The sequence below is a fragment of the Solanum lycopersicum genome, chromosome 5, assembly GCF_036512215.1.
Source record: "Solanum lycopersicum chromosome 5, SLM_r2.1".
Lineage (NCBI taxonomy): Eukaryota > Viridiplantae > Streptophyta > Magnoliopsida > Solanales > Solanaceae > Solanum > Solanum lycopersicum.
The window spans coordinates 6,350,600-6,468,171 of NC_090804.1; the positions used below are offsets into that span (position 1 = coordinate 6,350,600).

Here is a 117,572-nt window from a genome sequence, read left to right on the forward strand (position 1 = left end):
TGTAAAGACGGTTTAACTTAACTAAGAGAAAAGTAATTAATTAAATTGGACAATTTGAACTTAAACTTCATATTAGAATTAAAATGAATTAAATGAAAGAAAATGAAGGATAGGAATCAAAGTCTCAAACATCTTTACATATTTCACCTGTAGCTAGAGACTTTTAGTAGATGAATATGACCAATATATTAAATTAAGTGTATTTAATTATTAAGTAATCCTTCAATTTCTTCAAATTTTATAATTTCAAAGAGTGTTATACTCTATACAAATTTATAAGATAATTCTAGTAATCTAACCTTAACTTTGTTGCTTCACACTTTTAATAGAACTAATAATTCTATTTTTACTATAAAGTTTGTAAAATAAAATAGTAAATCAAGAAAAAGTACTTTAAAAGGTATACAACTTATGTGGTTATCAAAGCAAGACTAATTATCAACCATGCAAAGACTTAAATCATAAAACTCAAAGTCTTATTGTGTACAATAATATTTTATTTGTAGTTATTAATTTATCAAATAGGAAAGAAAATAGAAACTTTTTAATGGTAAATAAAAGAACACCTCTAAAGAATCAACAAAAATATTATAAAATGAAGCTAAAATTAACAATGTGAAAGAAAAAAGTAGTAACAATGTGAAAGAAAAAGAGATGACAACTTTCTTTATTCTCTTCCAATTATTCAAAATATCTTCGATAGGATATAATTGAGGGACTCAAAGGACTGTCATGAATATGTCATTAACTCATTTCATGGATGAAAGGTGAAAGTAACAATTATATTATTATGAACATCAACAAATGTATAATATCTTCATTTCTAATATAATAACACAAAATAGAAATTTCACTTGAACACATAATAGAGAAATCGTAGCAGATCTTAGTTAATTTACAATAAAATTATCAAATAAATATTAAGATACAATAAATGAAGAGAAGTAGCTATCATCAAAACTAAGACAATATATATGATGGCATAATTTACAGATCGGAAAATTAGTGAAGCACACAATGGTATTTATAGCCAAGATATATAAAAACTCAAAAATCAAGTTAGAAAAAGATCATTAAAATATCATTAAATCTCTTTATTAAAGAAGTGAAAGGACACTTTTTATTTTATTCTTTAAAAATGGTTAGATTTCCAAAACTATTAAAATCCAAATTTGTAGTTATTCTTTAAAGTTAAAACGTATGACTATAAGTATTCAACATATGTACTAATACACATAAAAGAATATGAAGAACCAATTTTGAAACTGTTAAAACATTTATTGTATGGTAGTCAATATGATACTTAGCATTTATTTAAACATATGTTTACATCTTTTTTTACACAAATTATTAAAGAGGTATTTTCTTTATTTAAAGATAAAAATGTTTAATTAATTATTTAGATGAATTTAATTAAATATTTTATAGCCTTTTCATTAAATGTAGGGATAAAATGGTAATTCAACTTTTATGTTTTGAGCTTCATGCTTATAATAATACTAGTTTCCGGGCACGCGCTTTGCGCGTGTAACCCATAAGTGTATTATTTCTTAAAAGATAATACTACTAAATAATAAAATATGTCTAATTGAGATTTCTTACTTTGTTTTACTACTAATTGTGACACTACAATTTTCTGACCTCCAAGTGAATGCATTGAGATAATAATATGAGAAATTAATAAAATAAACTTTGTTTGTAATTCAAAAAATAAGTTTGCAAAGCTAAAAGGAAAATAACAGCTATCTAAATTAAATTTCTTGATAGTTTCGTTTTATTGGTAGAATAATGCTAGATAGTATAAGATTAACTTTGAGCGAAGGAAAACAATACCTTTCAACTTTTTTAATGAATGTGTTTTAAGTATTGTATTAAACTTTTATCCACAAACACTTTAAACTAATTAGTTAACTATAAATATTTAAAATTAAGATGTAAAAAGTTTTATCATTTATATTTTAAAAATCAGGATATTTATGAATAACTACTTATTTTTATATAAAATTTAATTCTGTCATACATAACTTATCCACCATTTATCTAATATTATATGTTTCACCTTTTTTTCCATAAAAAGAAAAGAAAAGAGTAAACATCCTATTTTATCACATTCATTCTTAAAGATGAAAATTAATGTATATGTAAAAATTATAAGTACAGAGAAAAGAAAAAAAAAGGTACACATGAGCAAGATAATTAGGCATTTCATTTTGTTTGTCTCTATAGTGAAACTGAACATTTGAGCATACAAAATACAAATATAAATTTAGAGAAACTTGCTAATAAAACAAGAATTCAACTATATGAAGAGAGACAAAAAAGTCTTATTATAATTCTTACTACAAATAAGTACAAAACTAACACATTAAGCTCCGATGCTTCAGTAATTGAATTCTTATCTATTCTCGTAACTGCATAAGGGAATCTCACAACTTTCACCTCAAATTGTGACATTATTTCACATGTTTAGAGTTCCTACATACAAGAATTGTAGGAGTGGTAAATAAAAGTTCTTCTTGAAAAAGTTGAATTTATAGAACAAAATTATGGAAACATGAAAAGTCACATGAATTATTGTTAAAATAAATATAAAAAAGATAGAGATGAAATTTAATTTTAAAGATACATGAATCTACTTTAATTTCTTGATAATTACTCATTTTTATTTTTATTTACATTTATGTTAGAAATTTGAAAGGTCAAGATTATGAAATGAGAATAAGAAGATTATATATATATATATATATATATATATATATATATATATATATATATATATATATATATATATATATATATATATAAATTATATAAGTTTTAATTTATTAGAGGGGTAAATGGTAATTCAACTTTTAAGTTTTGAGCTTCATGCTTATAATAATATATGATATGATATGATTAAATTATTTTTTAAAAAAAATTAAAAAACTGTAATAAGAAGTGTTTTTTTAAACTCTCCCCTAGGAGAAGCTCCCACCCCTTTTGCTTCCTTGGTGACTCAAACTCGAAATTTTCGGGTTGGAAGTGAGGGTGCTTACCATCGGAGTAACTCCCTCTCGTCTGTAATATGAAGTAGATAAGAGTTTGAATTTTTTTTTTGTAATATTTGAAAGGATGTCAGTTTCCTTAAATTTGAGAAAAATAAGTTGATTTGGGAAACATTTTTCAAACCATTTTATCCAACCTAACATGAAAAAAATGAAAAGTGTTTTTTAAAAAATGTTTTCCTTCGTACCAAACAGATAATTTCAAAACAGGACCAAAAACAATGTTATGCAATGTGAAGCTATGTTTGTTATAAGAGTTAGAGAAGTTAGTTTAATTAAGTTAACTAGTCTAGGTATTATGTTCATTGTAATTGCTAAACTATATATAGTGGAGCTAAGCCTACATTGTAAAAGAGTTCTCGTTTTCATTCTGTAAATTCAATATATAGTTTTACTTTTCTTCGCTTAGCTTTATGAAGTTCACCATTGCTAGAACTTAACATGGTATCAGAGCATTGAGTTGTCTTCGATCCCTCTATTTTTTGATGCAATTGTAGATCCGCTGCAGAGGTGTTGCATTGTTCTAGAAGTAGTGAAGAATTCAAGCTTTGTTTCTGTTGATTAAGAACTCAATTTGTTCATTAAACTACTCGGGGCTCCCCATAGTTTAGAAAAAAGGAGGGGACATTTTTTTCTTCATCTGAGGTTTCATTCATTATGAACTAAAAAGTGGTTGGCTGATTAGTGAGGTCTTAAAAACGTCATATAATTCATGATCGGCCATTCCATTTTTGCTTTCACTGAGCAAGGAAGAGGTATAGTGGTGGATTTTCAGATTCCTTTGCACTTACAAGAGATTGATACTCCAGGTAGCTCTTTAGTTTCAATTCAGCTTACTGGATGTGAGAATTATTCATTGTGGAGTCGATCTATGAAGATATGTCTCTTTTGTAAAGGAAATGAGGCTTTATTGATGGCAAAAGTTCCAAAGATAAGTTTAATATAGGGCTGCATGATCTTTGGGAAAAATGCAATGCTATAGTGTTATCTTAGATCATGATTCTTGCAAGTCGAGAGTTACTAAGTGACATAGTCTATTCTAGTAATGCTCAACAAGTGCTGACTGATCTAAATGACACTGCTATGCGAACTATATGTATGATCCACAGTTCTACACTGCATACTGATGATGATAAATGGATAATTGATTCTGGAGTATCTAAACATATGGTACATAATCTAGGAATGTTAACTCATCACACTAGCTTTGATGATTCTCCAATACACAAAGTTCATTTACTAACTGATTCAAGTGCTCAAGTCAACAATGTTGGTTCCTCTCAGGTTCTTCGAAGGACTAAGATCTCTAATATCCTTCACATACCTGCATTTCACCATAACCTACCGTCTTTTCCTAAGTTAACAAGAGAATTCAACTGATGCGTTCTCTTTTATCCTGACTATTGAGTGTTTGAGGACCTCTCAAGTGGGATTGTGAGGGGGACTGGCGGACTGGAGAATGATCAATATGTGGTTTAGGCTGATTGTCAGTTGAAGTCTCACAAGAGTCATGTTTATGATGTTGATGTAATGAAGATTTGTATCTATGGCTTAAAAGACTAGGTCATGTACCTATTTTTTTGGCATAATACATAAATGTGTCTTTAACTTGTCTTCGAATCATATTTATGTCCTTCAACTTTGGATATGCACAAGTAGACACTTAAACTTGTATAAGGTTGAACAAATAGACACACATGTCATCCTACATGTCATTTTTTGTCCTACGTGTATTGTGACCAGTAGAACTCATGTGTTTATTTATATTTAAAAGTTGGGTAGTTAGAGTGCTTGTTTGTGCATTATGAAAATTGGAGGTCAAAGTTAAAAATTTGAAGCCAAATTTAGGGTTCAATATATGTATTATGCCTATTTCTTTTCCTATGATTCATAATGTTTTCTCATCCTCTGTTAAAGTTTTAAAGACTGAGAATGGGTGTGAGTTTTTCAATTCACAAATCACAACATATCAATATATAACTATTCGACTCATACATCTATTCAATTACTATATCAAAGTACCATACCTTTAATCTTTCTAATATAAAAACAAACCAAATAACTACACAAAATCATGATTCTTCTCCTCTTCTTCAACAGGCAGGGAAACGTATTCTCCAGCAGCAGTTTCCGGCATCAATTTCTCATCGTTTAATTCCTTGCAGTGCATATACAGCACCACATTCGCCACAAGATACTGATTCATCAGTATATATCCCATCACCGAAGTACACGCAGTGAGCAGTATCCTCCACGTTTCGCCTCTGGCTAAAATCATGGCACACCAAACCACCATCCATACAATCACAGTCCCGTAATACATAAGAATCTTCAAAGCTACCCATCTCTCCCCCTTTACTAACTTCGCACTTCTCCTTAGTGTCTCGTAACCCTTTTTCGATTCAACTACTGTTATCACATAAGCTAAACACCAGTTTACTTGTAGCCAAATCAGAATCGGTACAATCACGATCAACCAGAAAATAACCAAAAATAACAAGTGATCCGAGTTTGATCCGAGCTCAATTAGTTCAAGAGATTGAAGAATTCGCACTACAAACACCAAAATCAGGGCGAAAAGAAGAGTGATTGAAATGAAAATGGTTTGCGAAACAATGAAGGTGGTGAGAAGAGGGAAGAAGGAATTTCTCATAGATTTAATAGACGAAAAGACGTTGATCGGTCTATCATAGATCACTTGAACCGCGCTATATGTAGTAGTGCCTACTCCACAGATGAAAAAGAATGTCAAAAACAGAGCATACAGTACAAGTAGAATAGTTTCGGAACTTGAAATTGCGAAAAGTTGAGGAAATTGAAGTTGAGCATAGCTAGTGAAATCATAATCGGGGTGAAATATGGCAAGTTCGAAAGAAGGATAGAGAATTAGAGAGAGAATGATAGGGAAGAGGAATAGGATTGAAATAGCATGAAAATGGCGAACATGAGATCTGAATATTGTTCTGGTTGATTCAATGATTTCATTCCATAAGCTACAGCCATTTTCTGATGAAGTATTCATTATGATGAATTGCTATGAAACTCTAATTCTTTTTTTTTGTAGTTCATATAGGCTATTAGCAATGACTTTTTCTTCATGGACTAACTGTGAGATCAAGAAACATTCAATTAAATAATTTTCCACACGCAAAATAATAATCATTCTCCCTATTTTAATTTATTTGTCTGAGTTTAACTTGATATCGAGTTTAACAATGTAAAATTACTTTTAAATCTTATAATTTTGAACTATTGAATATACCAACATATTTTTTAAACTAGGGGTGTGCATTCGGCTTTTCGATTCGATTTTATACTATTCGATTTGATTTTTTTATATTTGATTTTAAAGAAGTGTAACCCAATCCGAATCAAAATAAAATTTGATTTGGTTTGATTTTTCTCTTTTTGGTTTGGTTACTTTTTAATATAAATTACAAGTAAAGATGTCCAAACATAAGAAAATAAACTAAATCATAATGAAAATAACTAAAAAAGGACAAAAGTGATTATCCAACTTAATTCTAAATATATATATATATATATATATATATATATAAATTTGGTTTTTCGATTTTTCTTTCTCTAAATCCGAAAAAAACCAAAAAATCAAAAAAATAAATTATAAATTCAAAATCAAATCAAGAATCCAAAAAATCAATTCAAATTAGAATTCGATTTGATTTGATTTGTTTTTTCAATTTAATCCAATTAGTGTACACTTCTATTTTACACTTATGACTTAAAAAGTTTAAATTAAAAAGTTAAACAAAATAGAAAAGAGACTTTTTTTTTTTCTAAACAGACTTTAAAAACAAATAAATTAAAATGGAAGAGGTAATATATAATTTTCAACACGCTTTAATTTGAAAATAATAATTTTCCTCATTGGCATTGAAAGTTGCTTCTTATCACCAGCTGTCGTGATAGTAATGTTTTATCCCTATACCGTAGTTTAAACGCAATCTTTTTATAAATTTAAATTATACATCACCGGATGGAAAAATTATTTATCTATAAATGTTTACGTGCAATGATCTCATCTAAAAATACTTATGTGGGTTTGATTTTTTTTTTATGGGTTAAGTATATGAAAATTCTTTTTAATATGAGTGTCAATGAGATTTGATCTAAAAAAAATTGTCTATTTAGATACTATGTTGAAGTATGTGGTTCTTCAATAAGAATTCATGTGACTCATGTGTTATTATTTATTCATGTTTTCCTATTGAATTATAGAATCATCAATAATTTGTTCCTTTTAAACATTTTGTGCATACCTTAGTAATAGGAGTAACTATAATTAATAATAATTATGTGACTCATGTGTTATTATTTATTCATGTTTTCTCTATATATATCGGATGTACAACCCTTAATCAATAAGACTCATTATTATATCATGGTATCAGAGCAAAGGTTAAACTCTTCCAAAACCTAAAAAAAAAACCTAAACCTTCTTCCTCTTCTTCTTCGTTCGCTGCCGATCAAAAAAAAGTTTCTCTTTTCGTCTGCTTCTCTTCATCAACAATGGCAGTCGATCCTCTTGCCACTCTTCCCTCCGGTGTAAAATTGTTTCTTCGCAATCTTCACAATCTCATCCCAGAAAAATTAACCGATCATAATGATTAAAAAAAAGTAACAAGCACACATAATTTTTCTTTCATATTTTGTATTTGTTCAACTAAATTTATGTGTAATATTATTTTCTCTCTCTTGTTAGTTGTAGAAAGTTCTTGTTTTAAAGTAGAAAAGTATATAAATGATTCCCGTATCCATGTGACAAAAAATAAATGGATCCGCACACATATTTTGTTGATTATGCCTCTATCATGATAAAAATTTTCATTTTATCACACCAATATAAATTGTGATGCAATGATGAAATTATTTATGCTTCACCGTTAATTATATGTTATCAAAGGAAAGACTATAGTAGGAATAGACTTCAACATGGAAACATTCTACTTTTCATTTAAGCATTTGTTATCCAAAATCTATTAATCAGATTAATTTAGATTCATATCATACATAGTTTAATGATTCTTTTTTTTAACACTTTTTATCAAAGGAAATCTCATTCTCAAAGTTGGTACTAATTTTTTTTGGTTAAATTATATCTCTTAGTAATTGTAGTAGAAAAATCCTAACATAAACTACAGTTTTGAAAGCAAAAGAAAAAAGATAAATCAGCTAGGATAAAATATTTGTTCAAAAGTTACATGTCAAAGTTTCAACAAATCGAGTGGGTTTCAACTGAATTTCCTTCATAAATAAGATATACTGTACAAATAATGTCAAACGAATACTTTCTGCAACACCTTTGATATAATTGAAGATTTTGTTGTTCAAATGTTTTTGCGAAAAATATCACACCGTGTTGAGTGATTGATACTCATCGCTACATTCATTGTCTCCAATCTCCAAGGGAAATTTTTCGCCATTGAAGTCATTGCAATACATATACAACAGAACGTTTCCAATAAGATACTGATTCATCGTCTTATAAGATATTACTACTGAAATCACTAATACCGGCAATATCCCTACTGAGATGATAATACACTGATAAGATGTACACATTATGAAAAAAAGCATCGAACCAACAATCACCATACCTCCAACCATAAGCCCATAAAATAGCTATTGATTTCACCCCCATTCCCTTCACTAAATACGCGCTTCTCCTCAGTGTCTCGAAGCCCTGTTTTGATTCAACCACTGCTACCACACATAAGCTAATGACCAATTCACCTGTAGCCAAACCAGAATTGGTACGACTACAGCCAACGCGAAAATCAGATTGTATTTGAGTTCAATTAGTCGGGATGTGAAAAGGAGAGTGATTGAAATTAGAATGGTATGAGAAATGATAAAAGTGGAGAGAAGAGGGAAAATCGAATTTCTGATAGATTTAACAGAGGAAACAACGTTGATCGGTCTGTCATAGATTACTTGAACAGTGGTGTAAGTAAATGTGGCTACGGAACAGAGGAAAAACAGGATAAAGTACAGAATACATATAATGAATGCGATAATTTCAAAATTGGAGAGGGAAATATGGGAGTGAATAAGTTTGTCGATCGGGATGAAATAGAGCGAGGTGGAATGAAGGATATATGGTTGGAGCGAAAAGCAAAGGTAAGAGAAAGAGGATTGTAAGTACATCAAAATGCTCTAAATTAGCAATGTTTATGAGAGTAGATATGATACGCCGTAGATTTTTTATTTTTTTTTGAAATATTCAAATAAATAATTTTCATTAATGACATTGGAAGTTTTCTCATTTTACCAAGTTGTGATAGAATAATTCTGGTGTAAAATATTACTATTTATTTTATTTTAGGATAAATTATTAATATAGATATCTTTTCTTTTTTTTTCCTTTTGATAATTGTCCTTTCAATTTTTCAAAATTCCTTATTTTACTTCTAAACTCTCAAACGCTGGATACGTAAATGTTAAACTCTCAAAATCAAAGTTTATTTTTATTTTTTATTTCATTCTATAAATCTCTCTCTATTTTTAGTCACACCATCTTAATCGTTATTTTCTCTTATGATAAGGATATTTTTAGACAAAAAAAGTTTTAAGAGAATACTTATAAGTTTTTTCTTACCTATTTTTAAATATACTCCAAAATTTATAATCAAATATAATAAGTGAACTTTCAAATTTGAACCGTACATTGTAAATTTAAAAAAAGAAAAGTAATAGTAATAGTTATTATTTCGTAATAATTAGGGAAAATGGACAAGTACCCCCCTCAATCTATGCCCGAAATTCCACAGACACACTTATACTATACTAAGGTCCTATTACCCCCTGAGATTATTTTATAAGTAATTTTCTACCTCTTTTTGGCCTACGTGGCACTAGCTTGAAAAAAAAGTCAACCAGTATGGGACCACAAGATAGTGTCACGTAGGCCAAAAAGGGTCAGAAAATTATTAATTAAATAAATTCAGGAAGATAATAGGACCTTAATATATTGTGTCTCTGAGATTTCGGGATAGCTTGAGGGGATAGTTATACATTATCCCTAATAATTAGTATAATATTTTGTAAGTTTTTCATAATTTAAGTTGATTATGGACTCTAACAATTATTCCTTCATCGAAAGTGATTAAGATTCTTATATTATTATTTAATCTTTCCATTGTTTCATAATAACGCTAGATTCATTTTTACCAAAGTTTCATACCATTTGATAATTTTCATTTATTTTCTGGTTTTTTTAATAATCAAATTTCTTTAATGGATTGTGTTTGTTCATGTATCTAATTGATTACTTAATTTTTATTTATTGTGATACATTTATAGATATATTTTATTTCAACTTACATACACACTTCTTTCACAATATTATTGTATCAGATACATTATTATCAACTACAAAATGATAAATTGTAGATATAAAAAAATGTATCTTATTACTTGAAATCAAAATGTTTTGAATTTCAACTTTGTACTTTTAATTATTTAAATTCCATGATATTTATTTTTAATAGATATGATATTAACGATCTAAAATTAATATTCGAAATAAAAGGTACATTGTAGATAAAAAAATGGACAAATAAAAAAAATTATTACATTGTAGATATCTGCTACACTTAATTAAGTAGTACTTATTTATTTAATTTTTATTGTAAAAATTCATTTATGTAGATAAAATTTTCTTATTATAATAACAACAACAATAAACAATATAACAATAATAGTAATAATTATTATCACAATATAACATCCTTTTAATTATATAAAACAAAAATATCTTTGATAAATTCAAAAATTAAAGTATTTTTCTGTAAAATAAAAGATGAAATAACTAAAAGTATTATTAAAAATATATTTATTTAGAAATGAAAAATGATATTGCATTGGTTCTAACCCCATACCTTGTACTTTAAAAATCCAACTTAAACCAATAAGCCAAGCAACTCAATTTAAAGGTAAGCACACAACTGAAGTTGACATTTTGACAGGCAGTTGTGTGCTTATTCTCCTTTCTTATACAGTATAATTTCTTCGTTTTAAATTAATTAAATTGTTGATATATTTTTCGTTTTTTAATATTAATGAATGTTTTTTTATTTTTATCATTCGTTAGTTAGTATTGAAATTAGTTATTACTCTATTCGTCCAAAAATACTTATCCAATATATTAAAAATAGATGTTTAATAATATTTGTCCATTTTATGAAATTCATGGATAATTTTACACTTAGTTTCTAATTTACTTTTATCATTAATTACATACATTTCTCTATTACATTTTTCAAGACGTTGTATTTGTTATAATCAAATAGTGATATGTGTCAAGTCAATAGTGAACAATTGTTGTTGACATTAAAAGTAATTAATATTTAAATATTTTAATCATAAATTTAACAATAATTAATAAAAACAAAAATAAAAATTTATATATCTAATTTATATCTTAATCTTCTTTTGTTAAAGAATATAAAATAGATCAATAAATTTAATCATAGAGTAGTTAATTAATATGGTGTCCTTAATTGTAGTGTAGCATATGATTACATTGACTTTCCATTACAAAGAATATATATAAATGCTTAGCCTCTTTTTTGGACTTCACTTGGTTTCCTTACAAGGTACATTTCACTTGGCTAAATGGCAAAAATGTCCTAATAGTATACTTTCTCGTTTCAATTTATTTGTTTTATTTTTTAGAAAAGAAATTAAGAATTTTTTTAATTAAAACTTATTATATTACATATTTAAGACTATAAATTCTACATTTCTTATATTTTAAATTACAAAATTTAAAAGTGTTCTTCATTTGAATACATGATAAAATATTCATATTACATATTTTTGAAATGTTTTTGTACCTATTCATAAGTGTCTTCACATAAATAAATTAAATACATGAAATAGGTTTCTTCCTTTATTAATAATATACACATCAATTGAAACGCCAGCTTTTACAACTTATTGATGTTAAAACATATAATTTTTTTTAAAAGTTTACTCACTTTAAATAATTAACTTATCTACTTGCTTAAGAACAAACGGAAAAGCCTTGCAAAAACATTTACTCGAAAATCTCTGATAGCAACCCAATTATTATGTATCCAGATGCTCAATCAACCATATCATAGTTCGATTTTCACTAAATAATAATATTCTCTGTTCTAATTTATGTGACATGTTTTGTTTATTGAGTGTTAAACAATTTAAATTTGACCGAGAATTTCTTTATGGAATCTTCAAATTTTTTAAAATGAAATTTATATATTTGTAAAATATATAATTGACAATTCAAAATATTTATGAAAAACTATCAAAAGATAAACTTATTTAAATCTTGAAATTCAAAACGTATCAGATAAATCGAGATTAAAAAAAAAAGTAATAATATTGGGATACTCACACGGCGTACGTGTTTCATACATGCATAGTCAAATTGTAATAAATGTAATTGGGCACATCACGTACGCATTCCGTTACCATATATAGTTGCCTTTTTACGTAATTCCCATACTCCAAAGTCCAAATTTTTTATTCTTTTTGTAATCTCATATTCACTTTTTTTTTTTTTTTTTTTGAATCTTCTTCCTCTTCATTCACGTTATTCTCCTTTTACTTCATGAATAATAGTTAACACATTGTTCGTTTTGTTCTTTTAATCATTCCCCATCACATTATTCACTTTCGTTTTTCATTTGAGTCTCTGTTTTTTCGTGTGCAACTACTCGTTTTTACAAAGCAGAGCCGTTTGATTGAATCTACTGAAAGATATATACGTAGTACATTCATTGCCCGTCTTGTTGGACCAGACCCTAAGTGTAATGTTATTGGTTCAATTTTTGAGTTTTGAGCTGAAGATATGCAGATCTGATGAAATGTGATTTCAGATATTAAGTTTTTGTGTTTTGAGGGGAAATTGGGTAATTTGGTGAGAAATGGAAGCTGCGAATTTGACTGGATTGAGTCCGAGATTGAAATCAATTTCATTGGAGAGAGATAAAAATGATGATCCAGAATTCGAAAATTCCGAATTGGAGGAAGATAGGCATTTTCATTCTATGGATGCGTTGGAGATTTTGAAGGAAACTGTAACGATTCTTCGGTATAATCCTATTGGTTTTTTGTCAATTGCTGCATTGTTAATTTGCCCTGTTTCTGCTGTTCTGTTGTCTAATGTGTTAGTTGATCAGTACGTTGTGAAGAAATTGATGATACGATTGTTGTTTCTGGCTAAATCGAGTGGGCTTCCACTAAAGCCTTTTATCAATCAGTCGTGTCAAAAGTTCTCTGAAATGGTGATTTCAGCTGTTGTGTGTTTTCCGTTGTATGTGAGTTTGTTGCTTTTGTCTAAAGCTGCTATAGTGTACTCTGTTGATTGTACTTACTCGAGGAAGAATTTCGATGGTAAAAAGTTTTATATCATTGTCACCAAGATTTGGAAGCGTATCTTGGTGACTTATATTTGGGTGTGTATGGTGATTACTGGTTGTCTCACGTTGTTTCTTGTACTACTCGTGGCTGTGAGCAGTGCCTTCTCTGTAATAGGGTTCCCTCCAGACTTGATTTTGTACACCGCGATGATTGTTGGGATTATATTCTCTATAATCTTAGCAAATGCTATGATAATTTGCAATATTGCTGTTGTGATCTCTGTTTTGGAGGATGATTCTGGACCGGAGGCGTTGCTTAGGTCTAGTTCTCTCATCAAGGGGCAGACACAAGTTGGGCTATTGATATTTCTCGGATCGACTATTGGGATGACATTTGTGGAGGGTTTGTTTGAGCATAGAGTGAAGATAATAAGCTATGAAGATGGATCTTCGAGGATATGGGAAGGGCCTCTTCTGGTAATATTGTACTCTTTTGTGATGCTTATTGACTCTATGATGAGTACTGTTTTTTACTTCAGCTGTAAATCATATAGAATGGAAGCCTCAAATGAAGAAAGTTTGCCTGTATTAGAAGCCTTGGCGATTTCTTCAGCATTAGCAGAAGTCCAATAACAACATGTTTGAGACTTGAGACTACGTCTTGTAAAGAAAGATTTCTCTATGAACGTTGACACGGAATTATTAGATTATCAGAAGAAAAGTTCGACTGAAATCTATATATATAGCATAACTACTTCAAATGATGTACCATAATGGAGTGTTGTTGTCTTACATGAATCAAAAGAAGATGTTTTGTAAAGGGTCTGTTAATGCTTCATTGTTTACAATATGCTGCGAGCGATAATTAATTGAAGTTTCTCAGATAGTAAACAGAGTGCATTTAAAACGAGTTGCTTTCGATAACATTCTTCCTTGTTTAGAAGCTAAGCTTTAGTTTCTATTGCTGTCAATTTCTTGAAATGATGTTGTTCTTATTTTGGATGGTCTCAAACAACCTTCTGAAGCAAATAGAAGGCAGAGAGAAGATTTTGAACAAGTGATTGGTTTCAACTTTGAGAATAATGAGCTGAAAATGCGAGTTAATACCTCAGATGGTCACTCAACTGTGCACACTTCTCTCAGAAAGTCACTCAACTTTCAATTTTCACTCAAAAGTCACTCAACTATTGCTTTCTTTCTCAGAAAGTCACTCAACTATCCACTCTTTCCTCAAAAAGTCACTCAATCTATTAAATTATTTTTTAATTAAAATTGTTGATATTAATTATTTATATAACAAATCAAAAATTTTAAAAATAAATTAAATCATTTAGTGATCCATCCACCTGACCCGACCTATTAAAAAATATGATAGGACTCATTTTATTTTGTCTTTAATCCTAAATTAATCCCTCTCTTTAAACCTTGAATTAGGATTAAAGACAAAATAAAATGAGTCATATCATATTTTTTAATGGGTCGAGTTAGGTGGGCGGATCACTAAATGGTTTAATGGTATTTTTAATTTTTAAAAATTTTGGTTTGTTATAGAAATAATTAATATCAATAAATTTTAATTAAAAAAACAATTTAATAGATTGAGTGACTTTTTGAGGAAAAAGTGGATAATTGAGTGACTTTTGAATTAAAATTCAAAGTTGAGTGACTTTCTGAGAAATAAGTGCATACTTGAGTGACTTTTGAGTGAAAATTGAAAGTTGAGTGACTTTCTGAGAGAAGAGTTGACAGTTGAGTGACCATCGGAGGTATTAACTCCTGAAAATGCCAATCGAGTCTTCAATTAAAAAAAAAGGGACAAGTGGGTCCTTATTCTTATAAACATATTTTCTGATTTTTAATATTAAAAAAAAAGGACTAAATTATTTATTTTAAAAACTTAGGTACTTAAACTATTAATCTTAAAAACTTAGGTACTTAAAAGACTAAATTGAAAGGGAAACTTTAGAACTTTCAAATTTTTTTGCTTTCACTTTCGTATGGGGAAACGGGAACAACGGGCCAGGGAGACGAAGCAACTAAAATTTCAACTTTTTAGCTTTTTCAAGTTCAAAATTTTCTATTGTGTTTATCCTGATCTCAAAGGTAAATTTTCTTTTCTTTTTTCATTTCAAAATATTGGAACTAGGGTTTCATAAAGAAAAAAATTATTATCATCAAACTGTATTTTTATTTTATTTTACATTGCATTTATTCCGTCTGAAGTTAAAATTAACTCAAAAAATCTGTATAAAATTATTTTATGTTAACGATTTAGTCAATACAATTTAGTGATTTTAGCCACCAACTTTCGTAGTTGTCCGACAACTAGTGAAGTTGTTTATAGAAATAATTAGACATATTTTCAGATGCAAAATGATCTGACAATTGCATGTAGTTGTCATACGACTAGATAAGTTGTTTCCACAACTACGACAGTTGTTAGACAACTGTGTTCAGTTGTTGGACAACTGTGTTCAGTTGTTGATCAATTGATTAGTTGTAGGACAAATAATATAATTATTGATATTTAATATACTATAATTACACATTTTTTTATTGACTCTATTAATTTAATTTTATATCATTTACTAACTTTTTAACTATTTCGGTATAAATATAATGCCTCAAAATAAGAGAAAAAGAATTGGAACATCTTCATCCAATTCAGCTGCTGGAGAAAACGTTGAGAGCTATACTGCTGCTAAGAAAAGAGGTATTGCAACAATTATAACTAGTAAGAACAGCGATAACTTATTAGTAGAAGAAAAAAGTGATGAAAATAGTGGAAACCAATCTAGTGAGGAAGAAAAAGGTGATGAAAGTGAAAACAACGTAAATAACACAAATTCAAGCGAAAAAGAAACAGATGATGAGAGTGATGGAGATAAATCTGGTGGAGAAGAAAAAGGTGATGAAAGTGAAAGTGAAAGTGAAGAATCAGTTGAAAAAGAAGAAGAAGATCTTGAATCCTCTCCAGATCATGTCAAAATAATTTCCAATGGTACGTATAAATTTGAGACTCACTTGATTGTGTCTGGGTCTTACGATTCTAGAATCAATGCGAGAGTCGGTTTTGGAGTTCAATTTGTCGAGTTTAGAAAAATTCTAATCCCACAAAAAATTGAAAATGATTTCAAGAAATCTTGCTTTGTTCACTTTTTGAAGTTGGATAAAGATGTAGCAGTTTAACTTCCAATGAAGTTAGTACATAGTCTTAATCTTCTGAAAAGAAAAAAGAATTATAATGGTTTGCCAATCTGCTTTGGCATTAATGAATTCGCTATTATGACTGGAAATTATTTTGACATGATCTCCGAATTCTGCTGTTCTCATAGAAAAAATGTGTGATCCAAGCTTAACGTAATATTCTCACTTATCTTTATTGGTACTAATTCTCCACTTTGATCGCCAAGTATAACGTGTAGGATTCTCTACCCATGCACCATGAACAAAGTTGTCGACAACTCCACAATTGTTGAGACAACTTCTATTAGCCTCGGACAACTAAAGACAGTTGTTGGACATCAACATGAACATTTAACTATTTCAATAGACAACTTCGACAGCCGCCGAACAACAACAAAAGTTGTTGACTGAAACAACCACTTTGAGTTCACTAAACAACTTAAAAATGGACACAAAGTACTTTACTTATTAATAATGCTCTTTTTAGTTTATTCAAAGCTCAAACAAAACAAATGCAGTACAAAAAATTCGGGTCTCAAAAAACTCAAACATATATATATTGTGACACTCTTTTTTTCATAAATTTTTTTTGATAGATCTTCTTAATAAAAGCAAATTCTTTTTTGCAGATGAAGATGAAGAAAAAGAAAAAGAAAAGATTGAAAAATGTACCTGCCGTTGAGAAGAGAATCGTTGGAATGATGATCCCAAGTTTAGCGCCCTTTTTTTTTTTTTGTCTATTTTGGTAAAATTTAGATATTTTAAGATAAAAAATATAGAGGTAAAAGTGTAAAAGTAAAAAGTTTGGGGCTTTTGAAAAAGTATATTTTAACCTAATAAATATTATTTATTCATTTGTCACTTTTACTCAATATTTAAGACTTAAAAGGACTATAACCTAATTGAATAACTTATTTGTCTCTTTTAATACACTACCCCTTCAGCTTTCATTGTTGACTTCTTTTATACTACTAGTATATGGGCACGTGCGTTGCACGTTTACTTCATAACGATGAATAAAATAACAAACGATTTAACTTTTAAAAAAATATTTGTAGTGTATAGTTAACTTGAAGAACTTTTTTTTGCATTTAGTCCTCCCTTTATTATAATTTTGATATAGAAATTTTATATTTGTTTTAAAAGACAAAATAAAGTAGCAAAAACAAACATAGAGGAACCCTATCTTATGATTAACTTCCTTAAAATATCTTTTTTTGTCTAATAGAATAGAGTAAAAATATTGAAATTCTTCCTTAAAATGTCTTTCTTGTCTCGTAGAATAGAGTAAAAATGTTTAAATTAAATTAATAGATACACAAGATATACATTTTAAGAAGATAAAATGTTTGACATTAATTAATTAGTAAAAGATGAAATTCTTCTTCTTATTAAGTAGAATACAATTAAGTAATTCAAATTTATAAATAAGAAACTTATTAGAAGGAAATAACCAAAGATCTAAAGTGCAATGATTGGTATTTAAACTATGTAATTGTACAAATAAAATATTAGTGTTTAATTAAATAAATCAAATTTTAATTTAATCAAGAGAAAAAATGAAAATATTAGTATTCTTAGAATTAAAATTTTGTATTTTACATTTTTTTGTTAAAAAATTGATAGGAGAAATATTTGGTCAAAGGATAAAAAATCTTCTAACTTCTTAAGCATTTTGGTGTAGCATTTTTTTGACTTTGGCATTTGGATCTCATGAATGAAAATTGTCTAAAAACTATAGATTTTATCCACAAGCACAAGCAAGAATAATTTTTTACAAATATTTAAAATTTAAGATGCAAAGATGTAATTATTAATAATTTGAAATTAGAATATCTTGTAGTCATTAATTGTTTTACATGCCATATACACTATTTTTATGATTGTATTTGTCTCATTTTCTAAAACAAAAAATACACCCCTAAAACAAAATTACAAATACAAAAAAAAAGTATCATATATAGCGGCAAGTTTAGCATAAGGCTGTCAACGAAAAATAAAAAAAATCTAAGACTATTTTTTCCTTTTTTTATTATTGATAATGCAAATTGAAACAAAGTTATAGTAATAAACATTCAAGTTTTGACCATAAAAAAAGTTATAATCTTTGGAAGTCAAGTTAATGGTAGTGGTATTCAACTACATAAATGGAGGGGTCTTATCATAGTTCTGATCTCGACAAATAAGTTAAAAAAAACAAATGCATCAAGCTTCGATATTCTAGTAATTAAAGTGTTATTCATTCCTATAATCACATTATTCCTTGTAATCTTGACACAAATCCTCTTGCCTTGAAATTTTCTTCACTTGATTAAAACTTCTCTAGTCTTCCACACACAAAAATTGTACGACATATAAATCTTTCTATGCAAATAATGTTAAAATATTTGTATTTATAGGAAAAAATATAGCTTTAGAATATGAAGATTCACTTAAAAATTGAAAGGTCAAGAGTTACAAAAATTAAAGACAAACAATAATTAAGAACATAAATTAATTTAGAAGATAATCTATATACATGTATCTATTTAAAAGGTAAATAATTTTAAGAAAATAAATTAAATTAGATATTTAGTTAAGAATTATTCTAAAGAAGTGCAAAAGTCATTAACATTTTTATTAAAATAATGTAATTTAATATTTAAATTAAACAGTTAAATATTTTCGTAACATTTTAATTTATAATAAGGGTAAAATCGTAATTCAACTTTTAACTTTTTTGATTCCCTCTTATAATAATACTAGTTTCTGAGGACGTGCTTCGCACGTGTGTTTCATGTAAATTTTTATAGATACGTTAGAATGACTAAAATCTCATGGAAATATATATATATAATTATAATGAATAATAAAATGTATCAATTACAAAATTCAAAGACTTACGGCAATAAAACATTCATAGAAAACTAAATTAAGAAGTCTAAAAGAGTGAAAAAAAGACAAAAAGAAACTATATATATATAAGTAAAAATACAATATAGACATTATTCTTATAAGATTGATGTATATAGATGAAAATATAAGTACAAAATTAGTACATAACTCTCTGAGTTTTTATCGACTCCTTTCATATCCTATCAAAATTCAAGAGTCTTCATCATCTGTTTTTACTATAGAATAAAAATAATAGCCTAATAATCTTCATAGGGGTTTCATGAGATAAAGAAGTTGAATTTATATAAATAGAATAGAAAGGAATATCAAAAGATATCTTAAATTTTTAGTTTAAATGTTTGGAGGTTATGAATATGAAAAGATGAGAGTTATGAATATTAAGAGTATAAAAGTTAAATAAGTAATTAGAAAATAATAATAAATAAATGAAGAATATGAAAAAAAATTAAAGTTAGCAAACCATGTAAAAAGAACAACTAAAGTTCTTATCATGTAATTAAGCATTAATGAATTTAAATTTGTGAAGAGAGAGTCATTTTTAATAATAATCAAGAGGACATTATCAATATGCGTCTCTATTTTGTAGATTTGCACCCTTTAAGTTATTAAATTTCGTTATTTATCATAAAGGATAATACTTTATCCACATCAATTATATTATTCATGAGAGAGGGTTAAGGAAAAAGTTATAAGAAGAGGAAAAGAAATTTAGGTAAAGATTTTTTTAAAAAAAAATTATAACTATTATATACATATAGATTATAGATGATAAATATTAATAGATTAGATATTTAATTAGGAATTAATCTTAGGAAGTTTAAAAGTCATTAACATTTAATTAAATTTATACAATCAAATATTTAAATATTTTAACAATTTAATTTATAGAAAGGGTAAAATCATAATTCAACTTTCAATTTTTTTGTTCATGCTTTTAGTAATACTAGTCTTCGAGCACGTGCGTTGCACGTGTATCTCAAATAAAAATTAATAAAATAAATAAATGAAAAAGTATGTAATAAACTATTAGGAGAACATGATGTTTTTTTCGAGTGTTCTCTCGATATTTTCGATCTATTGCACATTAGATAAGTCTCCAAAGCTTACCCATTTATAAGCAATTAAATGTACAGACAGTCATCAACAAGTAAAATTTCCAAGAAAGACACATCAAGTTAATGAATTAAAAAGGGAAAATGTGACGTTACTTAAAGTCTTCTTGTATCCTTCATGTGTGTCGTTACAAATGTAACTACTTCCTTAAAAACTTTCAGGTATACCCAGACTTACATTTACAGGCTTACAACTACTATCCATCACTGTTAGAGAAGACTTGGAGTTGCTACATTTGTTGAAGAAAATGTGATATATTTTGGTAGCAAACAACTGCAATTTCTCAATTTATTATTATTAGTTTAAAAGTTTATAACATGGTTTCTTTTTCTGCGGGAAACTATGCGTAGAGAGTTTCAAATAGAGTTGATCATCATTCAGCATCAAACCATATGTGTACAACAACATTCAATTTTTGATATGTGATATTATACCTTTCAAGCTATTTATTTTACCTATTAAAAAAAATAGAAAGTTTTCATTCAAATGAAGTTAGCAAATCAAATGGAAAAATCTAGACTTCATAATAAGATTGTACCTGAAAATTTGAAGACTCTTTTGTACCCACTTAACAATGGAAGCTTGTGTTGAATGACTAATATTGAGTATGTTTATATAGTGTAGTCTTGAAGATTTGTTGATAAAAACTCTTTGATATTCCTCAATTACTTAATTTGATTCCTTTCAACTTCTCATAATTAGCAAAATACGTTTCAACTTCTATATTAATTGAAACTTTATTAGTGTTCATCCTATTTGTTTCACACATAGTAATTGAATAGACTGCTGAACTTCTTATTTTGCTCCTCTATTATGTAATTCAAATATTACTATTTAATTAGATATTTAATTTATATTTGGGTAAAGTATTTTATGACTTTTTAATTTAGTATAGGGGCAAAACAGTAATTCAACTTTACACTTTAGAGCTTCATGCTTATAATAATACTAGTTTCAGGACACGTCCGTTGTACGTGTATCCCATGTTATTTTTTTTAAATTCATTATAACAATTAGAATTCTACATATACATGCATGAAACGAATAACAAAATGCGACAATTACAAATAAAATTATAAAATTGTGACAAAAAATCAAATGAGAAATCTTATTTTAATGTATAAATTTATCAACAAACTGTAAATTTAGAACTTTAGATAGTAATTAGCCAATTTGCATTATATAGTCACAAAAGAATAACTTTAGCCTAAATAAAAATACAATTAATAGAATTATAAATTTATGGAAAATCAAATTAAAGAAGTTTAATCACAATAACATCAAATAAGAAATCTTATTTTAATGTATAAAATTTATCAACAAACTGTAAATTTAGAACTTTTGATAGTAATTAGCCAATTTGCATTATATATAGTCACAAAAGATAACTTTAGCCTAAGTAAAAATACAATTAAAACAATCAGAAATTTATGAAAAATCAAATTAAATAAGTTTAATAGAGAGAAAACACATATACAAAATAAAGAAAGAAAAAAACATGCGACAACATACACATTCTTTTGAAGGCTCTAGTCGTAACAATAAGTATATAGAAAAAGATATACAAATCACTATATATTTTTTTCAAATTTTCGTAGATACTTCTCCCATAAACAATTATAATTCAAGAGACTTCTTCATTTAGTTAAAGTATGAATCAAATAAAACAATAATGATATAAGCGGCACTATTTAAACTATAGAATGAAAAAATTAACCTTAATTAGAATACTCATGAAACAAATAAAGATGTAAATGGAATAAAAATAGGGTAATAAGATGGTGTAAGTTACGAAGATGAATATATTATTCCTTATCACAATGAAAAGAAAGAATACAATAACTGCAATTATTATTCAAAATAATAGTAGCAATTAAAGTTGCACCAAATAATTTGTCTAAAGTATTATCTATGAAACATTGCAAATCTTTAGTGAGCATTGATTATGGTCTTTATATACTGATTTAACTCAATGGTCCCATAATAAAATAATTTATGTTTTAGTATAAAGAAAAATATTCAAAAAATTGGAACTATTTTAGTCGTTAAAAGGGTAGAAATGCCTAATATTTATTTATGAATATTGTCTTTCAACTTTTTGACTTTAACCATTTTTTTAATATTTAGTGTGGCATATAGAATCATTACTATTTATAAATAAATATTTTTTAATATTTTGATTTAACACATGATAGAATGATAATCCAATTTTATACTTTGTTGTTTCAATCTTTTTTTACCCTTCAACCAAAAACAAGCTCCATAGGAAAAAAAATGGACAAATACAATGAGAACTTATCACACGGTGTAATATAACACCAAAAGATTGAAGAGAAGACACCATATCAGAAAGAAAATTTATGCATTAGGATTGTATCATATATAGCCAAAAAGAACATACACAATAAAATTAATTTTATACTATGACAGAAAATCAAAGAAATATAAAAAATATTATGAACAACATATATCAAAATTGTAGTCCACCTTACTTTTTTTTCCTATTAATATACCAACATATTATTTAAATATAACAAAAAATCATTTAATATAGAAGAAAGAATAATATAATTAACAAAACTAAAACGGAAAGCAACAAGGAATTTTTTTTAGCTAAATTGTAACTTACTCTTTCAATAATACGTTCGTCTAAATGTCAAAATAGCACTTCCAAATGTATTAGAACCATATTGTGCCATCATATAGTTTCATGCAATAGAGAAGACCAAGAAAATTTTCGAGAAAAGGGTTGGAATATGAATCTTCTACTTTTGAATGCTGTTGATTTGTGTTGTTATTTTCTTTCTCCATGTCTTAAATATCTATACATTTTAATAATATGTGGAAGATGAAAATAATTCAAGTTAATTGGAAAGGCTGAAGTAACATATGAAATGAAGTTCAAAAAAGTCATCTTTTCATTTACCATGTTCATTGTAATTAATGTAAGTTAAGTAGTATCTTCAAAATTTAAAGCTGAAAAAACCTTTCAACTTCAGTAATTAAGTGATGCATGAATAAATAGGAGTAATAAAAAGACTTAAGAAAATCTCATCCTTTGTTTTACTTATTGAAAGTCATTGATTGGATAAATTAAAAGTTTCTCCATAATTTAAATACTTAAGAAAATAAAATAGAAGAATATGATACATACATATCATTGTGTAATTAAAATATATATATTTAATTAAACAATAAATTAAATTTTAATTTAATAAAAGGGCAAAATAGTAATTCAACTTTACACTATAGAGCTTCATGCTTATAATAATACTAGTCTTCGGGCACGTGCGTTGCACGTGTATCTCAAATAAAAATCAATAAAAAAATAAATGAAAAAGTATGTAATAAACTATTAGGAGAACATGATGTTTTTTTCGAGTGTTCTCTCGATATTTTCGATCTAGTGCACATTAGATAAGTCTCCAAAGCTTACCCATTTATAAGCAATTAAATGTACAGACAGTCATCAACAAGTAAAATTTCCAAGAAAGACACATCAAGTTAATGAATTAAAAAGGGAAAATGTGACGTTACTTAAAGTCTTCTTGTATCCTTAATGTGTGTCGTTACAAATGTAACTACTTCCTTAAAAACTTTCAGGTATACCCAGACTTACATTTACAGGCTTACAACTACTATCCATCACTGTTAGAGAAGACTTGGAGTTGCTACATTTGTTGAAGAAAATGTGATATATTTTGGTAGCAAACAACTGCAATTTCTCAATTTATTATTATTAGTTTAAAAGTTTATAACATGGTTTCTTTTTCTGCGGGAAACTATGCGTAGAGAGTTTCAAATAGAGTTGATCATCATTCAGCATCAAACCATATGTGTACAACAACATTCAATTTTTGATATGTGATATTATACCTTTCAAGCTATTTATTTTACCTATTAAAAAAATTAGAAAGTTTTCATTCAAATGAAGTTAGCAAATCAAATGGAAAAATCTAGACTTCATAATAAGATTGTACCTGAAAATTTGAAGACACTTTTGTACCCACTTAACAATGGAAGCTTGTGTTGAATGACTAATATTGGGTATGTTTATATAGTGTAGTCTTGAAGATTTGTTGATAAAAACTCTTTGATATTCCTCAATTACTTAATTTGATTCCTTTTAACTTCTCATAATTAGCAAAATACGTTTCAACTTCTATATTAATTGAAACTTTATTAGTGTTCATCCTATTTGTTTCACACATAGTAATTGAATAGACTGCTGAACTTCTTATTTTGCTCCTCTATTATGTAATTCAAATATTACTATTTAATTAGATATTTAATTTATATTTGGGTAAAGTATTTTATGACTTTTTAATTTAGTATAGGGGCAAAACAGTAATTCAACTTTACACTTTAGAGCTTCATGCTTATAATAATACTAGTCCTGTACACGTGCGTTGCACGTGTGTCTCGTGTTAGTCCATGTTTACTCATTTGAATATATATATATATATATATATATATATATATATATATATATATATAAACCTAAAAAAATTTAACAAGTTAAGTTAGGCTTGCACAATATTTAGAGAGTCTACTGTTTGTATTTTAAAGAATAAATATGTGGTATAGATGCAACAAATATTATAATATATATTTGATATAATATTTATTACGATTATGATTATATTTAATTTGTCTTTCACAAAATTATAATATTAGTATGTAATAAAATGATTATTGCTTTTGAAGGCCCTCAATATGATGATGGATTGCTATAAATTTGATATTAAAGAATGATATAAATACATGTGCATATAAGAATAAACTCTTCTTATCTATGGCAAATTTATAAGTGGTTCGATATCTGAAATGTGATTTCTCGTATACTCAAATATAAGATAATTCCTCATTTTAAATTGTAATCCCCTTCTTCACTTCACAAAATTAAATCGTTAATGAGTGACACTCATTCAATATTTTATGATGTCATAATGATCCAACACTTGAAAGCGGTAAAAGTTATTTAAAACTCTCATCTCAGGTTGCAGATTTGTTAATTTGGAGAATCATAGTTAAAGGATGAATTTTAAGAAATTGTTAGACTAATTTAATTTTTAATTATATTTCTATTTTATAAAGTTTGTATTGAACTACTAATAGATGTTAAAATTGAAACATGATTATCGTGTTAGATTTTGTAAGAACTATATTTAATCAAATAAAATAACTAAAAAATTCTTTATAATGAGATTTAAGAATAATAGAAAATTTCAAATTGCACTTGAAAAAATTCTTTCTTAATCATGAATACGAGCTTACTATTTAAATCACGAAAGACGATTTCTCATAGCCTATTTAATAATTGATTTCTCAAATAGAAACTAAAACACATTATACAATCTACAAGCTATAATTTTCTTTAAAATGAAAATTGTTAAACAAAATAATATAACATGCAACCAAAGCTAAACAAATTAATTAACATTGCATCAAACGGTTAGTTAGATGTGATTTACACTCCTAGCGGTATATTGTGTTAACTGTTGCCTATATATATATTAGATCAAAACATCTTCAATTAAAAACTTTGATTGCAATTTCTTAATAATTCTCTTTTGATCTCATGACATGTTAAAAACAACAGGAAAAAAAAATTTTAATATGATAACAATGAATTTTTTTAAATAAGTTAATTATACATAAAAAAAAACAACAACTTATCTAAAGCATGAATATAATATGGAAAATAAAATCGATTTGAACCTCCGGGAAGACTTAAACATTCCTTCTCTCGTTGTAAACTCCGTTAGAGGATCTAACAATTTGTACATATTTCCTTTCTGTAAACAACAAATGAAGATAAGAAGAATTAGTAATCAGTGTTATGAACGGAAGCTAAAAGTGATTTAACTATATACTAAAGGATAAAAACAATACAAATATAGACATTTTTTTTAATTTCTTCCAAACTGTACCTAAATATCTTCAAAGTGTATAGATTATTGTGTCAAATACCACAATTTATAGGATATCATTGAGTAAAATCAAAAGGTCTCATAATTATGCCATCAACTTCTTGAGTGTGGAAAGATTATGAAGGTGTGAATATTAATGATGAGATAGTGGAGGTGTGGTATTAATATACATTATAACAAAATTACACCTAAAACTGATTAGATAGAGAAATGAAAAGTTTCTCTAATACCTTTTTGTAATAACTTTATAATTAATTATTGTTACAACTATTCATTCTCCTACTTTATTTTAACAACAAGTGAATCAAGTTAATTAGCAATTTAAGCATATTTAATATTTAATTAATTAGATATTTTATTATTTTTTAATTTAGTATAGGGGCAAAATAGTAATTCAACTTTACACTTTAGAGCTTCATGCTTATAATAATATATAATATGATATGATAACTGCATTATTTTGAAGTCTTTGTTTTGCTAACCTAGCTACATAAGGTATGAAATGAGACAAGCTGGCAAACATGCCTTGAAGCTTCTAAAAATTTAAAAAATTCATTGAAGGACAAAATGATACTTGGTCAAATTAAGTGTACCTATTACTCCCTCCTCCCGTTTTAGCTTGTTGGTCTTAGTTAATGGTTTTCTGCATACCACACACACTTGGTCAAACTTGAAGGCCAAAATGATACGGATGTAGTAAGATGACAGATTGAGACCAGTTAACAAAGTTCTTCTAAACAAAGAGAAGAGGAGAAATTGTACATGGAGTCTATGAACATATCACATCCCCTTGACACACTGATGTATGTTGAAAAGCAATTGGTGTCTCGAGGCGATGCTCATTTCATCCAAATTCTGCTGAAAATCGAAAAAGATGTAGAGGAACATCAGTCAAAGTTGTATCATTTCCTTGACACTCTGCAGTGGGTTGAAGAGAAATGGGGTTCATTCCGTATGTGCTCAGACAACAACCATCTGAGTTGGATTGAAGACCAATGGTATTCATTCGATTACAATATGGAACCTTATAATATCCTGACAACTCTCCAGCGTTTTGTCCAGGCAAGCCATTCGTTTTTAGAGGGATTTCACTTCTCCAAGGAGTCTCGTCCTCCTCACACACCGCAGAGGATTGAAGAGAAAGGCCTGCCAATAGTATCTCATTTATCTAAAACTCTGCAGCAGATGGAGGATGAATGCAATTCATTCTTCGTTGAATATCTGTTTGCACAGGAACTTGATGCCCTTAGCGTTCTGCAACGTATTGAAGAATATTGGGGCTCATTCCGTATGTATTTGGAGGAATTCAGATCAAAAGTGTCTGATTTCCTTGAAATTTCACAAGAAGGTATGTCTTTGTTAGATAGACTGAGGTTCCTCAAAAGGGATTTCAAGTTCCTGAGTATCATTATCGAATTGCATATCTTCAAAGAGGAACCACATGTAAGCTGGGAAAAAGTCCGAGCATTGTTCCACGGTGCTACAGATGAACTCATACAGATGTACAGTACGGAAGTAAGTCCGTGGAGTCAACAATTTTATGACTATTTCTGCCACTTGCAATATGAGTTGCAGCAGACCAAGTTGGAAATCATTAAGGCTAACTTCCCCTTTCCCAAAATATCAGCCAATGAGGATGGTATTGTGATTCCCGATTTTGTTAAGAAATTTATTGACAGTGTTGCTGATAATATCAGTAATTCACTGAAATTTGATGATCTAAGTTCACCACTTTGTATTGGGGGACGAAGCATTATGGTTCAAATAGAAATGGTTTTGAAGGGGTTGAATTTCCTCTCTAGTTTTGTCTGCTTTGTTTCAGATAGATGCATAGAGACTCGGGTCAAACATGCTTTGTTCACTCATGTTGTACAAGTGGCCTGGCAAACAACTATGGCTACGTGGTTGTATCTTCCGAGCAATGAATACATGTATCAAGACACAGCTCCGGACGAAGAGAATCCTTTGCTTTCTGATCTTCTGAAGAGCAAAATCCAGCCTATTCAGTCAAGCATATGCAAGTTCTACTGTCATATCCTGCAAGCTCTAAATTTAGTTCAGTCACAATGGTACCCCGTTATCAATGCTAAGTATGTATTCGATTGTGAAGTTGGGTTTCTGGAGTCTCTTCGATGCACTTTAAAAGGATTACCAGTCTCTAGTAACTGCATTGCAATAAAGGCAGAACTTCAGGAGACGCTCAACTTCTTCGGAGATACTCTGGTCAATCTACCAACACAGGTCATTGAACTTCATCTTCAGGATATAGACTTTTCAATTGTTGATGCAGGACTTCTGGTTTTCTCATTAAATGATGATAATGAGAATCTTGATTTCACGGGAAAAATCCAAAGTATGCAAAGTGTGATCTACCTCATCTATAGAAAGAAATTCCTCCTTCAGTTCAACTTACCTGGAATTGACAGAGTGGACTCTGCTGATTTCATTTTAGACAACAGGGAGAAGTTTCAGAGCATGTATTCAAATTCAGTTGATTCGGTTCAAAGCCAGCTTCCGATTATTCAGAAAGAACTCAAGTTCTTTCAAGCTGTCGTAGAACAGCAAGACGGACTTCAACATTTTGCAAAGAAGACTACTCATTTGGTGTTTGAGGTAGAACATATGGTTGATACTTGTAAGAAAAAAGATGTTCCTGACTGGTGTCTTTTTATCTGGATCTTGAACATCGGTGAGGATATTAGAATGCTCATGGCAGAGGTAGCAGAGATTCCTAATGAGTTACTCTCATCTCCAAACAAGCTAACTTCATTTGTGCAGTTAGTACTCAAGGGATTCGTTCGGATCTTTGGTGTTGCTTCTTCACAATTTGCTAGTAAACAAAGGATCAATGAAGAAATAGTAGGCTTTGAGGATGTGAAGGATGAACTGATAGGAAAACTAAAAGGAGGATCATCAGGCCTTGATGTAATCTCAATTGTTGGAATGGCTGGATTAGGCAAGACAACTCTGGCTAACAAGTTATATTCTGATGAGTCAGTTGTCTCTCATTTTGACATCCATGCCCATTGCTGTGTCTCTCAAGAATATACGCGGAAGGACTTATTACTAGCCATTCTACGCAATATTACTGATGAAAGAGCTAAACTTAGAAGAGAGACTGAAAATGAACTGGCAGATAGACTTCGCAAACTTTTAATGCGCAAGAGATACCTTCTCCTCATTGATGATGTTTGGGAAACTAGTGCATGGGATGATCTAAAGTTGTGCTTCCCTGAAGATAACATCGGAAGTAGAATCATTCTGACAACTCGGCATTATGAGGTCGCTTCTCATGCTAAACATGATAGTGATCCCCATAAGCTTCGATCTCTCAATAATGATGAAAGTTGGATGTTATTAAACAAAAAGGTGTTCAACAACGAAAGTTTTCCTTTTATTCTAAGAGATGCAGGCCAAGAAATAGTAAGAAAGTGCGACGGGCTTCCTCTTTCAATTATTCTGATAGCTGGTATCCTCATAAGAATGAAGAAGGAAAAATATTGTTGGGAACAAGTGGCAACAAATTTAGGTCCAAACATTCAGGATCAAATGGAGGGTACTCTTGACCTGAGTTATCAGAATTTGCCACCCTATTTGAAACCATGTTTTCTGTATTTGGGAGTATTCTCAGAGGATGAAGAGATTCAAGTCTCAAAGTTAACATGGTTGTGGATAGCGGAAGGCTTCATAAAACCTCATACGGGGAAGACTTTGGAGGAAATCGCAGAAAATTACTTGGAGAATCTTGTTGGGAGAAACCTTGTGATGGTTGGTAAAAGGAGTTTTAATGGAAGGATCAAGACATGTCGCATTCATGACCTGGTGCATGAATTTTGCAGGAAGAAAGCCAAGTTGGAGAACATTATACAAAGAATAAATGGGTAATTAAAACCTCTAATATGCCTTTTTCTTTCTATTTTTTCATCTTTTAAGGTTTCATCTGATCATACATATCTCTCCGTTAACAGAGATGCAGGTTTGGATCCTACTCAATTCTTCCCTCCAAAATGCAATACTTCACGTCGCTTATCTCTTCATTCTCAGTGTGATGATCTTGCAAAATGGTGTTTGTGTTTTTCCAATTTGAAATATCTCCAGTTCAGGGAGTCTAGAAGAACTGCATTCTCTTCAATAGACCGCGCATCAGTCATTCTAAAAAGGTTCAAATTTCTGAGGGTGTTAGATTTTGAATTCACTATCATTGATTCTTTCCCACAAGAATTGATCCTTTTGAGGTATATTTCTTTTCGGACCGACAATGATACACTATCCCTCCCAGCCAATCTTTGGAACCTTGAAACTTTGATAGTTCAAGGAACTAGAGGACGGATATCATTACCAGAAACCATTTGGAAGATGGTTAAGTTGCGGCATCTGCAAATAAACGACCAAGCATTGTTCACTTTGCAGAATGAACAGGAATTCATAGAAAGCCCTTCGGAAATGGATGATTTGCAAAGTCTTTCCTCAGCATATTTTTCTTGTGCAGAAAGTGCTGATAAGATATTGGCTAAGACACCAAATCTTCGAAGACTGACATGTGAAGTTTCTGCATTTGATGACTCATTTACTGCATTTAACAATCTTGCAGTGCTCGAAATTCTCAAGATTTCTTCTGGTGCTGCATTGACATCAGTCGATCAGCTGAAGCTCCCGTCACACCTCAAGAAACTGACACTGTCCAATTTCCACATAAATCTAAATGAAGTCACAACTCTTTCAAATCTTGAGGTACTCAAACTGCTACGAGTTTCCATCAGTTCCAATACATGGAAAGTGAACGATGAGCAGTTCAGCAAACTCAAATTCTTGAAACTAGAAAATTTATCTTTTTCAGAATGGGATGTCTCAGATGATGCTTTTCCATTCCTTGAACACTTGGTATTGAAAAAATGTCGATATCTTGAGGTGATCCCTTCTTGCTTCGGATATATGTCTTCCCTGAGATCCATTGAGGTAGAATCATACAAAGAATCACTCGCCGACTCTGCTCAGGTCATCAAGGAAATGCAAGTTGAAGTCATGGGATTTTCTGATTTTGAGGTCATAATCCACAAAATAGATCAACAATGCTCCAACACTCGGTCTGGAATTACTTATCAGGTATGTTGTTGATCCAATGCAACTGAAGTTTCAACATGTTTGTTTTTATAAACTAGCTTGTTAAGTACTCCTTCCGATTTGAGAAGAAGTCATGTAATACAACAATCATTTTGTAAAGTATTTGGAAGCAAGTTTGAATGAAATACTTTAATGAAGAAGTCATGTAAGTGAGATAACAGAGAGGAGTAATAAAATTAACATTGAGCAAAAAGAATCTACCTACTAACCTTCTACCTTAATCCTCCTCTAGGGTCATGACCTCTGTAAGCTTTAAACGTGTCATGTTTTGCTAATCAACCCTCCTCAATCGTGCATCTCCTCTTTACATATCTGAATCATCTCAATCTCGCTTATCTTGTTTTGTATATCACGGAGACTACTCCCACTGTGTCCTGAAATAGCATCATTTGTGCTGTGAAGTTAAGATTTTCTTGAATGGTTTAATCTTTTTATGCAGCTAATTTACTTATTTCCTTTACAGATTGAAGGATCTTTATCAGCTGATGCCGTTGGGAAGACCACGAAACTTATACAATCTGATGTATTAGTTAATTGATTGGTGATATTACTTATGGTATTCTGCAACTAGTTTAAGTGTACTCTATACTTTCAATTAAAAAAATGGGTAGAACATATCAAAATGTTCTATTTTTAGAGTAATGAAAATATGGCAGAATTTACTGTGTCATTTTTCATCCAACTATTCGATCTACCATCCTTAATCCATTCAGAAACTGTAAAAGTTCACTAACTAAGCCCAAATGATAAAGATAGTTTTGGTTCATGATGTTCAGTTATGATGTAACTAAATAAGTAGCTTTCTCTGTTAGCTTATTATCAAATGATCCATCAACTAGCATATACTTTCAAATAAATCTAGTTTCAAATTAACCAAATGCCTTGATACATTTACAGAAACAGAAGTTTGCTAGTAATATTTGGTCTGACTATGGAACCAAAGGTCTCGATAACAGTATAATTATATCGAATCCTATAGAGGCAAGACAACTCATTAATGATTTCCTCGAGTTAGAAGTTGTGAAACACCTTTTCATATGCTTTGACATAATCGCTTAACCTGTTGTACTGGACCATAGCATAGAACTCCACTAGATGTGAATTCACTGCATTATATTTTCTTAAGTTTCATATTTGAGAGATTAAAGAAATAGTTCTCTTTCATATTTGAGATTGGATCTTGAATATATTTGACTTCTTTTGTACTAACTGCATTATTATTTACAAGTAGTTTTTTGTTAACCTACATCAGCTATGAAATGAGACAAGCCAACAAAGATGCCTTGAAGCAACTAAACAATTAGAAATTCACTGAGGACCACAATCACTTGGTCAAACTTGAAATGATAAAATAATATAGAAATTCATTGAAGGCCACAATTAGACGTAACTATTACTCCCTCTGTTTCAGCTTGTTTGTCTTACTTTTTCTTTTTATTTTGTTTCAAAAAGAATGTTATTTTCCTTCTCTCTCTTTTTTTGCAACTCTTTAATTCTAACTTTTTACATGACGTGTTTAATACCACAAGATAAAAAAACATTTTAGTACATTAAAAATATCTTTAGTTTAAGAACTTTCTTAAACTTCGTGTCAAGTTAAAATTGGTAAACAAATTGAAACTGGTCGAGTAGTTAGATGACAGATTGAGACCAATTAGGTCCAGTTTACAAAAATAAAGAGAGAGCTCTGAAGACTTGTAGTTTCCCTTGATTACTTTGCTCAGTTCAACAACAGTTGCTGTTATCACATAATCTGCAGAAAGAAGAGGAGATATTTTTTCATGTCTTTGAACATATCACATCCCCTTGAAACACTAAAGTATGTCGAAAAGCAATTGGTGTCTCGAGGCGATGCTCATTTCATCCAAATTCTGCTGAAATTCAAAAAAGAATTCAGTTCACCCTGCAGTACTGTGCTTGTAGAAGAACATCAGTCACACTTGTACCATTTCCTAGACACTCTGCAGTGGGTTGAAGAGAAATGGGGTTCATTCCGTATGTTCTCGGACAACATCCATCTTCTCGAAACACTGAATCAGATTGAAGATCAATGGTATTCATCCGATTACGATATGTTCTCAGAGGAATCTGATGATATCCTGACAACTCTCCAGCGTTTTGCACAGGCAAGCAATTCATTCAATATGTTTTTAGAGGGATTTCATTTTTTCAAGGAGTCTCTTCCGCTTGACACACTGCAGTGGATTGAAGAGAAAGACCTTTTGTTTCCAGCCAATTGCCTGCCAATAGTATCTCATTTATGTGAAACTCTGCAGCGGATGGAAGATGAATGCAATTCATTCTATACATTCTTAGTTGAATATCTGTTTTCAGAGGAACTTGATACCCTTAGCGTTCTGCTGCGTATTGAAGAGGACTGGGGCTCATTCCGTATGTATTTGGAGGAATTCAGATCAAAGGTGTCTGATTTCGTTGAAACTTCACAGGAATGTAGAGAGGGATGTGATTCATTCATTATACTTTTAGAAACATATTTGTTGTCCTCAGAGGATTATCTGCTGTTGATGCAAGATGAATGGAGTTCCTTCGATTTCTTTTCAGAAGAACATATGTCTTTGTTTGATAGACTGAGGCTCCTTAAAAGGGATTCCAACTTCCTGAGTATCATTATCGAATTGCATATCTTCAAAGATCAACCAGATGTCAGCTGGGGAAAAGTTCGAGCATTGTTCCACGGTGCTGCAGATGAACTCATAAAGATGTACAGTACGGAAGTAAGTCCGTGGAATCACCAATTTTATGACTATATCTGCCACTTGCAATATGAGTTTCAGCAGACTAAGTTGGAAATCATGAGGGCTAATTTCCCCTTTCCCAAAATATCATGTCAACTTTTAGCCAATGAGGATGGTATTGTGATTCCCGGTTCTGTAATGAAATTCATTGACATTGTTGCTGATAGTCTCAGTAATTTACTGAAATTTGACAATCCAAGTTCACTACTTTGTATTGGGGGACGATGCATGGTTCAAATAGAAATGGTTTTGAAGGGGTTGGATTTCCTCTCTAGTTTTGTCTGCTTTGTTTCAGATAGATGCATAGAGACTCGGGTCCAACATGCTTTGTTCACTCATGTTGTACAAGTGGCCTGGCAAACAACTATGGCTACGTGGTTGTATCTTCCGAGCAATGAATACATGTATCAAGACACAGCTCCAAACGGTGAGAATCCTTTGCTTTCTGATCTTCTGCAGAGGAAAATCCAGCTTATTCAGCCAAGCATATGCAAGTTCTATATTCATATCTTGCAAGCTCTAAATTTGGTTGAGTCACAATGGAATCCCGTTATCAATGTTAAGTATGTATTCGATTGTGAAGTTGGTTTTCTGGAGTCTCTTCGACGCACTTTAAAAGGATTACCAGTCTCTAGTAATTGCATTGCAATAAAGGCAGAACTTCAGGAGACGCTCAACTTCTTCGGAGATACTCTAGTCAATCTACCAACACAGGTCATTGAACTTCATCTTCAGGATATAGACTTTTCAATTGTTGATGCAGGACTTCTGGTTTGCTCATTAAATGATGATAATGAGAATCTTGATTTCACGGGAAAAATCCAAAGTATGCAAAGTGTGATCTACCTCATCGCTAGAAAGAAATTCCTCCTCCAGTTCAACTTACCTGGAATTGACAGAGTGGACTCTGCTAATTTCATTTTAGACAACAGGGAGAAGTTTCTGAGCATGTATTCAAATTCAGTTGATTCGGTTCAAAGCCAACTTCCGAAAATTCAGAAAGAACTCCAGTTCTTTCAAGCTGTTGTACAACAGCAAGACGGACTTCAACATTTTGCAACGAAGACTTCTCATTTGGTGTATGAGGTAGAACATATGGTTGATACCTGTAAGAAAAAAGATGTTCCGGACTGGTGTCTTTTTATCTGGATCTTGAATATTGGAGAGGATATAAGAATGCTCATGGCAGAAGTAGCAGAGATAGCAGAGATTCCTAATGAGTTACTCTCATCTCCAAACAAGCTAACTTCATTTGTGCAGTTAGTTCTCAAGGGATTTGTTCGGATCTTTGGTGTTGCTTCTTCACAATTAGCTAGTAAACAAAGGATCAATGAAGAAATCGTAGGCTTTGAGGATGTGAAGGATGAACTGATAGGAAAACTTAAAGGAGGACCATCAGGCCTTGATGTAATCTCAATTGTTGGAATGGCTGGATTAGGCAAGACAACTCTGGCTAACAAGCTATATTCTGATGAGTCAGTTGTCTCTTATTTTGACATACATGCCCATTGCTGTGTCTCTCAACAATATACGCGGAAGGACTTATTACTAGCCATTCTACATGATATTATTACTGATGAAAGAGCTAAACTTGGAAGGGAAACTGAAAATGAATTGGCAGATAAACTTCGCAAACTTTTAATGCGCAAGAGATACCTTCTCCTCATTGATGATGTTTGGGAAACTAGTGCATGGGATGATCTAAAGTTGTGCTTCCCTGAAGATAACAACGGAAGTAGAATTATTCTGACAACTCGGCATTATGAAGTTGCTTCTCATGCTAAACATGATAGTGATCCCCATAAGCTTCGATCTCTCAATAATGATGAAAGTTGGATGTTATTAAACAAAAAGGTGTTCAACAACGAAAGTTGTCCTCTTATCCCAAGAGATATAGGACAAGAAATAGTAAGAAAGTGCGGAGGGCTTCCTCTTTCAATTATTCTGGTAGCTGGTATCCTCACAAGAATGAAGAAGGACAAACATTGTTGGGAACAAGTAGCAACAAATTTAGGTCCAAACATTCAGGATCAGATGGAGGGCACTCTTGATCTGAGTTATCAGCATTTACCACCCTATTTGAAACCTTGCTTTCTGTATTTGGGACTATTCCCAGAGGATAGAGAGATTCAAGTCTCAAAGTTAACATGGTTGTGGATAGCGGAAGGCTTCATAAAACCTCATGCAGGGAAGACACTGGAAGAAATTGCAGAAAATCACTTGGAGAATCTTGTTGGTAGAAACCTTGTGATGGTTAAAAAAAGGAGTTTTGATGGAAGGATCAAGGCATGTCGCATTCATGACCTGGTGCATGAATTTTGCAGGAAGAAAGCCAAGTTGGAGAACATTATACAAAGGATAAATGGGTAATCAAAACCTCTAATATGCCTTTTTCTTTCTATCTTATCATCTTTAAGGCTTCATCTGATCATATATATTTCTCCGTAAACAGGGATGCAGGTTCGGATCCTACTCAATTCTTCCCTCCAAAATGCAATACTTCACGTCGCTTATCTCTTCATTCTCAGTGTGATGATATTGCAAAATGGTGTTTGTGTTTCTCCAATTTGAAATCTTTCCAGTTCAGGGAGTCCAGAAGAACTGCATTCTCTTTAATAGACCACGCATCAGTCATTCTTAAGAGGTTCAAGTTTCTGAGGGTGTTAGATTTTGAATTCACAGTCATTGATTCTTTCCCACAAGAACTGAGCCTTTTGAGGTATGTTACTTTTCGGACCGACAATGATACACTATCCCTCCCAGCCAATCTTTGGAACCTTGAAACTTTGATAGTTCAAGGAACTAGAGGACGGATATCATTACCGGAAACAATTGGGAAGATGATTAAGTTGCGGCATCTGCAAATAAATGACCAAGCATTTTTCTCTATGCAGAATGAACAGGAATTCTTAGTAAGCCCTTCGAAAATGGAAGATTTGCAAACTCTTTCTTCAGTATATTTTTCTTGTGCAGGAAGTGCTGATAAGATATTGGCAAAGACACCAAATCTTCAGAGACTGACATGTGAAGTTTCTGCATTTGATGACTCATTTACTGCATTTAACAATCTTGCAATGCTCGAAATTCTCAAGATTTCTTCTGGTGCTGCATTGACATCAGTCGATAAGCTGAAGCTCCCGTCACACCTCAAGAAATTGACACTGTCCAATTTTTACATAAATCTAAATGAAGTCACAACTCTTTCAACTCTCGAGGTACTCAAACTGCTAGGAGTTACCATTTGTTCCAATACATGGAAAGTGAAGGATGAGCAGTTCAGCAAACTCAAATTCTTGAAACTAGAAAATCTATCTTTTTCAGAATGGGATGTCTCAGATGATGCTTTTCCATACCTTGAACACTTGGTATTGATAAGATGTCCATATCTTGAGGTGATCCCTTCTTGCTTCGGATACATGTCTTCCCTGAAATCCATTGAGGTAAAGTCATGCAAAGAATCACTCGCCGACTCTGCAATGGTCATCAAGGAAATGCAAGTTGAAGACATGGGATTTTCTGATTTTGAGGTCATAATCCACAGGACAGATCAGCAATGCTCCAACACTCGGTCTGGAATTACTTATCAGGTATGTTGTTGATCCAATGCAACTGAAGTTTCAAGATGTTTGTTTTTATAAACTAGCTTGTTAAGTACTCCTTCCATTTTGAGAAGAAGTCATGTAACAAAAATCGTTTTGTAAAGCATTTGGAAGCAGTTTTGAATGAAATACATTAATGAAGAAGTCATGCAAGTAAGATAACAGAGAAGAGTAATAAAAATAATATTGAGCAAAAAATATCAACCCACTAACCTTGTTCTCTAAGATTATGTCCTCGGTAAGCTTTAAATGTGTCATGTTTTGCTAATCAGCTCTCCTCAATCGTGCATCTCCTCTTTACATATCTAAATCATCTCAATCTCGTTTATGTTGTTTTGTCCATCACAGCGAATACTCCCACTGTGTCCTGAAATAGCATCAGTTGTGCTGTGAAGTTGAGATTTTCTTAAATGATTTGATCTTTTTATGCAACTACTTTACTTATTTCCTTTACAGATTTGAAGGACTTTTATCAGCTGATGCCGTTGGAAGATCAAGAAACTTATATATGATGTATCAGTTGAATGCCTGGTGATATCACTTGTGATATTCTGCAACTCGTTTAAGCTTGCTCTATACTTTCAATTAAAGAGATGGGTAGAACATATCAAATGTTATATTATTAGAGTAATAAAAATATGGTAAAATTACATCATTGGACTATAAGAGTTTACTGTATCATTTAATCCAACTATTCAATCTACTATCCTTAATGCATTCTGAAACTGTAAGATTCACTAACTAAACACTCGCATTTATGAAAGATCAGAAGATGTAAACGTTCCATGCATCAATGCCCTGCAAAAATGGGGAGAAAAAACAAATCATAAATATTGATACAAAAAAAATAACATAAATACACCAACTACCTGACTAAAAAAGATGATTAAAAATGCAACATCTATAACAAAAAATATAATAGTAGTATACAATATAACATTCGTGTGCCAACCTTATCATATCACGGTGCACCTACCTTCTTAGCAATTGAGGGAGATGCAATACATAGACGAGGTGTCTGGGAATGAGAGAGAATTCCCTCATTCGCTGGAACTCCAACACTTGGGCATCTGCTGTGGGTTGGGTGATCGGTTAGCACCCCCTGTTGGCTTAGTACCTGGAATAGATGCTGCGTTGCCAGTGCCTAACCTTGTCTCCCGATGTTAGTTTAAAGCAAAGACTTCTATGGACTCTTCGTTAGATAAAACAAGAATCCATTTCTGCTTTGAGGATTCTTGGAATTATATGTTCCATTGCCTACCGAATAAATATACTGAAGAGTTACATGCTGTCGTCAGGTAATGCAGTAGAAAGGAACAGTTGATATAACCCAGAACCAGAAGGTATCTTATCCACACATAGCAGTGGTCCCAAAAGCCAAGGCTTCAAACTGTTCACATAAAACACGAAATCTGTAAGTCGGAAATCTTCCCAGGGCAGGAAAAAGGATTACTAGAAAACAGACATACTGCTCATGCAAGTCCATCACATCTGCAAATTGTGAAAGCCAAGACATCTTATTAGTAGAATCATCGAAAGAAAATCAAATAGAATCATCGCAGTTAGCATAACCAAGCTTACAGAGAGAATAATCTATGAATATATAAATGGTCAAGGAGGGGAATAATCACCATGATCAAGTGGACAGAGGAATGTTGGTCTTTCTTGCTTTCCATCAACAGCATCAAACGTCTGCATCCATTTGGAAGCAAATAATACAATCAGAAAGGAACTCCAACAGAAGAGTAAACTAAAAGATCTTATAGCCACTTAGAAGAAGGAATATGGAATGTACAGTTTTGAGAAACAGTTGTTACTACCAAAGCACAGCGGGAAGATGAATTAAATTCAAAGGTGACAAATATTTTGGTACACCTGACAGTTCACAATTCTAGACCCAAACATAGTCGCTGAGTTGCTCTGAGATTATCTTGATGTTGCTTAATTCAAATGTCATATTATATGCAAGAAGTACATTCTTACGTGAATGTGTATGATACTTTTTAATTCATAGTTATCTCATATATAGCAAAGTTTTTGCAGTACTTCCTATGAATAAGTGTATGACATAAACCCAAAATCTAACCAAATGCCTAATCTGAAATATGCTTCTAGGCATATGTGTAGTCAAAGTACCCAAGTTAGGTTGACCAAATCTGTGTGGATCCCACACCCATATCAGTAGCAAGAAAATTGAAGAGTCTGAGCAACATAGAACTTAAGTAATAAAGTAACTGTTATATCTGACGATTTCATCTTCTACCACAATCCCAGCAAATAATCCAAGCCAACTCAAAGGACATCTTCCCTACTAGAAAACAAAACTTACGACCTCAAAACAAGCTGGGAACAAGAGGCAAACCTTTTTTCAAGTAAACTGTCAGTCATAAGATGTGAAATGTTTGATTACTTAGACTTTGAAGAATATTTCCCTTTTATAGAATCTACTGTTATGTCAGTTCTTATTTTAGCATTCACAAATCACAACCCCATAAGCTCTTCACACTATAGGTCTGAGTTAATATAATAAGGTTCACGTTTAATCCAAGTTGAACCCTTTTTTATCTTCTCGTTGGACCTATTAACTTAATCTTGAATGTACTGACAAGCCCTATACCTATCAAAATTTCTTTCTCATTTCTGAAATAGGAAAGGGGAAATTCAAGATCAAAGATGGTCAAAAACAGTAGCACAGAGGAGGCAGGCAATATGAATGATCACACAAGTGCAGTCTTTGATCTCCATTTTGAACATCAAAATGGCAAAGAAAAAAAAGACTTGTTACATTCGGAAGAGCACTAAATATAGATGAGACAGAGCCATGTGGCCATCTGAATTCATCTGCAAAGATGTATGTTGAATTCTTATACCTGATTTTCAGGCCTCATGATGACCGCTGCTGGCTTAGTTACATCAGGAGCACCAACTCTTCTCTTTCCAGTATTACCAAAGTATGTGCTCTTCACATTCAAATGAATATTTATCATCTCCTGCACAAAATAATGATTTGGTGATTGTTCAACACAAAAATGGAGAAACAGAACCACTTAAGCACAAAGACCCCCTACCATGCAACAAACTTGTGCCTTGCCAAAACTACACTAGATAACCTGCAGTCTTAAGATCAAAACAGATAATTGTCAAGCCACAGTTAGGCCCAAAACAAGGCTTCATACTGCTGAATTTAAACTGTTGCATGATACCAAAACACACACACACAAAAAAAAAAAACAAAAAGAGCAAAGGAGATATTGCAGGAAATGACCAACTAACAACGATTCTACTAAATGTAATGTGTTGAACATACCTCCGATTTTGGGCTGAGTTATTGTCATGCCTAAGGTGCAACTTTTTGGCCTTTATGATTCCATGATGTAGTGCTGAGATGGTATGGCTATCTGGTTGTATTCCCTTTCTCCACATATCATTCACAAGTTCTTTAGCCATCTCAACATGTCCTTGCTTACAATAGCCACATATTAGAGCTGTGTATGTCACACTATCAGGTTCTAAACCTCTATCAATCATTTCAGTGAAAAGGTGAATAGCATCATCAATGTTGTCTGATTTACAGTGACTATCAATCAAAACAGTGTAACAAATGACATCAGCAGTTAATTCCATCCCGTTCATTTCAGTCCAAAAAACTGACCCTGTATCCTTTCTTTCTCTGCCATTCCTCCTTGTATCTGATGACAATCGATCTCTCTTTAAATTCTTAGAATAGCCATCAATCATAACTGTATAAGTGATAACATCAGGAGAAATACCCCTTTTCTTCATATCATCGAAAAGATAAAGGGCTTCCTGCAAGCGATTTACCCTGCAATAACCATTTAACATCATGGTATAAATGACCACGTCAGGTGTAAATCCTCTCCAAACCAGATTATCAAACACCCACCTGGCCCTTTTCATATCTCCAGCACTACATAAGGAAGCTATTAGTTTGTTACACATTATTTTGCAAGTGCCATCACCTAATGACAACACTATCTCGAACAGCTTTAACGCTTTTCCATATTCTCCTTCAAGACATAGGCTACTTAGAAGCTTCAAACGAGATTTCCTTTTAATTAAAGCACCTTGTTTTGATAGTCTAACGAAAAGCTCAAAAGCATCTTTGGTATTGCCTAATTCACAATACCCATTCACCATGGCAGCATAATTTTCTGCGGATTTATTTTCCAAACTATCGAAAAATAATTCAGCCTCTTCCCCATAACCTCCAATACATAAGCCCTCAATAATCACATTATGTGTGACAGTGGTTGGCATCAAGCCTTGTCCTTTCATATGGTCCAAAAGGTGAAGTGCCTCTTTAACAAGGCCATTTCTAGAAAATCCACCAGCAAGCACATTATAAGTAATAATGTCAGGTTTCAAGCCTTTTTGTTTCATTTCATCAAATAAACCCATCGCATCTAAAATTTGTCCATGGAGGCAATAGCCATTTATTAAAGTAGTGTAATGCACGATGTCAGGTGTCATCCTCTTATCCTTCATCTCATCGAGCAACTTCTCAGCCTCTTCAAACCTACCGAGTTTGCACAAAGCATCAATTACACCATTATAAGCCACCTCATCAAGAAAAATACCTTTCTTCTTAAAACTACTGAACTGTTCAACGGCATCACATGCCTTGCCATTTTTGCACAAGCACTGAAGAATTAAGCTAAAAATCACACAATTACTTCTGATACCCCTTGTTTCCATCTTGTCATGGAAAGCCAGAGCTTTAGAAATGTTCCCTGCAGTGCAGTATCCATTAATTACAGCCCCATAAGAAACGGCATCAGGGACCATTCCTTGCTCCTCCATGTCAAGCAGCACCATTTCTGCCTCTTGCAGCTTCTTCTCATTAACAAACCCACGAATTACAGCAGTGTAGGCATAGACATCAAGGGGTAAATTTACCCCTTTCCACGCCCGCAATACGTCATAGCCCAAGTCTGATCTACCATACGAGCAAAGCCCTTCAATGTAAGTAGAATAAGTAAACTCATTAGGAGTTTCACCGGCTTTCTCCATCTCCTCAAATACACCAACTGCTTCTTCAAAATTGCCTTTTCTACATAACGCCTTGATCACAATTCCATAAGTATACACATTTGGACTCACCGAAATCCTCTTCAACTGTTTATAAACCGCCACAGCCATATCTACTTTCCCACACTCAACAAGCCTATTCATGAGATAATTACACGACAACACACTCAATCCAAAACCACACCTTTTTGTCTGGAACAAAACATCAATAGCTTCATCAAACATCCTTAAACTAGCATAAGCCTTAACCAATCCATCTAAAGCCCGAACCAACGAATTGGGGCCCTCAGCATTTAACCCCTCCACCAATTCCTCAAACAAGTCAGAAACTTCAAAACCCAACCCCTTCTTTCCCAAATTTATAACCTCTAAAAACAAAGAATCCAACTTCATATCCATACCCCAATAACAAAATGTCCTAATCATAGCCATATAAGTCTGAATATCATGTTTAAACCCATTTTCTTTCAACTGACGAAAAAATGATAAAGCATCATTAGGCTCTTCCCTTAAACTATTAAGCATTTCAGTAACCCAATACGAGTTCACCTCAATCGTATTGTTACTTAACTCATTATTTTTCATGTGGGTATTTCCAATTTGTTCATCAGAACTAGAATCTGACAAATATGGACTTAATTGAGCTACTGAAGAAGCTGATTTCAATCGAATAAATTGAATGTTCTTGAAAAATTTTCTGCAAGAAGCTAACCTTATTGACGAAACCCACATGGAAAAAATATTCAGACAAGCATTTGGTTGATTGATTCCACCTGGTTTGTGACAAAAGTAGCTTAACACAGTGATAAACTCTTTAAACCCTAAACCCTATTTATATACAAATGGTTCAAAAGGAAAATTTATGTTTCTCTAAGGGTATTTTAGACTTTCACTGCACCAAATTGCAACGCCTTAGGGCTCCTCTTCTCTTTATGAGAAGCAAAAATTTGATTTTTGACTGCAGAAACCAATTACTCTGTGGAAGGGTGACAATCGCAAAAAGCTCAGATTTTGCTGCGAAGCTTCAATTTGGACAAAGGTAACAATGGCTTATTCTTATATTCTCATTACATTGCTATTGATGCAGCACTACTATTGGTGCTGAGTAAAATTTTTCCCTCTTTTGGTGAAGTATTAGCAGAAAGATAGATACTTTATATAATGGAGGTACGAGTACTTTGAGAGTCTCTCAAGGCTTGGGGATTGCAATAATGGTGTGTGATAGCATAAATTATCCATATTTGATTTAGCAAAGTAATACCCTATGTAGCATTACAAAGAAAATTAACAAATAGAAAGGATGAATACACAACTGAAGATTAGTTAATCATTTACGCCCCTGTATGTCCGTACTCGGAAATACTGACCATTAGAAAAGAAGTTAAGCTAATATTGGTGGTTCATTGGGTGGAGTGTGGTAGGGCTTTTAACCAAACCAACTAGGTAAAAGAAAGAGAAGAAGAGATTCTAATTGACATGTTACTTGAAACCAATAGTCATGACATCTGAAGCTACATTCTTGAGATAGTGTCTTTTCACAAGTTTTGCTTTGATCAAATCCATCTATATGTAGTATGTAAAGTTGAAATAATTTGCCAATAAATTAAGTGTTGAAGTACATTCTTTACGTTTGTTGTCATTTTATCTAAGTTAAGGGGTGATTTTATTATTTCCTTTCTTTACTTGTAGAAAATGATACGATAAATTATTATATCACCTATTTTTTGATGTTGTGCAAGGCGTGTCATTTTCTTCATTCACATTTTAGGAAGATTATAGCATTAACACCTGCGGGAAAAAAAAACTTAATATAGATAGATCCTCAATTGGAAAAGGTTCTCGCTTAGTGAAAGAAGGCCATGATAAGAATGCCAAATGGCGTAAAATCTATGATCATATGACATGGCACTTTAAACTCTAATCTATGTGGAAATTAGGGTTCTAACAGGGACTTTTCACTGTCTTCGGATGCTGGAGTCATCTCACGTCTTAGTTTCTTGTAGTCTTATCTTTGATATGATGGTTAAGTTTTTTCTAACATGATTTTATCTTGTAATAGGATTGCGATGGACACTATTAAACAAGAAAAAGTAAGGAGATTTGAGGAGTTTATTGATCGCCGTCTGAAACCAGATCTTGTTCATGCAATTGCTGAACGGTAGTAATAAATATATCATTCACTAAAGTTTTCCTGAATTCGTTTTCTATTACATATACATTTATTTGTTTTGGGGACTTCTTATCTCATTTACTGTTCAACCCTTTTCCTTGAATGAGAAAGATGTTTTTCAACTAAACACTTGTCTTATTAATGGGAATGGATCTTTGATGACCTTTAGATAAAAGGTCTTTTCAAGAATATTCTCGTTTTGGTGGTTCTAAGAATGTTCTTTCAAAACTTATTTGCCATGTTGTATTAATGGTCCAATTGTGTAGTGGAATAAAAACTAACTAAATGTATTCATGTCCTGGTTATTTTTTGGTCATCGAAATGGGGCTTAAATCCGCATTGTCATACACATAAATTTTAACATTTATATGTCTGAAGAACGGGGACTTCCAAACATTGCATAGGAAGTAATGGAATGATTTACACCCAACATTGCTAAAGTTACCTATGTATGAAAAAAGATGTAATAAGATTTTCTGCACAAAATCTTATGGTGGCCTAACTTTGTTTCATCTTGTTGCGTTCCACTTTATGGCTACAGGGACAAGGTTTTTGAACAACAAAAGATTTTGTATCCTTTTCATGTTATTATATTGTTACATTACCAACATATAGTTAGATCATTTTTTCAGTCTTTCAGACTTTTAGTAGTAGTTTGCACTTGCAGGCATGTGAGTTGATGAATTATTTAATTACTTATATGGAAATTGACGTTGGAATGAGGTCTACATAGTTTTCTTAACCATATCTTTTCTTAGCTCTGATTTAAGACGTAATATAGAGAATTTGGAGAAGAACAATGTAACTAATCTGAAGACATTGGTTAATATTGGCTCTGAAGTATACCTGCAAGCTGATGTGTAAGTCTTTCTAATCTTTATTTAAATGTTTGTAGAAAATTATTGAATATATAATAGTTAAGTGATGGCTACTTTTTTTTGAATATGTATCGATACTTTTTGCTTCTTTTTTTTCATTTACAATTGAAAATCTGTATCTTGATGATTTCAAATACCTCGGTATTTTCATCCACTGCATATTGATATTTCTTCCTGAGTTGATCTGACAGCCCAGATACAACACGCATATTTGTTGATGTTGGACTTGGATTTCATGTGGAGTTTACTTGGTCAGAAGCTCTAAATTATATATCAGCAAGGGAGGAGAAACTAGCCAGGTATTACTAATCTTTGCTTCTATCAGTAGTGTCTTATTTCCATTTGAGGACTTAAATTAACTAAAGTCATCTTCTGTTCTTAAGATTTGGAAAATAAGTGCAATGATAAATATAAATTGGCCATCTTAAAAGTAGATCAAACACCTCAAGGAGCATTCAATAGGATGTAGAGTTGGGATCTCTTTCTTGCTAATCAGAAGAGATAGGATGTGTTTCATAAATCTAGTTACTGGTAAGTCAGGCACTTGAATAAATGGAGATGAAAAGGTACGCCAGTGCCAAAGGCATGTAGTTAGTAGCATATTTTAATAGCCATCACGCCATTTTCCATGCAATGGACTGAGTCTGGCTAGGTGGAGGAATATGCACCAATTCAGAGTCATAAAAGTTCTCAAAAAACTCAAGCCGTGAAGTTGTGAAGGAAAAGCTAAAAATCTTGTTTATGCAAAAATTGGCTACTCTAATAGAGATTTGTATAGTACTGGTAAAGCTAAAATCTCCTGAACTACCACCTTAATTACGATCCAATGACAGCATAACTCAACTAACAAGTCCAAATTATTCTGCTCAAGCATGTTTTTTGTTTTCCAGTTTGGATAAACTTTAATTAGACTCTGCTATTAATTAAAAGATAGGAAGATCGAATATGAGCATGTGAATATTAATGTCTAATCAGCTTAGATGTTTGTGCTTATTTTGCTCCCCCTTCTTCTCTATTTTCACTTTAAGTTTCTTGGTATTGGAACCAACTAGTTCAGCTCTTGTTTTTTTTCTGGAGTGGATGGAAGTGAATGATGGGTGCGTTTTTGAACCTTTCACATTCAAAAAAGAGGAAAAACCTTCTCCGCATGTTTTCTTTCATTTTTCCATGTTTTGAGTGGAAACACTCTGTTCAACAGTTCAAAAGATATTCTTCTGAGCCATGTTTCTTGCCTTAAACTAAATGTAGATCTTTTGCAATCAAATGTGCAGGCAAATAGAGGAATATACACGTCTAGTTGCATCAATTAAGGCCCAGATCAAGATGGTATGTGTTTCAATTGTTCACATAATATGAAGTCGTGTGAGAGATAAACCGGACCTTTCTTTTATGCTCTTGATTAAATTACACTTTGATTAATATTTAATTTAAAAAACTCGAATGCAGGTTTGTGAAGGGATCCGTGAGTTGCTCCAGATTCCACCAGAACGAGCTTACTAAGGTGTATACGTCTTAAATTGCTAAAGAAGAGGGGATTTACCGCGATAAGGGACCCAAAAAGTGAAGAACAAAGCCAACATAATCTTCTATCCATTGAAAGAGCAGTGCAGATTTTAAAATCCTTTACACCACCTAGTGACTTGTATATTTGTGGTCAATGTTAGTGTGTTTCTGTAAAGTTTTGTTTTGTTGAGATGCAGTAAAATGAGTTGGAGGCAGATTCAACCATTGATGTCTGACCCTCATTTTATATTGTTCATTTACCCTCATTTTTTATTGTCCATTTTCGTGGTTGAGTTAGATCAAATGTTCATATCGTTTCATATGGAATCATTGTATCATGAGATCAAATTCACAGTCAAAGTTAAATTGTACGGGGTTATTATATCATGAGATTAAATTTAATGTTGCGGTTAAATTGTATGGAATTATTGTATCATGAAATCAAATTCATTGTTGAGGTTAAATTGTGAATTCTTTTCATTATCTGTTGTAGAAAGAAAGATCAAACCAATAAAAGAATGGTATATTACCAAATAGCATAGCAAGCTTACACATTGAAAATTTGTTTGGTTTTCTAGCACCCCCACGTCTTGACTAGAGAATCAGTGTTCCACGTCTTTGGGAGCAGTAAGTTAATTGTTGATTTTTATTCCTAACTCTCGTATAAATTAACTTGGTTCGTTCCATTCTTAGAGAAAGATCCACAGAAAAGACTAAAGTAGTATCTTCATTAGCTTTTTGAATCCAACTCTAAATACTAGGGATCTTTTGGTTGTTCGTTATGAAAAAATTATTAATATGTTAAAACTAATATCGGTAATGTTTTAAATTGATAAATAATACACATACAATTATTTTTCTGTATTACTAATAACTACATGACTCGTGAGAATATATTCTAACGTTTAAAAAGAAAATACTTTTTATTAGAATGGTACCCTTTACTAGGGTGAGGAATGGACTTGACATTGGCACCACTAATTTCGGCGCCAATTCCAAATTTCTGCAAAATCTCTTCTTCTTCTTCTTCAACGCTATTCTGCAAAATTGCTCCTTTCTTCTTCCATCCAGTGGTAAAGTTCCATTCTTTCCTTCAAAAACCCTACACCCATTTATATCTTCTTGTAGTTTCTAATGCTTTGTATCTTTACTAATCTCACTGTATTATTGTGTTTTTCAAAAACTGATTAGCAGAATTGTTCTCCTCCTAGAGGTTTTTCTTGTGTCAGAAAGAGTTCCATGGCTTGGTGGGAAGGTCTCGATGAAGCTCGTGTTCTTATTGCAAAAGGTACTTCCTTTACTAGACATTTCTTTTCTTTTTGTGTTTGTCCTCTAGTTTATGTTGATTACACCTTCATTAGGTTTTATTAGCAGAAAAGGAAGAAACTTTCAATTGGGTATATGGTTCTTTTTTTGTTTGTGAGTGTTCATTTATATCTCTTGGCTTGAGTTTGTGTCTTTTTTCTTACTGCTGTTTGTCTTTTGAGATTAGAGACATAGTATTATGTTTATAACACCTTCATTATGTTTTGTTAGCAAAAAAGGAAGAAACTTTCAATTGGGCACAATGATTCTTGATTGAATAATTACACCATAGGAAATCTGCTTTGCCTGTAATTTGGTGGGCAAATTGAGTTCATTATGTGTGCGATATTTCAATTCTTTGAGTATTTTCAACCATTTGGAATCTGAAGGAGTGTCTCAAGCATGTATGTTACTGCTGCTTAAGGTTCAGTAGCTACATGTAAGCTTCATCTCCAAGGATGGAGATGGATTTGAAGATTTCAAGACTTGTTGGCTCTTCCAGATATGTCGTTAAACTGATACACTTATCATATAGTCGAATCTTGATTATGGAAATAAATAAGTCTTTTCGAAAAAAGAAAGAAAGAAATCATCTCGACATCTCTTGCTGTGTTGCTGGTACATGGGAACAATCATATGTCAATCTCTTAGATACAGCTCTAGAATCTTCTATACACACTTGAATGCAATATCAAGCTCACTTTGACATTGCAGAGCCTTCTAAGGATGGGAACAAGGTAGAGCAGCTTTTATCGCTCCGACATCCAAAATCTGGTAAATCCCTGCACTTTTCATGCAGCTGCTTGTTTGAGATGTCTTCAGTTATGTGTATTTTTGTTTACTTTTTTCCTATGGTTATAATGCTTTCATGGCAGTGGCTTGAGATATTGTTTTTGTGGATGTATCGAAATTGCTATAGGTCATTTTTTGTTAACCACTCTAACCTCTTGCTGATTGCCATACTATCTTGTGGGAACTGGTTTGCCACTATGATTGTATTAATAGTCCAGTAGCATTGATATAATTTTTTAAAAAATTCTTTTTGTGACAGGAAATGCAACATGTTACCTTTGTGTTGATGAATCTCTTCAAGAACTTCACTGGTTCAAGCAATCTTATGGGTCTTGGTTCCTTGGGGATTATGTATGTGAAGGTAAACATTTGTCCGAGCTTGGTCTAAAAAAATTTGATAAATCCGTACTTGCCCTCGTGGTTCATAATTTGTCTTGACGAATCAATCTCTTCAAGGTAATAGTTTACAGGAATACTATATGTTTACGAATGATAAGTGTGTAACCATCTCATCTTAAAGTTTAAGTGGTTAGAGAGCACAGTTTTATTTTATTAAATATATCTTCAACATCTCAATTTGCCTTTCATTATCTTATATTTATCCTCTTGTACTCTTTCTAGAGAAGCCTGTTGGTTATATCTTCTACTCTTCGAATCCGTCAATGCTATTAGTCATGATTTCTAGAGGAATTGTTAGTGCTTTCTTGGTAGTTCTTCTGTACTCATTTATTTCTCAAAACAGATGGTCGTTTGTATACTGCAACTCCAGTCGATCCAGTTTTTGTCCTGTTGCCTATTTTTGATGAAGCAAGAATGAAGGTATTAATTTCTAACTTCTGAGTGATTTATCTCTCTTAAGTTTCCTATATAAACAAACTACTAGCAAAAAGTTTATAGTAGAGAAGTGTAATACTTGAAAGTGTGTATTTCACATGCATTGTTGCTTTATATATTATTTATTGAGAAAAGGAATAGCTTGTAAACTACTTTAATTTGACTGTAAGAACTGTCTACAATATAGGTGACTCTATTACTCTCTTTCTTCTGAATGACTACGTAAGATTCAGATATCTTCTTTCGCTTTTGGCTGGTTGAGTTTCCTTTGCTGAATGCACCATTTGCAAGAGACAACTGTCTGCCACTTGACAAGCTGGTTTCTAATTGCTCTTTTGTTTATTGTGATAAATGCAGAAAAATGATGATCCAGGAAAGTTTAGGCAAGTGGATGAAATCATTTATGTTGTAGGCTATCCTGGATATCAGCATCTTTCTTCCATTGCTGAGAACTGCATGCAAGTGGTTTGTGATGTCAAAGGTGATAATATACTGTCATCCTATCTCCAGTTTTCTTTTTGGTCGTATTACGATATATGGCATGACATCTCATATTTTATGGAGTATTCAATAGATATATTATCCATGTATCTGACTTAAAGTTGTTTGGCAAATAAAGTGTAAAGAAAAACATATGAAAATGGTATTGAAATCTAACATGATGTAATTCATAAAACATTTGAAACTATAACATTTACTTTTGGTTTGGTGGTGAATGTCTAATCCAAGTTAATTAATTCTTAATATTGATGTCCATCCCTCTCCCTTGTTTTTTGTCCACAGATGTAGGAATGACAAAGTTTTTCAGGCTTAATGATGAGAAGGTGCTAAAGTGGTTATGCTTGAAGGTCAGACTTCATCCCTCACAAGCCCATGTATTGGGTGGTTTTTTTTGCTCTGAAACAATGTGCTGTGATGATCATGTTCTAGCATTCAGAGTAAAAATCATAACTTTTTGGAAATTAGAAGTTCAAGAGTTCTTGTGATTGACTCTCCGGGATCTGATCTTTCCAATCTGTAAAAAGTATGAAAATCCACTTATAACTTGTTCCAGTTAATGGCCTGTAATAGTAAAGCTTGTAGATGGATCTCCCGTTGGTTATGTCTACATTGAGTTCTGAAGATGGTCCAATGATAAGTATGATGTAGTCCACATAGTTATATAAGAAATTTGCTTCCACATGATCTGGCTGCCACTCTGATCCACTTTAGTGTAAGTGTACTTAATTATTTGCAATGGTATAACTTTCTACCTGCCCTGTCACTAGGCTTCAGTAACAACTTACAATAACTAAGAGAAACAGCTTTGCGCCATAGTGCATGCGTTATCATTTAGCGCGTACTTGGACTTTTTCAAATGGAAATGATGCAACTTGGGTGTAAAATAACTAAGTCATTTATTTCCAAAGGCCAAAGGGAAACCAACCAGAGTCTTACATAAAAGGAACTAATAATCTCTTCTATTTTGAGGTGTTCTTTATATTTTGGTAGCGTCTTGTAAATTCTTCTCTGTTTACAATGGTCTATCCATCTTACAGATTGAGTAGTCTGTCAGACACAATTTTCATTCTGTTCATGTCTCTATTTTAACTTTTAACATATTTGTAGGTAATACAATTGAAGAAGACATTGTTGACACTGGATAAGAACTATGCTGCTCGAGATAAGAAAGAAATATGTACGTCATCTTTTGAATAATGTGTTTGTTAAACTTTTTACCCTTAAAGATTATGATTCTCATAGCCAATTATGGTCCTTCAAAGACATTTTTCGCATCGTGCTTTGTTTGAGAAACTCTTCAAGTATCTTTAATGTATCCTTGGTTTCAAGAACCAGGAAACAAGTTTGTTTGGCCAATTCAGCGCACTTATCATCTTAAATATGTGATTTGCTGTCACGTCTATATGAATGCTAAAAGATTATACTGATTAATGCTTTTTGAATTAAACAGTAACTGATGCAGTATCTATAGTTGGAGAGTACTTGAAGGAAGAGCCTTGGTTGAAGCTCCTCTGCAGCAAATTAAGGTATATCCTTTAACAGATAAATGGCTGAGTTTTTTTCTGATTGTTTTTAAGTTATTCTGGGTATCCTTAGATAGAGGTTATGCTTTTACACACTATCTTAAAAGACAAAAATGCAATGTGAGTCGATGCAGGCAACAACTTTCAGGACCTATTCTCTTATTACATGCTCAGTGTTATGAATAATGTTAGTTCACATTTCGCTTCTGAATTAACTATCTAATGAGTAAACCTCCATCTTGTTTTCATAATACCATGAGTTTTCTTGTGACAAATTTGAAGATGAATTACCAATATATAAAGATGATATCTGGATGGATATGTTTCCGACACTAAAAATCAATTGTAAAATTCGGTATTACCATGTTTATGCATCTGCTTTATGGCTAGCCTGCAATATGCTGTTGTATGAGTTACAATTCACGGATGGACTTTCTGGCTTAGACAAGGGGCCCGGCTGGTCTTGTTTACGGGTTCTATGTTCCTACTTAAACTAATTTCCTCTTGATGCAAACTGAGAGTACATTTTTATATCAGTGGTGGCTATGTGGTAAAAATCCCATGTCTTCTCTTTACAAGTTCTCTAATTGTTTTGAAGATGTAACATTAAGTTCTCCTCTAATTTAATAACCATTTTATTGTTATCATTATGATTACAGCATAGACTTGCAAGAGGACACAAAAGCATCAAATTCTGAAATGCATTCATCACCAATGGATTATAGTTTCGAGTCCTTCAATCACGAACAGGTAAGACAACCGCTATTAAACTGGTTCCAATCCCATGACTTGGTGATTAGTATGTATTTTCTACGGCACCAGGAACAAGAATAATTAACTGTGCCAGAATATTATCACCTTGTCTTGATGCATCACGAGAAAGATCAAATTTGAATCTTACGTTTACCGTATGTTTCTCTCCCAGGCCTAGCCTACTGCAATATTTGTTGCAATTTATGTTTGGGCGAAGCCTACATGTCCATCAAGAACTCATTATTGATGTTAGGGATTCTTCTTTTCCATTTGTTTCCTCCTTGGGCAGATGAAGGATTTCCAGAAAGTTAGTCTGTAAAAGATACTTGTACATGTATTGTTGATGCACACAGTTAGTCTGTAAAAGATACTTGTATGTGTATTGTTGATGCACACTTTAAATAGAGAAATATTATATTGCTTCGGCAATGATATACTCTATTAGCAGCTTAGTATGCTGACGTAACAGTAAACAAATCATAACAGATAGCCATGAACTTGTCTATTATAAATATAAGATTTCTGCTTAATTTATTTACTTTCCAGTTTTTTGTTTGCATTGTGCATCACTCCTTTTTTATCTTTCGAAATCAGCAGGAGGGAAAGAGTGAAGGTCAGGAGAAGACTACCAGGAACAAAAGACAGACTAAAAAGATCAAAGTGGAAACCAACTCTCTTAATATCAAAGACATGTTTAGTAGGGCTACTAGGCGGGGAAAATGAAGAGTACAAAGCAGCAGAGATAAGAGGCTTCTCGGAGCAAGGTATTACGATTTGAATGAATCAGATGGCTTAGTCTCTTAGATTTGGTGTCGCTGTTGCTGCTGTAAACAGACGGTATCTCTATCCTCTTTACTGTTAATTTCTTAGTGTCCCTGCAAAACCAGCTGTAAATGCCAAGTGTATGAGTTTTGAAATGGAGACAGTTTATTGCTCTTATTTCATTTTACTAGTGTTAGTGTTAGAAACTCCGCAATGCGCGGATGACCCAACTGCAGAATTTCATTATTATTAATACATAGATTGGGCTACTGGTGAACACAATTAGGATGACTTTACATTTAGTCGATTTTCATTGCTAATTAAATCATAAATTAACTCGTGATGGAAATCTTTTTCAAATCTTTCTCTATAAAGTCCAAGAATAATTATACTCTATGATCTATTTGTTATCCTATATATTATGGAGTATGCTAGAATCACAAAATGCAAGATGTTATACATCTGATTAATTAAGTTTGAGTAGTTTGTGTAAATATTTTTTAAAATGATTCCAACCTCCTTCCCCTATATATAGACACACATATATCATTTGGCCAATTAAACTACCACTATTTTTATTAATTCTATTCATAAAATGAGTGAGAAAAAATCATCACCAATTGTGAATAATAATGAAGAAATAGAGAGGATTATAGAGAAACTGCCCAAAACTGATCATTTTTGGAATAACTCTCAACTTTATCAGTGGGAAGGGTTTTGGTCCACTCTTATCATTTTAAAGGCAGCCATGGTCTTCAAGGCAACCTTCAAATCAGAACCTAATGATGTTCTCTTGGCATCTTCCATGAAAACAGGTTTTTATTAATTAATCAATTGATTTCAATTTGATTAATGAACTCATCAAGTATTTTATGTTCTTGTGGAAAAATATATCTCTTAGGTCTACCTTTCATCAAATATATATTTTTGTCAAGCCCAAATTGTAACTTTTTACATATCAATGATCGACAAAAAAAACAAAACTACATATTTTCATTCTAATGTCTAATGTTTGTCTTGCAGGTACAACATGGCTCAAGGCCATATGTGTATCCATCATGCAAGCTGGTAATAAAGAGGTAGAAGAAGAAGACCTTTTAGTTAAGGATAATCCTCATTTCTATGTTCCAACAATAGAGGTCATGGATTATTATTCAAAACCTCTAACTCATGATCTATACACAATGCCCTCTCCAAGATTATTTCACACTCATTTACCTTATAGAGTTTTGCCAGATTCAATCAAAAATTCGAATAATTGCAAGATTATATACATAACAAGAAATCCTAAAGATACCTTAATTTCTATGTGGCATTTCATCAATAGTCGTAACCGTTTAGAAGATCTCTCTCCTTTAGAAGAAGTTGTGGAGCACTTTTGCAAAGGTGAACATCTGTATGGACCTTTTTTTGAACATGTTCTTGAATATTGGGAAGAAAGTAAAAAAGAGCCTCAAAAAATATTATTCTTGAAGTATGAAGACTTGAAGATAGACCCTAAGAAAGAGGTGGCAAAAATAGCCTTGTTTCTTGGAAAACCTTTTGGTAATGAAGAGGATTTGGAGATAGTTTTGAACAAGTGTAGCTTGGAGAGGCTTAAGAACTTGGAGGTTAATAAGAGTGGATCAATCGTCTCTAATTTTCACAATAGTGCATTTTTCAGAAAAGGGATTGTTGGGGATTGGAAGAATTACATGAAACCTGAAATGGAAGAGCAACTTGACAAGATTACCAACTTGAAGCTTCAAGGGAGTGGCCTTGAACTCTGATACTTGTACCCAAAGAAGTTTTTAAAACACACTTGAACTACTTGACGTGAATTATTAGTATCATTTTTGAATTATTGACAGTTTTAAAAACGTCCATCTATTTGGCTAATTCAACTTAAGTACACCTCGATCTGCCACACAACATAGCAACTGGTCTCAAATTCTTATACGAGTGTGGGACTCTTAGTAAAAAGTCAAGAGAAGTGTTGAAAACAACCTTAAATTCTTGATGTTTTTCACCCATGTGGCAAAGATGGGATGTGTATTTAAGTTTTAGTTACTCAAGTAGCAACAGGTGTTTTCAAAGCTGTCAATAATTCGAGAACGAAACTAATAATTCACGTCAAATTTAAGTGTGTTTTTAATACTTCTTTCTTATAATTTCTACTTTAACAAGCTTTCTATTACTTCATCCGAATGGATAATAAGTCAAGGTTGTTGAAAATAATAAAGTTAAATGTTTTTAACCATCTTCACAAGTCTTTAGTTATTTGTAAGATATGAGTATTAAAATATCTCTTACTAGTTGACACCTATAAAAATTTACCCTTTGTAATGTTTTTATCCACACATGAAATTTTAATATATTCTGGAGTGAGCTTTATGTTGATTGGGAAGTAATTATACTTAAGCTTTAATATATATTATCATTCCTCTACATTGTTTTAGTGAAGCTTAAATTTGTCCAGTGTTGATTGGGAAGTAATTAGGCTTAATAACAATGCAATAAAGCATAAGCTTATAATTGAATTAATATTGCCTTGCTTGTCCATGACTCCTCTCTTTTGAGATGAGACGTGTCTGATCGTGAGATCATATTTTGTGCATCCGACTATTCGTTTTTATTATAAAGTAATGCCGAAATTTTTGTGTGCTATATATATAAAGACACAGAGGAACACAAACTTCTGATTGTCAAGCTAGGTTTTGGAAAATAATACTCCTCCATATACATAACAAGAATTTTACATAAACCTAATTCCATTTTACAGAATAAGTTAAAGTATGAATAAATGAACACGTTTTAGAAAACTTAAACTAGAATATGGGTGTAAAACCGATTAATTTCTATTTTGACCATAAAAGTTAAAATAAAAAATAAGTATAAGATTACGACACCTATACATCTCATCTAAACGAGTTGATATCGACTATATGATATGAATCACTGACCGTCTTCTTCGTAAACAATTTACAAATACGGAGAAGAGATTTTCTCTAAAAAAAGAACACTAAAAACCAAAAGAAAAATTTAATTTTTCATAGATCACACTTCCTCTAAAAAAATGTAGAATGTCTAATGTCAAAGTTGCTAACAAACTCTTATCCTAAAAGTTTCATTTCTTATCCTTTTAACATTAGGACTTGACCAAATACTGTGTAGGTTTGGTTTAAAATTTTTAATTTGGTTTGATATTTAGAAAATCTGAACCAACCCGGTCATGTATACACAGATTGGGCTATGTCTAATCCCCACATTTGGTGGATTTTGAAAAAAATTATAGAGCTATGAATGGACAAAAATTAGGATGACTTTACATTCAATTGATTTTTCCTTGCTAATTAAATCATAAATTAATTCGTGATGGTATATTTTTTCAAATATTTCTTTACAAAGTATAAGAAGAAATTTATACTATATGATTTTTTTGGATACCTATAATATAGACTATACGAGAACTAACACTATGTTTGGATCATTGTCACCCATTGTATTGCATTGTATTGTTACTATATACAATGTTTGTTTTTGTTGATACTTAAAATGTATTGTATTATATTGTTAAATTTCGTTGTTATGTAACAATTAAAATCCCTATTTTATGAAATAACCGATTTAGTGTGTTACCATTGTTACTTAATTTCTTTTTCCAATTATATCTTTACATAATATTTCAAAAATACTATTTTACCCTTTACCTTAATTATTTAAATCTATTCAAACCGCCTATCCTAGAATAATTAAGGATGTTATAGTAAATTTATAAATTACAATCATTTACGATACAATCAATCCAAACAATTAAAATGTTATTAAACAAAAACAAACAATATAGTCTAGTCAAACATTATATCTACCATACAATTGAATAGAATATAACACAATACATTATCAAACAATGAGTAACAATGATCCAAACAAAGTATAAATACTATAAATCCCTGATTAATTACGTAAAGTAATTTGATTATGTAAATATTTTTCAAAAATGACTCTTCCTTCCTCTATATATAGACACATCACACACGTATCATTTGGCTAATTAAACCATATAAGTACCACTATTTTTTTATCAATTCCATTCCTAAAATGAGTAAGAAAAAATTATCACCAATTGTGATTAATAATGAAGAAATAGAAAATTATAGAGAAACTACCCAAAACTGATCATTTTTGGAATAACTTTCAACTATATCAATGGGAAAGTTTTTGGTCCACACTTCCAATTATAAAGGCAGCCATGGTCTTCAAGGCAACCTTCAAATCAGAACCTAATGATATTGTCTAGGTATCTTCCATGAAAACAGGTTTTTATTAATTAATCAATTGATTTGAGTTTAATTAATGAACTCATTACTCATCAAGTATTTTATGTTTTTGTGGAAAAATCTCTCTTAGGTCTACATTTCTTCAACTATATATTTTCGTCAAGTCTAAAATGTAAATTTTTACACATCAATGATCAACAGAAACAAGATATTAATTGACTACTAAAAAAAACCACTTCTTCCGTTTCACAAAGAATGATCTAGTTTGACTTGACATGGAGTTTAACAAAATAAAGAAAACTTTTGATCATGTGGTCCTAAATTAAAGTTATGTCAAATGTACAAAATTGTCTTTTAATCTTGTGCTCTTAAACATACCACGTGGAAAGTTGTTACCAAAAAATGAAAAAGGTAATTCTTTTAGAAACAGCTAAAAAAGAAAAGGGGGTCATTTAAACGGAAGGAAGTATATATTATCATTCTAATGTCTAATGTTTGTCTTACTGGTTCAACATGGCTCAAGGCCATATGTGTATCCATCATGCAAGGTAATAAGGAGGAAGAAGAAGACCTAGTAGTTAAGAATAATCCTCATTTTCATGTTCCAACGATAGAGCTCATGCATTGTTATTCAAAACCTCTAACTCATGATCTATACACCATGCCCTCTCTAAGATTATTTCACTCATTTACCTTATAGAGTTTCAAATAATTGCAAGATTATCTACATAACAAGAAATCCTAAAGATACCTTAATTTTTATGTGGCATTTCTTCAATAGTCATATGCGTTTAGAAGATCTCTCTCCTTTAGAAGAAGTTGTGGAGCACTTTTGCAATGGGGTTCATCAGTATGGACCCTTTTTTGAACATGTTCTTGAATATTAGAAGAAAAAAAAAGCCTTTAAAATAATTCTTTTGAGGTATGAAGACTTGAAGATACACCCTAACAAAGATGTGGCAAAAATAGCCTTGTTTCTTAAAAATCCTCTTGGTAATGAAGAGGATTTGGAGATAGTTTTGAACAAGTGTAGCTTGGGGAGGCTTAAGAATTTGGAGATTAATAAGAGTGGATCAATCTTCTATTCTGTCCACAATAATGCATTTTTCAGAAAAGGAGTTGTTGGGGATTGGAAGAATCACATGACACTTGATGGAAGAGCAACTTGACAAGATTACCAAGTTGAAACTGCAAGGGAGTGGCCTCGAACTTTGCTAGTTATAAAGAAGAATGTATTTAAAACACACTTGAACTACTTGACGTGAATTATTAGTATGATTCTGGAATTATTGATGATTTTAAAATATGCATCTATTTGGCTAACTAAAATTATAATTTAGGAGAGAGTCAAAGAGTGGAAGAAAGGTGATCATATATTATATATTTATATAAAAGAGAACCATAAGCTCGCCTACGTGGCCCCAGCATCAACCATCATTCTCTTTTAAATTTATATATTTCCAAAACTAGCTCTCCATTTTCATGATAAGTTGCTACTTTAATGAAAAGTTGTAACATTTTAGAAAAGTTGAGACTTTTATAAAAAGTTATGACTTTTATGAAGAAAGACGACTTTTATGAAAAATTGTGACTTTTATGAAATGTTGTGACCTTTCTGAAGGGTTATAACTTTTTCAAAGAGTCGTGACTTTTCTGATAAGGCACAATTAACATTTGTTCACACTAATGTTGTTTATAAATTGAGGAATTTTGTGCAACTATAGTTGTTTTTTTCCCGCTATAGGGTTTTCAAATTCAAATACATTAATTAAATGTTTACGAAGTTTGTTTCATTCTTGAAAGTTTTCAAGGAGCTTAATCTTTACTATAAGTCATAGTGGTTCATGTAACTATGACAAAAAAAAAATCCTATTTTGCTGACACTCTGTTAAAGTTTCAACAAGGATGATTCAAAATTGATCTTCTCTTTTGTCCATTTCTAAAGGTTTTTCATTAAACAAAGAAAATTGATTTCAATTACAATGCAATTCGGTACTAAAATGGTTGATGATTGAATTCATTATATTTATTTCTTTTGTGAACAAATCTTTATTTCTTTCATTATTATTTGTATGTTTTTTTTTCGAATTCAAATACATTTATTAAGCTTCTTATAATAAAGTGTGTTTCATTTCTCAAAGTTTTCAACTTCTTTTTGCAATTTTGGTGACTTTTTTTTTATTATGTTCAAAATTCCAGTGAAGATGATGGAAAATTTATCTTCTCTTTTGTCCGTTTCTACAAGTTTTCTTCATATACTTTTTGGGGAAATTGTTTGTGGGTGTGCTATATTTGATAGCACAGATCAACAAATATTTGATAATTAATACGGTACCAATAACGAAGTTTGTTAAAAGAACCAAAATGATTTCTCTCTTACTTGCAACTGTTAGTGTATTATTCTAATTGTTTTTTCTTGGCTATAAATATTTTGTGTGCCATTGGACTATTCCTAAAATATTTATACAAACATTTTGTATGTCATTGCACTAATTTGTCATATTTCTTCTTTTCTTATTTTTGGGGTATATAAGAGCAAGTTTTTGTGAAACTAACAAATGTCTAAAATACACTATAACAAAAAGTTTTAACGGCAATAAATATGCACATTCACGAAGAGTGTCATAGTCTTTATCGACATTAATTAATTGTCATTATTGGATTCAATGTTACTATAGACTTTAGGAACATTTATACATAGTACCAATTGCCTATGAAAATACACATTTACCGATAATTAAGCTACTAATTATCGTTAAAGATCATTTTTATGTAGGGATAACTCATTTCGTTGATAAAGTTTTTTTTTATGGAGAAGTAAGAATTCTTTCTTTTGGCTTCTTTCAATTTAATTTGTAAACCGTAAATTTGTAAACGACCTGAAAGATTATTTTTTTTGAATAATATATAAGCAACATGCCATTTTCTTCTTGATTGTTAGGAAAATAAGGTCGTCTTTATTATTTTTTTTTATATTTTTGAGTTTAAGAGCTTACAATATTATGTTATGAGATTTAATATGTTATATGTCAAAAATTTTGTTTAGTGCATCCCGTTGTGAACATTCATATGTCACCTACTGCTTGGTTGATAAGTGTATTATTTTTTGTTACTCCATACTATAAGCATAACAATAACTATGGTTTAGTCCAAAAGAAGTTGGGGCCGGTGATATGAAATCTTAAAAATAGTAATGGCTATTTTGGGACAAAGACAAAAAAATATTCATGATAATAACAATTTTAGGGTTATTTTTAGCATATAATTAATATGTCATACAATAATAAAAAATAGATTAATGGGCCGCATCTTATGCTTTCGTTGCATTTGGCATTTGTCCTTAAAAAAACCTTATTGCCTGCATGATTTGGCGCATCTTTCTTTCCTCCAAGAGAAAACACTGCTCAGTGAGACAATGTAGTTAAGTCAATAGCAGCCAGAGAGGATTACAAGAAAGGGGTCCAAGGTAACCCATTTAAATTTAGTTAATTATAATCTTAGATGTGATGTTCAACTTTATATGGGAGTGTTGTTGTTCGACGGTTTTTGCTCTCTTTGTTAATAACGTCTAATAGGGGTGTACAAAATCGAATCGAAATTCGAACCAAATCGCAAACCGAGTCAAATAAAAAAAATCTCGAGTGGTTCGATTTGACTTGATTTGGTGTTGGAAAAAAAACTCGACTATATTTGGGTTGGTTTGATTTCAAACTAAAAAAAGAACGAGATCAAACCAACCCAATATTATATATATAATTTTAAAATTTTATTTTATACGTAAAAATACCTATTTTGATATAATTTTTAAATATCTCTTATACTTTTTCATAGTTTTTATCTTTTAATATATTTATTTCATGTTTGGAAGTTAGAATTCTTAATGATATAATAAAGATTATAGTTCATACATGTTGGTAATAATAATAAAATTTAAATAAAAATCAATTCAACACTATGAATGACAATGTTATTGAATATTTGTTTTTTAGTTTTACATAGATTTAGACAATTAAAATACATGATCTAGTTTTACTTTCTTTTAATATTTAGTCATGTAACTAATACTTACTAAACTTATTTTAGCATGATTTAGTACTTTAAATTATGATCAATTCATTATGACTTATTAATTTGCAATATTCTTGACATGATTTTATTATTATTTTTTGTTGGATATTTTAGTGTGATTAATCATACCATATTTTTTGTTATTTTATTGAGAAATAACTTAGATAGTTGCATTTTGGTAGGACTAAAGAAATATTTGATGTACAAGTAAATTATATGTTTGTATGAATATTTTATCGAAAAAACTAGAAAATCTGAAAAAACCCAAGAAACCCGAAAAAATTCGAAGTTGAAAAACTCGAGTTTTATTAGTTTGGTTTAATTTATAAATTCAAAAACCCGACATAAATAGTTTGGTTTGATATTTGAAAACCCGAACCAACCCGGTCATGTTCACCCCTAACGTCTGATATTGTTCATTATAACTTCTTGGTATTTAAAAAAATTCATTACATCTGACCAACTATTTCCAGAGAGATCTTCTTACACTTCTTTTTCATACTTGTCTATCTATGACTCATAATTTTTGTATAACAAAATATGACATACAATAACAAAAAAGATATCGATGGAGGTTCATAAGAAATGAGTCCAACGTCGTCCATTTGAGTTTAGTTAATTATGATCTTGTATGGACGTGATATTCCACTCATTTGGGACTGTTGTTGTACGGCATTTTTCGGTCTCTTTTTTAACCTCTGATGTTGTTCTTTATAACTTCTTCGTATTTAAAAAATTTCATTGCATCTGACCAACTATTTGCAGGGAGATTTTCTTACAGTTCTTTTGTATACTTAAAATCTATTTATAACTCATAATTTTTGTATAATAAAAATGAAAATTAAAAAAAATAGAACTCTAATATTTCAGAGGAACGATTGACCTTAAGATAAAATGTTCTCGATAATATAGTGTATGCATCGAAAATACGAATATTACCGAATGATCATATATAACTTAATAAAATAGTTCAATCACATGCGAAGCATGGATAATTTACCTATTTGTATGTATATATATCTGTTAGATAATTATATATTATACATATGTATTTGTATATTCTGGTGAATTATACATATACAAACGTGATTAATTATACAAACTCGAAATCAGCCCTCATAATTAATAAACAGTGTTAGTCGTGAGTGATAATTATAGCAAACTATAACTATGATGCGTAATCAAATAGTATAAGTTTCTTAACCGCTTCATTTTTCCATAAGAAAATAATATTATAAGGCAATTTAAACTCTATTTATTTTCTACCAAGTATGTATGACATGGGTGGATTCATTGCTTGTCTTTTCTTTTTTTTTTCTCTTCTTCAAATTTTAGAGATGTACAAAATAAACTAATTTAATTTACAAAATTATGATATACCATCAAATTGAATTTGACAATTTTTTTTTACTGATATTGTGATACTAATTAAATTTAACGTGAATGATTTCTAAATAAATGTGAAATTTAAATGAATTTCAAAAAACTCCTTTTACGTTTTCCTATGTTAATAATCCATGACGGTGTAATATAGTCAACGGAGATAAGAGACTTCTAAAAGCAAGTTGCGGATCCACACTATACTATAGGATGCACGTGCACCTAATAACTTACGAAAAATCATATGTATATCTATTTTGAAAAAATGGTAGAAATTAAGATATAGTAAACAGTATACCCATAAAAAGCATAGAAATTCTCTTGTGCAATTGGTAGAAGTTAGAAATACCACCCTCTAGACCAGGGTTAGAATTCCTCTTAAGCCCTATTTTTGTTTTAAGTTTAACTTGGACCTTATATTTGAGCTATTTTATATTGGTGCATCCAGGGTTCAAATTCCACTTAAGAGCTATTTTTATTTTAAGTTTAACTTGGACCTTATATTTGAGCTATCTTTATATTGGTGCATTCAAAACCTTCAAATCCTGAGTTCACCTTTCTTCAATTGAATACATAGATAGGACTATGCCTATCTAACAGAGCTGCGTATGGACATCAACTAGGATGACTTTACATTTAATCGATTTTTCATTGCTAATTAAATAAAAAATAAACTCGTGATGTAAAATTTTTTTGTTATCCTATATATTATAGAGTATGCTAGAATCACTAAACTCAAGATGTTATATATCTCTTATTGCATCAGATTAATTGTGTTTGAGTAGTGTGATTATGTAAATATTTTTTAAAATGATTCCAACATCCTTCCCCTATATATACGCACACATATATCATTTGGCCAATTAAACTACCACTATTTTTATTAAGTTCTATTCCTAAAATGAGTGCATCACCAATTGTGAATAATGAAGAAATAGAGAGAATTATAGAGCAACTGCCCAAAATTGATTATTTTTGGAATAATTATCAACTTTATCAGTGGGAAGGGTTTTGGTCTACTCTTATCATTTTAAAGGCAGCCATGGTCTTCAAAGCAACCTTCAAATCAAAACCAAATGATGTTCTCTTGGCATCTTCCATGAAAACAGGTTTTTATTAATTAATCAATTGATTTGAGTTTGATTAATGAAATCATCAACTGTTTTTATGTTCTTGTGTGTGTGTGGCGTGTATCATTAAAAAATTAGAATGCCTTATAGTTGTATATATCTCTTAGGTCTACCTTTCATCAACTATATATTTTCGTCACGTCAAAATTGTAACTTTTTACATATCAAATGGTCAACAGAAACAAGATATTAACTAGTAAAAAAGAAGTACATATTTTCATTCTAATGTCTAATGTTTGTCTTACAGGTTCAACATGGCTCAAGGCCATATGTGTATCCATCATGCAAGCTGGTAACAAAGAGGAAGACGAAGAAGATCTTTTAGTTAAGGATAATCCTCATTTTTATGTTCCAACAATAGAGGCCATGGATTATTATTCAAAAACTCTAACTCATGATCTATACACAATGCCCTCTCCAAGATTATTTCACACACATTTACCTTATAGGGTTTTGCCAGATTCAATTAAAAATTCGGATAATTGCAAGATTATATACATAACAAGAAATCCTAAAGATACTTTGATTTCTATGTGGCATTTCTTCAACAATCGTAAGCGTTTAGAAGATCTCACTCCTTTAGAAGAAGTTGTGGAGAACTTTTGCAAAGGGGTTCATCTATATGGACCCTTTTTTGAACATGTTCTTGAATATTGGGAAGAAAGCAAAAAAAAGCCTCAAAAGATATTATTCTTGAAGTATGAAGACTTGAAGATAGACCCTAAGAAAGAGGTGGCAAAGATAGCCTTGTTTCTTGGAAAGCCTTTTGGTAATGAAGAGGATTTGGAGATAGTTTTGAACAAGTGTAGCTTGGAGAGGCTTAAGAATTTGGAGGTTAATAAGAGTGGATCAATCTACTCTTCTGTCCATAATAGTGCATTTTTTAGAAAAGGAATTGTTGGGGATTGGAAGAATTACATGAATCTTGAAATGGAAGAGCAACTGGACAAGATTACCAAATTGAAGCTTCAAGGGAGTGACCTTGAACTTTGATATTTATAAACAAGAAGTATGGAAAGCACACAGGAATTACTTGACGTGAATTATTAGTATCATTCTTGAATAATTGGGAATCTTAAAAACATCCATCTATTTGTCTAACTCAACTTAAATACACCCTGATCTACCACATAGCACAGCAAATAGTTTCATATCCTTGTACGAGCGTGAGACTCTTAATAAAAAGTCGAGAGAAGTTTTGAAAACACCCCTAAATTTGACGAGAATTAGGGGTGTATTTCACTCGTATGGCAAGATTAGGATTAAGGTGTATTTAAGTTCAATTAGTCAAGTAGAATGATATTTTTATGGCCGTCAATAGTTCAGAAATAAAACTAACAATTTACGCCAAGTTTAGAAGTGTTTTTACAATACTTCTCTCTTCTTATAATTACTACTTTAAATAAGGTTTTCTATTATTTCATCCGAATGAATAATAAGTCAAGGTTGTTGAAAATAATAAACTTAAATGTTTCTAAGCATCTTCATATGTCTTTTTAGTTATTTTAAGTGCATATCTTTTATTAAGTATGAGTTTAATATATTTTGGAGGGAGCTTTATGTTGATTGGGAAGTAATTACATTGAAGCTTTAATATATTATCATTCCTCTACAGTGTTTTAGTGAAGCTTTGTCCACTGTTGATTAGGAAGTAATTAGGCTTATAACAATGCAATATAATATTGCCTTGCTTTTGCATGACTCCACTCTTTTGAGATGTGACGTGTCTCTGATCGTGAACATAAGATCATGTTTTATGCATCCGACTATCCGTTTATATTAGAAAGTGATATAAAAAATTTTGTGTGCCATATATATAAAGAGACAGAGGAACAAACTTCTGATTGTAAAGCTAGGTTTTGGAAAATAATACTCCATGTACATAATAAGAATTTTACATGAAACTAATTCCATTTTACAGAATAAGTTAAAGTACGAATAAATGAAAATGTTTTAGAAAACTTAAAGTAGATAGGAGCAAAACCGACTAATTTCCATTTTGACCATAAAAGTACAAAAAAAAAAAAGAGTAAAAGATTACAAAACCTATACATCTCATCTAAACGAGTTGATATCGACTATATGAATCAATGATCATATTCTTCGTAAACAATTTACAAATACGAGAAAGAGATTTTCTCTAAAAAAAACTCTAAAAATCAAACGAAAATTTAATTTTTCATGGGTCAGACCACCTCTAAATAATGTAGAATGTCTAATGTCAAAGTCACTAACAAACTCTAAAGGCCTAAAAGTTTCATTTTTTTATCCTTTTAACTTTAGGACTTGACCACATAGTGTGTAGGTTTGGTTTAAAAATTTAAATTTGGTTTGATATTTGAAAAATTAAATTAAGTAATTACTCCTCCTTCCCCTATATATAGATACAAGTTAATATCTCAAAAGGTTACTCAACTTTAGAAATTTATCTAGTAAAGTCATTGAATTTTATTTTGTATAAAAAAAAATCACTTAACTTAGTTTTTTATATCAATAAGATATTCACTCATATTCATCATTACAAAATATTACACCACAAATAAATTATTTTTATACTATATATAGGATTATATTACTGAATAAATTACTCAAAGTTACTATTTCATTATAAAATAATATAAAATTAAAAATAAAAGATTAACTTATCAAACTTGAAGCTAAAATTCTCCAAGCTTGGGCCGTTCACACAAACAACAAACTGATTAAACCATCCCAGCCAGTGTTTGTTATACAGTCAAATGAAGTAGTAGTAATTTATCAAATGAAACTGATGAAATTATCTATTAATATATTTTTTTTGTAATAAAGTAGTAATGTAAGCTATTTATTTTATTATTTTAATTGTGATCAGATATTAAAAAATATTTTAATTTATTTTTTTAATGATAAATTTGGTTGAATGATTTTATTGACATAAATACTTAAGTTGAGTGATTTTATTGATATAAAGATCAAAGCTGAGTGATTTCATTGATACAAAATAAAGTTTAATGACTTTACTAGATAATATTCTAAAGTTGAATGACCTTTTTAAGATATTAACTCATATAGACACACATATCATTTGGTCAATTAAACTATATAAACTACCACTATTTTTATTAAGTTCTATTCCTAAAATGGGTGCATCACCAATTGTGAATAATGAAGAAATAGAGAGAATTATAGAGCAACTGCCCAAAACTGATTATTTTTGGAATACTAATTTTCAACTTTATCAGTGGGAAGGGTTTTGGTCCACTCTTATCATTTTAAAGGCAGCCATGGTCTTCAAGGCTGTTAAGATTCAACTAATTAATTGTACATAACTTTTTAGTTAGCTCAGTCATTTCAATTAATTAGTTAGAATAGTTAGTTAGTTAACTAATTCTGTTATTGCAGTCCACTAGTTTGTTAGATATTTTTGATTCTCCTCTTGTATAAATATGTGATCTCCTCACAATACAAGTTGATTGGTTCAATTCACTCATCACATTTTTTTTCATTTCCTCTCAATTCTGCTATTGCAATAGTTTCTTTTCTTCTTCTTCTTCTTCTTTCAGCTTCGTTGTTATGATCATGGAAGCTCAAGCATGATTAGTGAGCAAGTTTTAACATGGTATCAGAGCAAGGAGGTATTCTAATTCATCAGTTTCACCTTCTGAGTTCATTTTCTAGATCTCGTTTCTTTTGTTCTTTGACATACATCTCAAATGTGTCGATTTGCCGGTTGAAAATTGGATTCTGTTTCTGTTTCCTGTTCCAATATTTTCCTTGTTGAAATTAGTTGCTGGATCAATCCATATTTTGTGTGTTCGATTAATCTAGTTTCGCTATGGTGATTGAGAATGTTTCGACTTCGACTGAGAGCTCTGTGGGTAACAATGGTGTTAGCAACATTGATATTAGTTCACCATTGTATATGCATCCTTCGGATAATCCTGGTGTTTCATTGGTTCAAAATCCTTTTGATGGAATAGGTTACAGGTCATGGAGACGAAGTGTTCTGAGAGTTCTGTCGGTTAAAAACAAGCTGGGCTTTATCAATGGTGATTGTAAGAGGCCTAATGCAGGAACACCACAGTTTCGTCAATGGGAAAGGTGTGATGACATGGTTACTTCCTGGATTCTTAATTCCTTAACTAAAGAGATAGCAGAAAGTGTAGAATATGTTTTTGATTCATACGAGTTATGGAAAGAATTGGAGGATCGATATGATCAAACTAACGGTGCAAAGCTATATCAAATCCAACGTGAAATCAATGAGCTGTCACAAGGAACTTTGTATATCACTGCCTATTATACTAAGATGAAAAAATTGTGGGAGGAGTTGAGTACATTACATATTAAGGTTCAATGCAGTTGTAATTGCACTTGTGGAGCCAAGGATAGTATGTACAAAGTGGAGCAGGATAGAAGATTAATACAATTCCTTATGGGGTTGAATGAAGTATATACTGTAGTGCAAGGAAATATCCTCATGATGAATCCATTACCTTCTTTGGCACAAACTTTTTCTTTGTTGATTCAGGATGAGAAGCAAAGGGAAATTAAGCCTAGTGCTCAAATGTTCATGGAATCTACATCATTGAATGCAAGTGGTTCAGGAAAAAAGGTTATGGAGTCTACTGCTTTCAATGCAAATAGTTCAGGAGGAGCAAGTTCCTCTAGATCACTGAGGTTAAGTAACAACTCTGCAGGGAACAACAATGTTAACTTCAAAACCAATTACTCTCAGACTAGTTCATATGGTAATAACAAGCCTCGTGTGATATGTGATTATTGCAAAAGGCCTGGACACATCAGGGATAAATGTTACAAACTACATGGCTACCCACAGACAAGTAACAATCCACAGAGAAACAATTATCAAAATGAGTACAGGGATAATAATCAGAATTCTAGATTCAATAGAGGAAAGGGACTTATGGCTGATGTTCATGGTTGTTCTGGAGAGGCAAATGATGGAGAAGCTCGTGCAGATACAACTCATCAACTAACTAAAGAGCAATATGTTCAATTTGTGGAGCTGTTGCAGCAATTCCAAGCTGAGAAAAACAATGCTAAACACATGGACAATGGTGGTATGAACTTTGCAGGTATGATAGCATGTACTTCTTCAATTGTTTTTGGGAAATTATCTTACAGATGTTCTCACAATGAAACTGAATCTTGGATACTTGACTCAGGAGCCTCTCACCATATGACCTTTGATATAACAGTCCTAACAAACATCACATACCTTCCATGTCCTTTGTTAATTTCCTTACCAAATGGTTATAGAGTAAAAGTTGTAAGAATTGGTACTGTAATGCTTGCACCAGACATTATTTTGCATCAAGTGTTGTATGTGCCTTCATTCAAATATAATCTTATTTCAATTCATTGACTTTCAAAATCCATGCCTAAAAGTGTTGTGTATTTTTCTGGATCCTCATGCATTCTGCAGGCCCCTTCAATGAAGAGGCCTCTGGTAATTGGTGAAGCAAAGGATGGGCTCTATTTTTTGTGTTCTAAATGCCTGATGAAACATGTCCCTCCTGATGTTGCTCCTGCTGTTTCCACCTCTGATCATCTATCAAGATCAAGTGTTTTCAATTCTAAGTCTGTACCTTTTTCTACTTCCTCATGTAAACATACTACACAACCTTCTGTTTGTTCTTCAATAAATACAATTCCTAATACAATTCCTAATACTTCTCTTATGACTCATACTTGTAATGATGTGGATATATTGTGGCATAATAGACTCGGACATGTACCTTTTGGAAAAATGAAGGAAATTAAATCTATACCTGGAAGTTTTTCTGTGAGACAACAGTTCCACTGCAACATATGTCCTATGGCAAGAAAAGAAAGAATACCCTTTTATCATAGTATCCATGTTTCTACTAAAATTTTTCAATTATTACATATAGATCTATGGGGTCCATATAACATGCTAACACACGACAAACATAGATACTTTATCACCATTGTTGATGACTATAGTATATGCACATGGACACAATTGTTGACATGCAAAAGTAACACTTTGGCAGTCATCAAAAGTTTCTTATCCATGATTGAGAACCAATTTAATACTCATGTTCAGACCATAAGAACTGACAATGGACTTGAGTTTGTTAACGCAGAAACATCAAGTTTTCTCGATGGAAAAGGAATTATACATGAAAGAACTTGTCCTTACACACCTCAGCAAAATGGAGTGGTGGAAAGAAAACATAAATACTTGTTAGAAACCTCTAGGGCACTTCTTTTTCAGTCCAAGATACCTCTTAAGTATTGAGGTGAGTGTGTATTGTGTAATACTTATATCATTAACAGGCTTCCTACCTCCCATGCAAAAGGCAAATCCCCATATGAATTACTATATAACACCAAACCAACTTACTCACACATGAGATCTTTTGGTTGTCTATGCTATCCTACTTTCCCAAAACCTCATAAGGACAAATTTCAAGCAAGGACCACACCACATATATTCATAGGCTACCCATTTGGGACAAAAGGTTACAAGGTTCTTAGTCTAGCCACAAAGAAAATACACATTTCAAGGGATGTAGTTTTTAAAGAAAGTATTTTTCCTTTTACTGTTTTATCTGATGTTTCCAACTTTCCTTCAGTATTGCATTCTGTGCCCTTCATAGACATTTTGCATGATGATACTGTTTTATATTCTATGCAACATATGGAAAATAATGTAGATGGTGCAAGTAACAGCCCACTTCATACATCACCCAACACTATAACTGGTTTATCACCCAATAATGTAGAACATGATTCCAATTCTGTCCAGGTTCCCAATAGACCATCTAGATCACACAAATTACCAGCTTATCTACATGATTATATTTTACCTAACAACATGACAAACCACTTACATAATACACATGTTTCACTTAACACTGCATTCTCAAAACACCAACATATACCTTCTGAGGTCTTGTCTTCTGAGAGTCAAACACTTGTGAGAAACATCAGTAATGATAATAAACCCTCTTCATATGAAGAAGCTGCTTTAAATCCTGCTTGGCAACAAGCTATGACACAAGAATTTGAAGCATTGTACACAAATCATACTTGGGATCTTGTTAGTCTGCCTAGTGGTAAGAAGGCCATAGGATGTAGATGGGTATATAAAGTGAAGCATAAAGCTGATGGAACTGTTGAGATATTCAAAGCAAGACTTGTAGTGAAGGGTTATACTCAAGAGGCTGGGATTGATTATACAGAAACCTTTTCACCAGTAATCAAGATGACAACTGTGAGGGCTTTGTTAGCTGTGGCTGTAAAGAAGGGCTGGGATATATTCCAACTTGATGTGAATAATGCCTTCTTACATGGAGATTTACATGAAGAAGTGTACATGGAAGTTCCTCCAGGGTTGGCAGTGCATAAACCAGGATTGGTATGCAAATTGAATAAATCTTTATATGGCTTGAAGCAAGCCAGTAGGCAGTAGTATGCCAAGCTGACTGAAGCTTTATATTCAAAAGGGTACACACATTCTTTGAATGACTATTCCTTGTTCCATAAGAAATCTGAGACTTCCACTATTTTTGTTGCTGTCTATGTAGATGATGTGATTTTAACTGGAACAAGTGTTTCTGAAATCAATGACCTTAAAGCATTTCTTCATGACAAGTTTAAAATCAAGGATTTAGGGAGGCTGCACTATTTCCTTGGAATGGAGGTATTGTATAAAGATGATGGACTGATTATTTCTCAGAGAAAATTTGTTCTTGACATGTTGAATGACTACCAGATTGGAAATATGAGCAGCTGTTCATCTTCACTTGATCCTACAATCAAACTCCAAGCAAAGGAAGGAACACCTTTAACAGAACCATTCTTCTACAGGAAACTCATTGGAAAACTGAATTTCTTAACCAACACTAGAATGGACATCTCATATAGTGTGCAACATCTCAGCCAATTCATGCAAGATCCTAGACAGCCACATTTACAAGCAGCATTTCATTTACTGAGGTACCTCAAGGCAGATCCTACACTAGGAATTCTTATGTCCAAAGATCAGTCTTACAACATCAGAGCTTACTGTGACTCTGACTGGGCTGCATTCCCAGATACTAGGAGATCTTTAAGTGGCTATATTGTATTAATGGATAACAGTCCACTTAGCTGGAAGTCCAAGAAACAAGAGATCATATCCCTATCATCAGCAGAAGCAGAGTATAGAGCCTTGAGGAAAGTTGCAGGAGAACTAGTTTGGCTCAGCAGATTGCTCACAGAACTTACACTGCCATTGCACAGACCTATAGAAGTATATTGTGATAGTCAATCAGCTCTTCATATAGCTCGAAATCCAGTGTTTCATGAACGCACTAAGCACATTGAAGTTGATTGTCACTTTGTGAGGAATTTGCTTCAGTCAGGGCTAATATCATTGCATCACATAAGTACTGATAATCAACTGGCAGACATGTTAACTAAGACATTGACTGGAATCAAGCATTCTGCAGCACTTAACAAGTTGTCTGTGTTCTCCACACCTCCAACTTGAGGGGGGGGGGGGGGGGGGGGTGTTAAGATTCAACTAATTAATTGTACATAACTTTTTAGTTAGCTCAGTCATTTCAAGTAATTAGTTAGAATAGTTAGTTAGTTAACTAATTCTGTTATTGCAGTCCACTAGTTTGTTAGATGAGTTTGTTAGATATTTTTTATTCTCCTCTTGTATAAATATGTGATCTCCTCACAATACAAGTTGGTTGGTTCAATTCACTCATCACATTTTTTTTCATTTCCTCTCAATTCTGCTACTGCAATTGTTTCTTTTCTTCTTCTTCTTCTTCCTTCAGCTTCGTTGTTATGATCATGGAAGCTCAAGCATGATTAGTGAGAAAGTTTTAACAAAGGCAACCTTCAAATCAGAACCTAATGATGTTCTCATAGCATTTTCCATGAAAACACCTTATAGGGTTTTGCCAGACCAATCAAAAATTCAAATAATTTGCAAGATTATATACATAACAAGAAACCCTAAAGATACCTTAATTTCAATGTGGCATTTCTTCAACTATAATCGTAAGCGTTTAGAAGATCTCTCTCCTTTAGAAGCTGTTGTGGAGTATTTTTGCAATGGAGTTCATCAGTATGGACCATTTTTTGAATATGTTCTTGAATATTGGAAAGAAAGTAAAAGAAACCCTCAAAAAATATTATTCTTAAAGTATGAAGACTTGAAGATAGACCCTAAGAAGAGGTGGCAAAAATAGCCTTGTTTCTTGGATAGCCTTTTGGCAGTGAAGAGGATTAGGAGATAGTTTTGAACAAGTGTATCTTGGAGAGGGTTAAGAATTTGGAGATTAATAAGAGTGGATCAATTTACTCTTCTGTCCACAATAATGCATTTTTTCAGAAAAGGAATTGTTGGGGATTGGAAGAATCACATGACACTTGAATTGGAAGAGCAACTTGACAAGATTACCAAGTTGAAGCTTCAAGGGAGTGGCCTCGAACTTTGCTAGTTATAAACAAGAAGTATTTAAAACACACTTGAACTGCTTGACGTTGACGTGAATTTAGTATGATTTTGGAATTATTGATGGCTTTAAAATATGCATCTATTTGGCTAACTGAATTTATATTAGGAGAGAGTCAAAGAGTGGGAGAAAGGTGATCATTCCCTTTTAAATTTATTTATTTTCATAACTAGCTCTCTCTTTTCATGATAAGTTGCTACTTTAACGAAAAGTTGTGACATTTTAGAAAAGTTGAGACTTTTATAAAAAAATTATGACTTTTATGAAGAATGACGACTTTTATAAAAAATTGAGATTTTTATGAAATGTTGTGACCTTTCGGAAGGGTTGTAACATTTCCAAACAGTCGTGACCTTTCCGATAAGGCACAATTAACATTTGTTCACACTACCTTATGTTATTTATAAATTGAGGAATTTTGTGCAACTATAGTGTAACGACTTGATAGGTTGTTTAGAGAACTAGAACTATTTTGATTCTTTCCGTAAATTTTACAATGGGTATTTTGAACTATTACACAATTATGAAACTAATGAATAGTTTTTGTAATTTATTTAATTGGTGGTTAAGAAAAATAACATTAAAATTAATAGTGGGTCACTGCTACCACTCTTAAAATTAAGCTTAAATAATAACTAGGGGTTCCATCTTGAGTTAAAAACTCAAGAGAACTTTAACTGCGGCGATACAATTTGCAGATAGCCCAACGAGTGCTTCATGTAAAATTAAATATGTACATTGTGAATATGACAAAGGCTTTATGATTATTATATTATTGTTGTTAGTCGGCAAGAATTGGGTTTCAATTGAATTAATGTTTGGCAGGGGCTAATTATGTGAATGTGGGGAAAACTTTTATGGTCATTAATTTAATAATGGTTAGATAAAAATAAAGGAGATGATTAGCAATCCTATGATATTATTAAGGTGCTATTGGAATTGAGAAAGAAAGGATGGAATTAGAATTGCAATAATAAGGTACAATTCGTCTTAATGCAGTGGTGTTTTGAAACTTAACAGCAATAAATTTGATTGGTCTATGTGCCTAATTATGGCTGATTATTGGGTTGAGTATGCTATAGTTTTAAACATTCTGTCATTGTAATTAAATATTAGGCGTATCAAATTATTTAAATTCCACTAAAGATAAATTAATTGGAGGAATTAAGACTTATCCTTAGTTTGAACTTTAGCAAATTTATTATAGAATTAAGTGAGTTTTTGGGTCTAGGCTAGACACAGGATAATATGGGTATTTATAGAATCGTTAACTTAAAAATTATGCATCGATATATTTGATAGATTGGAAAGGTTCGAAAGCATTGAGGAAAGGGAAAGTATTGGAGAAGTAGTTTGCTTGACTTTGGTTCTTCGACGGAGGTAGGTTATGGTTTATGTTATTTGATAGTAAACTCTTTATAGTTATTGATATGCATTAAATGATATTGTGAAGTAATATATATACTTGATTGTGTGGTTGTGTGGCTTGGTTGTGTGTTTTGTGATTGCTCTGAAATTTTTAGACCGTGGAATTTATATTCTTGAACCATATTTATCAAAGTGATGCCTTGAATAAAGAAGGCTTGATGAAATATTATCAATGAATTAAAAGTGGTGATAATAAATGATAAATTAATGGTATAATTGGATCGGGATGTCACGTTTCAACACGATATTGTTAGATCAAATGGTCACGTCCCGACACGATATAATTGGATCGGAGTGTCACGTTCCAACATGATATAATTGGATCGGAGTGTCACGTTCCGAAATAGTATTCTTGGATCGTAGTGTCATGTTTTGACACGGTATAATTAGATCGGAGTGTCATGTTCCGACACGATAATATTAAAGGAAAACATATTGAATTAACGGAATTTACTCAATCTCAAAGAACTCAATTCCTCAAATGCTTTAGTTGGAGGCATGAGTCCTCATGAATGAGCTTGATATTGTTGACTTATTGTATATTTTTTTAGTGTTGTTGACACTAATTTTATATTGTTTGTTGCTTATCACCTGTTAAGTGTTATAGTTGAGTTCATACATTATTCATTGTATATTAGCTTCTATTTTGGATTGTCCGATGATACCTACTCAGTACATGTTGCCCCATACTGAGCCCTACTTGTATTTTTTCTTTGTTTTCCTTTTATGAAGTCAGCGAGTGTACCAGCGACTTTGACTTGCCCTCAGCTCTAGTCAATCTCCAGCATATCAGGTTCCTGGGTGAGCTATTCATTCAAGAGTGTGTTGGATTCTCTTGGTCATGGCATGATGTCCTTAGTTTTCGGACATAAACTATTGTATTCATTTATTTTGGTGTCTTTACTAATCATAGTCTTAGTATTTTGAAGATTAGATGTCCTTGATGTGATGACTTTCAGGTTTTGGGAAACAATATTTAATAAGATTTTAAGCTTTCACATTATGATTGTATTTTGTAAGTTGGGTTAAATTTGTTAGTTCTCCCACCTAAGAGATTAAGTGTCACTCATGACTCAATTTGGATCGTGACATATAGTTTGTAGATTTTTTCCCCGCTCTAGGGTAGTCAAATTCAAATACATTAGTTAAGTTTTTACAAAGTTTGTTTCATTCTTGAAATTTTTCATGGAGCTTAATCTATACTACAAGTCATAGTGATTCATGTAATTATGACAAAAAAAAAATCCTATTTTGATGACCTTTTTTTAATTCTGTTAAAGTTTCAACAAGGATGATTGAAAATTGATCTTCTCTTATGTCCCTTTCTAAATGTTTCTTCATATAAATAAAGAAAATTGATTTCAATTACAACTCGATACACTACTGAAATGGTTGATGGTTGAATTCATTATATTTATTTCTTTTGTAAACAAATCTTTTATTTATTTCATTATTATTTGTTTGTTTTTTTCGAATTCAAATACATTTATTAATCTTCTTATAATAAAGTGTGTTTCATTTCTCAAATTTTTCTGTCTCATATTACATTAAGCTTAATTTTTTACTATAAATCATAGTGATTTATGTATCTATTTCAACTTTTTTTTTGCAATTTTGGTGACTTTTTTTTAATTATGTTCATAATTCCAATGAGGATGATTGAAAAAATTTCTTCTCTTTTGTCCCTTTTTACAAGTTCTCTTCATATACTTTTTGGGGAAATTGCTTGTGGATTGTGCTATATTTGATATATAGCACACAACAACAAATATTTGATAATTAATAAGGAACCAATGATGAAGTTTGTTAAAAGAACCAAAATGATTTCTCTCTTACTTTCCACAGTTAGTGTATTATTCTAATTGTTTTTTCTTGGGTACAAATATTTTGTATGCCATTGACTATTCCTAGAATATTTGTACAAACGTTTTGTATGTCACTGCACTAATTTGTCATATTTCTTCTTCTCTTATTTTTTGGGTATATAAGAGATCAAATTTTTGTGAAACTAACAAATGTCTAAAATACATTATAACAAAAAGCTTTTTATCGGCAATAAATATGCACGTTCACAAGGAGTGCTGAAGTCTTTATCGATATTAATTAATTGTCATTGGATTCAATGTTACTATAGACTTTAGGAACATTTATACATAGTACCAATTGCCTCTGAAAATACACATTTATCGATAATTAAACTATTAATTATCGTTAAAGATCTTTTTTCTGTATAGCTCATTTCGTTGATAAAGTTTTTAATTTTTTTTTATAAAGAACTAAGAACTCTTTCTTTTGGCTTGTTTCAATATAATTTGTAACCGTGAATTTGGGAACGACCTGAAATATTATTTTTTTGAAAAATATATCAAGCAACATGCCATTTTCTTCATGATTGTTAGGAAAGTAAGGTTGTCTTATTTTTTTTATATATTTGTGAATTCAAGAGCTTAAAAAATTATGTTATGAGATTTTACTATGTTATATGTCAAAAAATTTGTTTAGTACATCCTGTTGTGAACATTCAGATGTCACCTACTGCTTGCTTGATAATTGCATTAATGTTTTGTTGCTCCATACTATAAGCATAACAATAAATATGGTTTAATCCAAAAGAAATTGGGGCCGGTGATATGAAATCTTAAAAATAGTAATAACTATTTTGAGACAATGACAAAAAAATATTTATGATAATAACAATTTTAGAATTATTTTTAGTATATACTTAATATGTCATAATAATAAAAAAATAGATTGATGGGCCGCATCTTCTGCTTTCTTTGCATTTGACATTTGTCATGAAAAAAGCCCTTATTGACTGCATGATTTGACTCATCTTTCTTTCCTCCGAGAGAAAACGCTTCAGTGAGACAATGTAGTTATGTAAGTAGCAGTCAGAGAGGTTCATAAGAAAGGAGTTCAAGGTCATCGATTTAAATTTTGTTAATTATGATCTTGGATGTGATGTTCCACTTTACATGGGAGTGTTGTTGCTCGACGGTTTTTGCTCTCTTTTTTAATAACGCCTGATAGGGGTGTACAAAATAAAACCTAAATCCGAACCAAATCGAAAATCGAGTCAAACCAAAAAAAAAACTCGATTAGTGATTTGGTTTGACTTTGTTTGATGTTGAAAAAAAAAATCCAACTATATTTGGGTTGGTTTGGTTTCAACTAAAAAAAAACCCCGAGACCAAACCAACCCAACAGTATATATATAATTTTAAAATTTTATTTTATACGTAAAAATACCTATTTTGATATAATTTTTAAATATCTCTTATACTTTCATAGTTTTTATCTTTTAATATATTTATTTGGAAAAATGCACAAGTACCCACTTAACATATGTCTGAAATTTCAAAGACACACTTATACTATACTAAGGACCTATTACCCCTTGAACTTATTTAATGAGTAATTTTCTACCCCTTTTCGGCTTACGTGACACTTACTTGGAAAAAATTCAATCAACGTTGGGCCCACAAGATAGTGCCAGGTAGGCTGAAAAGGGGTAAAAAATTATTAATAAACTAAGTTCGGGGGGTAATAAGACCTTAGTATAGTATAAGTGTGTCTCTGAGATTTCGGGCATAGGTTGAGGGAGTACTTGTGCATTACCCCTATTTATTTCATGTTTGGAAGTTAGAATTCTTAGTAATCTAATAAAGATTATTGTTCATACATGTTGATAATTATAACAAAGTTTAAATTAAAATCAAATTAACACTAATGCAAAAAGAAAATTAATTCAACGCTGAGAATGACCATGATATTGAATATTTGTTTTTTCAGTTTTACATAGATTTAGACAATTAAAATACATGATCCAATTTTACTTTCTTTTAATGTTTAGTCATGTAACTAATACTTACTAAACTTATTTTAGCATGATTTAGTACTTTAAATTATGATCAATTTCATTATGACTTATTAATTTGCAATATTTTTGACGTAATTTTATTATTATTTTTTTGTTGGATATTTTAGTGTAATTAATCATATCATATTTTTGGTTATTTTCTTGAGAAATTGTCACGACCCAAATCGGGCCGCGACTGGCACCCACACTTACCCTCCTGTGTGAGCGAACCAACCAAATCTAAACCTTAACATTTCAATGTACTATCAACATAAAGTAATGCGGAAGACTTAACTCATTAATAAAAACCAATTCAATAACTATTATTTCCCAAAATCTGGAAGTCATCATCACAAGAACATCTACTTCAAATTACTAAATCTAAGAGTTTCTAAGAAGCTAAAAATACATAAAAGCTAGTCCATGCCGGAACTTCAAGGCATCAAGACATGAAGAGGAAGATCCAGTCCAAGCTAGAAGCATTAGCTCACCCTGATATCCGGAGTAACGAAGACTGGCTAGAGTTACTGTTGAGTCGAAGATGACGGCACGTTTGCTGCACTCCACAATTAAACAAGAAGAAAACATAAAAGTAGGGGTCAGTACAAAACACGGGTACTGAGTAGATATCATCGGCCAACTCAAAATAGAAATCAATATATACCAAGTAATATCATAAAATCAACTATGATACTCAACATGTAGCAACAACAAGTACTATGTCATAATCAATTACCGTCAAGTTCACACATGAGGACTCAAGCGTCAATACCATACTCATTTGGGAATTATGTTCATTAGATTGAGTATATTAACATCTTTCAAGATTCATTATCTTTATTTCTCTTGTGTCGGTACGTGACACTCCGCTCCCTCATATTCATTAGTCCTCTTGTGTCGGTACGTGACACTCCGATCCCCTATATCTACGTGTCGGTTCGTGACACCCGATCCACTAATTCTATGTGTCGGTTCGTGACACCCGTCCCACTAATTCTATGTGTCGGTTCGTGACACCCGATCCACTAATTCTATGTGCCGGTTCGTGACACCCGATCCACTAATTCTATGTGTCGGTTCGTGACACCCGTCCCACTAATTCTATGTGTCGGTTCGTGACACCCGTCCCACTAATTCTACGTGTCGGTTTGTGACACCCGATCCACTAATTCTATGTGTCGGTTCGTGACACCAGTCCCACTAATTCTATGTGTCGGTTCGTGACACCCGATCCACTAATTCTATGTGTCGGTTCGTGACACCCGATCCACTAATTCTATGTGTCGGTTCGTGACACCCGTCCCACTAATTCTACGTGTCGGTTCGTGACACCCGATCCACTAATTCTATGTGTCGGTTCGTGACACCCGTCCCACTAATTCTATGTGTCGGTTCGTGACACCCGATCCACTAATTCTATGTGTCGGTTCGTGACACCCGATCCCCTAATTCTACGTGTCGGTTCGTGACACCCGATCCACTAATCTCATCACTTTAGTTCATCAAGCCTTCTTTCTTACCAAGGCATCATCAATCTCATTATTTTAGTTCATCACACCTTCTTTTGTACCAAGGCCTCATCATTAACAAAGAGATTAGGGATTTTCAAGATTTGGGATTCAATAACTTCATCATGCTTATATAATCACAATTATATAATTACATTCATGCAAGCATACAATTAAGCACATAGCAGGGTTTACAATATTATCAATACATATCATTCGCTATTAAGAGTTTACTACGAATATCGTATGAGAAACCATAACCTACATCCACCGAAGACTAGTGATCAAGCAAGAATTTCCCAAAGCCTTGTGTTTTTCCTCTTCGTTCGTCTCTCTCTATCGATTCTCCTTCTCTCTCTTTCTGTTCTTTTCTTTTTCTTATTCAAACCCTCCTTCTTTTACCCTAATTAGCATATAATTAAGAATAAAAGATGGCAATAATAATCCACTAATTTACTCAAGGTTACCTCTTTTAACCCCCAAGTAATTAGACTTATTAACATAAACCCACTAACTTTATAATTAAAGTAGGAATAGTCCAAAACGTCCCTTAAAATGTGTAAAGAAATCCGACCCAGCCTGGGATTACGCAGCCTGTGACGGCCCGTCGTGCCTGTGACGGCCCGTCGTGCCTGCGACGGTCCGTCCTGCAGGTCGTCGCAAGGTTCATAGACTCAATTTCCACCAAAGAGTCTGTGACGGTCCGTCACGCCCGTGACGGTCCGTCCTGCCATTCCGTTACGAAGTTCAGAGAGTCGATTTTCAGTACCCAATTTCAGAATTTCTAAGTGTTTTGAAACGAGACCCCTCGACGGTCCATCGTGCTCATGACGGTCCGTCGTGGGTTCCGTCGTCTCAGCCTGTTTTTCCAGAAATAAAATCTGCTGCTCAAAACGACTAAACAGGTCGTTACAGAAATAAAATAGATAGTTGCATTTTGGTAGGACTAAAGAAATATTTGATGTACAAATAAATTATACGTTTGTATGAATACTTTATCAAAAAAATCCAAAAATCCAAAAAAATTCGAAAAACCCGAAGAAACCCCAAAAACCCCAAAGTTGAAAAACCTGAGTTTTATTAGTTTGGTTTGGTTTATAAATTGAAAAACTCGACACAAATGATTTGGTTTGATATTTGAAAAATCCGAACCAACCCGGTCATGTACACCCCTAACGTCTGATATTGTTCTTTATAACTTCTTGGTATTTAAAAATATTCATTACATCTGACCAACTATTTCTAGGGAGATTTTCTTACACTTCTTTTGTATACTTAAAATCTATCTATGACTCATAATTTTGTATAACAAAATATGACATACAATAACATAAAAGATGTTGATGGAGGTTCATAAGAAATGAGTCCAACGTCGTCCATTTGAGTTTAGTTAATTATGATCTTGTATAGACGTGATGTTCCACTTTACTTGGGACTGTTGTTGTACGACATTTTTTAGTCTCTTTTTTAACCTCTGATGTTGTTCTTTATAACTTCTTCGTATTTAAAAAATTTCATTCCATCTGACCAACTATTTGTAGGGAGATTTTCTTACACTTCTTTTGTATACTTAAAATCTATTTATGACTCATAATTTTTGTATAATAAATAAAAATTAAAAAAAATAGAACTTTAATATTTCAGAGAAACGATTGGCCTTACGATAAAATGTTCTCGGCAATGTAGTATATGTATCGAAAATACGAATATTACCGAATAATCATATGTAACTTTATAAAATAGTTCAATCACATGCAAAACACGGGTAATTTACCTAGTTGTATATATATATATATATATATATATATATATATATATATATGTATATATGTATATATATGTATATATATGTATGTATGTGTATGTATATATATATATATCGATTAGATAATTATATATTATACATATGTATTTGTATATTATGACGAATTATACATATGCAAACATGACTAATTATACAAACTCGAAGTCAGCCCTCATAATTATAAACAATGTGAGTCGCGAGTGATAATTATAGCAAACTGCAACGATGATGTGTAATCAAATAGTATAAGTTTACTTAACCGCTTCATTTTCCCATAAGAAAATAATATTATAAGGCAATTTAAACTCTATTTATTTTCTACCAAGTATGTATGACGACTATAAGACAATGGATTTATAGCTACATAATTTAAGCTATGAATTTGAAAATCATAGCTATTATCTAGTAATTACCACAAAAATTTAAATTTTGTGGCTATATAAGAATTTGTCAAATTTGTTAGCCACGAAATCAAATTTACAAAGTTAAAACCTATTTTTTGTTATAATTGCTAGCAATTGTAGCAATAAGTACCTAAATAGCTATAATTTTTCTGCTACGGTGAAACTTTGTAGCTAATTCTAAGTTTTTGCCACGCGATAAAATTAACTCTAGCAGTAGTGATCTTTTAGCTATAATATATAATTTCAACAAACATTGTAGTTAAATAAATAATTTTACATCAAGTAATAAAAGATTGTGGCAAGAGTTTAATGAAATAGCCATAAATTATTTTGTTTTCATAATATTCCATAACTAATTATTATTTTTTGCCACAAGTTAAAATTTATCGAAGTAATAATAACTTTTAGCCACAATAAATTATTGTTGAATTAAATATATGGCTAAACAATAGCTTTTCCAGAAGTTATGAAAATTGTGCCAATATTAGATAATATAGTCATGATTCTTTTGCTACATCAAAATTGCATAGATAATTATTCAATTTTGCCACGATCGGGTTAATTTTTTTGAACAATAACGATTAAGCCACAAGAAATGATTTCAAATAAAATATTATAGCCAAATAAGTAATTTTTTTGAGTACTAAATAATCGTGATAACAGTTGACATAAAAAGTATAATAACTTGTCATGATAAAATAATATAGCCATAAAAATATTATCTTGATAAATATTTCATAGTTAATAATTATTTTCAATTACGAGTTAAAGTTCTAGTGCATACTAATGTTTTATCTATATTAAATATTTTCTAGGATTGAAATTAGCATGTAATCGTACTTATATGGTCATAACAAATTAACAATAATATTTTTGGTATTCATTGAGAGACACAAAATACGAAGAGTGTCACAATCTAAAGAGAGAGAAAAAATTCATAGAAAAATAATAAATGTTGACAATTTGTTTCTAGAAAATCACTCTACAAGTAGTATTTAGTGTATGATTTAACCCAAAAAAAAAAATCACATTGCAACTGAAGGTTTTCTCAACAAACGCCTTGTAGATAATAATAATAATAATAATAATAGTCAAACTCAATACAATTGATATTATCAACTCAACACTACTGAATATTGGTTTGTATCCAATAAAAGTAACTCAATAAAATAAAGATCATCTCTAAAAAAAATAAGTAAATAAAATTGTTAACCTTAATTGAATATAATCAATATGAATTAAGAGTAATATCTATAATAAAAAATCTCCATCATCAGTTTCTGGTTCTGATTCACTGACTTCAATAATATCATCAACCAAGGTAACTTCAGTACGGATAACATCAATATCATTTGTTTTCCAATTCATAATGTTTTCATCAACCTCACATATATGTAATAACTCATTACAAGTATCTTGTTGAAAAGTATTTTCATCAATAGTACCTCCGGTAAAAAAAGGTAGAATGACCATTCAATACAATTGACCAACTGGGATGAAGATGGTCCTTGACATAAAAAACTTGTTCTGCTTGAGATGCAAGTACAAATGGTTCATCTGTTACTAATTTTCGCTTAGTGTTAACACTAACAAAATCATGTTTATCGATTTTCACTCCTATTCCGATGTGATCAACATCCCACCAATCACATTTAAACAAAATAACCCGTTTACCTTCAAAATATTGAAATTCTATTATTTCTGTCAAAACACCATAGTAATTGATATTCTTACCTTTCGCTTCTCCTCTAACTAAAACACCACTATTTTGGATCTTCCTCGTTTCCTCGAGTAGTTTAGTATGAAATCTGAACCCATTTATTTCATACCCTTTGAATCTTTGAACACCATCCAACAAAGAATACAATTCACAGGTTGCAAGTTCATTGTTTTCTTTGTGCATTTGTACAATCTGTACAAAAAGTAAATATAAATTAATGATAATAAATAAGTATCACAAATTTAATAAGAAAGACAGTAAAAACTTACTCGATGAAAAAATCAATCAACAAAGTTCATGCTTTTATTACTCTGCTCATACTCACTGTAATAAAAATAAATATACATTAATTAAAAATAAAATAAAAAATGAAAATAGTGTTCAAAAAGGTAACTTCGCTGGAAATATTTTGATGAGTAAATGAGTACACATGTATTCTTTAAAGATAATATATATATATATATATATATATATATATATACACACATGTGTGTGTGTATGTATGTATGTATATATTGGTGGCAATAGTCTTTGATTGATATGTATGCTAAATGTGGCAGCCTTGAATCTGATGCATTGAAGGAACATAATTTCATGAAGTACCATGCTAAGTTAATTGAAAATGCAGGGGAAGGGAGATATTGTATTGAATTTATGTGGTCAAATGATTAGAGCGGTCAATCCGGATGAGAGTTTTGGGATAAAATCATTCCCTCAAGTATAATCAAAACTTAGTGTACATCCTTGTGGTGTAATAATGAGCAAAAAAAACATTCTTTAACTGTCCTTATTGCATAAATCTCAATATTTGATAGCATTCTTGTGGTTAAGGAGCAACCAGTATATCTAGAACCATGTTTATGATATTTTAGAAGTCTACTGAGGTCATACATAAGTAGACAAAGTACTGACTAAGTCATATTCTCGATGATTTGTCTTTCAGGTGAAATATGTTGTTGATGCTAGTGGGAGTATGACATTGAATAGAATGCAGACTGCTAAAGGAACAACACTTGTGCTAATTGCAGACAATTATACAACAAGAGATTAGATCACTTTTCAATCCTAATAGTATTGTATGTTATTAGCAGTGAATGTGATATTTGCCCAAAATTTTACTACGACCATATTCCTTTATAAAATTGTCTCTCTCTCCACCGAACAACAAAAAATACTTTGCTTCATACTATATTAAATTGTTAACTTTGACTCGAGATCTAATATAGTAAATTAGCGAATGCAATAAAAACATACCATAAAAATGGTTGAACTTTTTCGCAATTTCTCAAGACATAAAGATGAGCTTGTTTTATCTCTAACTCTTCAAGATTTCTAGTTGCATCTCTTAATAAAGGAGAACCTTTTCTTTCATATGCGGAAAATCCAGTATATTTTGTAGTATGAGCATCTTCAGAATTGTTATTCATTCGTTCATATCCTTTCACATTTCTAGGTAAGTACATTGAACAAAATATTTTACTTTCTTCAACAATATACCCTTCAGCAATAGATCCTTCAGGTTGATTTCTATTACAAACATAACATTTTAATGTGCGTAAAAATCTGCAAAGTACAACAAGATACCACTCAAAAGAATGATAAATTAACAGACCACATAAAATTAAATCGAAATTATAAATTAAAAACATACCACTCAATTGGGTACATCCACCTATATTGTACATGTCCATCAAGCTTAACCTATCTTGGAAGATGACTGATTAAGTGTACCATAACATCAAAAAATACAGGTAGAAATATTTTTTCTAATTTTCTCAATGTTATCGGAATCTGAGTTGCAAGTTAACCCAACACATCAACCCTTAATGTTTTCGAACACAATTTCTAAAGAAAATACTTAACTCAGTGATAGCATCATATACATTATTTGTCAAGACTCCGCGAAATGCAAGAGGAAGCAATTGTTCCAACATAATATGAGAATCATGACTCTTCAGTCCATAAATTTTACGATCTTCTGACTTCACCCACCGTGATATATTAGAAGAATAACCATTTGGAACTTTAATCATTTTGAAGAACTTGCATACTTTAGACTTCTCATCTACTGATAAAGAATAACTTGTTGCCGGATAACAACATCTTCCATCCCTTTGAGTTGGATGCAACTCACTTCTTATACCCATTTCCTTCAAATCGTGGCGAGCATTCATTCAAATTATATTTTGTTTTTCCTTCAATATCTAATATTGTCCCAATGATATTATCGCACACATTTTTTTGCATCACATCTAAATTATGACGTATTAAATTATTTTTTCAATAAGGAAGCTTGAAAAAGATGTTTTTCTTCCTCCAGTTATGGATGCCTATACTTTTTTGTACTTCCATTTTTTTCAGTCTTATCAAATTTCATATCCTCCAGAGTAAGCAATTGGTCTAAAACATCCGTTCCAGAAAGAACTTCTTCTTTCTACTTTTCCATCATAATCACGTTTGTTATTCCGCCACTTAGGATTAGATGATAAAAATCTACGAGCACCCATATAAGAAAACTTACGACCATACCTTAATCGTGTAGATGGTGTGTCTTTGTTTCATAAAGGACAAGCCAAAGCTCCTTTTGTGCTCCATCCAGATAAATTGGCATAAGCGGGAAAATCATTTATAGTCCATAAGAGTGCTGCCCGCATAAAAAATTCTCTTTTCTCGAAGCATCATATGTATCAACTTCACAAAATCATAGTTCTCTTAACTCATCTATCAATGGTTCTAAGTATACATCAATATCATTTCTAGGATCTTTAGGACCAGGTATCAACAAAGATAAGAAACAATATTGTTTCTTCATGCACATCCAAGGGGGTAAGTTGTAGACAGTAGTGATCACTGGCTAAGTGCTATGAGAAACACTTATAATTACCAAAAGGATTTATCCCATCAGATGCTAAACTAAGTTTAACATTACGAGGATCTCTAGTAAAGCCCGGATTCAATGTATCAAAATGTTTCCATGCTTCTGAGTCTGCTGAATGTGTAAGAAACCCATCTTTTGAACATCGATCATGATGTTATGTCATGTATGAAGCTATTTCTGGCAATATAAATAATCTTTTCAATCCTTGGTTTCAAGGGAAAGTAACGTAACACTTTTCGAGGAACTTTTTTACCAGTTTTTCCTTGAGTTTCCCCGTTAGTATTTTGATAGTCAACTGATTTCCACCTAGGCTCTCCACAAATCAAGCAGGATTCAGCTTTTACATTATGTTTTCAAAGTAACATACAATCATTCTCGCAAGTATGTATCTTTTCATAATGAAGAAATAACTTTTGAATCACTTTTTTGCTCCATGAAATGACGCTGGTAAAGTTTCACCTGAAGGAAGTGCTCGTTAAATAACTTTAGTATGCTATCAACAGCTTTACCAATCAACCCATAAAGACACTTAATTTGAAACAGTTCCACAATTAGTGATAACTTGGAAATGTCTCACAACCAGGATAAAGTTGTTGTGCAGCATGCTCCAATAATTTGGAAAATGTGGAAGTTGATTCTGAAGCATCACCATGTTCATACTTAACCCAACTAGAATCATTGGTGATTTCTGGACCAACAACATCATATATCATTTCAAACATATCATCACCTCGCTCTTTTATTTTCTTCTGAGAAGGAACAACTGGTTCATTTCCTTTCTCCTCTTGATTAACATTTTGCTTTTTAGATGCAAATTCTCCATGATAAATCCAACATGTGTATCCTTGAACTATCCCAAAATTATTAGATGCTCCTTGACTTCATCTCTAGACTTGTGGAAAACATAATTGCATTTCTCACAAGGACAAGGAATTTCATTTTCCAGTTTTGATTGCATAAATGCAAATTGAAGAAAACTCTCAACTCCTTTTAAGTAAACATCGCTCGATCTATCAGTACAACGTATCCAAGACTTGTCCATTTCAAAATTCCTATAAAGAAACATAAATACAGAAATATATTGTTAGCATGGGTTAGGGTTAGGAATGTTGTCCCTGGTACACAATCTATTACGATGAAGCCAGTCATCTGATAACACTATGTCATGACGTAGAGGGGTTTGTTTCATCCTCAAAGGGGCTATCGTGTTGCCTTATGTTGTATCCAGAAAAAATTAGGGAAGCCCTGCATTGACTGCCAAGGGAAACTGTATACCTGAGCTGATTATGGTTCGGTCAGTTATTCTCCAGATTTATTTGAACACGTGATCGAGGATCGAGAGGAAGTCCCTTACTACCATGAATATCCTAAGTGGCCAAAATTCTTCTTTGATCGAGTCTATACTAGACAATGATTGTAGCATATGAGAGAGTTGGTTGGGTTACAGGTGCTAAACATTTGTTGCATGAGTTGAAGATAGTATTCCTAATTCGAAAAGTGTTTCTCTTCTTATTTGGCTTAAGTGTAAAGGGAAGTAACAAGTTGCAGTAGGTTGAAAATGCATACATGGTATAAAAAGAAACTAATGTACCCCTATTGCACCAAACACATAAAGAAACTAAGAGGTGAAATAACCTCCTCCCTTGTTTGGTTGCATATTAGCTGGATAGAATATATAAGGAGCTTGATGTATTCATCATCAACCATTTATTATTTACGTTACACAATATATCAAGATATATTTTCAACTTGTATATATGATAGACTAATAAAAAAATCAGAATATATGACTTTTTTTAAAATAATATTATCTCATCTTATGTTTTAGTGAGTACAAGCTTATGCACGATTTTTCTCTCCAAAAAGTAGAAGTAGTTACAGAGCACAACGACACGAGTGAATAAGAAGTTGGTTTACTTCATCGGAGCACAAAAAACAAAAGGAAGAAGTAGAGCAAACCTCCGTCAAATTTTTAAGTAATTTTCTCGAATCTCTTATTTTCAAAACTGAAGAATATTATATAACTTACGTTACTCAAGGTCTAGACAACATAATCTTCCACGACGAACAAGAAAATCCTCAAAACCACCCAAAATTCATCCCTGATTATTAAACTAGTTGAAAAAAGAATGGGATATCTACACCTTTCGTCTTTTAAGAAAAATAAATAAATCAAAGAGAATCAAGAACAAAAGTTTCCCCCCCCCCTGTTATTATAATGATCAAATACAAAAGGTTACACACTACAACAGTCTGTCCAAATAAAAAAGCTTACACAATATTTGTTTGATGGCTTAAAGACAGTCGAATTAAATTAAGTTTGATAACATAATCAGTGTAATCTCATAGGTGAAATTTGAAGATGCTAGAGTGTATGCAGTCCTTACCTCTACTTACTACTTACTACAGACTATTTTCCATTGACGTTGATAAGTGAACTGAAAGCTAGAGTAGTTGTCATAGTATATTTGCTCTAAATATAGTAAAAGAAGAATAACAAGTTTGGGAGATTCTTTAGGGATTCGCTGATTTAAGGCTTTAGGAACTGTACACATATTTTTTTTGTACTGATATGTATATGTCAAATTTGCATAATATACTATTTGGCATTCAATATTTTATAATTGTTCCAAGTTTAATTTACTAGACTTAATTTAACTTGATGCTAAATTTTAAAAAAAAATTAAATAAATATTTGAATTTTGTGAATTTGAATTATATTAACAATATTTCAAAATGTATTTATTTTAAATAAATTGTAAAAAAAAATAGGTCAAATTAATTAAAACAAAAAGAGTATGTACATATACTAATATATGTGATTTTTTGTTCATGAAAATAAAAAATTATTTAACTTTATTTGATAATTTTGAAATCTAAAGTAGGAATTGGAGTTGTGTTTGATGATAGTATTTGCATTTTGATTTTTTTTTTTATAAATGTAATTTATACCCTCCATTTGCAAAAATAAAATAAAAGTGAAAACACCACTTGAGATATTTTTCAAAACTTCAAATATAACTTCAATTTTATATTTAACAATTGTATAGTAAAAAAGAAATTATAAAGTGAATAAATTATTTGAAATAAAATATTCATGGCCAAACGCTAAATTAATTAAATAAAATTTAATCATGTATCTAACCTATGCTTTTTAAGAAATGGTGCTCGGCTCACCTCAATTGTATTTACCTTTGCTACGTCAAAACTCAATCAAAGTACGAACTCGATTGAATCGGCTCGACTCCCCTTGTGTGATTCGCTTTATATATATACATATATAAACTTGAGTAGTTGACTTCCAATATGGACTAATATTGTATATAATTTAGACTCGCTCAATTCGATGTCCAGATCTATTCTTGATTAATTATTCAAAAATTAATATTTGATAGAAACCTATTATATAAAAATGATACATTTGAGCGTAATTATAAATGTTCTTCAATTAGATTCAGTTTTACAAACATATATACTTGTATTTTCAATATGATATCTTTACAATAAATTCTTTTTAAATATGTTTTGTACTGGGATAAGGTACAAGTATTCAAAAAAAAACTTATCTGCATCAGGTGTTCAAACAAACTAATGCAATTTTTATTATTATGTGTTAAGGAAGTAAAATACATTTTAATTAATTAAGATAAATTAAAATGAATTGTTAACACATGACGTGCATGTATTGGATTAGTGTAAACACCATGTGCCCCCCTAAACTATGACCGAAATCTCAGCAACACACATTAAGTAATCTAAAGTCCTATTACCCTCCTAAAGTTCATTTTATGTGTAATTTTGTACACCTTTTGGCTTACGTGGAACATTCCATGACTTCACTTAAGTGAGGCACCGGGGAGATGTTTGGAGGTCACGTAGGCCAGAAAGGTGTACAAAATATAAAAAAAATAAGTTCTGGGGGCAACAGGTACTTAGTTAGGTAAGGTGTGTCTTTTAGTATTTGGTCATATTCTAGGTGGGTACTAGAGTATTATCCCGTTTTGTATTATTTTACTTAATCTTGGGGTATTTTGGAAAAATCCTCTACGATGAAGGGCAGGTGAGGTCTATGTACATGCTACCATTGTCAAATCACTTATATAAAATTACATTAAATATGTTATTGTTATTGTTATATCTAATAACTTTTGATTAAATAATTATATCAAAGTAATTAAAATACAATACTTGATACTTTTAAAATCTCGATAAATATATTTTGTAATTCAAAATTTTTTCGTTTGTATTCTTTGATGACCAAAAATGATTTTTTTTCAATCAAATAATAAGAATTAACCATTGACTTAATTTACCGAGACAATGCGCTTATAATTTCTATTAATTCATTTACTTAATGATTTATTGGATTATTTAAATTGTATTAAGAATTAATAGTTTTCTATTGCTAATATATAAACTAAAGTATCAACTTAAAAAAAACAAAAAAAAAACTTAAAATTATGTTCACTAATTAATAAGTCATAAACTAAAATAGATAAAATAAATAATAATAATATATTGCTTACCTAACAAACTTCCGTATATGTATGAATTAGAAAAACAAAGAAGTTGTATTGAAATTAAAAATTGTAACAACAAACATCCCGCAAAAATATGGAACAAAAACCAAAAAAAATCCCTCCAAAAATTATTTCCCTCTAATTTTTGCCTAAATTAAAGATCTTTTTTCCTATATTAGAAGTCCCTAAACCCTAAAAGACTCGAGCAATCAAAGCTATGTAAATGAGCTACTAACTTCTCTCCTGCACTTTGATATTCTTTTTCTTTGTTGCTTGGTTGCTTTTTATAATGATTTAAACAATAAAAAAAAATTTGGGTCTTATCAGATATAATAACTAGTTGTTATAAAATAATATATTGTGGATGTCCACTACACAAAATGGTTACTACATTACTTCCCTCTATTATGAAGATAATCCACTACACCAAGAAGTTACTACAGTACTTTCCTCCATTATGAAGATAACTTTCACCTTTACGATAATTATCCTTGTAACCTTTTACCACCATAACCTCCTTCTTTATATTCATGTTTAATGTCATGTTTATGACTAACCTTTTGTATTCATCTATGTTACACTATAAATAGAGGCATAAGGGTTGTCATTGTATACACTTAAAGATTTGGAATAATAAGAAAAGTTCATCTCCTGTCTTCCTATTTCTATTGCTTTCATCTTCTATATTTCTTGTCTTATTTTGCTTTAGTTTTACAACACATTATCAGCACGAATGTTCTACCACTGAAAGATTGAAGCAAAGTAAACAAAAGAAGGTAAAATAATTGTGTTTATTTTGTCTCGGAAACAAGGTAAGTTATTGTTGAATCTATTTTATATTTTACTTGTGAACAAGGTCAATGATCCATATCATTATTAATGTGCATTTTTTCACATATAACTCTATATACTTTCTTTTGTATGTGAAACTTGTTTTATATTTTATTTATGATTATACTCACTGTTTTGGTTATTACATAAGCTTTTAAATTATTTTATTTTGCGTGTGAAATATTTTGAATTCACATAAAAATTGAAAAAGGAATGGTGGTAGTGAGCAGTTTTAATTTAGTGTAATTGGAATTATTATTTTCTTAGTGTGCAATTAATTCTTTGATTTATAATGGTAATTCACTATCTTAATAATTATGCACCAAACATAATATAATATAATGCTATATGTAACTCTCTGTTTTAACAAGTTTAAGATATTGATACATACTTTGTTTAGAATATTTTTATTGTGTTTATTTTGTTCTATATTTATTTGTATATGTTAACCACAAGTGACAATATTTTTTTAAGGATCAATGGTGAATCCTATTATATTTGGCTTATCGTGTCATTGATTCAGGGTAAGAGTCATATTGCACCAAGAGGGTAATACATCGGGTAAGAGTCTCGGTGCATTATAATAAGAAAATGTTGAGTTGGATCCCAACAAATAATGACGTAAAATGCTTTCTTAAGGGTAAGACGTTGGGTTCAAGTCCCAACATTATATAAAGACGATGTAACAATGATTGAGCAAATTGATATGCTCTTGATAAAAGTCATGAAATTTGTCCAATTGATTTGCTCCAATCTTTTATGTGAATGTGGTAGCATGACATAATATGTCTGAAAATGACAAGTGGTTAAATGTATGAATATGAGTGTGGTAAAATGTTAATGATCAATTGTGGTAATTAAAAGAAAGAACATTTTGGGTTCTTAAGATGGTCCTTCAAGTGTGAAGGCAAATTTTTGTTATCAAAGTGGTATGAAAAGTTATTGGGCATATTGAGTTGGTGCAACCCAATTTGTAAGTTTTTTAAATCCTCCACCAAAATAAAAGAATACAAAGTGATAGTATATTTGTTACATTTGATCTCTTAAAGTGATGTTGAGGTGAGTCACATAAATTTGATAAATGTGAAAGTATGACAATGAGTTTCTAATAAAAACTTATAGGGCATGTTCAAATGGTTATGGTCCATTTCTTAAAGAAAATGTGACTTTGTGTTCTTATGGATAAGACAAATTCATGAATTGTTGGATAAATGTCACATCTCGCCTTTACGGGAGGTTTGAGATACATTGAAAAGAAATATTTTGACATAAATGGTCATTTAGTACTACACAAATATTGTGATATGTCAAATTATGAACTATTGAAGGACAAAAGAAAGACATAGTTCTTTCCTATAAAGATTGTGGTTATGAACAAACAAATTCGTCAATGGTTGCCAATAAATATGTCTTGCATAAGATAATTTTAACCATGACAATAATTATTTTCTCCTTGAAGGAGATGGTTGCCATAAGAATAAGGTTGTGAAAGTTGTGATAGTACACAAAATTAGTTGAGAGTCCGAAACGGTTAAGTTGTTACTATCTGGAGGAATGAAATTGTTCATAATATTAGGGTTGTAGTAAGTCTCAAAAGAAACTTTTTAAGTTTCGGAAGAATTGAAAAGAAAAATATTATATTGAAACTATAAATTATGGAAAGATTTAATATCTTCAAATTACTACAACAAAAGTGGATTATAAATATTTATGTATAAGATTACCCAATTTTTCCCTCTTGTTTGTTGTATACAAACATGGCAATGATGATAGAATCACATGCAAAAGTAAACTAGAAGTTTAAATAAATATCAGTTGGCATAATCGGTTGGCCAGTCCGATTCAAATGTGATGCAAAATAAATTGAGAATTCACATGGCTATATATGTTGAAAAAATAAAAGATTCTTCAAGAATTCTCTTTTGTAGCTTGTTCTCGTGATAGATGATCATTGTACCAGTTAAGGTTGGGATTGTATCCCCTAAAATTATGTGGAACATACGAAAAGGTGAATATGGGCTCGTTTACCAGCCATGTGGACCGCTTACTATTTTGATTTAATATATGCATCTATGATACGGTCACATGCATGTGCATTTATATCAACTTACAAATTGATTTTTGTAAGGTTGTTTGCGCAAATTATTAAATTAAGAGCAAAGTTTCAAACTATAAAGTCATGTTGATAATACTGGTTGGTTTAGCACATTGTATGCCTCCAGTTATAGCTAGACCATTGATTATGAGAACAAATCTCTCAAATAAAATTTGGTATGAGATGAGTTTATTTAACATGTATGCATCAAGCCAACAAGGTTCTCCCAACAAAATTGATTCAGGGTCAGGAACCAAATAATTTCCATCTAAAAATTTGATGTGCACACATATGATTTTATTGCTCTATGCACCAAGATGGATCTCCAAATGAGGTTGAGGGTGAATGTTAGATTTCCTAATATTAGAAGGAGATATGTGTAGCAGCTGAAAGTTATGTGTGGGGTGAATTGTCTAGATCCTCGTTAAAAAAATGTGAACTTGAAGTTCAAAAGATAATCATTTCCAAAATGTTGCAAGTAATTTGCCAGATGTATTTTTTGGCCCAATATTTTAATTAAGCTGCAAATGCTCCAATGAATAGTCCTTGAAGGACAGAGTCTATGGTACGCCTGAAGCGTGATTGACCAATCGATTCCAAACGTAAAATTTCTTGGTAAAAGAGATGAGCAAATTATCAAAATTGGTATTGCTAATGAGGCAAGTGCTTTGAAAAGCACTATGAGATAACATTTCATAAAACCTTGGCAAAGGTTCACGTACCTGAAAATGATGACAAATGAAGAGATCTCGATAAGTTATGTCGTATTGGAATCGATATCAAAATGACCGTCTACGGTATAGTTGATATGATGTAACACTTAGTTCTATAAATGGTTACGAGGATCTTAAATTCGAATATGTCATATAGTATGGACAGATAAATGATTGACACTATTCAAGTGTATTTTGTTTCACTTTAAAAAGTGATGTTTTTAAACATATAGTTCATAGATCGAAATATATTTCAGTGAGGGTACAAATGAATCATTGTGCGAAAGTATACCGTAAGATATAAAGTACGATTCGTGCCTCGGGGCATACGAAAAATTCGCAGAAGTCCTGACATTATTAAATGGAGATATGTTCTCCAATGGTAAATGCAATGAGACTTGTTTTAGTATGACAATAGATGAAATACTGAATATGTATAATGAATGATTATTACGTCTAACTAGACGATGAATGTTATATGAAAATTCTAGAAGGATTTAAAAGGTTCTAAAGTTATTTCATTGAGTACTCAATGATTTTGAGATTGCTTAACACAAAGAAAGGATTTTTTCAACCCCATGAAAATGATTTAAAATGTTATATATTAGTGCAATTGGTGCAGTCACAGATTGCTAGTTATGCAAATGCTAGAACATGTATGACTTTCTTTGAGAAGAAAAGACGAGTTTCAATAAAATTGATCAATCTCTCATGAGTCAGAAATAATTTGATTATGTAGATGCAAAATATTTATTTGATCTACATAAAGATTGACCGCAAATGAGCTATTTGCTTACATATGGAGGCACAACAATATCTTGGCATTCAACAAACATTGGTAACCACTTCTTCAAATCATATTGATCAATAAGTAATTAAGTCAAGGATGTATTTGGTTGGAATCAAGATCTGTCATACTCAACCAATATGTGATTTTCCTTTGGCAAAGGATATTCCAGCCACTATATACGAAAATAATATTGAAGGGAGGATACAATCAAATAAGATAGGACAAAGCATATTCCACCAAAAGTATTTTTCACACGTGATCTACAACAAAATGGTGAGACTGATATTCAAAGACCCGTTCAAGTAATAATCTTGTAAACTTATTCACTAAAGATTGCAACATCAACATTTGAGAAGTTGTAATGCAAGACTAGAATGCACTGTTTTCAAGATATTAACTAAAGTTTTTATTAGGAGGAGAAAAATATGTGTTTTACTCTTTTCCTTAACCATGATTTCATCTCAATTGGGTTTCCTGGTAAGGTTTTTAACGAGGCAACATTCAAAGCGTATTAAAGATATGTGTACTCTTTTTCCTTCACTGGGATTTTTTCCCACTGGTTTTTTTCTAGTAAGGTTTTAACGAGACATATTATCTATGGACATCCAAGGGAGAGTGTTATAAAATAATATATTGTGGATGTCCACTACACAAAATGTTTTACTACATTACTTCCCTCCATTATGAAGATAATTCACTATACCAATAAGTTACTACATTACTTCCCTCCATTATGAAGATAACCTCCACCTTTATGATAATTATTCTTGTAACTTTTCACCTCCATAACCTCCTTCTTTATATTCATGTTTATGACTAACCTATTGTATGTCTCTATGTTACACTATAAATAGAGGCATAAGGATTTCTATTGTATACACTTGAAGATTTGGAATAATAAGAAAAATTCATCTCTTCTCTTCCTATTTTTATTGCTTTCATCTTCTATATTTCTTATCTTATTTTGCTTTAGTTTAACAACCAATTTTTAAAAAGATGTTCTTTTATTATAATTTTGTTTATATATTTTTTCTAATCAATGATACAATTCCATCAAAACTCAATTCTACTTACAATTATCTTTAAAAATGAAAAAGTAATATTATTCTACTTTTTAAATCAGGTTATCATGCGACGAGAGATTGAATACTTCCCAATATTTAAAAAAAATGCACAATTATTGTTCTTTATTTGTATGTAATTTTTTATTATATAATTTGTATGTATCTAATAATTATTTTTTCTTATAAATAATTGTGGATTGATAATTTTTTTTTTAGTTTCTTTCTTCTCTAGTTTTTGTTTTTATACCATCAGAACAATATGTGAAAAGATTTTAATGTCATTCTTTTAGAATAACAATTCCATGTTAGGTTATAATTCTCTATTTGTTTTGACATTCGTTGCTCAATACAGTTCCTTTTTATGTCCAATTTTTATTTTTTTGTGAAATATTTTACTTGTTCCTCTTGAGGTTCTAGTCAATTATAAAAGTTGGGTATTCAGTTTTATAACCACAATTATTTATATTTATTAACAAATGTCATATTTTTGTATTTTATAAATACATTTTTACAAATTAGATATGGGTAGGAAAGCTCTTCGAAAAAAAGTTGATTGTTTGATAGATAATGAAGATATGGTGCCTCCCGAGAATTCTAAAATCACGCCGGTGAAAGAAAATCTTTCCATACAACATGTAGAAGAACTTATTTTTCGAGGTAATATAACTTTGTTCAATATTGAATTTATTATGATTGTTTTTCAAGTAAGATAAATTTACACATTTATTTAATCTTATATAACTAACGCAAGTTTAATAATTTCGTAGGATTATTAGTGATTATGATGGATTAGTTGAATGTGGTGATGATTCAGACATTAGAAACATGATGATTAGTTATAAAATGCATAAAAAGAAAAGCTCATCAAAATTTATACGCTATCAAAAAATTATAATATTGTCATGAGTACCTCTCTTGGAGAACATGATCCTAGAGATAACACACCTGAAGAAGTCAACGAAGTAATCATAGAGGAACGTGAATTGGCGAATTCAGCAGATAATTTTTATTTTTGTTAATTTTTTTTATTTTTATAAACATTTTAACTTGACATTAGCTATTTAATCCTCAATTAGATTTTAATGTTGTGAAAAGAAGAAGAGTCAGAGGACCCACACGGTGCACAAAAATAATCAACTTTTCAACAAGATGTCATTGTAAGTTCAATATTGTGTTAGCCTTCTTTTATATATATACATATATATATATATATATTTGTTTACTTTAATTGTATGATCAATTTAAAAAACAACAAGACAAAGGAGAAATTTCTTGAAATGATGAAGATATCTTCGAAAAAGTACTTGGGACAGGAAAAAATAGGTATGTTCGTGCATATGGTCCGGGAAAAATATTAGCGAATACTTTGGTTGGGACAAAGTTTTGAAAAATATTTTTCAAATCAACTCATTTTCCTCAAAATTAAGGAAAATGATTTCCCTTCAAAAATTAAGGAAAACATTTTCCATAGCTCTCTTCTAATTTCAAATTACATTTTTTTTTTTTTTGGAAAAACATCAATTTAAAAAAATATTTTCAATTTCAAAATTTTTATTTTTTCACATGATCCTTGATCTTCCCCCCACCGGCCAGCCCCCCCCCCCTACCCCAATCCCCTCCCCAAAAAATTAATTTTGCTTTTTAAAAATATTTTCAACTTTAAATTTTTATTTTTAAACTCCTACCGTTTCCCCCCCCCCCTCCAGGCCAGCCCCCCTACCAGCCCCCACCCACCCCAACCCCCAAAAAGATTAATTTTGTTTTTTAAAAATCCTATCAACTTCAAATTTTTATTTTTTCGCTCCTACCCCCTCCCCTTCCCCTCCCCCTCCCCCACCCACTACCCCCCACCCCCACCCCAAAATAATAATAATTTTGATTTTAAAAAATATTTTCGATGTCATAAATTATTTTTTACTTAAGTAAAAATAAAAGATGTCTCTCAAAAACATTTTTCATTAATAAATCAAACACTAAAAATCATTTCCAAAAAATATTTTCTACTCACCAACCAAACATGAGAAAATTAATCCAAAATCTACTTGTTTTCCACGAAAACATTTTCCTCCATACAAAACACACCCTATATTATCTTTTTATATAAGTGTTTTGATACAATGTGATTTTTTGTAAAGAAAATATATATATTGACATTTAAATTTCATTTTTTAAAATAAATAATTTGTTGTATTTTTTTTTTAATTTAATTTTTCATTGTTATTGCAGCTTTTGGAGAAGTGATGAAAGCACGTAAGTGATGGAGACATGGACAATTATTTTTTTCTCTTTTAAAAGTACATTTCATATGTTTGAGTAGAATAGTGTTCCAATATTTTGAATGACATTGTTGATCTTTTTATTTATTTATTTTAATATATTATATTTATATTTATTACCCAATTTAAGATATTATGGTATCATTATTTATAATTTTCATGTTAAAATAAATGCGCACGTACATAAATAATGAGTTACTAGTGTGTCAAAATAAAGTTGTAGCTAAACATACAAAATTGCTACGCAAATGATAACATGTTTTCACGTTTTTATTTTCGTGGCAAATGAAGAAATTTTTTTGGCTACAATTTACAATCTGTAGCAAAAAATTGTGAATTTTAGCGAAAAGATTTTGAATTTGTAGCTCTACATATTTACTATAACTACCACGTTTCAAGAGCATAGTTAAAAAAATTATTTTTAGTAGCAAATGAATATTTATTTTGCTTCAATGCTATATATTTCATGGCTAATTGTATCAATTCTTAGTTACAACATGAAATATTGTGGCAAGTACTTAAATTTATAGCTATAAATATTTTATTTCATAGCTAATATGAGCATTATTGCCACGAGACTAAGTTATAGCACTAGCCATAAGATCTAAGTATGTGTGGCAAATAAGTTAACTTTTTTGCTACAATACAACATTGTGTGGCAACAATATATGAATATAGCTACAAATTTTGTTTATCATGACACGAATAAAATTACTTGTCATAAGTATGTTGTTTTAAACCTTCTGGGTGGTCCAGTGGTTTGAGCTTAAGACTTCCATATTGGAGGTCTCAAGTTTGAAACCCTTTGCCAGCGAAAGCAAGGAGTTTGCCTTCTGAGTCGAGCTCGTCGCACCAAGCTTGCCTAGTGCGGATTACCTCCCCTGTGTGGTTTGCCTAGTGCGGGTTTCCTTGTCATAAAAAAACTATATTTTTCGTGACAACATTTTATTCCAATGCAGCTACAACACATAGATTTTTTATGGCAACAAATATAAATTCTCAACCACGCAACATGTAAAGTCTATAGCTAACTATAAGCCACGCTATATCTTGCTACGAATGCTACAAAAGAAAATAATGTAGCTAAAGTGTTTAGCCACGAAAAAAATTCATATAGCTACAATAAATTTTGTAGCAATAGATGTCTTTTCTTGTAGTACATGGGTGGATTCATTGCTTGTCTTTTCTTTTTTTCTTCTTCAAATTTTAGAGATGTAAGAAATAAACTAATTTAATTTACAAAATTATGATATACCATCAAATTGAATTTGACGGACACTTTTACTCATATCGTCATACTTATTAAATTTAGTGTGAATGATTTCTAAATAAATGTGAAGTTTAGCTGAAATTCAGAGACCTCCTTTTACGTTTTGCTATGTTAATAATACATGACGGTGTAATATAGTCAACAGAAATAAGAGACTTCTCAAAGCAAGTTGCGGATCCACACTATCAGTGACGTAACCAAAAATTTTACGAAGGGTGTTCAAAAATTTCATAGCTCATAAGAATAATTTAAAGAATGAGTGTACTTCAATTTTGTAAATCAAACTACATAACATTAATGATTAATAATTAAACCGTACCAAAAAAATTTAAAATCAAACTACATAATATTTAGCTTTAGTGTTCACGTTTATCTGATAGGAAGTGAACAAATAAAGAAAAAGAGAGATATTTCAGTTTAGAGTGAAATCACTTTTATGCTTCAACATTTTACAAACCTGTGATGACTAACAACGAGAAATGAAAAATAAATAATAGAATTAAATGAATTATATAAAAAGAGAATTTATATAAAGTATTTTCCCTTTTAGTAGCTTAATGGAATAAATAAATAGGATTTTCTTATTAACTTTAAATTAAATAATTCTTTTAAATTTTATTTAAATTTTTAATGAAAAGAAAAAAATCAAAGTCAAATAACGGGAATCAAACGCGAGCACTGCAAGTTGCAAAGAACTTAGTAAGAGTTGAACGTAGGGGTGTACATGATCGGGTTGGTTCAAATTTTTTAAATATCAAACCAAACCATTTTTGTCGGTTTTTGAATTTATAAACCAAACCAAATCAATAGAACACGGATTTTTCGACTTTGGGTTTTTTGGATTTTTTTGGATTTTTGGATTTTTGTTGATAAAGTATTCATACAAACATATAATTTACTTGTATATCAAATATTTGTTTAGTCCTATCAAAATGCAACTATCTAAATTATTTCTCAAGAAAATAAAAAAAAAATATGATATGATTAATGACATTTAAATATCCAACAAAAAAATAATTATATTGTCGCATAAAAAAATATTACAAATTAATGAGTCATAATGAAACTAATCATAATTTAAAGTATTAAATCATGCTAAAATAAGTGTAGTAAATATTAGTTACATGACTAAATATTAAAAGAAAGTAAAATTAGATGAAGTATATTAATTGTCTAAATCTATGTAAAACTAAAAAATAAATATTCAATATTATTGTCATTTGTAGTGTTGAATTGATTTTCTTTTTGCATTAGTATTAGTTTGATTTTTATTTAAACTTTATTATAATTTCCAACATGTATAAACTATAATTTTTATTAGATCATTAAGAATTCTAACTTCCAAACATGAAATAAATATATTAAAAGATAAAAACTGTGAAAAAAGTATTAGAGATATTTAAAGATTATATCAAAATAGGTATTTTTACGTATAAAATAAATTTTTAAAATTATATATAATGCCGGGTTGTTTTGATCTCGGGTTATTTTTTTTTAGTTGAAATCAAACCAACCCAACTATAGTCGGGTTTTTTTTGGTCCCAACATGAAACCAAGTCAAACCAAATCACTAGTCGGATTTTTTTTCAGTTTGACTCGATTTGCGATTTGGTTCTTTTTTTGGTTCGATTTTATACACCCCTAGTTGAACAACTTAAATCACTAAGCTAGAAAATTTTTAATGTTTATCAAGAGTATCCAGAATGTGTTATTTAACCATTAAAATTATTATTTTTTCTTATATATACAATGTAATTTTCTGACAAAGCATGTCCTAGCCAAAGGGTAGCTACGCCCCTGCACACCATACTGTGGGGTGCACGTGCACCCGGTAACTTTAGAAAAAATCATATGCATATATGTATATCTATTTTGAAAAACTTATAGAAATTAAGATATCGTTGACAGTGTACCCATAAAAAACATAGAATTGCTCTTGTGCAATTGGTAGAAATATCACCTACTAGATTAGGGTTTGAATCCCATTTAAGTCTTATTTTTATTTAAAGTTTAGCTTGGAACGTATATTTGAGTTATGCTTATATTGATGCAAACAAAACCTTCAAATTTCTTCAATTGAAAATCAAAAAAATAATATATATATATATATATATATATATATATATATTCCTGCCTTGCAAAGCCAGCTGTAATGCCAAGTGTCTATGAGTTTTGAAAAGGAGACAATTTATTGCTCTTACTTAGTTTTACTATTAGTGTTGAAACTCACGCCATATGAGGATAATATTATCTATCATCCAACTGCAAAATTTTATTATTTTAACTATTAGTAATACATAGATTGGGTTATGCCTATCTAATAGAATTGTGAATGACTTTACATTTAATCGATTTTTCATTGCTAATTAAATCATAAATTAACTCGTGATAGAATTTTTTTTGTTATCCTATATATTATAGAGTATGCTGGAATCACTAAACGCAAGATGTTATATGTCTCTTATTGCATCAAATTTATTATGTTTGAGTAGTCGGATTGATTGTGTAAATATTTTTTAAAATGATTCCAACCTCCTTCCCCTATATATACGCACACATATATCATTTGGCCAATTAAACTACCACTATTTTTATTAAGTTCTATTCCTAAAATGAGTGAGAAAAAATCATTACCAATTGTAAATAATGAAGAAATGGAGAGAATTATAGAGCAATTGCCCAAAATTGATTATTTTTGGAATAATTATCAACTTTATCAGTGGGAAGGGTTTTGGTCCACTCTTATTATTTTAAAGGCAGCCATGGTCTTCAAGGCAACCTTCAAAACAAAACCTAATGATGTTCTCTTGGCATCTTCCATAAAAACAGGTTTATATTAATTAATCAATTAATTTGAGTTTGATTAATGAATTCATCAACCATTTTTGTGTTCTTGTGTGTGGCTGTGTATCATTTAAAAATTAGAATGTCTTATAGTTGTATATATCTCTTAGGTCTACCTTTCATCAACTATATATTTTCGTCACTTCAAAATTATAACTTTTTACATATCAATGGCAACAAAAACAAGATATTAACTAGTAAAAAAGAAGTATATATTTTCATTCTAATGTATAATGTTTATCTTACAGGTACAACATGGCTCAAGTCCATATGTATAGCCATCATGCAAGCTGGTAATAAAGAGGAAGAAGAAGACCTTTTAGTTAAGGATAATCCTCATTTTTATGTTACAACGATAGAGACCATGGATTATTATTCAAAAACTCTAACTGATGATCTATACACAATGCCCTCTCCAAGATTATTTCACACACATTTACCTTATAGGGTTTTGCCAGATTCAATCAAAAATTCGGATAATTGCAAGATTATATACATAACAAGAAATCCTAAAGATACCTTGATTTCTGTGTGGCATTTCTTCAATAATCGTAAGCGTTTAGAAGATCTCACTCCTTTAGAAGTAGTTGTGGAGAACTTTTGCAAAGGGGTTCATCTGTATGGACCCTTTTTTAAACATGTTCTTGAATATTGGGAAGAAAGCAAAAAAAATCCTCAAAAAATATTATTCTTGAAGTATGAAGACTTGAAGATAGACCCTAAGAAAGAGGTGGCAAAGATAGCCTTGTTTCTTGGAAAGCCTTTTGGTAATGAAGAGGATTTGGAGATAGTTTTGAACAAGTGTAGCTTGGAGAGGCTTAAGAATTTGGAGGTTAATAAGAGTGGATCACTCTTGTCTTCTATGTCTATCCACAATAGTGCATATTTTAGAAAAGGGATTGTTGGGGATTGGAAGAATTACATGAAACCTGAAATGGAAGAGCAAATTGACAAGATTACCAAATTGAAGCTTCAAGGGAGTGGCCTTGAACTTTGATACTTGTACCCAAGAAGTTTTTAAAACACACTTGAACTACTTGACGTGAATTATTAGTATCATTCTTGAATTATTGACGATTTTAAAAACGTCCATCTATTTGGCTAATTCAACTTAAGTACACCCTGATCTGCCACATAGCATAACAAGTAGTCTCAAAGTACTCTTGTACGAGCATGTGAGCTCTGAATAGAAAGTCGAGATAAGTGCTTAAAACACCCCTAAACTTGACGAGAATTAGGGGTGTATTTCACTTGTATGGCAAGATTAGGATTAGGGTGTATTTAAGTTCAATTAGTCAAGTAGAATAGTGTTTGTATGGCTGTCAATAATTTAAAAATAAAACTAATAATTTACGCCAAATTTAAAAGTGTTTCTAGAATACTTCTCTCTTCTTATAATTACTACTTTAAATAAGGTTTTCTATTACTTCATCTGAATGAATAATAAGTCAAGGTTGTTGAAAATAATAAACTTAAATGTTTCTAAGCATCTTCATATGTCTTTAATTATTTTAAGTGCATATCTTTTATTAAGTATGAGTTTCAAAATATCTCTAATTACTAGTTGAAACCTATAAACATTTACCCTTTGTAATGTTGTTATCCACACACAAAATTTAAATAAATTATGGAGTGAATGTTGATTGGGAAGTAATATATTGGAGCAAAACCAATTAATTTCCATTGATCATAAAGGTTAAAAAAAAGAGTAAATATTACAACAATTATACATCACATCTAATCGAATGGTATATATTAACTATATAAACCATCACTGACCATATTCTTCGTTAATAATTTACAAATATGAGGAAGAAATTTTCTCCAAAAAACACTAAAACTAAACAAAAAGAAAATTCAGTTTCATAGACTGCCTCTAAAATCTAAATAATGTAGAATGTCTAATGTCAAAGTCATTAACAAACTCTAAAGGCCTAAAAGTTTCATTTCTTATTCTTTTCACATTAGGACTTGACAAACCTCTATGTTTAAATCCATACAATTTAAGCACTTGATTATCTGCAAAATTAAAAGCTCTTTCCATACTTTTCAAACACTTTTCAACTGGATAATCCCCATAGCTTCCACAAGGTTTACAACCAACAAAATGTGTCACAAATGGCCATCTCTCATCTCCGAAACCTGGATGATATTTTTGAATCATTTCTTCGTATCGATCCACTAAACCAGCCCAATAACCATGTAAATAATACGAATTTTCAACAAACACCTTCTCCATCCACTTATTATTCCTCAATATTAACATGTATATCAATGCTGATTGATCGTCCGCTTCAAAATTAGGTCTACCTTTTAAATTTGCTGATAAAATTTTACCAGCATCGTCGCGAATTTTACCTTTTGGTCCCATTGGTGCCCAAGAATCAAGCAAATCTAAAGACCATTGACAATTTCTTAAAAGAAAACTTCCTGTGTTCAAAGCAACCCACGATTTTTCATTTAATAATTCAGGATATCCATGAATAATCAAATTTTTTTCACTGTATTTAGATAATGGAATTTCAAATACCATATCTGTAAACATTGCATCACTATCCATCCACCATATCCACTCAATTTCTGGATGTGAAATCATTAATTTTCTAATTAATGGCAATTTTGACCAATATCCTGATAATTTTTTGTCAAAATGTGCCATGTTATACACAATTTCAATATTATGAATTCTACAATAATCAATCTTGTTCTTTATTGACTTTAACAAATAATAATCCCCAATTGAGTTGTCACAAGGACTTGGAGGTGAACCCGTTACCTATTAAGAAGAAAAAAAAACTTCATAAACATATATATGTGTCTGTTTAAATTTGATTAACTAAACTTAAATTACGTCATTTATCTAAATAAGTAAAACTTTTAAATGAAAATATTACAAACTATCTAACATTACCAGCAAAACGCGAGGCTTTCCATTTATATAGCTTGGAAATCGTGGATTTTCATGCAACCAAGTTTTTCTTGTAGAATTCCAGTTGTTGATTTTCGGACCTAAACTGTAGGAAGAATTTTGAGGATATTCAAAATTATCATCATCATCGTTATCATTATCATCATATCGGATCTGAGCAATGATCCGATTCGTTTCTTCAACAAGTTTTTGGTTTTGGTCTAGGGAGGGACTATTAGAGGAGAAGTTGTTAAGGCCTATGGTACCACGTAACACTAAGATTGTTACAATTCCACATAAGATGGTGAGCCTAATGTTAATGAATGAATTTGCGACACGTCGACGACGTGAGACTGAGCGGGCCCCAGCGCCATCGTTGGAGGATGTGGGAAGGGCGGCACTGGCGCCCGCTGAGGTGAGCCTCTTGAGGGCTGTGAATTGGACCATCGTCGTTGGAATTAAAGTGATGATATGAAATTGAAAAGAATTATTAATACGATAGATATAATAGTATATGATTGACAATATTGTTTATTATGGAGAAAAACGTGCAGGGATGTTCTCGTTATATGACATGCAAAAGAGTGCTATACATATAATTGTTTTTTGTTTTTCATTTGGTGTCTAAAGCTCACATTTGAGCTCAGATTAAATTTGAATCGCGCTCTGCAGAGTCCATTTAGGGGTGGCGCTCTAAACAGAATTTTCTCCATTCTCAGGATTCCAACTCGAGACCTCTGATTAATTACTGGTGATTGATGAAGCACTCCACCAATGCACGACAACTCATATATATATATATATATATATATATATATATATATATATATATATATATATAATATTTCTATTTTCTTTTTCCTTTCCATTATATATATATATATATATACATATATAATTGTTCTATTTTCTTTTTCCTTTCCATTATTTCATCAAACGTTCCTTGTGTCATTAATTACAATGAGATTTATTATAAAGCAAATGTGTTGAGATGTATAAGCTTCAATTATCTGAATAAAGTTTATAAGAAATATAAAAAGGGTAAAGGTAAAAGTTTCAGTGTAATTTTTTGCATAAATTTTTAATTCATATGTAAGACCTATAGGATATTAATCTAGTAGAGATAAAAATGAAATTTTTTGTTGTGGTGAAAGAATATTTATATAAAGAGAAAATGGTCAAATTCCTTCTTAATCTATAATCAAATTTTCAACTACACATTTATATTTTATAATAGTTCTATTACCCCCATTTCTTCGTAGACACCCCACCCCCACCCTAATCCTCCATAACCACAAATTAAATCTCATTCCAAGATATATGTCAACACTTATCACCTCTTTTTCGGGTCAAAGAAATTATAAATATTTATCAACAACATCAGTATCGCAACAACAATTTCATCAATTCATTCAGATCAACCCCTTCAGTCTCACACACAAAATTTGCAATCTTGGCACCAATTTTAAGTTTGAAGTTCTTGCTAATCGTCTTGGACTTGAGTAGTACAACTATGCCCTTTTGAATGCTTCTTTCAATAGTGAAGGATTTATGCCTCTTAAACTTGAGGAGATAATTTGGATTATCAAGGTTGAGCTTAATCGACTAGTTATTGCTGCTCAAGTTTCTAAAATCGTTATTGGACGTAGTTTAAATTCTTTATCGAACAATAACGGAGATTAGAGATAAGATCTAAAGGTTGATAAGTTTTATTAGACTTAAGAGATTAAACACGATTTAATTTTTCCTTAATTTTATTCATAATATGAGTAATAATTTTAATGCTTATTTGGTGATTTTGGTGTATTAATGCTTATTTGGTGATTTTGATGTTTGTGAGTAAATAGTGAGACAAATAATGAGAAAGAATTACAAGATGGTGAAGAGATGGGCTGCTAAGGTAATGAACAAGTGGTGTTTCAACAATGGTGATGAAGAACATGTACATGTAGGGTGATTTTTTTGAGTGATGAGAACAAAAAAAAATAGAAAAAATTAAAGAACAAACAAAAGTAAAAAAAAAAATTATATGTAAAAAAAAGTCAAATCTTTTTAAAATATCTTTTTATCAGTTTTTTCAACTTTCAAATGCCTTAAGAGAGTGAGCACACTATCTGTGTCATGTCAACACTTAAGAGTGTATTTATATCACTTTAAAATAATTCAAGGAGGTAATAGGACCGCCGTAAAATATAAGTGTGTAGTTGAGAATCCAGTTATATATTGAAGATGTATTTGACCAAAATGTATATATAATTTATCAGTTTGATTTGATTATTTTTAATCAATTGTTGTTATTTGTAAACTTTTAAAATCAAAGAAAATCCAAAATAATATATACTTATTTATTTAAGAGAAAATTAGTTATATAAGCAAACATATATTACCCCTTCTATTCCTAATTATTTGTCCACTTGTAAAGTTGCACACCTATTAAGAAAATAATTATTGAAATAGTGATTTTTTTATTTTACCCCTATTAATTATGAAGTAGATGAATTAAAAACTTAAGATTTTCAAAAAGTTTTACCTTTTTCAAAGTAATTAATTGAGGTATAATAGTTTTGAAAAAATATTTTTTTATTTGTCAAAAAAGACAAATAATTAGGGATATCTATAAAGAAAATGTAGATAAATAATTAGAAATAAAGAGAAAAGTTAATTAATTAATATAGATATATAATTCACCTAATCGCTGCTCAAACAATGCCTCAACAACACTTCACGAAAAAAAAAAAAAAGTTCCCAATGTCGATGTCAAGGTCAAATCCAAGGCCATATAAAACCTCACGTATATATGTTGCTATGCAAAATCATGGTCAGCCAAGCCAGGCTGATGATGCAGGAATTAATAATATCTCTGCATGGGTTGGAAGATCTGAGGCCAGTAGTTTGATGCTATGAAAGAGATTGTTTCGAGAAAAGAAAAATAGGGGACGTGATTAATAATTTGGAGGATTCTAATATTTATTGATAAAGTTAAATTATAGGCAGCTAATCAATTGAGATATGAAGATTTTCAAAATAAGTAAGTAATTAATAGTGAGTATAAAATGTCAAAATTTACTATCTTTTCTTGTAATGATAAAACAATTATTAAATAAAATGAAGAAATATATTTCAAAAAAATACTGAATAAATAAAATTAAACAAAAGGGGGATAATAATGTAATTTCAATAATAAATAAGAAGATACTGAAACTTATACATAAATTTGGCATTTGTCGATTGCGTTTTATGCCTTATTTTCTTAGCTTTTTCTGTTTAGACATCCAAAAAGAGGTTTTCAAGTTTTCAACGCTATAAATCTTTTTTTAAGAGACAAAAGATAAAATTGTGGGTCGAAAAAAGAAAAAATAGGGAAAGGGATTAACAATTTAGAGAATCAAAAATCCAACGATAAAGTTAAATTTTAAGTTGTTAATCATTTGAGATACGAAGATTCAGAAAACAAATAACTAATTAATGTTGAGGATAAAATGTAAAAAATAATTATTTTTTCTTGTAATGATAATTGTATTAAATAAAAGAAATAAATATATTTTCAAAATGGTGAACAAATTAAATTAAACAAAAAGGGTAATAATGTAATTACAACAATAAATAGGAAGAGATTGAAACTTATACATAAATCGCATTCGCCAAATATGTTTTATGCATTATTTTCTCAACTCTTTCTATTTAGGGATGTAAGAAGGATTTTTTAAATTTTCATCGATTTGATCTTTTTTTAAAAGACAAAAGATAAAATTATGAGTCGAGGAAAGAAAAAAAAAACAGAATTGAACTAAAATTTTAGAGAATCAAACATTCACCAATAAAGTTAAATTTAAGATAGCTAATAAATTGATATACAAAGATTTGAAAAAAACTATTAATGTTGACTATAAAATGTAAAAAATCATTATCTTTTCTTGTAATAATAAAAATATTAAATAAAGAATAAATATATCTTCTATATAGTGACAAATAAAATTAAATGAAAAGGGTAATAATGTAAATTTCAATAAATAAGAAGAGTCTATAATTTATACATTAATCGTGTTCTGGGATAGCGTTTTATGACTTAGAGCCTGTTTGGCTCAGCTTAAAAGCTGGTCAAACTGACTTAAAAGCTGGTTTTTGACTTATTTAGCTGTTTGGCAATACTCAAAACAGCTTATTTTAAGTTAAAAAAAACTTATTTTAAGCCAAAAGTTAAAAGCTGAGGTAGGGGTGCTTTTTTTTTTTAGCTTATAAGCTGTTTTAAGTTGACCACATTTTTATCTTTTTGTGCTTAATATTTTTGTACAATCTCCAAATTACCCATATAACCCTAACATTTCTTTCTTCCATTTTTCTCTTTTCACGTTTGACATAACAACTTCAGCACTTTTATCCAAACGCATAACTGCTTATTTTAAAAATAAGTTTCAGCACTTTTAAAAGTACTTTTTTAAAGCTGCTTTTATTAAGCTCATCCAAACGGGCCCTTAATTTCTCAGCTTTTTCTATTTAGACATCTAAGAATGATTTTTAAAAAGTTTTCAACGCTATGATCTCTTTTTAAAAGACAAAAAATGAAATTGTGAATGAGAAAAGAAAAACAGGGAAGGGGATTAACAATTTAGAGAATCGAACACATCGATAAAGTTAAATTTTAGGTAGGTAATCAATTGAGATACAAAGATTATGAAAACAAATAAGCATATTAATGTTGAGGATAAATTATAAAAAATAACTATCTTTTCTTGTAATGATAATAGTTTTTTTTTAAAAAAAGAAATAAATATATTTTCAAAAATAGTGCACAAATAAAATTAAACTGAAATGATAATAATATAATTTAAATTAGAAGAGACTGAAACTTATACATAAATCGCATTTGCCGAATGCATTTTATGCCTTATTTTCACACCTCTTTATATTTAGGCATCTCTGAAGGGGTTTTCAAGTTTTCAATGCTATTGACATTTTTTTAAAAAAATGAACAAGTCGAGAAAGAAAAATAGGAGAGTGAATTGACAATTTAGAAAATCGAACATTCACCGATAAAATTAAATTTTAGATAGTTAATCAATTGAGATATCAAATTTCTGAAAACAAATTAGCAATTAATGTTGAGTACAAAATGTAAAAAATAATTATCTTTTTCTTGTAAAGAAAAAAATATTAATTAAAAGAAATAAATATATTTTCAAAATAGTGAACAAATAAAATTAAACGGAAAGGATAAAAATCTAATTTCAACAATAAATACGAAAAGATTAAAACTTATACATAAATCGAGTTCTCCAAAATCGTTTTATGCTTAATTTTCTTAGTTCTTTCTATTTGGACATCAAGAAGGGATTTTTCAATTTTCAACGCTATTGCCTTCTTTTAAAGACAACAAATAAAATTGTGGATCGAGAAAACAAAAATAGTGGAGGAAATTAATATTTTAAAGAATCGAACATTCAGTGATAAAGTTAAATTTTAGACAGTTGATTACTTGAGATACGTAGTTTCTGAAAATAAATAAGGAATTAATGTTGAGTATAAAATGTAAAAAGTTATTATCTTTTGTTGCAATGATAAAAGTATTAAATAAAATAAATAAATATATTTACAAAATAGTGAACAAATAAAATTAAACGGAAAGGGTAATAATGTAATTTCAATAATAAATAAGAAGAGATTGTAACTTATACATAAATCGCATTCGCCGAATGCGTTTTATGACTTATTTTCTCAGCTCTTTCTATATATGGATCCAAGAAGAGTTTTTCAACTTTCAACGCTATGACCTTTTTTAAAAGAAAAAAAATAAAATTATAGGTCGAGAAAAGAAAATTTGAAAAGTAGATTGACAATTTAGAGAATCAAACAAACACCGATAAAGTTAAATTTTAGCTAATTAATTGAGATATGAAGATTCTGAAAACCAGTATGAAATTAATGTTGAGTATCAAATGTAAAAAATAGTTATCCTTTCTTGTAATTATAAAAGTATTAAATAAAAGAATAAAGATATTTTAAAAATAGTGAATAAATAAAATTAAACGGAAGGGGGTAGTAATGTAATTTCAACAATAAATAAAAAGACACTAAAACTTATACATAAATCGCATTCATCAAATGTGTTTTATGCCTTATTTTCTTAGTTCTTTCTATTTATGCATCCAATAATGGTTTTAAAAGTTTTCAACGCTATGACTTTTTATTAAAAGACAAGAAATAAAATTGTTGGTCGAGAAAAAAAAATAAAGGAGGAAACCAACAATTTGAAAAATCGAACATTCACCAATAAAGTTAAATTTTAGGTAGCTAATCAATTGAGATACGAAAATTCTGAAAATAAATAAGTAATTAATGTTAACTATAAGATGTAAATAATTATTATATTTTTCTGGTAATGATAAAATTATAAAATGAGAGAAATAAATATATTTTAAAATAGTAAACAAATAAAATTAAACAAAAAGGGTAATAATGTAATTTTAACAATAAATAAGAAGAGACTGAAAGCATTTTATGTCTTATTTTCTCAATTCTTTCTATGTAGCCATTCGAGTTTTTTAAGTTTTCAAAGCTATGACACTTTTTTAAAGACAACAATAAAATTGTGGGTTTAGAAACGAAATTTAGGGGAATGAATTAATAATTAGAGAATCAAACATTCACAGATAAAGTTAAATATTAGTAGCTAATCAATTGAGATACAAAGATTCTGAAAATAAATAAGGAATTAATGTTGACTATAAAATGTTAAAAACAATTATCTTCTCTTGTAATGATAAAAGTATTTAATAAAAGAAATAAATATATTTTCGAAATAGTGGACAAATAAAATTAATTGGAAAGTGTAATAATATAGTTTCAACAATAAATAAGAAGAGAATGAAACTTAGACATAAATTGCATTCGCCGAATGCGTTTTACGTCTTATTTTCTCAGCTCTTTCTATTTACGCATCCTAAAAAGATTTTTCAAATTTTCAACGCTATGACCTATTATATAAAGACAACAAATAAAATTGTGGGTCGAGAATAAAAATAGGAGAGCTGATAAATAATTTAGAGAATTGAACATTCACAAATAAAATTAAATATTATGTAGCTAATCAATTGAGATACTAAGAAACCACTAAGTATTTAATGTTGAGTATAAAATATAAAAAATATATATCTTTTCTTGTAATGACAAAATTATTTTTTAAATTGATAAATATATTTTAAAATTAGTGAACAAATAAAATTAAACGGAAGAGGTGATAATGTAATTTCAACAATAATAATAAGCGACTGAAACTTATCCATAAATCACAATTTGCCAAATGCGTTTCATGCCTTATTTTCTTAGCTATTTCTATTTAGGCATCAAGAAGGGGGTTCTCAAGTTTTCAATGCTATGACCTTTTTTTTTTTTTTTGAATGACAACAAATAAAATTGTGGGTTGAAAAAAGAAAAATAGGGTATGAGATTAATAATTTGGATCAAACATTCACCAATAAAGTTAACTTTTAGGTAGCTAATCAATTGAGATATGAAAATTCCGAAAACAAATATGTAATTAATGTTTAGTAAAATGTGAAAAATAATTATATTTTTATGTAATAATAAAATTATTAAATAAAAAAAATAAATATATTTTAAAACTAGTGAACAAATAAAATTAAATGAAAGGGGTAATAATGTTATTTCAACAATAATAAGAAGAGACTGAAACTTATACATAAATCGCATTCATCCAATGCGCTTACGCCTTATTTTCTCAACTTTCTCTATTTCGACTTTCAAGAAGGTTTTTTCAAGTTTTCAATGTTGACCCTTTTTTAAAAGATAAAAAATAAAATTGCGGGTCGAGAAAAGAAAAATAGGAGAGTGGATTAACAATTTAGCGAATCGAACATTTATCGATAAAGTTAAACTTTAGGTAGCTAATCAACCGAGATACAGATGAGACAACAATGTAATTTCAACAATAAATAAGTAGAGACTGAAAGAACTTTAAAGAGCAAAATGTTTGCATGCTGATTGAGCCTTTATCCTAGGTCGAGATTGCAAATATTACTGAGTTGATTGAGTTGTCAGCTGACCATGTTGAGTAGAAGCAAGTTAAAATGATATTTGTTTTAAGCTCTAAGTTCTATTATAGTGTTTTGTGTGTATGATGACATTACTTACAAGTTATAATAAAGGGAAAATATCCAAGTACCCCCTCAACCTATGCCCGAAATCCCAGAGACACACTTATACTATACTAAGGTCCTATTACCCCCCTGAACTTATTTTATATGTAATTTTCTACCCCTTTTTAGCCGACGTGGCACTAGTTCGAAAAAAAAGTCAACCATCGTTGGGCCCACAAGATAGTGCCACGTAAGCTAAAAAGGGGTAAAAAATTATTAATAAAATAAGTTCAGGGGGGTAATAGGACCTTAGTATAGTATAAGTGTGTCACTGAGATTTCGGACATAGGTTGAGGGGGTACTTGGGCATTATCCCTATAATAAATATGCAAAGTATTAACCTCTTCACTCCAAAGTACAAATAAAAGGTTTGGTTATACTATGATGTGTTGTAGAATTGAGAAATGTAAAAATATACTTTAGGAGGTACCATACATCTCTTATTATATATTTTTGCAATCTACATTCTGTTTGGACTTCAAAACTTATTATATTTATTATTCAATTCAAAATAAATATATAAAAAAAAAATAATTAAATTATAATATGTGAAGGAATATTGATTGTATTGAAGTGTTAAGGGAATACATGGGAGATATATATAGGAGATATAGGAAGGAGTACTAATCCTAATAGGACTAGGATTAAGGAGTACTAATCCTAATAGGACTAGGATTAGTACACAGTAAATACTAATATTATTTTATACTATTTATTTAATACTATCTGTTATTATCCCCCCTCAAGCTGAGCTGAGCGGAAGCGAACGGAAGCTTGGAACTGAGGTAATCGTGCTGTCGGCTCGGGAGAGGCTTGGTGAGAATATCAACCGGTTGTTCTTCAGTGGGTACATACTGCACAGTCATGGTGCCGGCCTGAACTTCATCGCGAACAAAGAGACGATCGGTATCAACATGCTTCATTCTGGTGTGTAGGACGAAATTCTTGGCCACACAGATGGTTGATTTGTTGTCACAATAGAGAGCAGGAACAGTGTGAGTGGCGCGGAGTTCGTGAAGAATATATGTGACCCACATGGTCTCAGCAGCAAGAAAAGCAAGGGCGCGATATTCAGCTTCAGTCGAGGACCGAGAGACCTTGAGTTGTTTTTTTGTACACCAGGAGATCAGGTTCGCCCCAAAAAAACGAGAAACCCCGATGTAGATTTTCTGTCATTTTTATCATTCACCCGATCTGAATCTGAGAACCCCGAAGCTCCAAGTCCCCGGGTCAAATGAGTAAACCACGACCAAGAGTGCCGAAAATGTACCTGAGAATGCGTTTTAGACAATGGTAATCATGTTCACTTGGTTGATGCATGCGCTGAGCAACTCGATTGACAGCAAACTGGATGTTAGGACGGGTAATGGCCAGATATTGTAGAGCCCAAATGAGGCTGCGGAAGTGAGTGATATCGGCAAAGGGGGTGTCGGCTCCATTCGTAGACGAAGAGACTGCCATCGGTGTTGGTTGACTGTTGCATTTTTCCAGTCCAAATTTCTGCAACAGATCTCGAGCATATTTTGACTGATGAAGAAACAAGCCGCTGCCTGTCCGAGAAACCTCCATTCCCATAAAATAATGTAACGGGCCAAGGTCCTTCATTTTGAAGGTAGTATGCATAGCTCGAGTGACATCCTGAATGAGAGCTGCAGTAGAGCCTGTAATAATGATATCATCTACATAGACAAGAAGAATGACTGTACCATGTGCTGAATGTCGAGTAAACAGACTCGTGTCGTGTACGCAACACGTGAAGCCGAGTCCCTGGAGGAACATTTTCAGACGTGTGTACCAAGCACAGGGGGCTTGCTTGAGCCCATACAGAGACTTCTGGAGTTTGAAAACATGTTGAGGGAAGTGGGGATCAACATAGCCCGGTGGTTGCGTCATGTAGATAGTTTCATCAAGCATGCCATGAAGAAAAGCATTAGAAACATCCAACTGATTGATGAGCCAATTGTTGCGCATGGCCAGTGACAATACCAGACGAATGATTTCATGCCGAATAACAGGACTGAATGTCTCGAAGTAATCAAGCCCATACTCCTGATTGTAGCCTTTAGCAACCAAACGAGCCTTGTACCTGGAAATA

At 31.0% G+C, this 117,572-nt stretch overlaps 12 protein-coding genes and 1 long non-coding RNA gene across 25 annotated transcripts; 9 read left to right on the plus strand and 4 right to left on the minus strand.

Annotated features, from left to right (window-relative positions):
* Window positions 1-4,990: 4,990 nt before the first annotated feature.
* Window positions 4,991-6,850, minus strand: LOC101256182 (uncharacterized). The gene has a single exon (XM_004239047.5). It carries the CDS (start codon window positions 6,067-6,069, stop codon window positions 5,110-5,112), a length of 960 nt encoding a protein of 319 aa, XP_004239095.2. The 5' UTR covers window positions 6,070-6,850; the 3' UTR covers window positions 4,991-5,109.
* A 5,697-nt stretch (window positions 6,851-12,547) lies between these two features.
* LOC101256486 (uncharacterized) lies at window positions 12,548-14,338 on the plus strand. Its single transcript, XM_004239048.5, has one exon. It carries the CDS (start codon window positions 12,980-12,982, stop codon window positions 14,045-14,047), a length of 1,068 nt encoding a protein of 355 aa, XP_004239096.2. The 5' UTR covers window positions 12,548-12,979; the 3' UTR covers window positions 14,048-14,338.
* Window positions 14,339-16,033: 1,695 nt separating this feature from the next.
* LOC138348464 (probable methyltransferase PMT25) lies at window positions 16,034-16,603 on the plus strand. Its single transcript, XM_069297662.1, has one exon. It carries the CDS (start codon window positions 16,034-16,036, stop codon window positions 16,601-16,603), a length of 570 nt encoding a protein of 189 aa, XP_069153763.1.
* A 10,681-nt stretch (window positions 16,604-27,284) lies between these two features.
* On the plus strand, window positions 27,285-32,344 carry LOC100037491 (JJH-R-like protein). The gene is given in 3 exon segments (NM_001346499.1): window positions 27,285-30,422; window positions 30,510-31,644; window positions 32,126-32,344. Coding segments are annotated over 3 exon segments (4,329 nt in total). The 5' UTR covers window positions 27,285-27,303; the 3' UTR covers window positions 32,201-32,344.
* Window positions 32,345-33,093: 749 nt separating this feature from the next.
* LOC101266221 (putative late blight resistance protein homolog R1B-23) lies at window positions 33,094-38,683 on the plus strand. Of its 2 annotated transcripts, none has more exons than XM_010322599.4 (3): window positions 33,094-36,784; window positions 36,871-38,005; window positions 38,474-38,683. In XM_010322599.4, exons 1-3 carry the CDS (start codon window positions 33,444-33,446, stop codon window positions 38,477-38,479), a joined length of 4,482 nt encoding a protein of 1,493 aa, XP_010320901.2. In that variant the 5' UTR covers window positions 33,094-33,443; the 3' UTR covers window positions 38,480-38,683. The 2 variants fall into 2 exon arrangements, with proteins under 2 accessions (XP_010320901.2, XP_025886867.2); XM_026031082.2 differs by lacking the exon at window positions 38,474-38,683 and having other exon boundaries at window positions 36,871-37,137; window positions 37,392-37,513.
* Window positions 37,773-38,494, minus strand: LOC138348495 (uncharacterized). The gene is made up of 2 exons (XR_011221116.1): window positions 38,231-38,494; window positions 37,773-38,027 (listed from the first exon to the last, which is right to left on the minus strand). It is a non-coding gene; the product is annotated as an uncharacterized lncRNA (long non-coding RNA).
* LOC101266822 (pentatricopeptide repeat-containing protein At2g26790, mitochondrial) lies at window positions 38,612-43,798 on the minus strand. Of its 5 annotated transcripts, none has more exons than XM_010322602.4 (7): window positions 41,325-43,798; window positions 41,086-41,127; window positions 40,888-41,007; window positions 39,649-39,709; window positions 39,487-39,508; window positions 38,994-39,407; window positions 38,612-38,815 (listed from the first exon to the last, which is right to left on the minus strand). In XM_010322602.4, exons 1-3 carry the CDS (start codon window positions 43,796-43,798, stop codon window positions 41,001-41,003), a joined length of 2,523 nt encoding a protein of 840 aa, XP_010320904.2. In that variant the 3' UTR covers window positions 38,612-38,815; window positions 38,994-39,407; window positions 39,487-39,508; window positions 39,649-39,709; window positions 40,888-41,000. The 5 variants fall into 5 exon arrangements, with proteins under 5 accessions (XP_010320904.2, XP_010320903.2, XP_069153954.1 ...); XM_010322601.4 differs by having other exon boundaries at window positions 41,086-41,134; XM_069297853.1 differs by having other exon boundaries at window positions 38,970-39,407; window positions 41,086-41,134.
* A 110-nt stretch (window positions 43,799-43,908) lies between these two features.
* Window positions 43,909-48,081, plus strand: LOC101258456 (uncharacterized). 2 transcript variants are annotated; one of them, XM_004239054.5, is made up of 7 exons: window positions 43,909-44,105; window positions 45,126-45,224; window positions 45,778-45,807; window positions 45,995-46,096; window positions 46,306-46,413; window positions 47,386-47,440; window positions 47,561-48,081. In XM_004239054.5, exons 1-7 carry the CDS (start codon window positions 43,909-43,911, stop codon window positions 47,612-47,614), a joined length of 645 nt encoding a protein of 214 aa, XP_004239102.3. In that variant the 3' UTR covers window positions 47,615-48,081. The 2 variants fall into 2 exon arrangements, with proteins under 2 accessions (XP_004239102.3, XP_025886870.1); XM_026031085.2 differs by lacking the exon at window positions 45,778-45,807.
* Window positions 48,082-48,520: 439 nt separating this feature from the next.
* Window positions 48,521-54,369, plus strand: LOC101257370 (uncharacterized). Of its 6 annotated transcripts, none has more exons than XM_019214040.3 (11): window positions 48,521-48,690; window positions 48,812-48,905; window positions 49,637-49,696; window positions 49,974-50,075; window positions 50,457-50,533; window positions 50,906-51,029; window positions 51,332-51,396; window positions 52,157-52,226; window positions 52,500-52,575; window positions 53,232-53,322; window positions 53,920-54,369. In XM_019214040.3, exons 1-11 carry the CDS (start codon window positions 48,574-48,576, stop codon window positions 54,046-54,048), a joined length of 1,005 nt encoding a protein of 334 aa, XP_019069585.2. In that variant the 5' UTR covers window positions 48,521-48,573; the 3' UTR covers window positions 54,049-54,369. The 6 variants fall into 6 exon arrangements, with proteins under 6 accessions (XP_019069585.2, XP_069153957.1, XP_019069584.2 ...); XM_069297856.1 differs by having other exon boundaries at window positions 53,923-54,369; XM_019214039.3 differs by having other exon boundaries at window positions 48,536-48,690; window positions 48,809-48,905.
* Window positions 54,370-54,533: 164 nt separating this feature from the next.
* Window positions 54,534-55,965, plus strand: LOC138337005 (cytosolic sulfotransferase 5-like). The gene is made up of 2 exons (XM_069297858.1): window positions 54,534-54,902; window positions 55,111-55,965. Exons 1-2 carry the CDS (start codon window positions 54,683-54,685, stop codon window positions 55,854-55,856), a joined length of 966 nt encoding a protein of 321 aa, XP_069153959.1. The 5' UTR covers window positions 54,534-54,682; the 3' UTR covers window positions 55,857-55,965.
* An 8,601-nt stretch (window positions 55,966-64,566) lies between these two features.
* LOC101257663 (cytosolic sulfotransferase 5-like) lies at window positions 64,567-66,405 on the plus strand. Its single transcript, XM_004239051.5, has 2 exons — window positions 64,567-64,903; window positions 65,172-66,405. Exons 1-2 carry the CDS (start codon window positions 64,696-64,698, stop codon window positions 65,915-65,917), a joined length of 954 nt encoding a protein of 317 aa, XP_004239099.2. The 5' UTR covers window positions 64,567-64,695; the 3' UTR covers window positions 65,918-66,405.
* A 1,631-nt stretch (window positions 66,406-68,036) lies between these two features.
* LOC101258152 (cytosolic sulfotransferase 5) lies at window positions 68,037-105,905 on the plus strand. 2 transcript variants are annotated; one of them, XM_069297859.1, is made up of 3 exons: window positions 68,037-68,064; window positions 104,215-104,401; window positions 104,665-105,905. In XM_069297859.1, exons 1-3 carry the CDS (start codon window positions 68,044-68,046, stop codon window positions 105,411-105,413), a joined length of 957 nt encoding a protein of 318 aa, XP_069153960.1. In that variant the 5' UTR covers window positions 68,037-68,043; the 3' UTR covers window positions 105,414-105,905. The 2 variants fall into 2 exon arrangements, with proteins under 2 accessions (XP_069153960.1, XP_004239101.2); XM_004239053.5 differs by lacking the exon at window positions 68,037-68,064 and having other exon boundaries at window positions 104,016-104,401.
* Window positions 105,906-106,074: 169 nt separating this feature from the next.
* Window positions 106,075-108,099, minus strand: LOC101267405 (probable xyloglucan 6-xylosyltransferase 3). Its single transcript, XM_004239427.5, has 2 exons — window positions 107,328-108,099; window positions 106,075-107,192 (listed from the first exon to the last, which is right to left on the minus strand). Exons 1-2 carry the CDS (start codon window positions 107,769-107,771, stop codon window positions 106,293-106,295), a joined length of 1,344 nt encoding a protein of 447 aa, XP_004239475.2. The 5' UTR covers window positions 107,772-108,099; the 3' UTR covers window positions 106,075-106,292.
* Between the last annotated feature and the right edge of the window lie 9,473 nt (window positions 108,100-117,572).

Bases quoted from the DNA above. Each gene is read 5' to 3' on its own strand.
- LOC101256182 (XM_004239047.5), bottom strand. From the start codon at position 6,069: ATGAATACTTCATCAGAAAATGGCTGTAGCTTATGGAATGAAATCATT.
- LOC101256486 (XM_004239048.5), top strand. From the start codon at position 12,980: ATGGAAGCTGCGAATTTGACTGGATTGAGTCCGAGATTGAAATCAATT.
- LOC138348464 (XM_069297662.1), top strand. From the start codon at position 16,034: ATGCCTCAAAATAAGAGAAAAAGAATTGGAACATCTTCATCCAATTCA.
- LOC101266221 (XM_010322599.4), top strand. From the start codon at position 33,444: ATGTCTTTGAACATATCACATCCCCTTGAAACACTAAAGTATGTCGAA. The intron at 36,785-36,870 runs GTAATCAAAACC...CTCCGTAAACAG, and splicing joins ATTATACAAAGGATAAATGG to GGATGCAGGTTCGGATCCTA.
- LOC101266822 (XM_010322602.4), bottom strand. From the start codon at position 43,798: ATGTGGGTTTCGTCAATAAGGTTAGCTTCTTGCAGAAAATTTTTCAAG. The intron at 41,128-41,324 runs GTATGTTCAACA...TTAAGACTGCAG, and splicing joins AACTCAGCCCAAAATCGGAG to GTTATCTAGTGTAGTTTTGG.
- LOC101258456 (XM_004239054.5), top strand. From the start codon at position 43,909: ATGGTTCAAAAGGAAAATTTATGTTTCTCTAAGGGTATTTTAGACTTT. The intron at 44,106-45,125 runs GTAACAATGGCT...ATCTTGTAATAG, and splicing joins AAGCTTCAATTTGGACAAAG to GATTGCGATGGACACTATTA. The intron at 45,225-45,777 runs GTAGTAATAAAT...TTATGGCTACAG, and splicing joins GTTCATGCAATTGCTGAACG to GGACAAGGTTTTTGAACAAC.
- LOC101257370 (XM_019214039.3), top strand. From the start codon at position 48,574: ATGGACTTGACATTGGCACCACTAATTTCGGCGCCAATTCCAAATTTC. The intron at 52,576-53,231 runs GTATATCCTTTA...TTATGATTACAG, and splicing joins CTCCTCTGCAGCAAATTAAG to CATAGACTTGCAAGAGGACA. The intron at 53,323-53,919 runs GTAAGACAACCG...TTTCGAAATCAG, and splicing joins AGTCCTTCAATCACGAACAG to CAGGAGGGAAAGAGTGAAGG.
- LOC138337005 (XM_069297858.1), top strand. From the start codon at position 54,683: ATGAGTGAGAAAAAATCATCACCAATTGTGAATAATAATGAAGAAATA. The intron at 54,903-55,110 runs GTTTTTATTAAT...TTTGTCTTGCAG, and splicing joins GGCATCTTCCATGAAAACAG to GTACAACATGGCTCAAGGCC.
- LOC101257663 (XM_004239051.5), top strand. From the start codon at position 64,696: ATGAGTGCATCACCAATTGTGAATAATGAAGAAATAGAGAGAATTATA. The intron at 64,904-65,171 runs GTTTTTATTAAT...TTTGTCTTACAG, and splicing joins GGCATCTTCCATGAAAACAG to GTTCAACATGGCTCAAGGCC.
- LOC101258152 (XM_004239053.5), top strand. From the start codon at position 104,185: ATGAGTGAGAAAAAATCATTACCAATTGTAAATAATGAAGAAATGGAG. The intron at 104,402-104,664 runs GTTTATATTAAT...TTTATCTTACAG, and splicing joins GGCATCTTCCATAAAAACAG to GTACAACATGGCTCAAGTCC.
- LOC101267405 (XM_004239427.5), bottom strand. From the start codon at position 107,771: ATGGTCCAATTCACAGCCCTCAAGAGGCTCACCTCAGCGGGCGCCAGT. The intron at 107,193-107,327 runs GTAATGTTAGAT...TCTTCTTAATAG, and splicing joins GAAAGCCTCGCGTTTTGCTG to GTAACGGGTTCACCTCCAAG.